Source organism: Equus quagga, chromosome 4 (assembly GCF_021613505.1).
Source record: "Equus quagga isolate Etosha38 chromosome 4, UCLA_HA_Equagga_1.0, whole genome shotgun sequence".
Taxonomy (NCBI): Eukaryota; Metazoa; Chordata; class Mammalia; order Perissodactyla; family Equidae; genus Equus; species Equus quagga.
This window is the reverse complement of record NC_060270.1, coordinates 40,490,546-40,634,724: the sequence shown is the minus strand read 5'-3', so window position 1 is coordinate 40,634,724 and position 144,179 is coordinate 40,490,546. Positions and strand designations below refer to the sequence as shown.

At 36.7% G+C, this 144,179-nt stretch overlaps 2 protein-coding genes and 1 non-coding gene across 5 annotated transcripts; 2 read left to right on the top strand and 1 right to left on the bottom strand.

Annotated features, from left to right (window-relative positions):
* The first annotated feature begins 70,943 nt into the window (after nucleotides 1-70,943).
* Nucleotides 70,944-80,544, top strand: TTC14 (tetratricopeptide repeat domain 14). Its single transcript, XM_046659296.1, has 12 exons — nucleotides 70,944-71,281; nucleotides 71,759-71,883; nucleotides 71,989-72,188; nucleotides 73,124-73,208; nucleotides 73,372-73,501; nucleotides 73,806-73,961; nucleotides 74,375-74,446; nucleotides 74,854-74,973; nucleotides 75,078-75,200; nucleotides 77,240-77,357; nucleotides 78,304-78,413; nucleotides 79,248-80,544. Exons 1-12 carry the CDS (start codon nucleotides 71,121-71,123, stop codon nucleotides 80,167-80,169), a joined length of 2,322 nt encoding a protein of 773 aa, XP_046515252.1. The 5' UTR covers nucleotides 70,944-71,120; the 3' UTR covers nucleotides 80,170-80,544.
* A 3,168-nt stretch (nucleotides 80,545-83,712) lies between these two features.
* On the bottom strand, nucleotides 83,713-125,564 carry CCDC39 (coiled-coil domain containing 39). 3 transcript variants are annotated; one of them, XM_046659711.1, is made up of 20 exons: nucleotides 125,370-125,564; nucleotides 120,765-120,884; nucleotides 118,961-119,107; nucleotides 117,447-117,605; nucleotides 116,564-116,656; nucleotides 116,339-116,467; nucleotides 112,754-112,945; nucleotides 109,795-109,898; nucleotides 109,346-109,478; nucleotides 106,189-106,383; nucleotides 105,073-105,237; nucleotides 102,399-102,536; nucleotides 100,550-100,758; nucleotides 93,671-93,794; nucleotides 88,390-88,549; nucleotides 87,870-87,976; nucleotides 86,718-86,858; nucleotides 86,396-86,575; nucleotides 86,155-86,240; nucleotides 83,713-85,052 (listed from the first exon to the last, which is right to left on the bottom strand). In XM_046659711.1, the coding sequence occupies exons 1-20, from the start codon at nucleotides 125,457-125,459 to the stop codon at nucleotides 84,896-84,898; spliced, it is 2,829 nt and encodes a 942-aa protein (XP_046515667.1). In that variant the 5' UTR covers nucleotides 125,460-125,564; the 3' UTR covers nucleotides 83,713-84,895. The 3 variants fall into 3 exon arrangements, with proteins under 3 accessions (XP_046515667.1, XP_046515668.1, XP_046515670.1); XM_046659712.1 differs by lacking the exon at nucleotides 86,718-86,858; XM_046659714.1 differs by lacking the exons at nucleotides 109,346-109,478; nucleotides 109,795-109,898.
* Nucleotides 89,085-89,186, top strand: LOC124238784 (U6 spliceosomal RNA). The gene has a single exon (XR_006888388.1). It is a non-coding gene; the product is annotated as a U6 spliceosomal RNA (small nuclear RNA).
* Nucleotides 125,565-144,179: the final 18,615 nt, after the last annotated feature.

The window sequence follows — 144,179 nt, the reverse complement described above, 5'->3', positions numbered from 1 at the left end:
CTTTGTTTCAGCAAGATTAGCATCTCAGGAATTGGGTTGGATTACAGGGGAGAGAAACAGAAGCAGTGAGACCAATTAGGTGGTTCTTGTTATAGTCCAGAAAAAAGATAATGAGAGTGTGAAGTAGATCTGGCACTTGTTAGAGGAAGGAGGCAATGAATAGGAGAGATGCTGAAGAGGTATTCACTATTATCTCCCCATTAAGAGGGAAAAAATCTGTACCTTTTGTAATAATTGCAGACTAAGACTTGATCAGGGTTCCTAGGGACATGAAGTAACTAAATCACTAAGATAGGAGCCCTAGGGTTGATTAACTTTCTTTCCTCTAATTTCATAAATTACTAGAGAATTTTTATATTATATTTTGCATGTGTGTGTGTGTTTCTGTATATATATATATATATATATATATATATACCTCCAAATGATTTGAGGGTCTCTTGAGCATTGAATTTTATTTAAACAAAGCCCAAAAGGTAAAAACCTAAAGCAAAATTCAAAATTAAATTTCTTTAAAATATTTCATATTATGTAATATAAGCTGCCCTCTGATTCTTCACTGTGATTATATATGAGCATGCAGTGTCATAAAAAGCAGGTGTTATTAAATATTAACAGATTTTCCTCTAATCAATCTTCTGTCCAACAGAATTAATACAAATATATTAAAAATAAACTGAATTTCTTACAGTATGTGCCATCCAAGGATCTTTTTAAAAGCAAATCACTATCTTTTAGAACTAAATCTCTATGTAAAAGCAAACACATAACTAAAAATTGTGCATGGAATGGAATTCAACATGGGAAAGAAGTCTTTCTTTCTTCTGAGTTCTGACACAACACCGTAGAATGGATCCAGGATAAAATCCCCTAGGCCAAATCAAAGGTAGGGGGTGGTCTGTTGTTGCCTAGAGCCCATGAAATCAGGCCCATATGCTACTAAATCATGTTCCAGTACTTCTCAAAAATTCCACTCCACCACAGAGAAGGAACCATTTTTGCAATCCCAAACGTCAACCACCAGAAGTAATGTTATATCCTACCCTAGGTTCTATCTAGCCAAATACAATTATATTCACTCTTCCTGGCACACCCTCCTGAATTCCTCATAAATCCTTCTCACATCTTCACTGATGCAAGTCATCTTTCCAACTCTAAGCCCCCATGACACTCTATCTGAGCTATGTTTTTAGGCTTACCATTTTCTAGCTTTTTAATATTAATTTAAGTATAGGTCATCTCCCCTATAAAATGGTAAGTTCCCTGAGGGCAGGGTCAAAGTCTTGTTTTCACAGTCTCATGGTATCTAGCACTGGGCTTTTTCCACATAAATCACACAAGAGGAGCTAGTGAAGAAACATGTAAGCCTCCATTTTGCAAAGAGCTCTTCACTCGTTCCTAAAAAAAATTTAAGGAAAAAAAATAGCTGGAAGATTCGTTAAAACTTACCAACCTTGTTATGTAAAATTGGATGAAATCTCTGTGAGTCTCAGTGTAAATTACCATCACCCAGATCTATCTCAGGCTGGATCAACATTTCTCAAGGAAGATGGAGACTGGTTTTTTCACATTATTCTTCCTTCCCCCTCATCATCTTTTCCCCTCCCCTTGGCCCCAATTATACTTTTAAGAATGAATAATACAATACAGTCCAAGTATTTTCTTTTTCACAAACTTAAGTTTTCTTTTTAGATGATCTTGTTTTCCCTTTTTTAGTCTTTCCTTGCCTTCATCACAACAACCTTTCCTTTTTACAAAGATCTCTGCCCTCACGGGAAGCAGTCATTATACTTTGAATGATAAATGGAAAATAATGTTATTATATTGCATTGTGGAGCTTTTGCTCAAATAGCTATTTCTCAGGAACTCAACATACATTGGTACTCTTTCTGTCTCTTCACAGCGGCTGTTGTGTTAATTCCAGCAAAGTGCCATAGGCTTCCATCTCACCCATTTTAAATCTGCCCAAGTAACACTTTATGTTTAGTGTCTTGAGCCTAGTGTAATTGCACTGAAATTGCCAGACGACATGGGTGATAGATGGACTGCCACCATTTAGTTTCCTATAGACTCTGATCCAAGGCCTTTAATTGGCTTGCCAGTTCCTCTCTGACTCTTGCCTTTGGCCACACTGGGGATTACTAACAAACAGGAACATCCTAAGCCCTGTTTACATGATGAATTTAGTGTGCACAGATGACATAGTAAAACAATAAATTGAAAATTAGAAATACAAGAAAAAATTTAAGTCTGGCTAAGGCCAAGGGCTTACTCAATCCAGCATCTGTTCTTCCTTACAGCTTATTACATCACTAAACAAACATTCAAGATATAGGAAATATCCTTCAAAGCTTGAATTACTTGTAGTTTCCGTCTTTCAAATCAAAAGAGTTGTTAAGACACTATCCAGTTCCACTGGACCATTAGCTGAAGGTTCAAATTATCTGTAGTATTCATATGTGACCCTGTAATTTCTATAGGACCTTTCTCTACATTCATGAAATCTTTCAACTATGTATTCATTTGTTCTCAAAACTTTTCCATGAAAGGCATAAGAGCGGGCATGGTTCTCATTTTAAAATTCAAGAAACAAAGCATTAAATAACTCACAACAATTCCTACCATAGGTAAGTGACAACAGTGCTGAACAGCTAGGCAGAGCTATTCTCACTTGCTGACCTACCTTTCTTTTTACTTAAAACCTTAAGATGGTTTCGCCTTCTTTTGTGACTCAGACTTTTGACTATGCTAAAAAGTATAGTAGTACAGAAATGTATAGTTATTGAGAAAATGGCCTCTGGAATTAGAATACCTAGGTTCAAATCTTAGCCCTGCTATTTACTGGCTCTGGGAGCTTAGGCAACTGACTTACATTTCCAAGCCTCAGTTTCCCCTGTCAAATTAAGATAACAATCTACCTGTAAGCTTGTTGTGAAGAGTTAATATATATAAAAGGTCCACATATGAAGTACGGAAAGTCCTTAAACATCACCTGACACAAAGTATGCTTATTTTTTCTAAGATATCTTGCTTTATCATGAGGCAACTCACTTAAATCCAGTGATATCATAGGTTATACGATTTGGTAACTTTCTGGCCCTTACTGAATTTCCAGCCAGATGTCAGACAATTGTATTTCCTATCATTGGAGAGGTGAAGAGGACTTAAGTCTTTGATAATCTCAGCCATGCCAATGTTACCAAGGTATCACCTCAGTTCATACAGCCTTTGAGTTGGAAATAAAATTAGAAAGACTATCCCTTCTCCCAAGTGCTATATGAAATCCAATGAACTCTGTTAGCTCTCGTTGACAGCTCCAAGTCTCTGATTTTTATGTCTCGGTTCCTGTAGCTATTCTCTTCTTTCTGCTTTATACCAAATCAAATGTGGGACTCAGCCCAATTTCATCCATCACTCCTTCTCCAAACTACTCACTGAAGATCAGTCTCTGTGGCAGCCTTGAATGAAGGTTTGGGCTTGTACTGGTAGGTTCAATATTACTGTGTTCAGGGAATCATGTCCCCTGGAGTTGTGTACTCAGGGGGTTTACATAGAGCAACATAAACAATTCGACTTGGAATATGAGTTATACACATTCTTGGATATTATTAACAACCCCAAAGCCGGAATTTCCCACTTCCTTCAGAGCCTACAGCCTCCTGTGGTGTGGTTTGGCAGCTTCTCCCAGCAACACAGACACCTTTATCTGCCTCTTCTCCTTCCTCTCTTTTTTTGCTCCTCTATACCCAGAAATCCCTGTTCATTTCTTATTCATGCTTTCCCGGGGGCATCACTGGCCACCTGACAGCACAGTTTATGAAGGTATTTTTCTAAACAAGGCAGTTCCCTTCACAACAGGAATTCTGATGTCAGTTAATAAATATTATTTTCTCTCTGTTACATTTATATAATGTGTTTTTATCACCACAAAATACGGATTTAAGTATATAGTTAATTTAATCTATTTCACAAATACTTATTGAGCTCTGGGTAGGGGTTTTCAGGAAATTCAGAAGACTCAGTCATGGATGCTGCCCTGGAGAGATTTAGCTCTTCCTAGCCACTAGAAATACAAGGTCAAAACAGGTAAAAGATGTGAGAGAAGTCAACATGAAATGCTATGAGCATTTAGATTTAGATGAACCCTATTTGAAAAGGCCCAGGCAAATGTTTTCAAGAGGTGTTAATTCCACGTTCAATTTTGAAAAGGCTGGTTGTAAGTCAGTGAAACCAGACCAACTGTTTAGCAACACAAGGGAGAATACTAAAGGTCATGTCTCCTTCAGGGACTCTACAAATTGTCAAAACATTGAACTTTACACTCAGAGTAGTATCAGATGGTTTATAAAGAAATGAAGTTTTGCTATCTACAAATTCCACGTAATTCATAGGCCACTCTAAGCATGTAACTAAGGCAAAATGATGACCATTTAGGCAAAATGTGTGTATTAATAAAAAGACAAATATATGCAAGGAAGTTGTTAACTTATAAAATGACAAAAATTATTACATATGAAAATTTCATTTTGATCATCCTTCTGCCAAAATAATGAAAAAAGTCAAATTACCTAATCAAATACAAAACCTTCATACTAAGCAGTCCATTTCTGTTTTGAATGACTCTAAATATTACGAATTTTTTTTAGTTGAACTAAAATCTATCTCCTTAACACTTTTATACAAGTTCTGCCTTCTGGAATCATGAAAAATAAATTGAATCTGTCCTAAACCTTATCCCACAGGCAAAGAGGCCTTTGAAAGATTACTTCATCAAAGTCACTAAAAATATATCAATAGGACAGGACCAAATATAGGATCCTGCAGCCTACCATTAGTAAATTCCTTCTTAGTTAATATCATTTTCCACATACTGAGAAAATTTTTTACAGAAACATGCTCATTGGTGATAAAGAAAAAAATATATTGAAATATGTAACAGTAAAAGAAAGGTTAAGAAAGAAGGCATACTCATTTCATGCAATATTATGCAAACATTTGATTTTTATTTAACTAATGTTTACACAAGAGTGTGTAATAGTATAGGGACCTTTGTAGAGTAGAATATTAAGTGGGAGAAAGACTCTAGAGAGACTAAATAGTTGCATATTGAATCCACGAGTTTATCTCCATTCCTTTACAAAATCCCACTACAATGCCAGGAATTTTTAGAGTCATAAAACCAAAAGGACAAAGAATATGGGAAAGAAGAAGACAGCAAAGAGATGATAAAAATAAAATTTTGAGTTTAAAAAGTAACCAATTTAACAGAACAAAAAAATATGCCGAGGGAGCCAATATGTTAGCTGATTTACACTGTATAATCCCAGAAAGACTCAGAAACTGGAAATTAGTACTAAGGTAGGGGTAAAGGAGGGACTAATAACAACAGGATTAGTTGGAATCTGTATATATATGTGTACATACATACATACTTACTTTTATTTGCTTTTATTTAAAAAGAGAGAAAGATCAACCAAAAAGAGGAAAGTAGAGAAATATCTTCAAAATTCTGAAGGAAAAATATTCCCTACCTACACTTCTATGCCTGGAATCTATTAATCAAGAGTGAAGGTAAAATAAGGATATTTTCAAACATAGGATAAAGTCTCAAAAAGTATACTTCCATGAGTTATTTCTCAGGAAGCTATGGAGGATTTGTTCCACCAAAACAAAGGAATAAATCTACAGATAGGAAAACATGAAATCCAGAAAAGGAGATCCAATTCAGGAAAAAGGTGAAGGTAATCCTTAGGACGACCATGAAGGGAAGAAATTCCGAGGAAGCCTGCTGAGCAGCAGACTCAGAGAGTAACTCATCCAGATTGGAGCATGAGGTCTGATGGTTCCAGATATGTCACCAAGACACGTCACCCAAATATATCACCAAGAAAACAATGAAACTGAAGGACTGGCTCATGTGTTTGAATGAACTGACAAGCAATTTACTTAACGACAAGTACATTAAAAACTGAGCATACAAAAAAGATCTCCACTGAAAACAAAAAATTTTACAAAAAAGGAAACATTGAAGAGCTGGACTAGAAATAATATTTTATAATTATCATAATAATAGACACTAAATATTTATTTAACCAAAATTTGTGACATAATAATATGGGAGAAAACAAAGTTGATGTGGGTAAGTGTATAAGTGGGAAGTGGGATAAGGGACAGTGCTGAAGCAAGAGAGCAAATTTTCATCTCCCATAATAGGAAGTCAACAGATCTGAAAAATCATGTCATAACAGAAAAATCTGTTATTTGTAAATACAACAGTAAATTCCAAAAGAAACAGCTAAAAGTCTAAAGTAGTTGCTTCCAGGACTGGAAAGAATAGGCAAAGAGACTGCCAATTTTCATTATAAGCCTAGAGAACCATTTGATAAAATCTTTTTAAAACAAATGATATTTGCATATTTTTTGGATTTAATAAAAATTATATCTAAAAATGACCTCTAAGTACGTTACATAGAAGACCCAAAAATAAGGGCAAGAAATATACACAAATGTCAATGAAGTTTATATTTAGTTTATTTGATTTGTTATACTTTTCTGGGTGATTCAGACTTTCTTGGATGAACATATATTACTAACATAATGAAAAAATTTAAATAAAAAGGTACCAAGTTGAGTATAATTTGTTCTTTGAACCCCTGATGTTTCCTAGTATTTAATACATTATTTCTATGTACACAAAAATCTACCCTTCAATTTCTCTTCCAGAATTCTTCTATTAATTGTTGTTAAATTCACTATTCTATTCCCAGAAGATGCATCCACCCACATCTAACACACACACACACCTTTCACAATTGAAAGAGTTGTTATCCATCTCTGTATCCTGTCCATCTTCTGCAGGGCCCTTCAAAATCACCAATAACCACAACCACAAGGTCTTTCATACCCTGGGATTCAGTTTAATTAAGACTAAACATTTGAATTTAAAACAACTCAGCACTCTCCTATTTGTCTTTTCATAGTATTCTGGAGTTTACATTATATTTTCCACTCCGAAGATTCACCTTTTTATTGGAAGAGGTAAAAAATAGATGCATACTCATGTATTTTCATCATAATTATTTCAATTTCTGTGAGATTTGAATTCTTCCTCTTCAAATTTAGATTATTAGCAAAAGTCTGTTTATGAAGAAGGAAAATTTCATTTAAAAAAGTTCGTCTTATCTAAGGCCTTAAAATATCAAATATATCTCTGTACTGTCTTTCAAATGCATGCCCTTATTTCTCCTTCCATCAGCACTGTCTGAGCTGATTCTCCCATCAACATTCCTCTGGATCACTGAAATGACCTTAAAACTGGTCTCCTGGGTGCCAAAATTTCCCTCTCCAAACCATTATCTGGACTTGGAACCCTGCTCCAAATGGCTTTATGCTCTCCTGACTTCCCTGTCGTCCTTATGATGCACAAATTGTTCTGATACTTGGAAATCTCTTCCCTACTCTCATCTGTTACTCAAAGTACTGGATCGTTTCTCATGGTCCAGCTCAAATTCCAACTCTGCAAACCATACCAAATTTTACCACTTGAAATTAGTCTCACTCTTAGCTATTTTCCCTCTAAAACATTTTTTTTCCCCTGAGGAAGATTTGCTCTAAGCTAACATCCATGCCAATCTTCCTCTATTTTTCAGTAGGTGGGCTGCCAGCACACCATGGCCACTGGCAGAGTGGCGTAGGTCCATGCCCAGGAACCAAACCCAGGCCACTAAAGCAGAGCAAGCTGAACTTTTAACCATTAGGCCACCAGGGCTGGGTCCCCTCTAAAACATTTTTGTACCTCTATTATTGTTCCTATCTCAATCTTTTTCAAGTTACATATCTTCTCTGAGTCACCCAAAAATCTAGTATAGGACTTTATTCATAGTAGAGGCACAATAAATGCTGAATTAAATTTTAGCTCAAATGGCACAAAGTTCAATCAAGTCAAAAGTACATGATAACATCAAAAGTAAGACCTATAAGAAGACTGCTTACCTTGCAATGATTGTAACTCTCATCTTTCCATAAAGATATTTTTATTTTTAAATTTATTTATCTCATAGGCATTTGGCAATTGTTTAAATTTCAAGATCCTAGTTATTGCTTAGTTTAGAGAGATATTAGTTCACATGGGTACATTTATCTTATTTTCTTTGGCTCATTTTTGCTTCATATGGGAAATCTATTTTTCTGATATCTAGATGAAAGAAAATTAGTCTGTCCACTGAGGTGAATAATGCCTTAGATACAGGACAAGTCAATTCCTAAATAGCTGTAAAATTCCACTGTTGCACTCCATTTCCTCATAGTTCATTTCAGAGAAAAGAATGGAAATTAGTTCAAAGGACTCCAACACTTTATCACATTTTTGGCATTTAATAAAAACATGTAAATAGGAAAGCAAGTCATATTTTGAATTTCAGGTTATTTTTACAAAACTGACCTGAACTCTGTCACCAAAAATATTGATGAACAAAAAGCAAGCTTAGAACCAAGAATGCTAATAATAATACCATAACCCAACTTTTTAAAGTTGGCCTTCCTAAACCTCCAGTGGAAAGGCCCTACTTTCACTTTACGAATTGCTACAAAGATGCAATATTTAAATGTCACAGACTTAGGCCACTAAAAATTTTGCACATACAGTTTTTAGCAAATTTTTTTAATAAAAAGTTTCCTGTAACAGCTTAATTCAACTTAGATGTAGCTAAACTGTATTCTTTCACTTCTTTGAATAAGAAACTATAATATTTGTAGTATTTCTCCAAATGACTGGAATAAAATATGTTCAGAATGTCCTCAATTCATTAATTAATACATTCTGTATCAGTCAGGGTTCTCTAAAGAAACAGAACCAAGATGACATAGATATGCACATATACATATATAAATACAGATATAGATATAGATACATCTACATATACAAAGACAGTGAGATTTATTTTAAGGAATTGGCTCACATGGTTGTGGAGGCTGGCAAGTCTGAAATCTGTGGGGCAGGCTAGCCAGCTAAAGACTCAGGCAAGAGTCAAAGTTGTGGTGTTGAGCCTGGAATTTGTAGGGCAGGCCAGCAGGCTGCAAACTTAAGCAGGACTTCTGTTACAGTCTTTAGGTAGAATTCCTTCTTCTCCAGAAAACCTCTGATTTTATTCTTACTACCATCAGCTGATTGGACGAGGCCCACACACACTATGGAGGGTAATCTGCTTTACAGAAAGTCAATTGATTATAAATGTTAATCACATTACCAAATACCTTCACAGAAACATCTAGACTGGTATTTGACCAAATGACCAGGGACCATAGCCTAGCCAAGTTGACACATAAAATTAACCATCACACATTCAGTCAGTAAATATTTAGCGGGCACTTCCTAAGGGCCTAGTACTATGCTAGACAGAGAACTTACTCTCAAGGCCATAATATTATCATATGAAAGACTAACAAGTAAACCAACAGTTACATGACACTGTGAAAAGTGCTATGCTAAGGTGCTAGGAAGGCTAGATTAAGGGCATCGAATTCAGCCACAGTGATTTTGAGAACCATTAGAAGAAAGAAACGTAATGATTGAACCAAATTTTGAAGGACAGTAAGAGTTACTGAGCTAGGCAGGAGAAAGAGGCAGGACAAAGTCATATGCAAAAGTGATCTGTGTGAAAAAAAAGATGCAGGTGCATTTGACTTGTCTAGCGCAAAGGAGGCAGGTGCCACCAAGGCAGAAAATTGTGCTGAATAAGCGATCAGACGCCAGAACACAAAGCCCTTTATGTGCCAAGCCATGGCATCTGAACTGCATCCTGAAGGCTATGAGAATTCATCTAAAAGGAGTTATACAGTCATATCAGAAAGATAGCCTTGACTGCAGGGCTAAGATGGGGTTGGGGCCAGTGTTGGGAGAGCCAGGGTGGGGAGCGATTTAAAGCAGAGAGACCAGTTTGAAAAGTGGCAACAGACAGCAAGAGATAGTGGAGACCTGGATCAGTGGAGTGAAAAGGAGCAGAGAGATTAGAAGATTTTAGGAGATAAAACAAATAGGATTTAGTGACTAATTAATGTAGGCTGAGGGAGATGGAGGCATATGGGATGACTTCAGGTTTGGGGTCCAGATACATATGAGCATGAGAGTGCCAAATCAAAAACCTTGGTTAAAGAGATAAAGCATGATGAGAAAGGTAGAATAAGGTGAGAAGAGAAAACAAAGAGAAAAATACCCCAGCAGCTAATATTACGTCTTTTTACATCAAGAGCAGACGGTGAAAATCATTTCATAGATTTCTCCCTAATCCTCTAAATTTCCTTATACATGGCCAAACCACGCTTTGTGCAGAACAAAATAGGTTGCTTAATAACAAAAGTAAAACTTTAGGGTACATGCAGTACTTAAGAATTTACTTGCAAAAGAAACTACTCTGCCAAAATTATTTTTGCCTCCTCAGAAAAATGTACAAAAAAACTCCAAAATTCTGAATGGATTAGGTGATAAATAGGGCAACAGTTAGCTTCATGTCCAGAACTTGAAAACAAAATTTCCTTCTGATAGTTAGGCAATAAAAGCAACATATATTGAAATGTATCAGAAAGATGAAAAATCTTAAAGAAACAGATTTCTAACTGTATTAACAAATCTGAACCATATACACAAATTGCTAAACTGTATTAACAAGTCTAATTCTAAATGTATGCATATTTAAATGTATACATTTAGAAGTAGAGCAGAAATAAGTTAGTGTTGTAGAAGTAAACACAGGTAGGAGACATCAAAGCATTTCTCAAGGAGGACACCCAGTGAGGATGAACATCTGGTCTTCCCGGCACATATATTCCTACTACTGAGATGCATGAATAAAGCTATTAAAATCTGATGCAATTAAAAATCCAAATTAAAACTCCTTTTCCTCTGATTACAGACAGTTTACTAGGTCATATGTTAGTATTTGGCTTCTGAAGTAGATATCTATTTTTAGTCTGTCCCATACCCATCTCTTGTTCTGAACAGAACTCCACATTCCCCAAACCCTTCCTCTTCTCCAGGGAACTGCTCCTTCTCTTACTCCAGCAATATAACACAGCACCTGCCATGTTCTTAAAAACTCAGCTCCTAGTTACCACAGAAAACAAGAGAAGACAGAGGCAATGAATGGAGAGAAACAGGGTTCTGATGACATCATTTCAGCTCTTGGGTCAAACTACCTGAAAGCCAGCAGTACTTACTAGAGTCTTTAGTTATATGAAGTATTAAATTCCATATTTTGCTTATGCCAGTTTGAGTTTCATGTCCAGAAACTTGCAACTTCAAGTCTTAACTAATACTATGCATCATTATATAATGTTTAGGGGATACACCCCATCTCTAAGCTAGCCATGAACTTGAAGCTCTATATACAAAGAGTTGTTTCTGATCTTATAAAAAATTAACTGAACCATCAAAATCACAATAACAATAGAGGACTCAAGTTAATAAAGCAATCAAATCCGGCCTTCAAGTCCATTAAAATCTACAAACAGCCAACTGAAAAGAAGACATTCTTCTCAAATTATGGTCTTTTTTTTATTGCAAAGTAGAGGAAGTAGAGAAAGTTTTTCTCTATTCCATTTGTCAAGTTAGAGAAAATGAGAGTGCATAGCTTTTTTATCTTAATTCATATAGTGACTGCTGAGCTTTAGTTTCCAGAAGATATTTCTATGAGAAATCGTTGAAGTTGACTATCAGTTTATCAATCTGTAAATCAAGATGGCTGAAAAATCTCAGTTTACAATCATGCAGAGTGGCTAGGAGATCATAAATGTGACCCTCAAAATACCTCTCAGACAATTAGAAATGCAAACATTTCTGAAAGTCAAGAACACTGCAGCTCCCTCCCTCCTGAGAGATTCCTTTTTTTTTAACTTAAGAAAATTACTGCAATGTCTCATTATTGAGTTACTAAAGCATTCATAAATGCAATTCAGAGACAGGTTAGATGATCTCCAAAAGTGGAATAAACTAAATGAAATTTAGCTCAATTATGCATTAAAATGTGCTTATGCAGACACAGCTTAAAAACAAAATAAATTATGTATGGAATTGAGTTAAGTTACTGCTTTGATATCAAAACGAAAATGTCTCATAAAGTCCACACATAGGGAGTTGTTAGTAAAAACAGTAAAAGAAGACAAGCTTGATTTTTTTTGACAATGATTATATTTTCAAATTTATCATAATTTTAATGAAAAATTTTGTCCAATGGCATTTGTTTTCCCCTTTCCTACTACAGTTTGACAACTTAAATAAACAACTACATAAATTTATTATTTGAGGTCACATATTATGATTTCAAATCAATATTCTGTAAATTTTGGAGAACAGGAATTGTTCATATATACATCTACACAACCCTATATAATAAAAAATTATAATAAATAATGAGGTCATCCTCGTATTTTATATCATGTACAATCCAACCTCATTAGGGTAGATGCAGAAAAAATTCAGAGAAGAGTCTCTAGCAGAAAGAGTGTACCTATATAATTTTCCTCAGTCCAGGTGCCAAGGGACATAGCATTTGAACTGTGTCATAAGAGATCAACAAGCAATGATGATGGATAAGTGTATTCTAAACAGAGGGAACACAACAGTTCTCAAAGCAGAGGAGAAGAGGGTATTCTCCCAGAGGACATTTGACAATGTCTGGAGACATTTTTGTTGTCACAACTGAGAGGGTGCTATTGGCACATAGTGGGTAGAGGGTAACGGTGCTGCTAAACATCCTACAATACACAGGACACCCCCACAACAAGGAATTACCAGGCCAAAATGTCAATAGTGTCAAAATTGAAACTGGAGAAAGAAGAGGGATAAATGAATTAATATGTTTAAAAAATAGTTCATCACTTATCTATTAATTACCTACTAGTTATCTACAAATGACCACAAATTTAGCAGCTTAAAACAACACATATTTGGGGCTGGCCCAGTGGTGCAGTGGTTAAGTTCGCATGTTCCGCTTCTCAGTGGCCCGGGGTTCACCAGTTTGGATCCCAGGTGCGGACAAGGCAACGCTTGCCAAAAGCCATGCTGTGGTAGGCATCCCACATATAAAGTAGAGGAAGATGGGCATGGATGTTAGCTCAGGGCCAGTCTTCCTCAGCAAAAAGAGGAGGATTGGCAGTAGTTAGCTCAGGGCCAATCTTCCTCAAAAAAAAAAAAACACATTTATTATCTCTGTAGATTTCTGTGGGTCAAGAATCTGGAAACAGATTATCTGGCTCCTCTGCTTAAGGTCTCTAAGGAAGCTGCAATTACGGTGTTGGCCAGGACTGAGGTCTCATCTGAAGGCTTGATTGGGAAGGATTTGATTCCAAGCTCACATGATGACTGACAGAATTCAGTTCCTTACAGATTCTCATACTGACTGCCATTTTCTGCTGGCTTTAAGCCAGAGGTTGCACTAAGTTCTTTGCCATGTGGGCCTCTCCATAGGTCAGCTCCCAATATAGCAGCTTGTTTCATCAAAGCCAGTAAGGGAAAGAACCTGTTAGCAAAACTATCTCTAGCACAACAATCAGCAAGAATAGGTACTCAATAAATAGTTGTTGAATTAAGATGAAATAAACATCAGATATTTGACTGATTGATTAAGCATATTATTTGTCTGAGAAAATGCTGAGAAACCTGAAATCTCCATAGATGATATATATAGTATAAACTTGAGCTAAGGCTTTTGACAGAATAAATTACAGTAAACAAACAAACAAACATTAAATACATGATCATCAATAAACTTTAGAAGAAGGCACATTAAAGCCAAATCAAAAGGGCAATAAGAAAAGGGATCCAACATCATTCAAGGACTTCTTCATACTAGGTAACTTTTAGACATTCAAGTAAATGCTCATAACAGATAAAGAACTCTTGTAACTCAACAATGAGGAGACACATAACCCACCTTTTTTAAGGAATAAAGGATTTAAATAGACTTATCTCCAAAGTAAATATGCAAATAGCCAATAAACACATGAAAAGATGCTCAATCAACACCATTAGTCATTAGAGTAATGCAAATTAAAACCACAATGAGATACTACTTTGTACTCACTAGGGTAGCTATTATAATAACAAATAAAATGGAAAATAAGAAGTATCAGTGAGGATTGGAGAAATTAGAACTCTCATACCTTGCTGGTGGGAAGGTAAAATTAGAGCTCTCATACACGGTTGGTGCGGCCAATATGGAAAATAATTTGGCAGTTCCTCAAAAAGTTAAATATAAAGTTTAACCCATTTGTCCCCACAACTCCACTCCTAGACCTAAGTGTACTGAAGACTCATGTTCACACCAAAACTTGGACACGAATGTTCATAGCAACATTATCCATAATAGACAAAAAAGTAAAACAATCCAAATGTCCATCAAGTGGTGAACGGACAAACAAAATGTGATATACCCACACAACAAAATATTGTTCAGCAACAAAATTAATGAAGCTATGATAACATGTTACAACATGTATGAATCTTGAAATATTATGCTAAGCACAAGAAGCCAGTCACAAAAAAAGAAACATTGTTTGATCCTATTTATATGAAATGACCAGAACAGGCAAATCTATGGAAAAAACAGTAGATTAGTGGTTGCCTAGAGTTGAAGGGGTGGAAAAAAATGGAGAGTGACTTCTAATGGGCACAGAGTTTCTTTTAGGCGGGGAACAAAATGTCCCAAAATTAGATTGTTGTTACAACTGAGCAACTGTGTAAAGTTGCTAAAAAAACACTGAGTTATACACTTTAAATTGGTGAATTGTATGTTATGTGAATTAGAACTCAATAAAAGTGATTTTTTTCCAAAAAGATTCAAAGCCCCCAAAGTCAGGCACCAAATTCCTTACTACTACACCACTTTGTCTGCCATCTGGATAGGCTATTAAAGCATAGTTATAAGATATTAAGGAAAAAAATACTGCATTGAGTAAATTTCATTCCTAAAAAGGGCAAAATAATTAAACAGAAAGGATAAATTCTCAAAATAATTTTCTATGAGCATTTTTCCAGTTAATTTTTAAAACTGTATCCTTAGAGAAAAAGAATCAAGTCTGGAGTTTATATTTCACTTATTAGTTTTCATTTAATTATAAAATACTATAGTTTAATAAGTTCTAAGATGCTCTTCATTTCTTTATATTCCTTATTCTAGTGCATATTTTGCAGTATTCAGAGCCAAGATAAGTTTTTCTCTTATTCTATATTCTTTAGACCAAAAAATGAGCATGACTTTTATATTAACATTAACTCAAAGTTAAGTCCCACGAAAATAAGTTTTTTGGGGGAAAATCAATAGCAAATTAGTAATTAAATTATCATTGACCGGACATAATCCTTAAAACCTTCAGATAATAATGATAAGGAAGGACAAAGGGTGATGTGGCCAAACAGCATGAGTCTCAAAGGATTCACACAACTTCCAGTCACCCTCAACGAGCCATGTGGAAGCAGCCTTGAGCTCTGAGCCCTTCCCCTCTGGGCTAGAATGTAGTTGTTTCCCTGCAGAGACTGGAATCCATTTCCATCATCTCCATCCTCAAAATATGCTGAGAAATTTAACTTCAATTTCAGTATCCTACCTCTCAAAAATTAGGTTATTATCACCCAAGTTGGTCTGTTTGTATAGTAGCTGACAACGTCAACCCTCCTTGAGATCCCAAGGACAAATAGAATAAACCCTTGACATCTACAAGGGATGGATCTTGGTATCTTAGACAACTCCCAATTCTGGAATATCATGCCAGCAAATAATTTTCCCCATAAATTGCACTAATGTATAACTTTACAAGAATTATAAGCACAGCAGTAAGAAGACAACAGCAAAGACACATAAAGAAATAATACCAGTTACTATTGATTAAACATTGTCTTTATGCTAGATACACTTTATCTGTATTAACCTATTTAATCAATGCAAATGCTAAACGGCAGTCTAAACTTGCACAACAGATAAGTGTCCTTCTTCTCTGTAATAACCATTTATTGTGCAATTAAAATTTGTGCCTCGGAAAAATGACTATACATTACATGACACTGACCTGTCAGGAGGCTCACAAATAATTGAGACCATGAAGGAATGCCAAAGTGATAATACTGATAACCTCCCTCATCTCATACACCCACTTCCACCTCAAATGACACTAGCATTCCAATAACTCATCCTTTCTTCATGGCTGGCCTCAGTTCTGTTTCAATGCCATAAGGAAAGGAAAGAAGAAAGTGATAATTCTATCTCTAAGTAGAGTGTCCTCTCTCTCTTACAACATGTACATACATGTGAGTATAGCTACATTTCACAGTTAATATTCAACAAGAAGCAGTGCCAAAATTAGCTGATTAATTTGCACTATTATTGAGGAAACTTAAACAATGCCCATCAGGATAGCTCCCTCTTGATTCTTGAGGTAGGAATTCCTCTTTTATTTTACGATTTCATTTTTCTTCACTTGTCTTGTAAATTAAAATGCTTTTGCCTCAAGAACAGTTGGAGGGATCTTAAGTTTTTAATCATCTTTGAAGGAGATAATAGTGAAATAAGCGTCACCAGTTAAACCCTTCTTTCCAAACAATCCTTATATGAAGACCTTGTTGCTCTGGGATTGGAGGGACCAGAACCTCAGCCACCTGGCCTCCCCCTCAATTCCTAGAGCACCTATGAGGGGAGCTTCAGAGAGCTGCTAGAAATCACTGGTGAAAGCACGCTAAACTGGGAGAGCAAAGACCTGGGTCAGAGATGGTCAAAGTGCAGCCCCATGGGTCAAATCTGCCCTTTTAGTGTGTTTTGTTTGATGCTGATTTTGTTTTTCTTTTCCTTTGTTGTCAGCATTTTAAAATTGAAATATTTTACATAAAATTTCTGGATTCCCAGATTTTATTTAAAAATCAGATGATCTGGCTCTACTGAGCCCCCATTTTCACATGTAAATAATCAGCTAGATCTGTGTGGCAGTGACTCTTTTGCCGGTGCTATTTGTCACATTCCCTATCACTCCCTTTTTATGCTTCCCGCCTGGGCTTTGTAGCAGTTGACTTTGTGACCATTGATCAAACTTCTAATAAAAGTTATGCTACCAACAAGCTGATTGACCCTAAGCAAGTCATTAAATCTCTTTAGAACTCAACGTCTTCACTTAACACTGAGAAAAGTAGCTTGGGGACATGACATCCTCATCTCTAAGAGTCTTTCTAACTCTAATATTTATTCTAAAATTTAGAATACTCCCTCGTTAGAAGTGGACTGCCTGCGATAACTTCTACTATTAGTGAAATCTTGTCTTGACTATCATTAAACTAAATTTAAAATAGTTTTACTAGTGCATTTAATTACAAGAAAAAAAGTCACTAACTTAGAAGCATTGAAAAGAAATATACTTCAATCTTAAAGTTCTTGGAAGAGTTTATCCACGTCAGACTTGATTTGGAAAATTTTGACTGAACGAGGAGCCTGTCTGAACACCTGGGGACTGTTGGCTTCAATTAGATTACATCGGGAATTGTCCATTGTCTATTTAAAGCCTAACAAAGAAAAGAGAAAGGCGGAGGTATAGGCATTCTCTCCAATTAAATCTTCCACACAACTGATTTTACCCAGGATTGACCCAAACTTTCTTTGTCATAATTACTCTACATTATCTAATTTGGATTTGTTTTCAATCCATTGTTTCAAAAAATTAAGTCACTTAAAGCACTGAGTAATTTTCTTCCTAGTGTCTGCCACTTTAGATCACATTCTCAAAAGTATATTGTGTATTTGCTGGATCAGACTAGAACAAGTGTATACATAACCACTATCTTCTGGGATCATCAAGAAAAAAAGTAAGATTTTCCAGGAAAAAAAAATACTGAATAAGCAAACTGATAAGTATATTAATTGATCTATCTTCAGTTTTCATTACAGAAGGTCCTTTTTATTTCTCCAAGTGAAAAGGGTTTGAGGCCTTGCCACTCAAAGTGTAGTTTGTGAACCAGAAGCATCAGCATTCCCTGGGATCCTGTTAGAAAAGCGGAATCTCAGGCTCCACCCTAGACCTGCTACATTAGAACCCACAGGTTAGCAAGACCCTCAGGTGATCTATGTGCAGATTACAGTTTGGGGAGTACTCGTCTGGACACACTGGAAGAGTAATGGGTAGGCCTGAGTTCTAATCCTGATTCTGCCACTTATTAGCCATACTCAATTTCACACCAGTTTCTTCCTCTATAAAGTGAGACGAAATATTAATTAACTCAAGGGAAGTTTCCTGATTTTATTTAATTACATCTGAAGACCTTGGCATAGAGTAAGTCCTCAAAAAACATTTGCCAAATCTAGCTAGCAAAAAAAAAGCTGGAATCTCCTGTAAAAATTCTAACTCCACTTTGAAGTTAAAACTCAAATGTATTTTTACAAATCAATTTTTTTTTACTATGAGCTGAATCTGTTCATTTTGATTAAGTTGTGAAATTATTCTCTTTCATGTTTCTTCTTAAAGCCTCAAATAGAGGTTAAAAGAGAACTGGTTTCCTTCCTTTTTCTTCTCTCTTCTTTCTCCAACTCATCCTTCCTCCAAACACAAATGAAGGGGAGATCCCTGAAGAGAAAAAACTGAATGAGCACTGCAGTGATCTTCCAAGACCTCCAAATGAATGTAATTAAATTACACTCCTTCAAAGCCCCACATCCAGCCCCAAAGGGCCCATCCTGTTAAACAGTTAAATAAGTTGGTAACACAAAGCGAACTTATCCACAGCACAGATGCAGTGTTTAGGTAAAAGCCTTGATCTGTTCAGAGAGAGATGGTGGCAAGATAAACAGGGAGCAGAAGTTTGCTAACTAAATAAAGAAAACCAAAGCAGACAACAGGAATAAATGTAACAAAGACACTATAAAATATACCTTTGAGCTATGCGGCTAAAATATGGGATGTGGGCGATCAACAGCCCCAGGTAGCACTTGATGTGAGAACATTTTTTTTTTTTTGATTAACCTGGGACCCCAACTTTTGAACTATGGACCAAACCTACAAACTGTATAATAGTCTATCATAGCTGTAATATGAAAGAAATTGCTCTTCCAATTTTGGTTAACAATAGGTTTTCCTATACAAACCATGACCTTAACAAAATTAGCAGGATTTTTTAAATTTATTTTATAAAATACACTTTAACTCAAATGACTCCCTAGTTACCATTTGCCTGTGGATCTTACATATGGCCACTTTAATGCTTTTGCCCAATGCCACTAGGTTAATAGTCTTCACTTGCCAAATGGCAGGCGTTCCATTCTTTCTGGTTGTCTCTTGGATATTCCAAAGCAGATGGGGAATATCTCACATAGAATTTGTACAGTTTCCTGTCTCTGCTGCCATTATGCTCTGGTTCTTAACATTCCTCTTGGCTAACTCTGCTTGGCATGGAACTCTCACGGTGGTAAAGATCTTTGACATCCTTTGAGATGTCTACTTTCTCACCCAGGTGCCTAGGATGCAATCCTGCCTGGCTCCAGGTTCCTGGGATAAACACCACCTGCAACTCTATTCTGATCATCAATACATTTATTTTAACTCAATCTTGACCTCCAGTCCTCATCTGGAAAGAAATTATTTCCAATTTTTCATCTCTTCACATATGAAGGCAGAAGGAATCCCACAGCAGAAATGCATGGGCTCATAGAGATAAAGTGCTTTCAGCTTTACCACACAACCATCTCTCTCCCAGGGTCATAAGCACCCACAAGAGTCGGAGCAGGAATAAATTTTAGTTTCACATCTGTATCCTACACTAATTCTCCCTTCCAGTTGCGACAGACACCTTCACTTGTTGTAACGATTCTTTTCTCTGAGGAGCCCTTTTATCTCTTCTTTTACTCTGGTTTCCTTCAAGGACTCCTATGGAGCCACTTCCTATCCTTCACAAATGTCAGTAAGAGTCTGACCCTGGATCTCAGATAAATCAGAGAATGGAGTTAGAAATAAGGGGTGGACTGGGAGGAAAGTGTTTTATATCTCCACACCTTCTTATCTTACTAGCCCTGCATTTTAAAACTAATTAGTAGCACATTTTCAAATATTAGAGACATAACTTTACATTAAAATGGTCCTGGTCAGCATCTTGTATGCAAACATTTCCTCAAATACTGAAAGTGCTTTTCTCAAAGTCTGAGACAAATCTCAATGTTATTTGGCAAAAATATACATGTAGAATATGAGCCCAATAAACAGAGACTTCAAAGTTCATACAGACCATTAAATCTACTTGCAAATTAACATACTAAATAAAAATGCAATCAATAGTCTTTAAGTTTCAATAGTACACATTTAAAAAATGAAAGAATCTTGGATTATACAGGTACAAGGCCAATTACTTCATTTTAGAAACAAGAACTCATAGAGGTAAAGCGACTTCAAAAGTCACCAGGCTTGAACTTAAACCGAAACCTCCTGATTCTCAGTTTAGTTCCCTTTCCCTTACATCCATTACCTTATAAGGATATTCTGTGGGTTTAAAGTATTTTGCCACAATGACCCATTCATTCAGTTAGCAGATATTTATTGAGCATCTACTGTGTTCCAGGTGAGGTACAAGAAAGGGTGATCCACCAAGTATAGAAAGCTTAGTGATACCTCAGGTCTTCCAAACCTGCTGTGTGTTCTTATGCAAGTGGTATATATACCTAAATCTCAGCATCCTCATCCTAAAATGAGGGTTACAGTTAAACCATCTATAAGGCCTCTTTTACTTCTCAGCTTCTGTAATTCAATTAAGTAACTATACATATGTTCAACAGCAACAATAAAAAAACCCCTCATTATTGAAGATTTAAAGTTTCACAGACACTTCACTTGAAACAAAATATAAGATGTTCACTTGGCAGATTTAGGTCATTGGATAAAATCTGATGAGTCCTTTTTTTTTTGTAAAAGAGACTGTGATAAATTACCACCTGTCATTATGACCAAACAAATCAAACTACTCATAACTTAAAAAAAAAGTTTAATGCATATCTTCTGTATTCAATAGCAGATCTTTTAGAATTTGGGAAGATAAAATGATTTTAGCCATGCTTCCCTAAAAAAGCTGCTGATAGTTCTAAGCATTTAGAATTAAGTGCCCAAAGCATTTTATGTAGAATCTCTAATGGATATCATAAATTAAATTTGGCACCCAGTTGAATTAGACTGATCTGATAGATAATCTCTAAGACCAACCTATGTTTTAGATCTCATACAAGTAGGGCTGAGGAGAGAGATATATTTTGATGAATTGTTCAATATTTCAAGAAATGTCAGAGGTTTATGTTTTTAAAATAATCCTAAATATGCTTAAAATCAATTCCTATAGATAAATAGAATGACCGGTCATTTTATTTATTATAGAAAAAATAAAAGACTATGTTTAACTTTGATTTTTTCTTATAAATCTACAATTGCAAACCACTGTTAACCAAACCCTTTCTTGTTACAAATGAGACAGGCATGTCCTACAGAAGTGAATGTTTTTAATTGTTCACACAGTAGAGCCAGAGGTAAGACTATGCTGTTCAATTTTACTCCACCACACTGCCATCCCTTTCTAATTGCTGTTTCCTTTTAATTTAATCAAACCATAACTGAAGTACAATAAACTATCTATTTAAAGTATACAATTTGATCGGTCTTAACATACATATATACCTGTAAAACCATCACCATTATCAAAATGACATTGCTCAACGTCCCAAAAAGTTTCCTCAAACACCTTTGTATTCCATCCTTCCCTCCACCCCCAACCCCATGTGATCACTGATTAGTTTTCAGTCACTATAGATTAATTTGTGTCTTCTAGAAATGTATAAATGAAATTGGCTCTCATGGTATGGCCTGGATTCCCTCACTCAGTATAATTTTGAGATTAATCTAAATTATTGCATGTATCACTGTTCATTCCTACTTTATTGCTGAGTAATATTGCATTTTATGAATGTCCCACATGTTTATTCATTTACTCATTGCTCCATAAACTTGCCAACATCTGGTATGGTCAGATTTTTGTATTTTTGTTATTGTTTTTTGTTTAATTTTAACCACTCTAAGAATATGTCACCTCAGTTATTTTAACTCCTTGGATTTTTTTCTTGTCACAATTTGTGCTATTCTGCAAATTGGGGGAAAAGAATGACATATATAATTATGTGACATGTGACTAAAGGACAAGGATAAGGGTATTTTTTTCATAACTTATTTTTACCAAGTGGTAAATACTTTAATATCTGTACATATCAACAATGAAAAATTAAGATGTATGCTACTTAAACAATCTTAGTCTCTTTTAAAGTACACTTTAAGTTTATTTTCTTTTTTCTTTTTATCTTTTGTGAGGCAAATTCACCCTGAGCTAATATCCATTGCCAATCCTTCTCTTTTTTTTTTTTTCGGCTTGAGGAAAATTAGCCCTGAGCTAACATCTGTGCCAGTCTTCCTCTACTTCGTATGTGGGATGCCTCCACAGCATGGCTGATGAGTGGAGTATGTCCACACGTGGGATCCGAACCTGTGAACCTGGGCCGCCAAAGCAGAGTGCACAGAACTTTAACCATTTGGCCATGGGACCAGCCCCCTAAGTTTATTTTCTTTAATCTTTTTAACTTCTCTTTTTCTAAAAAGAGTACAGAAAATAGTCAAGTGGTTTAAATGCAACTGCCCAAAGGACAAGGGTAGATAATATAAAAACATAAAATTATTCAAGAAATAAACTAAGGAGATATTTCTTGCATACCAAATTGGCAAAGGTTTTTGAAATAATAACATTTAGGGTTGGCAAGGGTAGGGATGGTAAAATAAGCATTCTCATTTATTACTCATGGAACAAACCTTTTAGAAAGCAATTTGGCCATTTATAGTGAAAGTCTTAACAATGCTCATAACATTTGACACAGTAATATCACTTCTAGAAATTTTTAAATAATCAGAGATAGGGACAAGTATTTTGTCTTCAAGGATTTCAGCATTATTTATAATGCTAGGAAGTTGGAAATAATTGTCCAAAAGTAGAAAAATGGCTAAATCAATTATGGTTCATATATGTGATATACTGCCAATAAAAATCAGGGATGTGAAGAATATTTAACCACATGAATAAGTGCTACTCATATAACATTTACAGACTGAGACAAAAAGATTATCACAACTTTATAAAGGAAAACAATGTACATTATAATGCAAGAAGGAAAGATATCAAAAGGTTGAGTGGTATCTGTCCTTGAAGAGTTTACACTTGAGTTGGTAGATGTATTGAGTGGGTAGGTACGTTACTTGTATCTATTTAGCAATATGCAAGTAACATATGATATACAAGTAATATGTCAAAGCACAGAGCCTTGACCAACTAATTATCTCTATACAGGGAAATCTTTTGAACTGAATCTGGAAAAATGAGTAGTTTTCCACATGGAGAACCAGTGAAAAGACATTCTTGGAGGAAGAAATAATGTATGCAAAACCACTGAGCTCTTTTTATCCCTGGTATCTAGTGCAAGGGCTAAAGGCTCAGTTAATGTTTGTTGAATACACTAATGAACATGTTATAAAGAAATAACTTCTTTCTTTCTGACAGTTGTTTGTCGCCTACAGTCTACTATTACAACAAAATGATATATTACAAATTTCCAAATTAATTTTGTATCAGTTACACCTTTAGGAATGCTGCTTCCTAAAATCATCTTGGAATTCCTTAATTTCATCAGCGATTGATTGGTAATTTATTAAATAGTTAATGTGAGATGAGTTAATTCTGGAAGACCCTTCAGAGAGCCAATCACCACTCCTTAAGAGTATTAATCTTTTTCTTGCCTTATATTTTAAAGAACACCTGACATTTAAACCAAGTGCTCTGCATCTACTCACCAACTATAAATCAAAAGAATGACTGTAATTGATTTTGGACACCTTTTCTTTAAAAAAAAAAACTTCTACAAGAGAAGCTTTGATACAATTTAGGCTTCTTTTAAAAAGGTTTCTATGCTGTTGTTTATTCTTCTTAAAATAATTAAGTGATATGTTGGCAACATCGACTGCAAAATTGATATTAAAAAAATCTGTACAGTTACTTAATTCCTGAGTCATTACTTAACTTTCTAACATCAATAAAGACTGAATCCCTCATCCTTTGTCAGCAATTAGGAGATGGAAGTTTTGGAAGGAAACTTGGTCATGCTTTTCTAATCCAATGATATTTGACACGAAAAATGACTACTGAAAGGAAAAGCAGAGGGATATAATCTCAACCAAGGCAAGCAACTAAAAACTTCCTTTTCCAGCCATTTTGCTTACTAAATACTCTAAATAGCTCTCTATATTGAGACAAGCAAAATATTGTAGATAAGGCATAGGGCTCCCCACGAGGTGTAGAATCTAACAGAAGATCTTCCAATAAAAGATGAATTCCCAGAGTGCTACCCTCTAAATCTCTGTAAGGGTGAATAGAAATAGAGGCATTTGAGATAGTGTTCAGGTTAGTTCTGGCACCAAAGAGTACCCTTAAATTGCAAAAGTTACTTTCAATTATGAAATGCCCAACTCTGTTCAAAAGAGCAGAAGTGGTCTTAATTCTTTAATGATATACCCATGCCAAGGAAAGACCTAATGGCATCACTCTGTGCTGTAGGAACGAAGGTTTCACATTAGGATGAATGTGGAGTAAACTGAGTGATCACACGCATATGGATAATTATCCATGTAGACTCAAAAGACTCAAGTACTGAAATAAGTGCTGTATCAATAATGCAAGCTGTGATTAGGTTGGAGGAAAAAACTCATCATATTAAATCATTGTGGCTCATTTAAATGGTATTGGTTTTATATTTTTGTTTGTATTTGATTTGCAGTTTTATTGTTACATACTCTTGGACATCTAAAGGGTTTATACCTAGTTTTATGTTTGTATATATTTTTTAAATAATTATTTTTCCATTGAAAGAGATATATACATTCTTTGCTAGAATATAAAATGTAGTTTTGATAAGGACTGGCTTATCCTTTGACTTCTAGTATAGATGCACTTACAGGGTGGATGTGTCACTCCGTCCCCTGGCAGTAGCTGTTTCCCATGGCAGTTATAGCGGCCATGACAAGTTATGAAAGTAGCATCAATTTCTGTGAATCTGGCTGAAATGGTTCTGCCCTGAGGCAGGAATCAACCTCAGATGAATGAGGTTGAACTACATGAAACTGCCAGTCTTGTAGGTCAAAACCAGTCAATACCAGCATTTTCTTATCATGCAATCTAATAGATCCTCAAGCTTCTTTTCCTTCAAGAAGGAAAGTCTGACCTAAACCAGTATGAATGCATCAAAATAGAGACCTCCAACAGGCAAATAACCTTCACTGATGCTATCTTGATTTTGACCAATGTCATTCAGCCAAATTAGAATTAAAAAGTAAAGCCTTTTTTTAAAAATAAAAAGAATATAATGAAAAACACAACTATTGAACATATGCTGGTTCAATATAAAGAAAGAAACCCAGATGGAATATAAAATTAGACAATAAAAGTGGGACACTGTCTGGGGGAACTACTACTTGGCCATTGATAGCAAGACCCTCTTCTTTGTTTTTTAATTGCAGTAACATTAGTTTATAACATTACATAAATTTCAGGCATACATCATTATATTCCAATTCCTCTGTAGATTACATCATGTTCACCACCCAAAGACTAATTACAATCCATCACCACACACATGTGCCTAATCACCCCTTTCGGCCTCCTCCCTCCCCTCTTCCCCTCTGGTAACCACCAATTCAATCTCTATTTCTATGTGATTGTTTGCGGTTGCTTTTATCTTCTACTTATGAGTGAGATCATATGGTATTTGACTTTCTCCCTCTGACTTATTTGGCATAGCATAATACCCTCAAGGTCCATCCATGTTGTCACAAATGGCTGGATTTCATCATTCCATTGTGTATATATACCACATCTTTATCCATTCATCCCTCAGTGGGCAGCTAGGTTGCTTCCTAGTCTTGGCTATTATGAGTAATGCTGCAATGAACATAGGGGTGCATGTGTCTTTAGGCATTCATGTTTTCATGTTCTTTGGATAAACACCCAGCAGTGGAATAGCTAGATCATATAGTAATTCTAGTCTTAATTTTTTGATGAATCTCCATACTGTTTTCCATAGTGGCTGCACCAGTTTGCACTCCCACCAGCAGTGTATGAGAGTTCTCTTCTCTCCACATCCTCTCCAACACTTGTTGTTTACTGTCTTGTTAATTATAGCCATTCTGAGGGGAGTGAGGTGATAGCTCATTGTAGTTTTGATTAGCATTTCTCTGATAGTTAATGATGTTGAACATCTTTTCATGTGCCTATTGGCCATCTGTATATCTTCTTTGGAGAAATGTCTGTTCAGATCTTTTGCCCATTTTTTAATTTGGTTGTTAGTGTTTTTGCTGTTGAGATGTATGAGTTCTTTATATATTTTGAATATTAACCCCTTATCAGATATATGGTTTGCAAATATCTTCTCCCAATTGTTAGGCTGTCTTTTCATTTTGTTGATGGTTTCTTTTGCTGTGCTTTGCTTTTTAGTTTGATGTAGTCCCATTTGTTTATTTTTTCTATTGTTTCCCTTGCGCAGCCAGACATGGTACTTGAAAATATGCTGCTAAAACTGATGTCAAAGAGCACACTCCCTATGTTTTCTTCTAGAATTTTCATGGTTTCGGGTCTTACATTCAAGTCTTTAATCCATTTTGAGTTAATTTTTGTGTATGGTGTAAGGAAATGGTCTACTTTCATTCTTTTGCATGTGGCTGTCCAGTTTTCCCAACACCATTTACTGAAGAGACTCTCCTTTCTCCATTGTATGTTCTTAGCTTCTTTATCAAAAATTAGCTATCCATAGATGTGTGGGTTTATTTCTGGGCTCTTGATGCTGTTCCCTTGGTCTGTGTGTCTGTTTTTGTGCCAGTACCATGCTGTTTTGGTTACTATAGGTTTGTAGTATATTTTGAAATCAGGGAGTGTGATACCTCCAGCTTTGTTCTTTTTTCTCAGGGTTTCTTTAGCTATTCGGGGTCTTTTGCCGTTGCATGTAAATTTTAGGATTCTTTTTTCTATTTCTGTGAAAAGTGTTGTTGGAGGTTTGACAGGAATTGCATTGAATCTGTAGATTGCTTTAGGAAGTATGGACATTTTAACTATGTTAATTCTTCCAATCCAAGAGTACAGAATATCTTTCTATTTCTTTGTGCCTTCTTCAAGTTTGTTCGATGTTTTATAGTTTTCAGTGTACAGATCTTTCATCTCTTTGGTTAAATTTATTCCTAGGTATTTTATTCTCTTGTTGCAATTATAAATGGGATTGTAATAGATAAATTTTTAGAATCATACAACCTTCCAAAACTGAATCAAGGTGCAATAGAGAATTGGAATAGACAAATCACCAGTAAGAAGATCAAAACAGTCATCAAAAACCTCCCAAAAAATAAAAGTCCAGGACCAGATGGCTTCCCTGGCAAATTCTACAAAACATTCAAAGAAGACTTAATACCTATCCTTCTGAAACTCTTCTAAAAAATTGAAGAGGAGGGGAAGCTTCCTAACTCATTCTATGCAGACAACATCACCCTGATACCAAAACCATACAAGGACAACACACAAAAAAGAAAATTAAAGGCCAATATCACTGATAAACATAGATGCAAAAATCCTCAACAAAATACTAGCAAATCAAATACAATACATTAAAAAGATCATACACTATGATCAAGTGAGATTTATTCCAGGGATGCAGGGACACTTCAATATCTGCAAACCAATCCACAAGATACAACACATTAACAAAATTAAGAATAAAAATCACATGATCATCTCAATAGATGCAGAGAAAGCATTTGTCAAATGCGACAAGATACAGCATCTATTTATGATAAAAATTCTGAATAAAGTGGGTATAGAAGGAAGGTACCTCAGCATAATAAAGGCCATATATGACAAACCCACAGCTAATATCATTCTCCATGGAGAAAAACTGAAAGCTATCCCTCTAAGAACAGGAACCAGACAAGGATGCCCACTTTCACCACTCTTAACATGGTATTGGAAGTCCTAGTCAGAGCAGTCAGGCAACAAAAAGAAATAAAAAGGATCCAAATTGGAAAGCAAGAAGTGAAACTGTCACTATTTGCAGATGACATGATTTTATATATAGAAATTCCTAAATAATCCACCAAAAAACTTTTAGAAATAATAAATGAATACGGTAAAGTTGCAGGACACAAAATCAACATAGAAAAATCAGTTGCATTTCTAGGCACGAACAACGAAGTGGCAGAAATAGAAATTTAGGCCCTCTTCTTAATAGGCCAGAAATTAATGAATGAGTTTTTTGTATAAAGCAGTGCAGAAAAAGTTCAGAACTCCCAGATACATACATCAATCAGACCAGTTTTTCAATAAATCCTTTTTATTTTTTATTCAAGACAACATTAAGAAGTAATCAAATATTACCCACACTGTTTGCTCAGCCCCTTCTTGGGAGGGAACTTGGGAGGGAAACACCCCAAATCTTGTGTACAGTAGCTCCATGTCCACTTTGTCCCCAGATTAAGGAAGAATTATCCCTTGACAAATGGTCAATGAAGTCTGGCCTCAGAAACATGACACTGTACTTCCCTGGCAAGATACCAAAGAGCTGAGGTTAAGAAAGAGGATACATATTTACAGAAGAAAAAATGTGATATGTCATAAATATGAAAAAGAGCTGAGTAAAATTATAATAAATGATAAAATATTCCTGAAGTTCTGTGACACTAAAATTATTCATTTGTTCATTCATTCAATAAATGTTTACAAGAATCTGCTATGTAAGGTATTAATACAAATAACATTTATTGAATACTTACTATGTGCCAGGCACTATACTAGATATTTTACACAAATTATCTCAAAATTATTATGAATTAGGTATTATTATTATCTCAGTTTTACAAAAGAAAAATAGGAAGCCAAAGAGGTTAAATAACTTGCTCAAGTTCAGAAGTGGCAGTGTTGGGGTTTGAATTTACATCTGACTCTGCTTTCTTTCTACTATAACACATTTAAAAACATTTGAAGACTAAAGGGCTATAAACATTTAGAGTGCCTAATAATCCACAAATCAATGCTCTGTTAAAGTAAATATGTATCATTTTTAAGTTAGCCACCTAAATTTCATTTGGGGTCAAAAGCATAAATACATAAATACATAAAGAATTGTTTCTGTTGACAGCAATGTTTCCCAACCTCATCTCTAGCACTTGCCAACAGCCAACATCATGATGAATTTTACAGGGATAACTGAAAAACTGTCTTTGCATTGGCCAGTGTGGAAATTTCCTGCTGGCTCCTCTGTGCAGTGGAGTTTGGCAGTGGAGCTTCCTCTAAAATTTGAAAAGTCTGGAGTCTGTGGAATACCCAGCAGCGGGTACTTTCCTATGTGTTTGCCAAACCATAGCCAGGAGTTACAGCTACTCAGTTCTCCTATTTTGACTTCCATGTTAGTGGACTAGACCATGATCATTTCATAAAAATATCTGATTATAATTTACTTTTACAATAAATTCTTATTGAGTATTATTAATGCAATCTATATAACAGGGACTTTTGTTCATTCTTTTAAAATGGCCCCATACAACCAAAGAAAATATAAACAATAATAGTTTGCATATCTACCTTGAGCAAATACGGCATGTTTTTGACCATTTCTCTGACTCAATTTTCATATGTGCTCTAAGGAAGACAAGTGAAGAGAATCTGAAACTACTTCCCAGTCCTCTAAATACCTCAGACCTTATGAGGAGGGATATGTGCCTTTTTCACCATTTTTATCCCTAGTCCCATGTATATGCCCTGCATATCATTGGTGTTTATATAATAATAATACGTCTGTTGAATAAATGAGCTCTATATCCTTTCAAATCCTTTGGCAGTATTCTTAAAAAACTAACAGTAGCCTATGGGTCACAGGCTCTATCTCTAATCCTGACAATATGCCAAACCCACCATCTGATGTTTTAAACAAGCCACTAACTGACTGCTTCCATGAGAGTCAGTGGAACTGAACGGATGGCTAGGGTGTTAAGGGACAATACCAGATGTTCCTTAGTAAAGCACTAGTGGCTTTCAGCTCATTGTTGAAATTAGCTAGCTTTAGAATGAGCCATGTAGACCAGGCCTTCCATCAGAGAGCTCATGAAGAACAAAGTAGCCTCTTGGAAGTGATGCTGGGAAGTTCTTCTGAGTGGTCCAACCCCTGTAGACCTAGGAACTATGGAGAAGATGAAAAACTCTGCTACTCTGCGGTCAGAATGGACTCAGGAATTCCAGCAGGAACAGCATATAGTCCAAGAATTAGATGGCCCTACCTGGGGGACCAACCGTGAGACACAAAACTGACTTTGGGCAGTGAAAGGAAATATAATTATCAAGATGCTCTAGGTATCCTGGGAAGCCAGATAGGTGGGCCAGACGGCAGCTTCCAGAAGTAATCAGTTTGGGCCCCCCTTACATGAACAGGTGAAGCATACTTAGAGGGAGTCTGACAGCAGTGCATTACATGGAAGTCTGCAGGAAAGTAAAGTCTGTAACTGGATTTGGGAGAAGAACGCCAGACTCTAGAGGCAGTAACTATGAATGGCACACAAGGTCAGGGCAGAACACGGCAAGGTTTGACTAATGTTGAGTCTGATAGTGAGAAAATTTCCCAGGAAGAGCTCTTAAAGTCATCCTGCTGTTCACTCCTTATACCAGTCCTCAGATTCTGTGAAACAGATTATTGCTTTTTGCACGGAGAAAATCCATTTATTTTATTCTATTTTTAACTTTTCCCTCAACTAAAATAAAGCCAATATTTTTCAAATGGTTCTATGAATGACCCCTTTGAATAAGACTCTCTACACAATTAAAAATGATTACGAGATCATTTAGATCTTACATTAGTGGTCCAGTGATCAGCACAGATTTCAAGATCATCTGGTCCCCTCTTTTCATTGTACATGCAAAGCACTAAGGTACAGGGAGGGTGAGTGACGTCTTTGACATAGCATAACTAGTTAAAGGTAGCATTCAGACTAGAATCCATGTCATGAACATATCTAGTTCAGTGCTTTTTTTCCCTATACAGTGCTAGTTCTTTAAAATGTGAACACATTTAGCTTTCCTTACTTACTGTTTCCTATCTTGCACAAGACTTCATGAAGTACTATTCTCATGAGAGTGTATTTCCCAAATAGCTTGCTTGTTAATCTCTCTTCCTTACATGAATATCTTACTTATTGGACTTCTGAGTCTTGCCTTTCATTGATAAAAACAAAATTTAAAAAGTGCAATGCCCAATGGATTTATACATCTCTGACCCTATTGGGCTCAAAAATTGTTAAATACCATTTATATACAATAGTTATTGTTAATAACTAATGACAACATTACAAAAATCTTTAAGTGGCTTTATTGATAGGGATATCAAATTTGATTAGGATAGAAGAAACTAAGAAATTCACATTAAAATAAAGGCATGTATATAAAAATGCAGTGAATATCACCCAAGGATGCATCCCAGCTCAGCCACTAATTAATTCTGTGAGCTCAGTCAACTCACTTAACCTCTGTGGCCCAGATTCCTCATCTGAAAAAAAAAAGAAGGAGGAGGAGAAACTAAACAGCCTAAAAGATTCCTGGATTTAAAATTTAAATGAAGCCTCCAGAGCGCCATGCAGACTGTACTCCAATTTGGAAATAACAGGGTCTAGGATATAACCATGGCTTACGCACATAAAAGTCTGTTTGATAATGATAGCTAAGCTAGAGAACAATAACCATATGCCAGGGATTTTTCTAAGAGCTATGACTACGTGTGAACTCGTGGAATAACTGCCACAGAAACTCAATGAAATAAGCATCATTATTACCACCCTCATTTTCCAGGTGAGGAAACTGAGGTACAGAGAGTTAAGTAACTTGCCAGTGTTACACGTATAGTAAGTGGTAGAACCAGGATTTGAACTCAGTACGGCTCCAGAGCCATCCACTTAAAACACTCTGTGACACTCCTCCACTGATAATGGGTGACCTGGCAGGTTTGGGTGGCTGGTAGTGACAAAGATTGAGGCTTTGGACAGTCTTTTAAGGTAAAATAGATAACTTCTAATTACAGCATCCTTCCTGGGATTGGTCTCCCAGACAGTTTATAGCAGGGAGGCACCAATATTCGTCCAGTTGTTCAAATTGAAAATCACAGAATAATTCTTGATTTTTGCCTTTCTCTCACCACAAAACCCATCAGCAAGTCTTGTTAGGTCTACCATCAAAACAAATCCAGAATCCAACCATTTCTCATCAACTACTGCTACCGATTGGTGTACCTTTATCTTCATCCTCACCTGGAATATTGTAATTACCTCCTGTTGGCCTCCCTGCTTTTACACTTACCCTTCTACAGTCTAATTTCCACATGGCATGCTAAGCAATCATTTTTAAAACATAGAACAAACCACATCATCCTCTTACTCACAACCCTCCAATGGCTTCCCATCATATTTAGAATAAAATCCAAACTCCTTACTAAGGCCTGACTCTACATGATCTGGCCCCAACTACTTCTTCCATTTCACCTTCACTCATCCTCCCTAAATTCTCCACTAGCTCTCTGGATGTTCCTCAAATATGCAAATTCATTCCCATCTCAGGCCCTGTCCACTAGCATTTCCCTTTGCCTGCAATGCTCTTCCCAAAGACATTTATATGTTTGGCCCCTTCATATCATTCAGGTCCTGACTGAATGTCTCTTACACAAAGAGCAATTCCTGACCACTTTATCTAAAACAACTTAACTCTTCATTCACTGTCCCCTTATCCTGCTCTTCATTTCTCTTCATAGCTTTTGCAATTACCCAAAATCACATTTGTAGTGTATTTGATGATAACCTTTTCGAAGGCAGAAACCTAGGGTGTCTTGTGAACTGCTTTCTCTTCAGTGCCTAGACAGTGCCAGTTATAATACTAAATGCTCAATAAATATTAAACCAAATAAATTAATTCCTCCAAGCTCCATCATTTTATGATATGATACAGGATCAGTGGAGCAGATTTATATGCTAACTCTTTCAGATTCTGAAGAGACTGGTAACTTCACCACCCATCCATCTTAGGGCAGACTGCCTAGAACAGGCTACCTATAATAACATCTTTCTTTCCAAATGTAGGTAGACACTCCTACATCCTCCTTTGGTGCTGCTCTTCTTCTACTCCTCTTTTCCCCAGTGATGGTCAGAGAAGACCACAGACATGGTCAAATGCTTTCTTTTTCCTTTGAGATGGTAATACTCCCTCATAGACTTATTATCTTTTGTTTTTTATGGAATCTATTTTGCTGTCTGAATAAAACTTTCTGAAGTCTTTGAACTTGTGCTGTGATGTTCTGTATTTTTTCCTACAAAAATATAACTGCTATGTATTTGCTGGATGAGAGTTAACTCATTAGCATTAAACACTAAGATAATTACTGCATTATAATCCCATGCCATGTGGAGATGTAGAAATGAAAGCTGCCCCCTGCTTCCTTTGCTCATCACAATCTCTGTAAACTTTCTAGCCTGCCCTGAGAATTCTTTTTTTTTTAAGCAACAAGGGCTACTTGCTCAGCAGTCTGTTTTCTCTAAATATTGTCTATTCATCATTACAAATGGTAAGTTGCTGGCTAAGACTGAAGTTTGTCAGCTCAGATGGAAACTTTGAAATAATTAATGATATAGTTTATTTTGTGATAAACTAAGTGGCATGCATGCACAATGTATGAAAAGGAAAAGCTGCTGCTTCCGAACCTGACTTTCTCATCATCAGAGATTACACATGTTAAATATAGCTAACACACAAAAGTGGAAAAAGAAGCCCTTGTGTCTAGTGATAGTTCAGGAAAGTGCCCTAGAAGATTCCAGTTATATGTTCTAAAAGCATTAATCACTTATCTAAACATCTATGGTAAGAATCACTATTTAGTGATTTAAAAGACCATAAAGTAGATATAATCCATTTTCTTTTCATTAAATATCCCTCTGCAATATCTATGATTTGACTTCCATGTGTACAGGCAACAATAAAACCAAAAATTTCTAAACTGGCTGATTTCTCATTTCAACCACAGGAGTTGAAACAAATTAGCTCTCAATTTCCAAAATAGTACTAAGAGCAACAGTTTTTTAATGTGCTAACTACGACTGTACATTTAATTCTCTAGAAAGAAATTTGAAGTTGTGCCCTCTGCTAACCTTCTACCGAGATTAGATCTACACATTTTAAACTCTATTTAGAGGATAGATTACAGTTTCTGTGACTCTGTCATTAAAATAAACAACCCCAAAGCAAAATATAATCACAAGGAACCAAGAAACTAAGGTGAGATACTAAGTTAGTAATTCATTCAAAGGACAAGTTAGCATCCCTGCTGTTAGCTTCAAAGGTTGCAAACAATAAACCAAAAACTGTAAGCAAATTAAAACAGAGGGAGAGGATGTAGCTCTTGAGACTCATTTAGGCCATTTTATCATTTCTTCATATCTCTCCCAGAAGACAAAATAGAAACCGAACTGTTGATATCCTAACAAGGCATGACGTCAAAAATATTTTACAACCAATATGGTATCAGCAGCCAGTCCTGGCGGTCCAGTGGTTAAGATTCAGCACTCTGTCTGCCGCAGCCCAGGTTCATTTTCCAGTCAGCGAACCACACCACCCGTCTGTCAGTTGTCATACTGGGGCAGCTGAGTATTGCTGTGATGATGAAAGCCATGCTCCAGTATTTCAAATACTGGCAGGGTCACCCATGGTGGACAGGTTTCAGTAGAGCTTCCAGACTAAGACAGACTAAGAAGAATGACCTGGGCACCCACTTCCAAAAACATTGGCCATGAAAACCCTATGAATAGCAGTGGAGCATTATCTGATTTAGTGCCAGAAGGTGAGAGGATGGCACAAAAGAGATAGGGCAGGGTTCTGCTCTGCTGCACACAGGGTCACTAGGAGTCGGAATCATCTCAATGTCACTAACAACAAGAAATGGTAGCAGCACTGACCTAGTACAATAGACTCCAGCCTGTCTGAGAGAGGAAGTAGGGTCCTTGAGGACTCCTTTTGTGGCAGGCATCAACCACTTAGCCGCTGATTTGGGGAAGGTCTGTTGTATTCTGGGGTAGGGTCTAGAGCAGCCAACGCAGCAGGTGTGAGTGTTGGGCCACTCAAAGAGCTTGGAGTAGATCAACCAGTAAAAAAGTATGTCAGTATTTTTAACACCTGGAAGAGCCATACAATACACGCCGATTGAATATTACCCTTCACACTGTGAACTCTGAGTAACTGAAGAAAAAGAGAAAGGAAGGGAAGGGAAGAGTAATGAACATATGAGTCCCTCTAAAATATTACTTCATCTTGCTATTTCTCTTCCCTTGGTGAGATCCTACTTATTCAACAGAATCCAATTCACATGTCACTTATGACGTCAAATTCCTCACTCCCAACACAAATTCCCTACCAGCCTTGTTTTCGTTCTCCCCTTACTGTGATTATATGTGCATGTGTATGGGTATTTACTCAATGTCTCTTTCTCACATCAGACTCCAAGCCCCAAGGGCCTTACCCCTTGTCTCAGACCTTCTCTTTTGGCTCATCTTTTTCTTCCCAGCAACTAAAAAAATACTCAATGCACATTAAATACTTTTTGAATAAACAAATGAATGGAAAGCTTTCAATTTTAAAATGTTACATACTATATAAGGCAAAATGAAAGAGGAATTAACCATAGATTACTCACAGTAAGGGAGAAAGTTGTGCAAGTAAAAATAATGATAAAAATATCTAACATTTATTGAGTTCTTACTATGAGGTACTCACTGGGCTAAGTGTTTCAAATACTACCTTAATTTCTCCAGAATCCTATGAGGTAAGCACTATTTTCATTGTCCTCATTTTGTAGATAAGGAAACTAAAGCTTAGAGGAATAAATTGCTAAAATTCCAGAGCTAGTAAGTGGTAGACCAGAGATTTGAAGTCACACCTTTCAAATACCAGAGTCTGAACTCTTAATCTCCACACATTCACTTCTCCATGTTTAATCCATTTTACATATGCCCCCTTCCTTTGGGGCGGATGAGCTGGCAGATATTTTGTGCTTCTGTAAGGATTGGATTAAGCATGCATAAGAACCAAAGTAATACATTATAAGAGGAGAAATAACTTGACAAGAAAAACTGCTGTGGACATGTTCTGGTGTCTATTCGATGAGCAGATGGTGTACTTCTGAGAAATATCAGGATATATGAAAGAAAACATTTAGGCAACTGATGTTTATGTGGGTGCAGATTTCTGGTTATAGCAGATGCCTGTTGCTTCCTGACATCTGCCATATTCCACTCTAAGTAGCAAAAAACATACAGCTGACAAAGTTGCATAGATTGTGGCTTTGCATATCAATAAGTTGTACTTACTGGTCCTATAAGGTATCATCTAACCAAGAACTCAGAACCTGAAATTGATCTCTCAGGTACTGTGGCACAATAGAAAGAATACAGACTTTGGATCAAACAAGCCTGAGTTTATGATCCTGAGCCTGCCATCTACATGCTGTGTAATCTTGAACAACATTTTTAACCTTACAGAGTTTAAGTTTCTTTATCAGGAAAATGATACACTAATGCCTAATCTGCTGGTTGCTGTATGATTCAAATAGGAATAAAGTACCCGACAAACAGTAGGTACATAATAAATGCTATCTAAATATCCAAACTAAACCAAAGTTTGGCATAGTTATGTGATGTTTAATTTAATGTGTCAACTTGGAGGGTGTTTTTGGATGAGACTAACATTTAAATTGGTCAAATTTGAGTAAAAAGATTACTTATGTGGGTGAGCCTCATCCAATCAGTTGAAGGCCTGAACAGAACAGAAAGACTGGCCTCCCTGAGCAAGAGGGAATTCTCTAGCAGACTGCCTTCAGACTTGATCTGCACACTGGCTCTCCTGGAGATCTAGGAGAGCTGGTGGTGTAGTTCAGTTCAAGTGCAAAGGCCTAAGAACCAGGGGAACCAACGGTACAAGTCTCAATCTGAGGGTAGGAAAAGACTGATGTCCAAGTTCAAGTGGTCAGCAGAAAGGGCAAATTTTCCCTTCCTCTGCCTTTTCGTTCTATTCAGGCCTCAACAGATTGGATGATGCCCATCCACATTGGAGAGGGCAATATGATTTACTCAGTCTACCCACTCAAATGCTAATCTCATCCAGAAACATACTCACAGGTAACACCCAGAAATAATGTTTAGTTAAATGGCTGGGCACTCCATGGTCCAGTCAGGTGGACACATAAAATTAACGATCACAAAGAATTTTGGTCATTATTCTGGGGATCTTATTTCTGATATCTTTTAAGAAAAGTGGTAAAGTTGAGGACTGGTGATGCTATTAATAAGGGGTCACTTAAAATGTTATAGTCTGGGCCAGACGTCAACAAATTTTTTCTTTAAAGGACAAGACAGTAATATTTTAGGCTTTGCGGCTCGTAAGGTCTCTGTCACAACTGCTTGACTCCACCTTTGTAGCACAAGAGCATCCATAGACAATACATAAACGAAAGAGCATAACTGTGTCCCAATGAACCTTTATTTATGGGTATGAAATTTGAATTTCATATAATTTTCAAAATTCACAAAAGATTATTTTTCTTTTTATTTATTTTTCAACCATTTAAAAAATTTAAAAGCCATCCTTAGCTCACAGGTCATACAAAAACAGGTTGCAATTTGCTAACCCCTCATCTAGGCTGATAATTCTTACACTGCGGTCTTTGGTACTTTGGGAGCTGCAAGGTTCCTCCGGATGGTATCTGATCCAAAATTGTGAATTGCTTCTTTGGTTGTTATGGGCTGAATAAATGGCATGAAACGCCATGGACTTACTGTTATGTACACTTGAGGCTACCTCCTAGTAACCTGCTAAATGATTTACTAAGCATTACTTAAATTTAGCTATAAAAAATTTAAACTGATCCAATACTAGAATTTTTCCCCACCTCTTAGCCTTTTTAATTTTTACAAAGATTACATGTTACATCCCCCAATTACCTCACAGACATTATACACCATCATAACTATAGCACACTGCACTTTTATTCCATACCACTCACCATAATTGTAATTAATTTGTTTAAAGACTGTCACTTTCACTAGACTATAAGCTCTGTAAGATCAATGGTCATGTCTGTTTTTTTCACCACTATGTATCCATCTTGCAGCATATCTGGAACATTGTAGGGGTTCAGTATACATTTGTGGACTGAATGAATGAATAAATTGCTTCTGGTTATTAATTGCTTTGATTCCTATTTTTGAATTATGAAGAAATTTTCATTTGGTGTCAACATTATCAATCCAGTTTGTTGATGGTTGTTTGATTACCCTGTTGTTTGTGACAATGTAACGTTTGTACCTGCAGTATTTTTGAGTCTATCATTTTGCACTGACAGATCTTTAAGACAAGCATACAATGTGGTTCTAATATGAGTCATTCACACTTCTATTGTTAAAACAGTTAGATGAAATTCAGTCCTGGGGTGGGCAGGGGTGGGGGAGAGAAGAGAGAGGTAAACAGGAACACTTCATTATTACCTCTAAGTTCTTACTCCACTGGAAAATGGTCAAAAAGTTTGTGAGCCATTGTATTTGCAAGAGAGGTGCTTTGTGGATGACAGGGGCATATCCATTTTAGTTGCCACCCTTTGGTTCAGGGGTCAAGAACATTTAATCTCTAGAAATTCTTGCTGCTTCTCTACCACAAGGCTAGATTTTCAGAATATTTCTGCTAAGACTCACCTCAGTTGCACTTGGGATGATGCAACTTACACTAGCTGTTTATAAGGCAAGATGTGAGAAGGAGGGAGTCCTCCCAACCCAAGATAATGCTTGCAAGTCATTAGCCCTCCGTGTGCTTTGTTTTTACAAACATGCAGGTACAAAGTGGAGCTCCAGGGATAATGGCATAGACCCACCTCTATGTCTTAAAATCAGTCCTAATGTGAAACACGAGAATGACTTCCTTGGAAAATGTCAGGACCACTGATCTGTACTCAACAGCTTCAGATACAGTTTTGGTCTAATTAACCTCAGTATTTCTAGCACTTAATCAAGACAGATCTAATTCCAACGACTTTTATTTTAAACTATTTCACCAAGGGCAGCATTAAGGTAATTTAGGTAAAAACAAAATTTAAACAAAACAAGGAAAAGAAATGTTAATTACTTTAGGGAAATGTGTAAACTCCTTCTACATTGAATGCTCAATGGTTATTTGTTCTAATTGCTCTTTAGTGAGTATTTATTGTGCACATTCACAAGCTGTACTTAGAATTGCTGATTCGAAATTAAGAAGAAAACTGCAAAACTACCAATAAGTTCACCAGATATAAAGAATCCTGAAATCATTTATGTTCTTAACTCCTTTGGCAACCTCTGCACAAAGTTATCTATGAATCTAAAGACCCAGTTCTGCCACCCCAAAGTGATACTTTGATATGTACCCAGAATTTAACCTGCAAGTTTTACACAGATTGACCCAAATTGCAAAGTTGAAAGAGGGAGCTAAATTGTTCCTGACACTCTAACAAGTCCTTGAAAAGAGATAATCTTGTCAAACTGTGATGTCTAGTTATCTCAAAAAAACTTAAGGAAAGGAAGCTTTTCTTAAGTGTGGGAGTGTTTGTAAAGGAAAGCTCTGCTTAGATTTAAACTGTCATTTTCTTTCTTTCTTTTTTTGGAGAAAGAACATTCTAGTACCAGCAAAAAAAATCTGTTTTGCCTTCCACCTTTGGCCAAATTTATGCAAGTTAACATCTCTCATAGAGCCCCTCTTTCTCCTTTCCACCTATCCAGATCCTATCTGTTCTTCCAATTCCAGGTGAAGCCCTCCCACTTCCAGCTTCTGCCTGAGTCAGCTTCCAAATGCATCAGCCCATATCAATTCCCTTTTTCTCTAAACATTGTCTCTGCTGCTCATTATATCGCTTACTTCTTGGTTGCTTTGCTTTTATTGAACTGTTCCTCTTCTCCATAACCAGAGCATAAAATCCAGGAGGGCAAAGAGAGTGCTTTATTTCCTTTCAAACTAGGAGATGGATGCTACTCTTGAGATACTATGAGAGCACCCACGTGGACTGGGGGAGTCAGGAAAGACTGCCCAGAGGAGATACCCCAAAACAACAGTCTCTTATACCTTGGCCTCTGCTTAACCCAACGATCCAGCAAAGGCTCTGGTTCTCTTTGTCTTCCTTCTGTCTATATTTACGTCTCTTTTCGAAAGCACATCTACCTCATACTCAATCCTTTTGGTTCTGCATCACTGATAAGACTTCCTTCACTTCTTTCTTGTAAGGGCAGACAGAGCTGAGCTAAAAACAAGACTGCTACAGGTTTAATGGGTACTGTAATGTATTTTTATTTTTCTCTCATACCTCTGTATTATGTATGCTGTGGTGTTACTGCATATGGATTGGTTCTAGGTCACTGGTTGGCAAACCGGTACTCTGGTTCCAGAGTGCTATTTCACTTGCAGACTTCACTGTCTGTTGAGCAAGTACATTATTTGTGTCAGAACAGGAGATAAATAAATAATAATGCAGCAGATCTTCCACTCAGGGATTTTTGTGTTCTGCAAGCAAGTGGTAGTATTACACCTACTTTATGAGTAGGTGACTGAGGATGGAGAAACTTTATGCATCTAAAATGCACAGAAATGAATTTTCAGGGTTTTTTTCCTAAATTAGAAAAGGGGCTTTCTTCTTCAAACAGATATCTGTATACCTATGTTCATAACAGTATTATTTACAAGACTCAAAGGGTGGATGCAACCCAAGTGTCCATTGATGGATGAATGGATAAACAAAATGTGGCATATACATACAATGAAATATTCAGCCTTAAAAAGGGAGGAAATTCTGACACATGCTACAATATGGATGAACCTTGAAGATATTACGCTAACTGAAATAAGTCAGTCACAAAAGGACAAATATTGTATGATTCCACTTGTATGAGGTATCTAGAATAGTCAAATTCATAGAGACAGAAAGGAGATGGTGGTTGCCAAGGCCTGGGGGAGGGAGGAATGGAGAGCTAGTATTCAATGGGTACACAGTTTCAGTTGGGAAAGATGAAAAAGTTCTGGAGATGGAAGGCGGTGATGGCTGCACAACAATGTGAATGCACCTAATGCCACAGAACTGTACTCTTTAATATGGTTAAAATGGTAAATTTTATGTTACGCATATTTTACCACAATAAAAGGGGGAGGGGCTTTCTCCATCAACTTCAATAATACTTCTCGCTTCCTCAAAAGTAACAAAAAGAAGAGACTAAAAATAGGACCCCGCCCATCTCTTCACTTGGCGAACCCCAGCCTAGCTGTTCCACTGATGAGTTATACAAATAAGACTGACTCCTGATTGTTTTCTATTTAAAGTGCTAAAAAAAAACCAACATAAGCTGTCTAGACGAAATACATATTTTAATACCATTTTGAAACTTTTCTTTAAATCATTATAATATTCACATACCAAGTAGATTTTTACTTACTCTATACCTGAGTCTTTTCCACACCTTCTGATATCTGAAATTCCATGAACAGGGACAGAAAAATTGTACTCCACAATAGAAAATAGGAATTACTACACACACGTAACTTAGGAAAGGGAGCACATTTTCTTAAATTCACTAAGCCAGTGCTGCTCACAGTGTGATCTTACAATGTCCTGCATCACAACAACTAGAGAACCTATTACAATTCTTATCCTAGACCTACTGAATCAACATCTTTGAGACTGGTGACTTGTAACCTGCATTTTGAATTAGTTCCTCTAAGTTCTTTTTATGCACACTAAAGTTTGAGAACCAGTAAACTAAAACATAAGTAAATGATACCAGTATCAGGAGTATCTCTCCTTAGAAAAGCAGGAAAAGATGATCAGATGGGAACCTGATCAGAGGACAGAAACATGAGACTAGGTACACCGAAATCAAAATTCTAACTCATCTTTGCCAAGTCTTGCCCTGTACTCACTGATCCTTAAACTAGGGTAGACAACATCAGACTGATGTCACAGATTTAACACAACTCAACAAAGAAGCAAAAGCTTTCATGGGGAGGTACACTGACGGGAACAATCTGTCTTTATAAACTTGAAGGAAAAGCATAGTGTGTCATGTGTCAGTGCCAGGAACAGGAACAGGGCACAGCCCCCTGGCATTTTCATCTTTGACCAGCCTGCCCAAGCTGAGATATAACTTAGTATCATATAGTGTTTATATTTTATTTGAACTGCCTAAGTACTTCTACTCAGGACCACCCGAAGATCTTTATGCTGTGCTTCCTAGCAGTTTTCTGTCTCCCATCTTCAAGAATTGTGGAATGTCTTCCTGTGGCCAAAAAATATCATATAGAAAGTATCAATTAAAAGAAAGCATTAAAGTGGGTTTTTTCTCTCTAGAAACTACTATTCCTCACAAGTAGAAGCACCCACAACTAGAATATACAACTATGTACTGGGGGGATTGGGGGAGAAAAAGCAGAAAAAAAAAAAGACAGAAAGAAACACTATCCACAAAGAAAAGGGAGGAAGGAGGGCTTAAATCTAAAGCAACAAAATATTAAATAGTTAAAAATATTGTCAGTGATGCAAAAGCCTTAGTGTTCACACAAACCTTTATTCACAGGCCCAAAATGTGTTCTACAAAGAGGATTTCAGAACACTGTGACTGCAATATATTTCATAGTCAATGTGGTTTGAGTGATAAGGCTCATTTGTCTTCTCTTCAACTCTTCTAATGTCTATGCTGTGCTTTCATTCTCTCTTTTCTGCCTATATGTCTACATTTAACTCTTTACCTCCAAATAAAGAATGCTTCCTCTAATAGTGACTATATAAGAACAGTTCCTTTTTTTATCCCAGTTTCATTCATGAGATAAAATGATATCTGTCAGCCATTTAAAAAAAAAGTACTGTGAATAAAATACTTTGGAGCAATTATCTAGGAAATGGCCACCATCACTCCCCACACTATCCCTTGGTGTTTCATATCTATGCCACACTCCCAGGTACTCTGGGTTCAGAAAGAAGCAGCTGTATGAGCAGCATGTGAGGACATCCATCTTTGGCACTAGAGAGAAGGAATGGATACAAGGGATATTAGGAAGAAAAAGCCTTCAGGTCTTCCAGACTGAATGAACAGGAGAGGCTAGGGAGAGAGGAAAGAGTCCAACTTAAATCAGATGTTTCAAGCTAGGTGATAAAGAGAATAATGACACCACCAGCAGAAATAGAAAAGAGAAGAACTTGTTTTAAGAGTAAAATGATGCATTTCACTTAGATATGGAATTTTCAAACTGATGACAGAAACATTTAGCAGATAACTGCAGATATAATACTGCAGCTGAAGAGAGGGGGCAGGCCTGGAGAAGGTGATTTAATTATTTTCATTTATGCAGTGGGTATGTCATTATAATGGATGAAACATCTGAAGGGAAAGAGTGAAGAAAGACTAGCACACCATATGGCTGGACCTTTAAGATATAATGAAAAAGAGAAGCCAGTGAAAGAGACAGAAGAAGAGTAATCAGAGAAATTGGAGAAGAACTGCCGTGGCTCAGAGTCATAGAGGTCAAGGAACATAATCAAGAAAGTGAAGATTTCAGTTACCTGAAGCAGAAGAAAAAAGACCAATGAAAATAGGAACTAAGAAAAAAATTACGTTTACAAATTCAAAGGCTATTAATATGTTTCAATAGAGCCAGATTTTTTTTTTATTGAGGCAACATTGGTTTATAACACTACATAAATTTGAAGTATACATCATTATATTTCGATTTTGGGGCAGACTACATCATGTTCACCACCCAAAGATCAATCACCATCCATAACTGTATACCTGTGCCCTATTATGCCTTTTGCTCCCTGCCCTCCCTGCTTTCCCTCTGGTAACCACTAATCTAATCTCTGTTATCTATGTGTTTGTTGTTTTTATGTTCCACCTATGAGTGAAATCATACAGTATTTGACTTTCTCTGTCTGACTTATTTCGCTTAGCATGATTCCCTCAAGGTCCATCCATGTTGTCACAAATGGCAAGATTTCATCTTTTTTATGGCTGAGTAGTATTCCATTGTGTATATATACCACATCTTCTTTATCCATTCATCTGTTGATGGGCACATAGGTTGTTTCCAAGTTTTGGCTATTGTGAATAATGCTGCAATGAACATAAGGGTGCAAATATCTTTTCAACATAGTGTTTTCATGTTCTTTGGATACATAGCCAGAAGTGGAATAGCTGCATCATATAGTAGTTCTATTCTTAATTTTTTGAGGAATCTCCATACTGTTTTCCATAGTGGCTGCACCAGTTTGCATTCCTACCAGCAGCGTATGAGAGTTCCCTTTTCTCCACATCCTCTCCAACACTTGCTATTTCTTGTCTTGTTAATTATAGCCATTCTAATGGGTGCGAGGTGATATCTCATTGTAGTTCTGATTTGCATTTCCCTAACAATTAGTGATACTGAACATCTTTTCATGTGCCTGTTAGCCATCTGTATACCTTCTTTGGAAAACTGTCTGTTCAGATCCTTTGCCCATTTTTTAATTTGTTGTTGAATTGTATGAATTCTTTATATATTTTTGATATTAACTCCTTATCAGATATATGATTTGCAAAAATCTTCTCCTGATTGTTAGCCTTTTTGTTGTATTGATGGTTTCCTTTCTTGTGCAGAAGGTTTTTAGTCCGATGTAGTCCCATTTGCTTATTTTTTTCTTTTGCTTCCTTTGCCTGGTTAGGTATTCAAAAACATACTGCCAAGACTGATGTTGAAGAGCATACTGCCTATGTTTTCTTCTAGAAGCTTCATGGTTTAAGGTCTTCCATTCAAGTCTTTAATCCATTTTGAGTCGGTTTTTGTGTATGGTGTAAGATAATGGTCTACTTTCATCTTTGCATGTAGCTGTCTAGTTTTCCCAACACCATTTTATTGAAGAGACTTTCCCTTCTCCATTGTATGTTCTTGGCTCCCATGTCAAAAATTGGCTGTCCATACGTGGGTTTATTTCTGGGCTCTTGATTCTGTTCCATTCATCTGTGTACCTGTTTTTGTGCCGGTACCATGCTGTTTTGATGACTATAGCTTTGTAGTATATTTTGAAATCAGCTTTGTTCTTTTTTATCAGGATTGCTTTGGCTATTTGGGGTCTTTTGCATTGAATCTGTAGATTGCTTTAGGAAGTACAGACATTTTAATGATGTTAATTCTTCTAATCCATGAGGACAGAATCTCTCTCCATTTCTTTGGCTCTACTTTGATTTCTTTCAACACTGTTTTCTAGTTTTCAGTGTACAGGTCTTTCAGCTCTTTGGTTAAATTTATTCCTAGGTATTTTATTCTTTTTTTTTCATTGTGAATGGGATTGTATTCTTAATTTCTCTTTCTGCTACTTCATTGTTAGTGTATAGAAACATAGCTGATTTTCATATGTTGATTTTGTACCCTGCAACTTTATTGTATTTGTTTACTATTTCTAATAGTTTTTTGGATAGGTTCTTCAGGGTTTTCTATATATAAAATCATATCATCTGCAAATAGTGATAATTTTGCTTCTTCCTTTCCAATTTGGATCCCTTTTATTTCTTTTTCTTGCCTGATTGCTCTAGCTAGGACTTCCAATACTACGTTAAATAAGAGTGGCGAAAGTGGGTATCCTTGTCTGGTTCCTCTTCTTAAAGGGATAGCTTTCAGTTTTTCACCATTGAGTATTATGTTAGCTGTGGGTTAGTAACATATGGCCTTTATTATGCTGAGGTACTTTCCTTCTTTTTTTTTGGGGGGGGGGCAGATTAGCCCTGAGCTAACTACTGCCAATCCTCCTCTTTTTGCTGAGGAAGACTGGCCCTGAGCTAACATCCATGCCCATCTTCCTCTATTTTATACGTGGGACACCTACCACAGCATGGCTTGCCAAGCAGTGCCATGTCCACACCCAGGATCTAAACCAGCAAACCCCGGGCCACTGAGAAGCAGAACATTCAAACTTAACTGCTGCATCACCAGGCCGGTCCAAGGTACTTTCCTTCTATATCCAATTTATTCAGGGTTTTTATCATAAATGGATATTGCATCTTGTCCAATGCTTTCTCTGCATCTATTGAGATGATCATGTGATTTTCAGTCTTAATTTTGTTAATGTGGTCTATCACGTTGATTGATTTGCAGATGTTGAACCATCCCTGCATCCCTGGAATAAATCTCACCTGATCATAGTGCATGATCTTTTTAATGTATTATTGTATTCCATTTGCTAGTATTTTGTTGAGGATTTTTGCATCTATTTTCATCAGTGATATTGGCCTGTAATTTTCTTTTTTGTGTGTTGTGCTTGTCTGGTTTTAGTATCAGGGTAGTGTTGGCCTCACAGAATGAGTTAGGAAGCATCCCTTCCTCTTCAATTTTTTGGAAGAGTTTGAGAAAGACAGTTACTAAGTCTTCTTTGAATGTTTGGCATAAATCACCAGGGAAGCTGTCTGGTCCTGGAATTTTGGTTTGGGGGAGGTAGTTGATTACTGTTTCAATCTCCTTACTAGTAATAGGTCTATTCAGATTCCCTACTTCATCTTGATTTGGTTTTAGGTTGTATGATTCTAAGAATTTATCCATTTATTCTAGATTATCCAATTTGTTGGCATAAAGCTTTTCATACTATTCTCTTATAATCCTTTATATTTCTGTGGTGTCCACTATAATTTCTCCTCTTTCATTTCTGATTTTATTTATTTGAGTCTTCTCTCTTTTTTTCTTGGTGAGTCTAGCTAAAGGTTTGTAAATTTTTTTTTTATTTATGTTTTCAAAGAACTAGCTCTTAGTTTCATTGATTTTTTTCCTTTTTTTGTTTTAGGCTCTAATCTCATTTATCTCCACTGTGATTTTTATTACTTCTTTCCTTCTACTGATTTTGGGATTTGTTTATTCTTCCTTTTCTGGTTCCTTTAGGTGTACTATTAGATTGTTTGAGATTTCTCTTGTTTTTTGAGATAGACTTGTATTGCTATAAACTTTCCTCTAGTGTCACTTTTGCTGTATCCTATACATTTTGGTATATTGTATTTTCATTTTCATTTGTCTCCAGGTATTTTTTTTATTTCTCCTTTGATTTCTTCATTGATCCAATAGATGTTCAGTAGCATTTTGTTTAATCTTCACATATTCATGGCTTTTCCAGTTTTCTTCTTAGAGGTGATTTCTAGTTTCAAAGAGTTGTGGTCAGAAAGAATGCCTGGTATTACTTCAATCTTCTTAAATTTATTGAGACTTGTTTTGTGGCCTAATGTGTGATATACTCTAGAGAATGTTCCATGTGCATTTGAAAAGAATGCATATTCTGCAGTTTTTGGGTGGAATGTTCTGTATACATCTACTAAGTCCGTTTGGTCTAATATGTCATGTAAGGTCAATGTTCCCTTATCGATCTTCTGTTTAGATGATCTATTCATTGATGTAAGTGGAATGTTAAAGTCCCCTACTATTATTGTGTTACTGTCAATTTCTCCCTTTATGTCTGTTAATAACTGTTTTATTTATTTAGGTGCTCTTAAGTTAGATGTATAGATATTCACAAGTGTTTTGTCCTTTTGTTGGGTTGTTCCCTTTACCATATGTAGTGCTCTTCTTTGTTTCTTGTTACAGTTTTTGTTTTAAAGTCTATTTTGTCTGACATAAGTATTGCTACCCAAGCTTTATTTTCATTTCCATTGCTATGGAGTATCTTTTTCCACCCATTCACTTTCAGTTTGTCAGTTTCTTTAGGTCTGAAGTGTGTCTCTTGCATGCAACATATATATGGGTCTTGTTTTTTTACCCACTCAGCCATCCTATGTCTTTTATAACTTTATTTTTTAAGGAAGATTGGCCCTGAGCTAACATCTGTGCCAATCTTCCTCTATTTTATGTGGGATCCCACAACAGTGTGGCTTGATGAGTAGAGCTAGGTTCGTGCCCAGGATTCAAACCCTCCAATCCTGGGCCACCAAAGCAGAGTCCATGAACTTAACCACTATGCCACCAGGCTGGCTCCCCATCCTATGTTTCTTGATTGGAGCATTTAGTCCATTGACATTTAAAGTAGCTATTAAGTATATAATTATTGCCAATTTGTTACCTTTTTTCTGGGTATTTTAGTAGTTCTTCTCTGTTTCTTTCTTCTCTTTCTCTTTTCCCTTGTAAATTTGACAGCTTTCTTTAGTATTATGTTTGGATTCTTTTCTATTTATTTTTTGTGTATTTATTATAGGTTTCTGGTTAGTGATTACCATGAGGTTCATATAAAATAAGTTACATAAATAGCAATCTATATTAAGTTGATGATCTTTTAAGTTTGACCTTTTACTAAAAGACCTCCACTTTTACTCCTTTCCTCCCACATGTTAGTTTTTTATACCATATTTAAACTCTCTTTTGTGTGTATCCCTTAACTTCTTATCATGGAGCTAGATATTTTTAGTACTTTTGTCTTTTGACCTTCATACTAGCTTTATAGGTGAATAATCCACTACCTTTGCTGTATATTTGTCTTTACCAGTGATTTTTCTCTTTGATAATCTTCTTACTCCTATTTGTGGCCCTTTTTTTCCACTTAAATAAGTCTCTTTAACACTTCTTGTAAGTCCAGTTTAGTGATGAGAAACGCCTGTGATTTTTGCCTTTCTGGAAAAGTCTTTATCTCTCCTTCCATTCTGAATGATAACCTTGCTGGGTAGAGTATTCTTGGCTTTAGGATTTTTTCCTTTCAGCATTTTGAATATATCATGCCACTCCCTTCTAGCCTGTAAGGTTTCTGCTAAGAAGTCAGCAGAAAGCCTTATGGGGTTTCCTTTGTTTGTCACTTGTGGCCCTTCTCTTGCAGCTTTTAGGATTCTCTCTTCATCTTTAATTCTTGACATTTAAATTATAATGTGTCTTGGAGTGGGCCTCTTTGGATTCATCTTGTTTGGTGCTCTCTGTTCTTCCTATACCTGGATGCCTGTTTCCTTCCTTAGGCCAGAGAAGTTTTCAGCTATTATTTCTTCACATAGGTTCTCTGCTCCTTTGTCTTTCTCTTCTCCTTCTGAGACACCTATAATACAAATGTTTGTGCGCTTGATGCTGTCCAAGACGTCCCTTAGACTGTCATTGTTCTTTTTAATTCTTTTTTCTTTTTTCTATTCAGCTTGGTGATTTCCTCTACTCTTTCATACAGATCACTGATCTGTTCTGTGTCATCTACTCTGCTGTTGATTCTTTCTACTGAATTTTTCATTTCCATTATTGTATTCTTCAGTTCTGATTACTTCTTTTTTATATGCTCCAATTCTTTGTTGAAGTTCTCACTGTGTTCATCTATTCTTCAGCCAAGATCAGTGAGGACCCTTATGACTATTAATTTGTACTATTTAGCAGGTAGATTGTTTATCTCTGTTTCATTTAGTACTTTTTCTGAGGATTTATCTTGTTCCCTTATTTGGAAAGATTCCTCTGTCTTCTCATTTTGCCTACTTCTCTGTGCTTATATCTATGTATTAGGTTGATCAGCTGTGTCTCTCAATCTTAGAAAGGTGGCCTTATGTAAGAGATGCCTTATGGGACCCAGCAATGTTCTTTCCCTCTTGTCACCTGTTCCAAATGTCCCTGAAGTGTCCCCTGTGTGGGCTACATGTTCCCTTCTGTTGTGGCAGGGTTTCTCTTGCTGCAGGCACACAGGTAGACTAGGCTGGCCCCTAGGTTGGATGGTTGTAAGGCTCAGCTGTGTGAGCTGCTATGGTTGCTATATTGGGCAGGGCAAGCACCCATATGGCTGGCTGTGAGATTTAATAGCACACAACTACTGTTGTTTTGCTATGAGTGTGCCAGGCCCCCAGTGTGGCTGGTTGCTAGGCTCAGGGGTTTGCAGTTGCTACAGCCCTCCAGTGTAGTTCTCTGCAGCATGCAGTTGTTGTTGGCTCTCTGTGGAGCACAAATGGGTGGGGCCAGCCCCAGGCATGGAGGCACACAATCATTTCATGCATTGGAAGGCAGGGCAGATCCCCTGTGTGGTTGTTTGATATGGCCAAAGCACAGGTCTGCTGTGGCTGACACACCCCATCACCCACACACCCTGCCTGCTCAGGACCACAAGTTCACCACAGGCTTGACGATGGGTGGGGCCAGTCTCCAGGTCAGGTGCCTGTCCTGGCTGCACTTGACTAAATGGGTGCTCTACTGGGCAGGGCAAACCCCTGTGCTAACAGATTAGAGGAAGTAATCCAATGGTGTCTGTCATTGTCCACATTAGTATGACTGCACTAGGTCACAACAATGGCTGCCACCAGTGTCTCAGTCCCTGGGGGTTGGGCCCAGCCACCTATTGCCTGAGATACACTCAGAGCTTAGTAAATGAGTCTCTTTTACCAATGGACTATGCACTTTTCTTGTGTTTTTGTGTTGATTTCTGGAACAGGTGAATCCATGCATAGACCCCTTAGGAGCAGGTTTTTCTTTCTCTGAAGTTTGATAGCTTTTCTGTGGGTATTCCCCGTTAGTTTTCAAAGCCAGCAAAGCCAGGTATTATGGGATCTCAGCTTGGTTGTCCTGAATCCTAAGGCTGGGATGCTTAATGTGGCACAGATCCCCTGCTCGGATCCCCCTGCTCCTCCAGGAGAAGCTTCATATCTTTAAGATTGTTCTTGGCTGTGAAGCACCACAGCTAGGATGTGGCTTTTCCCTGGGCATAGGTAACTTTCTGCCTCCTCCACCCCTGTCAGTGTTGTCCCTCGTTGTGAGGGTTTTTTTAATCCAGTTTCCAGATCTCTCTCAAAGGAAATTGTTCCATAGGTAGTTGTAGATTTGTTGCATCAGTGGGAGGAGGTTAGTTCAGAGTCCAACTACACCATCATCTTCCCAGAATGCTCCTCAGGAGAGCCAGATTTTAGGGTAATCAGGAAGTGAGACAGATGGGTGATATAAGTACCGGCCAATAGAAATATAATGTGTACCACATATGTAATTTAGAATTTTCTAGTAGCCACATTAAAAAAATAAAAAGAAATAAATGAAATTAATTTTAGTAATATATTTTGTTTAACACAAAATTTCAATTTCCAATTAATATAAAAATTATTATGAATTTTATATTCTTTTTATTTTTTGTCATCTTCAAAATTTAGTGTGTATTTTATACTTGTAGCACATCTCAATTTGGTTGCTACATCTTTCAAGTGCTTAATAGCCACTTGTGAACAATGCGTTCCTTACTGGACAACTCAAGAGTCAGAGAATGTAAATATGCCCCATGCAACATGCTGAAGACAGGAATGGGTCATGGAAGCTAGTAACAAATGTTGGAAGTGAGGATAAGGTAGCCTAAATGGATTATATGAACCTCCCTCAGATGAGAAGTGGGATGACAATAGCAGACAAAGGACCTAGAAATGACATTATGGAGGAAGGAGCAGACCTGTGTTGGCAGTTCAGTGCACTAGGAGGAGAATGAGAATGAGGATTAGACAACTGTAAGAGAGTTAAAGGGAAGGTAGTCCTATCGGAGAGTCATATTTAAGTTATGTTGAAGGAAATACTTGATCATGAGTAACCAGCAGTGTGGAGATAAATGAAGATCAACCAAATTAAAACAAGCAAAAGCTATTTATTCAGAGCTTGCTATAGCAAAGGAGTCAACGACTGTCATTTGCATTTTGGCAGAGACTCAAAGGTAGGCAGAGGAGTGGGAAAGCTTTGTAGTGGCCAAAAGGGAAGCTCCATGTATGCCTTGACTGAAGGCTCTTGGCATGAGGAAGCTGTAGGCTGGCTAGCTAGAAGTGGGGCATCCTATGTGATTGGTTGGGGTACATATTTGCCTTTCTCTGGTTGGTCCTAAATTGCAAGTAGGGACAAAAATTAGAGAAACTGTTAGTTATTAATCAAGTTCTGGCCCTTTAGGACAGATTGTAACAGGGGTTATCATTTGGTTTCCTTGATTGTTACTAAAGATAGCAGTCTCACTTCCTATCACTCTGATTTATAGCAAGTTGGCTCCTGGGCTATCTACTGTAGATAACAAGCTGGTTTCCTGGACAGGTTGCTGCAGATTGTAGGCCGGAGTTCTATTTGTATATATGGTCTGGTCATTGTCCATTTGTATATTCAGTCTCTCAGTAGCCTTGCTTCTGCTATTCACTGGAAGACTGTCCTTTTGAACTTAGTGTAGCTCAGGAAAGTCACACGTTGGAAGTCAAAAAACCTGGGTCATAATCTCCATTCTTTCATTAACTAGTAGTATGAACCCAAATTCATCTTTAAACTTCTCTGTACCTCAAATTTTCTCATCTAAAAATGAAGAGAAATCAAAAGTGTTCAGCTGCAGAAAATACAAAAGGAAGATGTAAGAAAGAAAGATGTCAACCACAAAGCAGAGAAAACAACACTTCAATATAAATTAAACATAATCAAACAAGAAATTTTAGATACAAAAAACTGTAAAACTCCATCTAGAAATGAAAAGCAACAGAAAGATGTAAAGTTGTAGCTAACGAAACAATGGGAGAAATTGAAAAAAAAAAAAAGACAAAAATATCTCAAAAGTTAAAACTAAATTACAAGATGTCTACATACCAACATAGGCAATAGGCGAGAATCAAAGGATATCATCTGAAACTCATGAACTAAACAGAAGCCTAAGTAAGGAAAAGTGGTACTAAGAGCATTATATTAAAAAAATTAGTAGAATTAGTATAAAGGTAACCACTAGAAGAAAAAATACAAACTTTCCTAAAGATCAAAAGCAATATTAAAAAAGGACAAAGGAAACATGATACAAATGTGGATGACAGAGACCTACATTATCAATGATATTAACAAATTCAAATGGACTTAATTCATATAGTAAAAGAAAAAGTTGCTTTAGCTTACAACTCTATGCTGTATATAAAAACAATCCCTACAACAAAGTAATTCAAAAAGTTTAAATGTAAAAAGAGGGGCAAAGGTATACCAAAAAAATGCAAACAAAAAGAAGGAAGGAGTTGCAATCTCAGCATCTGAGAAGCTAGAATTCAATACCCGAAGCATTAAAGAAGACAATAAATGACAAGTCATTATGCAAAAGACCGTGAATATATAACAGTTTTGAATATTTATGTACCAAATTTCATAACAATCACTTTACAAAGCAGAAACTACAAGAGTTGAAAGGGGAAATAACCAAAAACACATAATAATACACAATTTTAATATACCACTCTCAGTCCAAGACAGGTCAAGTGGACAAAAAATAATTAAAGATATAGAGCCCTAAAACATCATAAGCAATAAAGTAAACTATATGAATATATATCACACTTTGCATCCTAAAAATAGAAAATATATCTTCTTTTCAAGAGCACATAAACCTTCATGAAGATAGACCGTATATTACAGTCCAAAGAAAATCTCAATGAGCTTCATAAAGTAGAAATGACACAAAGATAATTCTCTCATTTTAAAAATACAGAAATTAATACCAAATCAAAGTATAAATAGGCCTTTCTATCTAAAGTTAAATAACTCTCTATTAAACAACTCTTGAGGTAAAGGGGAATTGAAATTCCAGAATTATTTATAAAAATAATGGTAACGAAGACACTACATATCAAAATCAATGAGACAAATTAAAGTAAAGATCAGAGGAAAAAATCATGGCCTTAAATGGTTACACACAAAAATGAAAGAATGAAAATAAATAAATATCCACTTGAACTAATAGAAAGACATTCCTTGTTCTTGATACAATTACAATTTATTTAATATCACAAAGATGTCAATTCTTCATGAGTAATATAAAACTTAACTTGGGAGCAGTTAAAAATAAACAGAACTCAGAAATAAGGGAATATTAAAAATAATGGCAAAAACGAGTTACAAACAGAAAAAAAAGTAGAACTAATAAATAAATAAAAATGCTGATTCTTAGGAAAAATGAACAAAATACAGAATCCACTAGCTAATTAATCAAGCAAAAAATAAAGAAGCACAAATATACAAAATACGAAATGACAAGTAAATTAACATAAAAACAGGAAATTTTTTAAAATCCTAAGAGATTGCATGCCACAACTCTGTGCAAATAAATTGTAAAACCTAGATGAAATATATACCTTCTAAAAATTGACCCTAGTAGATATAAAATGTCAAACATTAATTTCCATAGAAGAAATAAAGATAGTTTATCAAAATACTAGCCCACAAAAAACACAAGGCCAAAACGGTTTCACAAGGGAATTCTAGCAAAGCTCCAAAGAGCAGATTGTCCCAATAGTTCTACATTCCAAAACACAGGTGGAACAATCTGCCAATCCTCCTCCTAAATATCTCTTTAACCTCGCCCTGGGATTCATGCCCATTACCATTGCCTGAGCTCAAATCCTCATAAGCTTCTGCCTGGATTCTCCACTCCCTCTCCCTCTAATTTTCCTGAAAGCTGATGCCGAAATGTTACTTTTTCAAAAATGAAAATATGAACACATTTTATTTACTTTCCCAATTTAAATGTACTGGTAATTGAAGTTAGAGGTGTGAAAATTCCAACTGGGAAAACTCTAACATCTTAAATGTGCTCTGTCTAATAAATCTGATTATCAATGCAGCTTTTGGGCATGGGGCCTTTGGTACATCCATGCAGTTTCTTTGGCAGAAACTATAGAATTGAAAAGATAAGATAGCTAAGGATGGGGGCCAGCCCGGTGGCGCAGCGGTAAGTTCGCACATTCCGTTTCTCATTGGCCTGGGTTCACTGGTTCGGATCCCGGGTGCAGACATGGCACCACTTGGCAAAAGCCATGCTGTGGTAGGCATCCCATATATAAAGTGGAGGAAGATGGGCGTGGATGTTGGCTCGGGGCCGGTCTTCCTCAGCAAGAAGAGGAGGATTGGCAGCAGTTAGCTCTGGGCTAATCCTCCTCCTCAAAAACAAAAAGATAGCTAAGGATGGAGTTCTAGAAAATACATCAGAGGAAACTAAAGAATAAAAGAGAGAATTTAGTGGGGAAAAAGCTGAGGGCATGAGACAGATCTTCCCAGTGATTCTGTGGGGTAGTCAGGTAAGTAACTATGTTAATTTTGAGAACCCTGTCTCAGGATATTTAGCCAAGGTCACATAACTAGCATGTGATGTAACCAGGACTAAAGCCCAGATTACAGCCACAGCCAGCATTCTGCATACGTTACTTCTTTCTTCATCCAACAGTCCTCAGTAATCCTAACCTTTGAAATGTCATGACTTCTTATACTGCCTCGTGCTGATACCTCAGTTCTCTTAAATTAAATTATGCTCTCCCTAAGAGCAGGAACCATATCTTACTATATTTTTTAATCAACAAAGGTGCCTAGCACAGTGGAGCACTAATTCCTGCTACAGAATTCTTGTGTAATATTAACTATTATTCTAACACATATTTTCCTAAATCTTTTAGAGTTCTCTGAAGACTGGCACATATTTTTTAAACTGTTTTGCTGTTGAAAGAGGTTGAGAGAAAGCATGCTACACATAGAAGAGTATAGTACACATAGCAACCCTATGGCTTAGATTTTCTTAGATCAGGGGCAATTTCAAATCTTTTGTTCCACTGTTACCATTAATGGATGCTATGGTTCAAAAAAATATGGCAACCATATCCTTAATATTAGTTTGAATTGTTGTCCAATGTAAAAGTTGTGCTGTAAGTGAAGAGCCAGGAAAACCTAGATGAGGTGAGAAAGTATCTTGATTGACTTAGTAAAGTGTTCTCAACTTAAAGTATAAATAAAATTTTGCTTCATCTTGACCACTGAATATACTCCATACCCTCAGACTAATATTGAATATCTACCTGCTGTTAATATATTACATACGTTCAGTATAGTTTTTTTTAATATTATATCACTAAAAAAGCTCATCAGTGCTCATCATTCAGACTAACTGAAGAAAAGGGTAACATGATAAAAAGTTTGAATGATAAATTATGTGAAAGTAATCTTTCTGCTTAAAACATACAGAGTAAATACATGATACCTAGTTGAGTTCTCCAGAAATCGCTTCAGTGAATAAATTTGAAATTAGCATATTTATAGCGGTGTCCCTTTGAAGTTTATAAAGACTCGTGGCAAGTTTGTTCTCTTGAGTAGTTTCTAACATAAACTGGCAATTTTATTAATACTGTTAATTTGCCTAGGAAACCGTTTTTACACAGCTGGTACAAGAAAATTTGGAGCAAGTAATCATGGGATGCAAATTCACTGAGTGTAAATAAATGCTTTACTTGCACATAGATTGCTGCCATTTAATTTAGTGAGCATTTCTAAATTATTTATTCACAGAAATTTAAGAAGCCCTCTTTCTAAGAAGTGAAAATGTTAATTTGTGAGAGCATTGTGATGCTTACATGGAGCTGTCATGGACAAGAAAGAAGAAGGATCCCACCACAGTTGCATTAAAAAGTAGTTTCTGGGAGTGACAGACTGGAAAAGAATGCAAAATTTTAAAATAAGTCCCAGCTCATATAGATTCCAACAGCCTTTAATTCCCTTCACCAAAGACTTCCTAAAACTGCATGCATTGCAAAAAGTCTGAAGTCTTGTCTTAATACTCAATTGAGCATTCACTATCAAGCAATACATTATTCAAATGGCAAGTCTGATTACATCTTTTCAAATTACTACATTTTCCACTTATTCTGAAGACCAAGATGAACAGAGTACGTATGTTACCACCAAAGGGGGGTCTTCTACTCACTGCAAAGACAAGCTAACAGTTGAGAGGCAAAGCAGTAGGAGACAAAGGGTTTTATTATAGCTTGTTGGAAGATGGGGGGACTAATGTCCAAAAGAACCATCTTAAGGTGAGAACAGAATCTTGAAGCAGTTATACAGGCCAGTGGGTTATAGTGGAGGGGGTTAGGAATGTTGACCCTGTGGTGTTACAGACTGGGAGTCGCCACACCAGATCCTTCAGTTGTCATGGATACCAGCATAGAATCTCTGTACAAGGATCATCACATTCCTAGGGAGCTCAAAAGAACAAAATTATTGTCTTATCACAGCTGGGTGGGGCCATAAAATCTACAAAGCATGTATAGTTCCTAGAGGGTGCATATCCAGCAGGCTTAGTTAATCAGAGGTCATTCAAAGTTACCATATGGTCTCTTTTCTACAATATGGCTTCCCTTACTTATGTTGAGCTGGTATCATGTATCACTCAGGTCCCAGAAAGAAGAGATGGCTCATTCAAACCGGATAATTGAGGAGAATTTAATAGAGAGACTACAAAAGGATAGGGTTAGGGGAAAGCAATTAGGAATAAAGGCTTTACCCCAGGGCTAGCAATTGTGGGGAGGTATTACTTCATATATCTGACGTTAAGAAGGGAAAGAATAGCTACTCAAACCTGGAGAGAGAAGGGCAATTAACAGGATCTACATCCTTTGCAAGAGGGACCAGCCAAGCTATTATGATCTACCAGGGAGAGCCCTTAGGGAATAAACGCCCTGACTTCAGTCTCCAGGGAGATTTCCACGGGTTGAACACAACCAGAAGCCAGAGGGCAAAAGAATTTTTAGATGCAGTCCAAATAGGTCCATCCCCTGGGGCACAGAGAGGGTGGAGAAGAGTAGAGAGTGAATCTGGAGAGCATACGGAAAATATCCAATATAGTGCTCTTTTGCTGCAAGTAACAGAAAATCTAACTCAAACTTGTCAAAGCAAACGGAATTCATTGACTTACATATCTGAAAATTATAGGGGTAGCTCTTATCTTCAGGCCCAGCTTCACCCAGCATCTCAAAGGGTGTCCCTGGGACTCTGTCTTTCCATCTCTCAGCTCTGTTCTCTTCCATGTAGACTTTATTCAAAGTGGCAAGATATCTAATAGCAGTTTCAGGTTGAATTCCAGAAAAAAATAGTTAAAGAATAATAAAATAAAATAATAATAAAGTGAAAAATATAAGGTCTGGGCCAGCCCTGTGGCACAGTGGTTATGTGTGACACATTCCACTTCAGTGTCCCACGTTCACAGGTTCGGATCCCCACGTGGACCTACGCCACTTGTCAGCCACGTTGTGGGGGCAACCCATATACAAAGTAGGGGAGGACTGGCACAGATGTTAGCTCAGGGCTAACCTTCCTCAGCAAAATATAAAATAAAATAAAAGGTCCTTTCAACTTTACTCAGAGTTCCTGAGCTTGACTCTCACTGGCCGAAGTCACCTGCCCACTCCTAATCAATCTAATCAGAGGAATGAAATAGGATGATTAGCCTGTTCGGAATCACATGCCTATCCTTTGACTCAAAAGTTTAAGCCACACAAAGTTCAAGGACAGAGGGTAGGGGCAAGGTGGGTACTGTTACCAAAATTAGGAAAGATGGATGCAAGGCAGCCAAAAGATAACAAATGGCCACTAAGGCCTATTTTGTAATCCAATTCACTTCTCAGCTCTAATTATCACGATGTTCAGGAATATATGAATCCACCAGTTTGAGCCGAGCCAGTAGCATTAGAAAAATATGCTTACAATTTCCACCTTTCCTCTAATTTCCACATTTTATGCCAATGAAGCCATGACACATTTATTTATATGTATATATTAATATATACATATATGTATATACTGATATCCATGTATGTATGTACATAAAATTTCCCATGATGCAATAATTTGATTTGTTGCAGTATTAAACATTTATATTAGCTTTCTAGATCTATAAGCACTGTGCGCAACACAAGCATTCTCTTTAGGTTGCTAATTCCTGAAAAAGAGGAACCATTTCTGTTTTAGTTGTTAGTTTAATTTTCTTCCCAAACTACCAGCATAGGAGGATGAATTAATGAGTCAATTTGATGTTAATAATGATAAAATTACACTTAGGAGTAGTTTTCTCTGAAAAGGAAGTATCTTTTTTCCCAACATAAACAGTTTTGAAACCCAAAATACCACACTGTCACAGAAATTTAAAGCTAGAAAGGCCCAGATTATTTTAGGAACTGAGAACCAACAAAGTTGAAGTGACCTAAAACTAGAGAGAATTTTAAAATCAAATCTTAAAAAAATGACAGTCTACGTCCCAGAGATATTATAATATGATGAGGTAATATGAGCAGAGCTGCTATATTTTAACCAGGGATACTACATAAACTTGCAATCCATAGCAAATTTTATCATGTGAGTGGCAAGGGACTATTAAGGATGAGCCTAGATGTGTATTCCCCTTAAATCATCCTGTTTAGGGAAGAAGAGCTTTAACCAGATAGACATAGGCTTCAGTTCTCTCAGGTCACATCTATAAGGTAAATGTAGTTTTTTATTGCAGCTGTGTACTTGCTGATAAGACAAAGTGAAGAATGCGAGTACTTAATCATCACATCTTTAAAATGACACAGAAGACCATCTATTTTTAGCTGTCTAAGGTTCTTTCTTACCTTTCCTCTCAATAATGTACCTACATATTAGTTTCTAAAGTGCTTACGTACACAAAGTACATTAGCTTCTCATAGGTTTGTAGGCTGGCTTCATGTTTATTCCTCTACATAAATGAGCACATCTCTAAAATTATCCAGTAATGAATCTAAAGCTAAATTGCTTAGAAAAGCAACTGGGGAGCAGGAAGTCATTTTCTTTTAGCCTGTTTAACAAGAAGCTAACTGAGATGTACCAAAATGAAAACTCAATACTATTTAAGATTGCTTTCCCTTTGTCCTCTTCCTCCTCCCTGGTTGTTTTTGAGCTGGAGGACTTAAATAATGCCACTACGACACCCAAGTAGAAAGGTTGTCCACTTTGGATTTTAATTAGTCTCATTTTTAGAAGTTGGTCTCCTTGGAGATCAATTGAAGGACTTATCTAGCTTGATTCCCTTCTCTCAGACGCTGCAGTACAGCATTGCCTGTTGTACAATGTCTTGAAAACAATTTTTTCATATATTTTGTCCAGTTTTTTTTTTTCAGTTGTTTATTGTGGAAGGGTTAGTCTGGCACCAGTTAACCAGTCATAGCTACAAGTAAAAGTCAAGGCTTTTGATTCTCTCCATTTATACTATTATTGGCAATTCCTAAAATAATGGGTATTCTTCTACGTAGGTCCCCCACTGAGAAGAGGATCACCATTTAATCATTTGGACCAGAAAAAAACCTCAATTAATAATTCACAAATCATACTGTCATACCTTATCCCCAATTTCCATAGATATGTAAACTAGATTGTATAGTCAAATTTTATCCCTACCATAATGACTATAATCCAGATATGTGATGGAGAGAGATAGGGCTAGAAGATTGACTCAAAACAGGACGAAAGAAAACTTACTAAAAGAGAAGAGGAGGATGGGAACTAAAAATGACTCCCTGGAGAACAAAAGAAAAGCAACTTCCTGGAGAACAAAGGAGGGATTAAGTTCTCCTCTTTTCTAATAAAATTGAAGAGTTTCAGACTTTAATAATATAGGACCCTGTAATCAATGACAGGATAGGGAGCTGCTGTTGGCCCACTGCGTGTCCTTGGGAAAATAAAACATAAGACTCTAGAAGAGAGCAAACAGGCTTAAGTGAGGAAGATCTAAGAGGATTTTCATGGTTCCTCCGAGACTTGAGATGTGATGTGGTAAGGCTAGCCTTGGAGAAGAAGCGTCACATGATCCAGGTGAACACCAGTCTTGCATAGATCTCAGGAGAAACTGAAATGAACACTTACGATAGAGTTTCAGGAAAATGGGGAGGGGTACAATCTAAATGGATAAGCATGCCAGAAAGTCTCGCTTATGAGTTCTGAGAAGAGGTAAGCCATCAAGGTTTGAAAAAGACAAACAGGTAAACAGGTTTGTGAAGACCGAGATTGCCCAGAAAACTTCAGCAGCAATATGCTACCAATCTACCTAGTGTTTCGTGTACAAAACATATTTTTGTTTAATCATTTTTAGTAGAATCTGTCATAAGAAAACTTGCTCACAATTCAACTTTCTCTCCCCCTGAACTCTCTCTCTTCCCCATGAACACTGGGGAAGGAGATTATGTCAACCCAGAATATTGCATAAAACAAATTTCCTAGTGAACAGCATAAAAATTTCACTGATTAAGTTTTCTGCACTAATTCCAAGTGTCCTCCATAGACTCTTTTGTTACATAATAGTTCAGGAAATGAGTATCCTTAATTCAGCCAGAAAGAAGAGTCAATGGCAAAGGCTTGGAAACATTTTAATTATACAGAGATGATCAACGCAACGGTATTTGTTAGCGAAATTATACCTTACTATTGTGAATTTTATTCTTTTTTAAATCTTTACATTTTAACAAGGGTATTAGTTTTTCCATTCCGTGGAATTGACAAAAGTTATAAAAATAACCCACTTTTCTTTCATATCTAAGTCCATAGGTATAAAATTAAGGAAGATTCATCAGGATGAAAGCAAAACATCAGCAATAACCATTCGTGCTATCTTTTTTCAATTAGGATGTTTCTATGACATATGTTTCTATGTTCATCACTGAATTTCTAGAACCTAGAGCTGCTTGGCACAGTGGGTATTCAATAAACATTAGGTGAATAAATAAATTGCAACTCTCATAGTCATGCTAGTTACCACGATGTCAGTGAAAATGAATACAATAAATTCTGGATCATCAGCTAATCAAAAGCCTAAGTGTCACAGAAAAATAACAACAAAAACAAAAGCAAAAACATTCCTAACATGATGGTGTTTGGTTTTGTTACTGTTGGAGAAGAGGTTGATATGTGACCACAGAAATGGGCATGAAACAGTTAACAGCAAAACCCTAGGCTACTACAATTAGGAGTGACGTTTTATAGCTCAAAAAGGGAAGTCACCTGAAGTCAATGACTCACGCAAAATGGGACATAGTTCTTTACTCAGTGCTCAACATGGAAGTTACATTGCAGAAATCACCATGGTGGATAAGGAATCTAGATCTTGGAAACAGCAAAATTAAAAGCACTAAAAGCTTAGAGATTCAGTCAATTAAGGCCCTTAACTGAAATTAAAACAATTTCAAACCAAACTGTAACTAAATTTCTACAATTCATATTACAACTCTGATATAAGTAAGAAGTGATGATTCAACTCAGATAGTGGGTATGGACAAGCGTGGAACCCAGTAGACTGAATGATGCAAAATTTCTAAGCATTCGCAGTCCCTTCAGCTGTTCTTCATACAACATGGTCTCTAGCTGCTTCATCATCACAGGGTTATACTGCTCCAAACAAGCGTCATTGTCTTCAATGCGGCATTGAAATACAACACAATTGTAATGGTTAATTTTATGTATCACTTGACAGGGCCATGGTACCCAAGTACATGATCAAACATTATTCTGGATGTTCTGTGAGGGCGTTTTGGGATGAGAATAACATTTTTTTTTTTTTTTTTTTTTGAGAAAGATTAGCCCTGAGCTAACTGCTGTCAATCCTCCTCTTTTTGCTGAGGAAGGCTGGCCCTGAGCTAACAACCGTGCCCATCTTCCCCTACTTCATATGTGGGATGCCTACACAGCATGGCTTTCCAACCGGTGCCATGTTCGCACCCAAAATCCAAACCAGCGAACCCCAGGCCGCCAAAGCAGAATGTGTGCACTTAACCGCTACGCCACTGGGCTGGCCAGAGAATAACATTTAAATTGGTGGATTTTTGAGTAAAGCAGAATGCTCTCCATAACGTGGGTGGGCCTCATCCAATCAGTGAAGGCCAGAATAGAACAAGAGACTGACCTCTCTGGAGCAAGAAGGAATTCTGCCTACAGATGGCCTTCAGATTTGAACTGTAACGTCAACTCTTCCTGGGTCTCCAGCCTGATGGCCTTCAGACTTGAACTGCAGCATCCGCTCTTCCTGGATTTCCAGCCTGCCAGCCCACCCTGCAGATTTTGGATTTGCCAGCCTCCATAAAATCACACGAGCCAACTCCTTAGACTCCTTCTCTATATATACATATCCTACTGGTTCTGTTTCTCTGGATAACCCTGACTACCACAAGTATGCAGATATTTGTCCTATATGCACAGAACACAACAGAAATGCTATCCCTAGTCATACCTCAGAGAGACTATCCTTAGTCACAGATACAATTAAATCAACAATTAACACAGATAAAAGATAAAAAAACAAATGTAAACCAGGGAGAAAAAAAAAATAAAGGGAGGAAGAGAGAAAATTACATTTGCTTTTTTAGCTATCACATCATTTATTCATATTTGAGCTTAAAGAAAAAAAATTCCTTTAAAGTTTTTTTTAAAAAGATAACCCATCTGCTTCTAGAGTATCCAGTTACCAGGCTCCCTGTACCTGTCCAGAAAGCACTTTTATTCCAAGTTGAACCAACAATATGGACTACTTTTTTGGAATACTATCTTTCGTCTGTTGCTGTAATTTCCAAACCACAAGTTTTGTTTGCCATAACTACCTCCCAAGCCAAGAGATGGTCTCACTGCCCAGAATCGGAATTTATTTCCAGGTCCCCTTCCAAGAAACCTGGTTAATTAAGCCTTGCTCAGTCACGTATGTTACATATATGACATACTATGTCCCATCGCTTACTCTGTGTGATATCTACATGTAAATATTTGTACATTGTTATTCATTCACTCAAACATATTTATTTAGTTCCTGATATGTGCGAGGTGCTGAGCGAGTTATTGAGTACAGAGTCATGAACAAGACAGATATGGCCCTGCCTTCATGTATCTCATATTTTAGTGGGGAAGACAAATAACCACTAAGGAAATAAATTACGATAACTGTTAGGATGGAAAGAAAAGGAGTTTTATGAGAGGGAAGAGGCCACCTTTAAGTTGAATCTTGAAGATAAAAAGAAAATAAAGAAAAGTGAGGGAAGAGTATTTTAGAAAACAGCAAATACAAAAGCTCCGAAGTGGGGAAAACTTGGGAGTACTTAGAAAATATCAGAAAATCTATGTGGTTGAATCCTGATGATTGATGGAGAGGACTGAAAACAAGGTAGGATACGTAGGCAGAGACCAGATCATAAAGGGCTTTTTTTTTTTTTTAAAGATTGGCACCTGAGATAACAACTATTGCCAATCTTCTTTTTTTTTTTTCCTGCTTTTTCTCCCCAACTATTCTAGTTGTAGGTCCTTCTAGTTGTGGCATGTGGGATGCCGCCTCAGCATGGCCTGATGAGCGGTGCCATGTCTGCGCTCAGGATCCGAACCAGTGAAACCCTGGGCCGGTGAAACGGAGCACGTGAACGTAACCACTCGGCCACAGGGCCAGCCCCCATAAGGGGCTTTATAGTGAATTTTTTAGGGCAAAGAATGGAGCCCTCCTGTACTTGAAAATTAGATTCCCTTCTGAGAAAGTGAAACCCAGAAAGACTAAAGCACAATGCACAAGAATCACCATCTGTGGAATGATTACAAGCAGAAAAGAAAACATGAGTGAGAGGCTGGAGAGTTTGAGAAACACACAATTCCAGAGTGACTACAGTATAGACACAGAGAAAAATGATTAGAATATGATTATAACCTAAGCTGAAACACAATCAATGATACTGGACCCCACCTAAAGAAGTAATCTGTTAACAACTCTGAGATATTCCCTAAAGGCACCTCTCCAGCCATCATTTCATATGTACATGGCGGTAGTGGGGCGGAAGCACAGGGGCTTAAAGAAAGACATGAAGTTTCAGCACTTGGACTATTTTCATCACGGATCATAAGAACACTAAGGATTAGATCTCAAAGTTCATTCTGTCTAATCCCTTAGTTTTAAAGGTGACAAGAGAGGTTTAGGAGATTAGATGATCTGCCCCCAAAACACAGCTGGAACTCCTGGGCTAAACTGTTTCCACTGTGATAACTCCCGACCAGACGGTAATATATATTCATTGTACTACACCATTTTATATACGGGACTTGAACATCTGTGGGTTTCGGTATCCATGGGGGTTCCTGGAACCAATTCCCACTGGATACCTAGGGACAACAGTTGCTCACACTCTTAATCTCACATAGGAGTTGAAATTTCATATTCTCATTCCATGCAATTGATAGGTAAATTTTTAAATGAAATTATGTTTCCTAAGAAATAAGAGCTATTTAGCCTTCTATGAATCCTTTCTCTTTCAACTATGAGCAATAGCTATTTAGTTAACTCCAGCCTATATGGCAACCAAAGTGATCCTTTTTATAATGAAAGTCATAATGTGCCTCTCTGCTTAAAACCCTGAAGTGACTCCCATTCCACCAAGCGTAAAAGCCAAGCTCCTCCAATAGCCTACAAACTCTGCACCTCTGTGCTCACTCTTTGCTTGCTACACTGTCTTCCCTGCTGTTACTCAATACATCAAGTACCTTCCTGCCTTAGGACCTTTGCACTGACTGTTCCCTCGGCCTCTAACTCCTTTCTCCCACACAAGCTGAATGACTAATTCCTTCATCTCTTTCAAGTCTTCGCTCACATGTCATCTTCTCAATGAGACCTGCCCTGACCATTCTATTTAAAATACTACAGCCACCCCTCTGCACTTCCAATGCCTCTCACCCTGCTTTGCTTCTTTTACTATAGGATTTATCACTTTCTAATATACTACATCATTTACTTTCTTATTATGTTTGCTGCTTGTTGTCTGTCTCCCTCCACCAGAATATAAGCGCCATGAAGGCAGGAATCTCGGTCTATTTTTTTCACTATTATATTCCTAACATCTGAAACAGTGCCTAACCCCCAACAAATATTTGCTGAATGAATTAATTCATTCATTTAATTAACTGCATTTGGAAATTTGACCACTCTATGTCTACCAATAATCGAATGTCATGAATAAAGTGGGTAGAATCAAAGTTAAATCTTTACCCAGATATGCTGGATCTTCCAATGGATTCCATTCAGAAGGGTAATACATACTAAACCAATAAGACATTTCCAGTCTCTGAAATTCTTTGGCGCTGCCATCAATAAAACATAAAGGAGTTATTGTTTAGTAATTAAAAGATGATCAATTACTCTTTTTCAAAAAATGTCCAAACTTCACCTAAAATGGGTATCAAACCAATCCAGAAGGTACTGACAAGGAATACTATTTATAGTTGGCCCTCCATATCCACAAGTTTCACATTCACAGATTCAATCGAATTGAAATTTTGATGCACAGTTGGTAGAACCATGGATATCAAAGGCCCACCGTATTTTTTGTACTACACCATTTTATATAAGGGAGTTTAGCATCCGTAGATTTTGGTATCCAAGGGGTTTCTTGGAACCAATCTCCCATGGATACCAGGAGACAACTGTATTTAGCATCAATTAAACTGTCAATTTTTCTTTGTTATAATCTTGACATGTTCCCTTGCATAGTATTCTGAGAAACTACCATAAAATGAAATCTAAGCAGCATGTGCACGAGCGTGCATGCATGTGTGTGTGTGTGTATGTGGTTGTGTCTTTATAAGCAGTCATGACAAAGTACCTGAAGATAAGCACACTGGCCTATTCCATGTCAGTATCATATACATCTTTCAGCTGTTTTTTTTTTTCAGCAATCATGATGGATTTGTTCTGAAATATCCTCATTCTATTTCCAAGTTTTTTGTAAACAAAGACAAACATGGAAAAAATGGCTGGCTGATAATAGCACTGCAGATGGCCACTGCGTATGGTCAAGCATTTGCACATCTCTGGGACTGCTGCCCACACCGTACATTTTTTATGACGCCAGTGTACCAACAACACCACCCCTACCCTATCCTGGAGTTGTGTAGTGTTCACCCCTGGGTCTGTTCAGAACTAACTGGTCTAGGTTGGAACTGAAATCAGTGATCTTTTCTCTTGGAAAAAGTAATTCAAAATTACTGACAATCAATATTAGACAATGAGATACGAACTGATTTACATTAACATAAAGTCCTCAAAACATTTACCAGTAACTAGAAAATAGAGGAGGTATTAGAGACACAACTATCTTAAAATAACCATATGATAGGTCACAATTCCCCATCCCTGAATCCTTGTTTAGTTGGCAGTAGGTTTTCTGGTAAAAGGTGGAAAAATGTGATACCCATAATGATCTTATAGCACCCTCAAGTGGATAAATATTAGACTGACACTGTTTTTCTTCTTGAAGAGGTGTTGGTCTATGATATGAAAAATAAAAAGAGAAGGTGGTGGAATCCTTTCAAACAAAGACTATTGGATGAATGAAGATGTACCAACCCTTGTCAGAAGGGTTTGTAGTCTGAATTATTTTTCTAATAATAAAGATGGATTTTTGGCTGATCTAGCCATACTTTCCGTATAGTATTCCCCATTCTTCCTCGTCATATGTACCAAAGCTGTAATCTAAACCTCCTGCACCATACGCCTATGAATGAAACCAAGTAGCCCCACTATAGGAAAAAAGGTTCAAGGCTATCTTTATATGTCAACATAATAACATATTTTTTAAATAAAATAAGTTCCATGCATACATATTTACAGACTATATCCTCAAGGAGCATAGTTTCAGCTGATCCTCCAAACCATGTGGCAGGGTAGAAAGAGTACTAGATATATGGTAAGATAATGTGGATTCCAAGGTTAGTTTTTGAACAAATTATCAACCTCTCCATATCTGATTCTTCATTTTTAAAATGACAGAGTAGAAAAAGCAGAGGCTACTAGTTGGTGGCTTCTTAGTGTAATTAGTTAAGAATCTTTTGGTTCTAAACCATAAATTTACTCAAGCTGGCTTAGACAACAAAAAGGATTTTTTTTTTTAAGAAAAAAAGAGGGAGGAAAAAAGAAACGCTGGAAAATTAAATAGAAGAGTATTAACATACTTCTAGGGTCTTATTCAGTTCTACCCACCTTTTCCTGATACGCACATCCCACCTGTAACCCCAGACAGCATGAAGCTTTGTTGAAATTGTTTACATCAGAGTCAAGAACCAAAAAGAATCTGTCTACAAATATTTCTCATATAGTCATAGATTATTTGTGTAAGTCCTTCCTGAATGGTAATATACAAGTTTCTGAGATCCAAATAGACTTTCTCTTTTGCATACGGCGTCACTAGCAGCTATACATGTTACTTTGGGAAACTTGGGGGATCCAAGAAAAGCTACTTTCAGATATGCTGTTTTTGCCCCTGCTGTATGTGGCTACCTTGCTATGGCTAAGTTTTTGTGTTCTTTGCTAAATAAATCAGACATTTAATCTGTGTATGTGTGTGTGTGTACTCATGCAGGAGACAGGAAGTCTCTTCCCACAAATCTATAGCCTACCTGAAATGACACACTTGCATAACTAAACTTTTCATAAGTAAAATACCCCTACCTACCTCAATTTCACACTTGCAGTCTCTCGAATGGATCTTGCTTTTTCAAATCTCTACTTATTCAATTATATTGCTCCTTCTGCTGGAAGACACATACTTGCCTTCTCCTCTCCTGTCTTATCCCCATCAACTCCACTACCTCATTACCCAGGCTAAAGGGATCAAAGCAGACACCTACTAGGTGTCCACAGCAATAGTACTCACCACTATGCCATATTTGTTTCTTCTTACCTCTACTCCTCTATTAAACCATGTACCACTCAAGAATCAGGTGTTTTCTTCATGTTTCTTTCTCCAGGGCCTAGGGAGTTAAAAGATGTACGTATGTGTCTATTTAGAAATGGAATTTGACGTGACAATAAAAATAGGCCCAGCATCCAGACACCAAAGATCTGACTGTCTTGAATGCCCTGCCCTCTCTTCCCTCTCATATATTCGCTTAATTATTCATACTGCTTAATCTGGAAACGTTATCTGGAAAAGATTTTTTAAAGATTTTTTTAAAAGGTCAAACTAGTAAACAAAAAATTAAGCAAAACATGAAAAAAAGTGTTTTCTTTCTACGTCCACCTTGAGAAGCCCCATATTGGGAAATAGTTTTGCCAAGATGAGAAGCAAAACTAGTCCCCTCACTTTCTCTCCTCACTCCCTTCAGTCCTACATCAAAGATCCAGTGCTCCGTCTCCTTCAAAGTCAAAGGGTATCTATGCCAGCAGAAAACAAATTCAAATCCACCTGCTATTGTAAAAGGCTTAATCCCCTGCTGTGGGGTGGTACCTGAGAAGTGAAGAACAAGGTTGCCTATGGCACTTAACTACTGTGACTGCCTCCATTTAAGGTCAGCACCAACCAAAGATAGAAAATTCCAGCCTAAGTTCTGATTACATTTGCTTAAAGTTTATTTTTTCTGTCACTACTGTGTATACAGCAAGCGTTTGATAAATGTCACTCTTGATGAATGCCGCTTACTCTCTAAAAGCAGCTACTTCCTCCTGTTTTCATGGCCTTACCAAGGTAATTTTACATGTTCAAGATATGGGGTGGTTGGAGGTTACTCTGGTGTTGGAATTAGGAAAAAGAGTTGACAGACCCCAGAGTGATGAAGGCATGTGCTACTCAAGAATGGCCTCACAAGATGACATTCGCAGACTAAGTGCCACTGTCCGGCATCTGGTTCTCAGATGCTGGGCTTCTCAGTCCCTCCAGAGATAATTAGATCCTTAAAAACAGATCAATCTATGTAAAATCACATATTTTCTTTACCAGAATGTTTATATAGTTCATTGTTACTGGTCAGCTTTCCTTTTCAGTGACAGCACCCTCTTTCCTAATAGCAGCCATACTCTAGAGTTACAGCTTAACACAAATCAGTCTGTACTATTGATTAAACTTTCCTGATGTGCCCACAGTGGCTTGAAATTTATCATCTTTTAAAATTGCATTCTTCTTTCTCGCATTCTCAAGTCCCAATAAACTATTTACCTATTTGCTTGGATTTTTCACAAAATAGTGTGGAGACATACACTATATTGTGGGCTGGGTCTTCTATCCAAGTGATCGGACAGTGAAGGGCAAACTGATCAAAGACATGTGGCTAGAGAGGGGGCAGAATAAATGCCACCATTTATTTTTGTTCAAGAGGACCATAATAAACTACATATATTTAAGTGGTACAGATTTCAATATATTGAAATAAAACAAAGCCACATTATCTCAAAATTAGAGTAAGTTAGACCCTTCTATATAATAAAAATACTCTCCAGCAACTGTGCCTGTGAAGACTCTAGCCTCTTTCCAGCTGGATGACATTGAGCAATCTACTGAGACTCTCTGGGCCTGTTCCCTCCATCTCTAAAATGAGAGTATAATGAGGGACAGTGTTTAGGTTCTCAAATCAGTATGGAGGAAAAAAAGCCTAAATCAAAAGTACCTTTGAAAATCACTTGAATTACCCATAAGCATAGTATATTGATATTAGTGTGAGCAACACTATATAAATTTTACAGGCACTAAATCTTGAGAAATCACTTGGATAAACTAAAGAAATAAAAATGAATGTATATATGCATATGTCTAGGCATTAAAGTCATTCTGGTTTTAAGTTAACTCTAAAATCACGAACACTGAATGGAGTAGGGATGGAGAACACAACTCCACTGCTTAACAAAAGTCAGCGTCCTTCCTTTCTTCTGCTCTGTAGCCTATCAGAAAATCTCCCAGAGCAGTCGTTTAACGCGGCTATGCCACAGAGGTAGGTGTGATTTATCCAGCGAGTACTTTGAGAGAAGAACCTTTGTAACTCGTTTGGGGCACCGGCACTTAGAAGCACCTCACTAAACAGGAAGATGAATTATTATTTACCCTACATTAGAGCTCGGACCATTTCAATGGAATAATAACACTATGGAAATTTTAATAATGAAAACTTCTCACATACATCACCGCCTCGACACCGCACTAAGTCCTTAACTCAGGAAATGCTTAACCCAGGAAACGCTTAGCCCAATCCTTCCGGCTTCCGTAGTCTCGCTCAATTTCGTGAGACCTAGGCTGAGCTCCGCCGCGCCGTGACTCGGGTGGCTCCGGGACACTTCCGGGAGGCCGCTCTAAGTGTTCGTGATGTAGGTTTCCGGCGGATTCCAGGCTGCTTCTTCAGCCTCCGGGACCACGGGGCTGAAGTAGTGGGCACAGAACGGGGAGGCCAGCAGCCCACCGATCGTTGGGCTCAGTAATCTCTAGCCATGGACCGGGACCTCCTGCGGCAGTCCCTGAATTACCACGGGCCGTCATTGCTGTCCCTGCTCCGGAGCGAACAGCAGGACAATCCGCACTTCCGGAGTCTCCTGGGGTCGGGGGCCGAGCCTGCCCGGGGCCCGCCGCCCCAGCAGCAGTTACAGGGCAGGTAATGGGACGGCGGCGCCGCTGCGAGACGGGGGAGGGGACGCAGCTCGGGGCCTCATTACCGCAGCCCGGCGGCTGAGTTCAGAAGCAGCGGGGCCGCGGCCGTGAGCACGTGAGGACTGCGGCGCCGGTGCGGAGGGCTAGAAGGAGGAGGGTCCGCTCTCCTGGTGTGAGGCAGTGCGGGATGCGGGCTGAACAACTTCTCTGGTACTGCCTAGCGGTGGTGCGGATTCTTTAGCTTAAAACCCCTTGTGCTTTCGTATCTGGAGCTGCGGGCGTCACTTTTTAAGTTTCCCCGCCCTCCACCTAGAGACTGGGGAGTGAAAGAATCCCTGGTTAAAACTTTGTCTCGGAGGATGTACAGTCAGGAGCTTAAAATGGACCTGATCGGGCGATGTGTATAGCCGTGAGCAGGAGCTTGCAATACTGATAGGTTTTGCACATGTACCAGTTTTCATAAATTTTGTTTCTTTTTAAGAAAAGAGAAGAGAGTTGACAACACTGAAATACAAAAATTCATTTCCAAAAAAGCGGATCTGCTTTTTGCACTTTCCTGGAAATCAGATGCTCCCGCAACTTCTGAAGTTAATGAAGACAATGAGGGTGAGTTTAATCTTAAAATCTTTTGATTGCGGTTTGGTTTGACAGCACTTCTGATGAAACAGGACACAAAGCTATTGTTAGTAATTTTGTTAATTATTTTTTCAGATCATTATGCAATCATGCCACCTTTGGAGCAGTTCATGGAGATACCTAGTATGGACCGGAGAGAGTTGTTTTTTCGAGATATTGAGCGTGGTGATATAGTGATTGGACGAATTAGTTCCATTCGGGAGTTTGGGTTTTTCATGGTGTTGATATGTTTAGGCAGTGGCATCATGAGAGACATATCCCACTTAGAAATCACAGTAAGTTACTTTGCAGTTATTTGATTGCTTCTGTTTTTGATAAGGAGTCATCTCAATGCAAGAATTATGTCTTTTTGCATACAGGTATGCTTAAGTGTGTGCTGCTGATGTAATCTTGAGAAATAAGCAGTAATAGACAAAAATTAAGTACCTTTTCTTTTTAAAAAAATTATTAGTGGTGATGGAGTTACTTACACAGTTTCCCCCATTTCTGGTTTTTGGGGTTTTTTTGGTCCCTTTGATTGGCAGGGTTGGGGTCCTTTTTCTAAATGATATCAAAGAGATATCAGTGGATATGGTGAGATCGATTGGTATTCCAGGCTTATTTCTTCTAGCTGCATGTGTCCTTATTTATTTAGTATTGGGCATTATATACTTGGATGTGGATAATTTAGAAACAAATTCCTGTCTCATTTATGTATTTACAATAATTAAATGTAAGTGATTTATACATTATAAACCTGAATTGGAAATAGTGTGTCACTTTAAAAGGTTTAATGTTTACTATTTATCAAGGCAGATAAACAGGGAAGAAAAGCTGAAAGGATCACAGACTGGGTCACAGACATAAACTTTGGAGAATTCACATTTCATTTTCATTGGAATTTTCATACTTTCTTTTATTACTTTTTTTAAGAAGTGCAAAGTATCTTTTTGTTTCATAATCTATACTGAACATTTACCTCCTAAAACATATTGCACATTTCATGAGATTTTACTTTTTGAACTGAACCAGAAAATTCTTTTTATTGTGTTTGGGCACAGAAATTTACTTATAACTAAAATCCTTATTTAAATCTAGACTTTAGGGTATTAGTTGTTTTTTTAATGTTCATGTCAACTGTTAGCTGTTCATACTGAACAACTGTGATAAAAGAAGACACTTCTCACCAAAGAATGGAATGTCTGGTGTTTTAAAATACTTCTCATTGCAGGCTCTTTGTCCATTAAGAGATGTGCCTTCTCACAGTAACCACGGAGATCCTTTGTCATATTACCAAACTGGTGACATCATTCGAGGTGATCAGTTTCATCATATTAATAAAAGTGTAACAGTTGTCAGGTTTTTGTTTTTATTAATTTTGAAAATGTAGTCTAATGAGAATAGTGTTTGGAAAGGTTTATTTTTTTATGTTACTTTGCATTTTCTTGTTAATCAGCTTAGTTTTCTTATTTTTTTAAGCTGGAATCAAGGATATTGACAGATATCATGAAAAGCTTGCAGTATCTCTATATAGCTCATCTCTTCCACCACACCTATCTGGTATTAAATTAGGTGTAATTAGTTCTGAAGAGCTTCCTTTGTACTACAGGTAATTTATCCACATTATTTCAAAAAGTTAGTTGCAAAACAGTTTTTTGACTAAAAAATAGCAAATTTTGTCCAACTTCTGACAACAAAGTAGAATTTTAATTTCTATTTCAAAATATGCTCATTTTATCTTTATAACCCTTAAATTTCTTCAAATTTAGTAAAAGGAACCAAATCATAATATTGCCACACCTTCATGTACAAAAATGTATGAGTATTTAAACTCCATGTGATAATGTTATTTCTTTAATAGAAATGGGACATGCTAATTATGTTAGTTATATTTTTGTGATTTTTTTTTTAAGGAGGAGTGTTGAACTAAATAGCAATTCTTTGGAATCCTATGAAAATATCATGGAGAGTTCTTTGGGATTTGTTAATCCAGGAGTAGTTGAATTCCTTCTAGGAAAACTAGGAATAGATGAATCTAATCCACCATCTTTAATGAGAGGCCTACAAAGGTATAGTAATCAGTATTATTCCATTAAGTAGTGGGGTGAATGGTGCTGAGCTCAAAACCTGCATAACTGAGGGATATATTTGACTGTTCTAAGCATAGTCGCAGCAGTGTGCCAAAGGTTGAATGAACTAAATGATCCCAACTCCTTCTGGAATGGAATCTCTTATAGATGTATACCTTGTGATTAAGTAGAGAAAGATCCAGAAAATTTGTAAGAAGTTTGTGTATATGCTAAAGAAAAATACCGTTTAACAATAATCGTCATTCCTGAGAGATCAAGAATTTTGTTTTGTGGATAGGTTACAAATTTCTTGCTTGGGATTCACATTTTCAGTGTTGAGTTTTTATCTGTCAGAGTGAAGTATATTTACAGAAGAAGTATTTATATGGTTTGACTTTTATTTTCTTTAATAGCAAAAATTTCTCTGAAGACGATTTTGCTTCTGCATTAAGAAAGAAACAGTCTGCATCTTGGGCTTTAAAATGGTATGAAGACTTTGTCTTTCAACAATTGCATTATCTAGTCTAAAAGGTTAGGATAAGGCAAGCATTCTTATGTCATCATCAAGACCAAATTTGTTTATAAATAAATTAAACTTCTCCCATTTTGACATTAGCTGTTCTTTAGGTGTAAACGGTGTTGTGTTGTAAACTTAACACACGTAAGTTTTAGTCAGCATTTTCATTTTTTCCCAAAGGAATTAGTATATTGATACCTGGATTTCATAAATATTTGTTGAAATTATCCAAAGGCACAATACTTCTTAGGTATATTGAGAACATTGAAAGCTAAACATTAGCCAGATTTGATTTGCTTTAAAACTTTATCCATGCTAACATTCTGTTTGGTTGTTCTGTGAAATGTTTGTGATACTTTCCAAATGTCGTCTTAGTGTGAAGATTGGAGTTGATTATTTTAAAGTTGGACGCCACGTGGATGCTATGAATGAATACAATAAGGCTCTGGAAATAGACAAACAAAATGTGGAGGCTTTGGTAGCTCGTGGAGCATTGTAAGTAGATCATGGGTTTTAAGAAATATTTACAAGGTAAATGTGTACAAGATTTATGAAGAGCTCACAAGATAAATTCCTCTAATTTTGTTTTATATCTCTAGATATGCAACAAAAGGAAGTCTGAACAAAGCTATAGAAGATTTTGAGCTTGCACTGGAAAACTGTCCAACTCACAGGAATGCAAGAAAGTACCTCTGCCAGACACTTGTAGAAAGAGGAGGGCAGTAAGTGTCAGATTTTGTTTAATAGTAGAGATTTAATATTCAGCAAGTATAAAACCTTGAACTTAACGTAAGGAAGTAGCATCTTTCACTCACTTAATTATGTTATGACTCTTAGTTTTCAATTTTGGTAAAAATCTGTCTTAAATATAGTCCCCTTAAATTTTGCAGTCCTTTTTTCTTTCCTTAACTATTGAGGTGTTTTTATGATTGGAGGTATTTTAATATTTCAAGTTTATTATTCTGAATATCTCAGTACATAGTAATATAGATGTAAAGATCAAAAAATTAGGTAAGTATTCTTTTTCTGGACATAGACTAGAAGTTTTTAATAGAGAGGAATTTAATTTCTAATCTGTTTCATCATTCTAGGAGTATAATGCCAGAAATATGAATTGAGAGCTCTATAGTTAATTTTGAAGAAGATTTCACTGTTATATTCAGCTTATTGCTCTGCTCTGTCCAGTAGAATCCACAAACTCAGATCAAATGGAAGAGGAAATCATTAAGAACAAACCCTGTAACTTATGTTACTATCCTGAGATGCTGGCATAATACCTGCATAGTAGCTGTATCATAAATAGTTAATGACTAACAGATTAGTCTAATCTATAAAATATTTTGAAGAAACAAAATACTTTGAATATAATTTGGTAACAGCCTGAGTTAATTGTTTAAAAAAAATAGCATCTTTTGCTATTAATTTTTTAAAAATAGAATGTCTCTTTTCTGTTTCATGAATTCCCTTGATCATTCCAGTTTGTATGATCATTCCAGAATTCCTAATTAATAAGACTTTGCAATATTTGTTTTTAACTCATATGAACTTCTGCTTGGGCTCAAGTTATTGGAGCAGCTTTTTACTTTCTCACTAGGTAGAGAGCTAGTACCTATTTAGATGTGGTTGTCTTGTTACCCACGAATTGGTGTCTTAGCTGAGTGAATGGCAACACCACCTATCCAGTTATCTAATCTAGAAATGTTGATTGTCTTTGATCCCTTATTCCCCACATCCAGTCTGACACAAAAATGATCCCGTTGAAGCCATTGGTCTTTTGTTAATTTGTCTTAGAGTAATTACTTTTTTCTTCTTTCTAAAAACTGAAAATATTTTGCAAAATCCTTTCACTGCTCCATATCCAGACTTTCTAATTCTGAATTTTCACAGCAGAGACTTGTGAGCGTCATCCAATAATTACCCTAACTACAGACTGGTTGTGATTCACATGTATGTGTTGGTATTTCCAACTTTAAAGGTGAATTTTCTGGGAAAATTTTTCTGTAGAAAGGGAAATTCTTCATAAACTACTAGGAAGAGCCAGCCTAGGTAGTTCTATGCTAAAGCCCAAGATCATACTAAATTTACAGAGGACATCAGTTGATATGGGTTTTCTCGTGTGTTATACTAAAAGGCCACTGCTGGCCCTATAGTATGGCTTTGGTTACCAGTAATGGATTCCTGTTTGTTTGGGTCTTTTGTTTTTAATTGAGATGTAATTGACATATAACATTAGTTTCAGGTGTACAACATAATGATTTGATATATGTATATATTGCAGCATGATCACCACAATAAGTCTGGTTAAAATCCACCATTACACAGTTACAAATTTTCTTGTTTGTGTGTGATGAGAACATTTAAGATCTACTCTGTTAGCCACTTTCCAATATCTAATACAGTGTTATTAAATATAGTCACCATGCCCTAGATTACATCCCCAGGACTCATTTATCTTATTACTTGGAGTTTGTACTTTTTGACCACCTTCACCTATTTCACCCACTCCCCCACCTCTGCCTCTGGCAACCACCATCTGTTCTCTGTATCTTCGAGTTTGGTTTTTTTGTTTGGTTTTACGTGGTCTTTTTACCAAAGAAATAGCAGTAAAAAGCACATGATTTAGGTAATGTTCAATTTGGAAAATAACTTGCTAAACATAGTTTTTCCCTAGTAAGTTCTCTCATATAAGCACCTGACCTGTATGCATATTTGAGGACTTTTTATTTTTTACAAACAAGCTAAATCTTCCTTTCAAATTTAGGTTAGAAGAAGAAGAAAAGTTTTTAAATGCTGAAAGTTACTATAAGAAAGCTTTGGCTTTGGATGAGACTTTTAAAGATGCAGAGGATGCTTTGCAGAAGCTTCATAAATATATGCAGGTGATTCTTTACTTCCTCTTAGAAACATAGTAATATTTGAAATTAATGCCAAAACTTAACTTTCTTCTAGGGAAAACTATTCTAGATTATTTAGTTAAGATATTATAAAAAGTTTCTTTTTAGATATAGCTTTTTCTAATTGGGTTTGACATTGCTTCATAGCTCTGCTTCTTCTTTTTTATTGGTTAGTACTCAAAAGTAAAAATAGCCCTATGAGAAACATTCCTATTGCCTAAATTTGGTATTTGGTTTCGAGAACTGTCCTTGTAGTGAGCTTTCCTAGTGGTTACAAAATTCACTGTTATTACTGTAATTGAGCTCTAATTATAAAACCCTTTTTGAGAAATACTTTAAACTGTCGTTTCCTGTAATACTGATGATGATGTTTTCTCATGCATTTTCTTCTGAATTGGACCATTGCTGCTGTGTCTGACATCTGGTGCTGCTCATCCCCATCCTCAAACTGGAAAATGGTTTCCTATGTAATTATGCATCCAACTGGGCTGTGCTTTTTTAAAATGGTTTGTATTTGAACATGGTGATTCCCCCCTCAATTCACCTTAATGGAATTTCTTTATCTGAATTTTATTTATAAAATTTGTGTCCTATCTAAATTTTTCAATTTTTTTAAATAATTTTTCGTGTGTTTTATTTTTTCCCTTTGTTGCACTCTGGGTCATGGGTACCAATGCAATGGCTTCCCCTTTTTTCATGGACTACCAACTGCAATATGGTCCTCAATACTGTTCTGGCTATTCAATGATTAATGCCAAACACCTGTATGATTAATTTTTATATGTTAAAAATACTTGTTTAATGCTGGATATATGGTGATTTGGGTATACCACATCTGGTTTCTGGTTGGGGGGTGGTCTTTTGAAAACTGGGTTGTACATATTCTGCTATTTTTAACGTGTGGTTTTTTCCGATATCTGGGTTCAAAAAGAAATCTTTGGAATTAAGAGAAAAACAAGCTGAAAAGGAAGAAAAGCAGAAAACAAAGAAAATAGAAACAAGTGCAGAAAAGTTGCGTAAGCTCTTAAAAGAGGAGAAAAGGTAAACTATAATATTCGGTTAAGTTAATTTTTAACTTAAAAACAACTACTGAGTTGAACCAAAGTGCCATACGGAAGTAAAGTAAGTAAAAAAGAATTTCAAGTCATAATCAGTGATTCTTTGCAAGTATGTGTACCAAAAATTTTTCTATAAAAGAGATTAAGGAAAGTGGAATCTAAGGCTAGAATTCTTAAAAAAAAAAAAAAAAAAAAAAGAATTAACCTGAGAATTAAAATGTATGTATGTTATTTTACTTATCCATATTTTATGGAGAAATGTTACAGAACTAGAGCAGTGATTCTCAACTCGGGGCAGTTTTGTCCCCCAGGGAATATTTTAGTTGTCCTAACTGGTGGAGTGCTACTGGCATCTAGTGGATGGAGGTCAGGAATTCTGTTAAACATCCTACAGTGATGGTATAGGACAGCACCACCACCACCTGCCCTCGCAACAAAGAATTACACAGCTAAAAATGTCAGTAGTGCCGAGGGGGAGAAATTATGCACTAGAGGCAGCCAGATATAAAACTTTAGTTCTCCCCTTCATGGGTTCAGATGGTCTGAAATTTTTAAGGTAATGTTGGAAATGTCACTGTGTCTTTCAGAAATGATGGATTTGCTTATAGTGACAACTGTCTACACAAGTATTTTTCCCCAAACGTCATGCCTGATGGTAAAATTGGATCTTGTAATAACTAAGATTATTATAATTGCTTATCTAAGCCACAGCTTTTATGAAATCTTTGAAGAGAACAAAATAGACCTAAAGTTTTTATGGATAATTAAGAAACATTTTGTGCTTAACATTTCTGATGAGTTAACTACATTTTTTTAGGCTAAAGAAGAAAAGAAGAAAATCAACTTCTTCCTCTTCAAGTGTTTCTTCTGCTGATGAATCAGTTTCTTCTTCATCATCCTCTTCCTCTTCTGGCCACAAAAGGCATAAGAAACGTAAGAGGAACCGTTCAGAGTCTTCTCGAAGTTCCAAAAGGCATTCAGCTAAGGCATCCTCTAATCAGATAGATCAGAATAGGAAAGATGAGTACTTCCCAGTTCCACCCAATACTTCAGCATCTTTTCTTAACCAAAAACAAGAAGTGGAAAAATTACTGGAAAAGCAGGATAGGTTACCATATCAAAAGAAACAGGTAAAAGAGAAAGATAGATGCCCTCTCTCTTCATCTTCAGTTGAAATTCCGGATGATTTTGGAGGTAGGTCTGAAGATCCAAGAGATTTTTATGATAGCTGTAAAACTCAGGCAGGTAGTAGCAAAACAGAAAAGCCTTATAAATCAGAAAGACATTTTTCCAGTAGAAGAGATTCCTCAGATTCCTTCTGTAGGAATTCAGAGGACAAGGTGAAAATTTATGGTTATAGGAGATTTGAAAAAGACATAGAGGGAAGAAAAGAGCACTCTAGAAGGTGGGAACCAGGTTCCTTGAGGTATTCCACTTCACCAGCAAGCTCAGACTACTCTTGGAAGTCAGTTGAAAAATACAAAAAGTACGCTTACTCTGGATCACGTGATTTCAGTAGACATGAGCAAAGACATCAGTTAAATAAAAATCAAGGAGAATATGAAAGAGAGGATAATTATGAGGAGGATATTAAAAAAGAGGTTCCAGAAGAAGATGGACTGAATATCAAAGAGCAATCAGAAAGCGGAGTTAAAAAAAATTTACCTCAAAATTTAGTCAATATATTTAATCAGATAGCTGCATTTGAGAAAGAAAAGGGAAATAAGCCAAAAAATTAACATGCCAAGGGAATTAGCACCATTATACTAAAGGCTGTTAATGAAAGTTTTGGGTCTTTTAGTCATAACAGTCCAGCGCAGAGATCTCTGCTCCTAAAGTTATTTTATTTGTAGAGATTGCAGAAAGCAGATGCTTTTCAGCTATTCTTAAAGTATATTTGTTTCAGTGGTAGGTTCCCTTTTCACTGCTTGATTTTTAGGCTTTTCATGTGTATGTTTATGTACAGTATTTCTACTCTGATGATTTAAACTTCTTCACCTAAAGATGAATCTCCAAGTATTGTTTCTTCATTGTATTATGGTGTATGAGAATTCCTTGGGTCCACCTCATCCTGCTCTTTGAGAGAGAATTAAATTTGTGCTTTGAACACCTGAGTCATTTTCATCAAAAATTATTTCCTTCTTTTTTCTGTTAAATTAAAAGCCCTCAGCTTTTGAAAGAGATATATTTAAATGTTCCTTAAGTTCCATTTATAGTCATCATTTGTTTATTAAATTTTTTGCATAACTTTTATTTTAAAATGGTAGATAGATATCTGTCATGTTTAATTGGCCTGATTTAATTAAAAATGGTTTGTATACTAGCTTAGGGAGTACCTTAGAAATAAAGCCATGAAAGTTGAATAGGGGTCCATTTTGCTTTTTTCTCCCTTTTTTCTCCTAACTATTGCTAGCAGTATACCCCTAAGAAATTTCTTAAATATTGGCAAGACCCTTGGAGACTACATTCCAGACAAGAAAAGATCAGAATAGAAAAGAATTCTTTTAGCAAAAACAGCATGGGCAAGAGAAGCACTCTATAAATCAGGTTCTCCTCTAAAGGAAAGAAAATTAGAGAGCTGTCCTAGAGTTGTGAGTATCCAGTTGGGAAGGCACTGGGTATGTTTTTTTGTGTTTTTTTTTTTTTAAAGATTTTATTTTTCCTTTTTCTCTCAAAGCCCCGCAGTACATAGTTGTGTATTTTTAGTTGTAGGTCCTTCTAGCCGTGGCATGTGGGATGGCGCCTCAGCATGGCCTGATGAGCAGTGCCATGTCCGTGCCCAGGAGTCGAACTGGCGAAACCCTGGGTGAACTTAACCACTAGGCCATGGGGCTGGCCCCTGGGCATGTTTTTAAACAGCCTAGAGCTGGCCCGCATTTTGCCTTCTTAACACCTCCTCTCCCCTGATGCCTCCTTTCTCAGGGTGTGAATTTAAAAAAAAAAAAAAAAAAAGACTAGGCCAACAGAGCCTGATTTTACTCAGAATAAATTCCAGCAACTGGAGCTGAAAAGGAAGGGACTTGGATGGTAAAGATCCTCCCAAAATTACTGAAAACAGTATATAGATAAAGACAGGAGTCATAGGTGTGGAATTTATAATGGTCTTTAGAATCTTTCCAATTTAAGATTCTAGACAGTGTAAATGACAATGGGGCTTTAATACTATCACTCATGATGATGCTGGATGTGTGGGTTGTGGGGGGGTAGGTGAGTATCCACTTAGAATGTTCTGAGTGAGAGATAATGATAGAGGAAGAAGACACTTTTTAGTCCTTGTTCTGTTCTTGCCAAGAGTGAAATACCAAAACTTCAAGCATAATTAAGTATGTACTATTTGTGACCTTCAGACTTCAGTGATGAGAGCCTAATGAAAAAGCTAAAATTTGTTTTGCAGTGAAACAGAAACTGGTCAAAAACAGTAAGTAATAGCAATAGAAATAGGTCAGTCACTCAGGCATTAGTCTTTGCACCAAGAGACTTACCTTAAAAGAGAGCCCAGTTCTTTGTATTAACAGCCTTCGTGTCATCCCTACATAGTCTCCATAGTGGTATTTTTTTTTTTTTTAAGATTTTATTTTTTCCTTTTTCTCCCCAAAGCCCCCGGTACATAGTTGTATATTCTTCGTTGTGGGTTCTTCTAGTTGTGGTATGTGGGACGCTGCCTCAGCGTGGTTTGATGAGCAGTGCCATGTCCGCGCCCAGGATTCGAACCAGCGAAACACTGGGCCGCCTGCAGCGGAGCGCGCGAACTTAACCACTTGGCCACGGGGCCAGCCCCTCCATAGTGGTATTTTTAAAGAGTGAAAACTCTGTTGACATAGCCCTTGATCTTTAGGAATTCCTAGTATGGCTTCAGAATTTTACCTACACTGTTTTATTTAATAAATTCTCTTTGAGCATCATTATCAACCAGCACTAATTTTGTAAAGTGTCTTTGTGGTTTAATGTTACATTTAGGCACAAAAAAATTAGGATAGTACCTTATACAACAGCCTGCCAGAATTTAGAAATTCCATCTTCTCTAGAGCTCCTTTCCTGGCACATAGTAAACTTAAGCAGAGTACACAAACCAATTTCTAAGCATGTGTTCAGGAAACCCATCACCACAAAAGAATATTACTAGAGATTTACTTGTCAAGAATGCCTTCAAGGGGCCAGCCTGGTAGCATAGTGGTTAAGTTCACATGTTCTGGATCCCGGGTGCGGACCTGCACACTGCTTATCAAGCCGTGCTTTGGCAGGCGTCCCACATATAAAATAGAGGAAGATGGGCATGGATGTTAACTCAGGGCCAATCTTCTTCAGCAAAAAGGGGGATTGGCGGTGGATGTTAGCTCAGGGCTAATCTTCCTTTAAAAAAAAAAAGAAAGCCTAGTGCTACCTTCAGAATTTCTTTCCTTAACATCATGCTGTCTATAAACGTACATACCCAGGCTATGTCTTTGTTTCCATAAGTAGGTGACTTTCTAACACAGCAGGTGGGTGTTAACTCCAGATTTGTGGATAATGGAAAAATGGAATTGATTCCTTGTCTCACCATTTAGCATTATTACATTGAAGTTAGAACTGTTCTTTCTTTAAGAGTTAAATGTAGACATATGCTAGCCTGAGAACGTAACCATTCCACAAATATTGTGGTAGGCTTTGTGTGGTGACTTAATAATGGGTAGAAGTTATTGTGCAATTCCTGTATGTCAGGTCCTGTGCATTTTGTATATATTATCTGATTATTTCAGTAAGTTTGTGATGCAGGTAACTGCTACTGTCTCTATATTATGAATGAGGAAAAGCATAGAGAAGTAACTTTCCCAAGATTACAGAGCTAACAACACAATCCCTGCCTTCGCAGAACACAGTATTTAATAATATTTCAAGTTCCAAGTAGTTTACAAAGTAATATAGGGCGAAGAATAAGAACTTTGGTGAAAATACAAAGTAACCGTGAGATTAATCAGTTGTTAGATCTTAAATAAATCCCATGCATAGGAACAGTATTTTACCCAAAAATTGTATTATCCATCTTTTTTACCCATCTTACTCATTGGACTTGGCTATGCTTTTTGCTGGTCTTTCTAAAAATAATAATAAAATATTCAAATAATGATCAGGAGAAACATTTACTACCCCTACTGCGTTTCAGAAGGAACTGCAGGAGCCAGCCCAGTGGCGCAGCAGTTAAGTGCGCACGTTCCGCTTTGGCAGCCTGGGGTTCACCAGTTCAGATCCCAGGTATGGACGTGGCACCACTTGTCAAGCCAGGCTGTGGCAGGCGTCCCACACAGAAAGGAGAGGAAGATGGCACGGATGTTAGCTCAGGGCCAGTCTTCCTCAGCAAAAAGAGGAGGAGTGGCGGCAGATGTTAGCTCAGGGCTAATCTTCCTCAAAAAAAAAAGGAACTGCAAATGATAGTTCTAAACAATGACAACTGTCATAATTTTCTTTCCAAGGTTTGAAGAAAACACTACTCATCTAAGTACATAGATTCTAATACCTTTATTTGAAAACCAGTTTTATAACATAATCGTACTCCACACTATTCCAAGAGTTTAAGTGTTGGGCACATGTTACAATAAAGTTTAACTGAGATAACTAATTTAAATCTGGTAGTTTACTTACACTGTATATTTCTAGAATTCCTATTGCAAATCAAATCACACGTAGCTTTCTTTAAATTATTAAATAAGAAAATCTTAAAAAGACATTCTTTATGCTTGGTTGTCCATCTTGAGAGCAAAATCTTTATGTGACTTCTTTCAAGATCAGAGTGAAGTAATTCCTAGAAATTTAAGCTGCATTTTTATGGATATACAGTGTTTCTCTCCTATCAGTTTTCTTGGTGGGGAGGTAGGTAATGCTATTTTTTGGTTAAAAATTTTAATTATACCAAAAGAAGAAACTAATAGATTTCTCCCCCCAAAACTCTGGGAAATAGGTTTCTTTGAATAAAGAAAACCTAATGTCGGGATCTTCTAAGGTAAATGAGAGTTTTAGTAGTGTTAGAAACTCTTTATAGTATGATGAATCTTTAGAAATTTCTTGAAAGATTCTGTTATATTAGAAATGGATGTAGTGTCATGGCTAGCATGAAATAATGAAGCAAACTATTTTTCAATGTAACAGCCATCAAAATAACAGTGAAAGCATTTTCCCTGTACTTGTATAACATGTAGCCTTAAGAATCTGGTATTACTGCTTTCCTTCTATGTAAAGAAAACAGGAAAGACACTAAAAAAATTAAACCTTTCTTTAGCAAAGGACCAAAATTGCTTGACTTTTTTTTAAACTATCAGCTTTTACATTTTCCACTGGATAAAACTTTTGTCTGGTCATTGTATATTTCTAACACAATTTCAGCCTCTGTATCATTATACAGTACCCAAAAGCACAGAGTGGGATTTACTATTTTAAAAGTGTGAGATTTTTGTCTTTGTGTTTACACCTTGTTCAAAAGAAAGATTAAAATGTTTATTTGCTGCTCATTTTGCTTTTACCATTACTGGAGCTACTGCTAGCACTAGTTGGCCTAGCAGAGCTGCCCATCAGTGAAGTGGAGGTTGGGAAGTTCAGCTCTAATACTTTAATTGAAGCCTGAGAAGCAGAAGTACTTGTACTCCTAGATGACCTAGAAGAAAAAAACAGCATTATTACAATTTAATTAAAAATTTATATTTTAGGAGAGACTCCCCTCATTAAAAGTAAAACATACCAAAATCCCACAAGTAACTAAAGAGATCAAAAAGTACATCTATTCATAGTGCTAATAAATTTTAAAAACATGATCATTAATAATATCAAGAAATTAGTTTATAAAAAGGAAAAGAAAGGTAATAAACATGAGAGTTTCAAACCAGTAAAATAGTTCAATATTTTTCTATATGAGAAAAATGTTTTCAACTATAATCAATTTAGAGATGGAATCCTTAAGCATAAAAGGTAACAAAAAGAAGAGGGGCATGGGAATTTGGGTGCTGGCAAGAGTGATTAAAACGATAGGTTATGTAACTTAAGCCAAAGAGAAGAAAGCGAGAGGCCTGTTGACAGGGGTCATTTGAAAAGTGTAACTAGCCATACAATTCTAAAATGCTAAGTTTTAAAAATATATTTTAGGAAAGTACAGGGATGTACCTGGATGCTCAACAAGTTTACATAGAAACTTTTTTTTTTACTTAAACACTATCTTTTCCGACATCCCTTTTTCTTTCTGAAATCTGTACATAGACTAATGAAAAATAAGTGGCTGCTGAATGATCTATCTGATGATAAGATTCTGGATAAAACTAAACTGCAGAATAAATAATTTCCTTTTAGCAAAATGAAGCAGCATAAATAAAATCCTCACTAAAAATTTTACCATGTGGTTTTAATCATAAAAATCATACTTCATATGTCTACAAATGTAACTTGCCCTTTTATGGTTTAAAAAATTCTCCCCCTACTCAGAGTTGGCCATGCTAGATGTAACCTCCAAGATCTCCCTGTGGTTATCCTACTGAAATAGCTGGTAGTCACGAAGCACTCTGTGCCCTTATAGAAATGGTGATACCAGATAGAAGTGGGAGGGGCCTTGCTCTGCTGGCGGTTTTCTGCACATGTGACTGACTTGCGAAGGTGGGTAAGAATGAGGAGAGCACTGGCAGATCAACAGCTGTGGCGATAAGGAAGTGGCTGGCTTCCCTTAAGATAGAAGCTGTGAGAGTTAGGTGGTTTTATAACCTTCCACTTACCTTGCTGATAACAGTGAAGTCTGTGAAGGAGACCTGGAACTCTGACGACTGCCTTTAGTACTCGCTGCAGGCAGCTCTAAACCATTCTGGAGGAATATTCAAGAGCGATCGTTAGTATCACTACATTTTAGAAGAATAATATTTTTAATTAGATTTCACTTTATGATGAATGTCGTAAGTTTCTTACTTTCATGAAATGCTTAAGAAATATTTGTATTTAACTAGAAGGTACTCTCATTACCTGTTGAAAGTATGTTTGAAGGATAATACGGATCTCAGCATTTTGTTCTGTGACATCAACTAACATTTCATCAATGATCTTGTGAAACTGTTTCACTTCACGAAGATTGATGTCTTGTTCTTCCAGTGTTTCATCCTTTGTGTCTTTGAAACGACGTATTTCCTTGGTGAGTTTTGCACACTGTTGGTCAATGGTAGTCAATTATTATTTAAACCTATTATCCAGAACTTAATTTTTTTAATGGACAAAGGAGGATTTGGGTTTACCATTTGGAACTCCAAAAAATGTAAATATGACATCAGTTTTTAAAAGACACCAATACCTGTTTAGTTACTCTCTCTAATTTTGGCTTCTGCTCCTCAGTTTCTCTCCTTAGTTGAAATGAATAAGCCTGCTTCTCTGATAATTTTTCTTTGATGTTATTTGTTAAATGTTCTATAACTTCTAAAGTATTTTCCATGCTCTGCAGAAAATGATGTATTAACATACTTAACGGTTAGAATCAAAAATAACATAACTTGCCATATGTCAAGTATTCATTTAATTTTAATTCATTTATTTTTGTATATAATATTTTATTGGTAGATAAGTATAATGGTTTTATGGATCAAAATTAAAATCCATAATTTTATGGATTATGGTTTAATCCATAAAGCCAAAAGTATAGCAGTTTTATGGATTAAGTTTTATAAATAATTCCACGAGGAAGTATTTTTATGTGGTATTTGGGGGGAAATAAGCAATTCAAAGACTATTGAAAGCATTTCACAATTCATATCATCTGTTGTTCTACTTTATTAGCCAAAAAAAACCACCTCTGTTTTTATATGGAGCCTGCTTACCATATACATTGTTTCCTGTTTCAGCAATGTGCTTTAGTAACTACTTTCTACTGGATTATTTTTATCCTTCAAACTTTTTTAAGGTGATCTTTAAAGGATTAAATGAAATAAAAGTTCGTTAAGTAAAAGTTAGTAGATAGATCATAATTAGCTAGCTAAGATTCATCAACTTATTAACAGGTAATTGTTAGGGGTCCATCCTGTGCTTGCACTGGGACTTTTTTTCTTTTTAAGATTTTATTTTTTTCCTTTTTCTCCCCAAAGCCCCCCGGTACATAGTTGTATATTCTCCGTTGTGGGTCCTTCTAGTTGTGGCATGTGGGACACTGCCTCAGCGTGGTTTGATGAGCAGTGCCATGTCCGCGCCCAGGATTCGAACCAACGAAACACTGGGCCACCTGCGGCGGAGCGCGCGAACCCAACCACTCGGCCACGGGGCCGGCCCCTGCACTGGGATTTTTAATTAATTTATTTAATACTCTGAACACTTATTTTTTTCTCATTTAAATGAAATTTATCTCTTAGTATCTACTTCTCTAAAACATTGTCTCCTTTGTACAAGATAACAAAGTATAGTGATAATAATGATTAACTTTTACTAAGGGCTTATTACTAAAGCCTGTAGAATTTACCTGGATATCTTCCTGTAGTTCTCTGATTTGTCTTTGTTTGTATCTGTATTTTTCATCAGCAGCTCTTTTTTGTTCTTCCAGGTGGATTTTTAGCTCATATTCATCACCTAGAATTTAGAGAACTTTTAGTCTAAATTTCTAACATGCTGTGTAGAAAGCAGTTTTAAAGTTTTACATATGTTAAACTTCTAACATTTTTTGTTTTGAAAGGTTAATAAATTCCTTATGTCTCCTTGTTGAAAAACAGTATGGGCATGTGGTCATTTTTGTTTTGTCAACATAGAGCAGGCAATGGGTTGCTGTTTTCTTCAGATTTGAAATTAATTCCCTAGAGAAGTGATATGCCATATCACTAGAACACTAGAATAATGAAAATAACACTTAGCACTTACTAAAGGGGGAGGGGGTATGGTTAGTTTTCCTGACTCAAACATGGTACATTTTTGTTTTCCATGTCTCAGTGTTCTTTTTAAAATAACTGTACAGCATAATTAAAAAAAATTTCATAACTCCTACATACTAGATGGAGTCACTTTTTTAAAGGATTGTTTGTAATTGTTGTTGCAACTGTTGAGCACTTGCAAGGTGTTTTCTAGAGCATAGATTTCTTTTTCAGCTTTGTTGATCTTAGCATCCAAACTGTCACCTTCCCTTTGAAGTTCTTCCTTTTCTTGAGCAGCCTATGAAATACAGAATAGAACTGATTGAGTAAAAGTATTACCTTGGGGGAGAATGTCTCTTTTCAGGGCAGGAAATATTTAACTCACAACAATACTAATTTGCCTTGAGCCTACGTGCAGCACCAAGCATTTATTTACTGCACTTGATTTAGAGCAGAAGACCACATCCTCAAGGCCTTCAAAATACAGCACATAGGATACAAAACCGTGATGGAAATGTAGTAACTAACCAAGCTTACATTAAAACTCTCCAACAAAAATTACCAAAAAGTTAAGCAGGTATAAACTTTACTGGGAAGAGAAACAGGGTTAACTAGAAGGAGGTTTCAAACTATAGGTTAAATAAGAAGAATGTATGTTTCTGGCTTGAAAGGCTTAGAAACACCCGCATTTTAAATCTTAGAAGTAAAAGAGGTGAGCAAGCTACACCGAGGAAAGTGAATGCTTATCATTCCCAACCCAGTTATGTGTGTCTTATTAGAAATAGGATTTCAACATCTTTGAGCAGTTAAGTGATGTTAAAATTAGAAAGAATACTCACTTCAGTAGTACATGCTGCAGTTGGAACCATATAGAGAAGATTTGCATGGCACTTGGGCAAAATGACATGCAAATTTGTGAAGTGTTACATATTTTTAAAAGCAAAAATACTGCATGATTCCACTTACGTGAGGTATCGAGAGTAGTCAAATTTGCAGAGCTGGAAAGTAGAATGGAGGTTGCCAGGGGTTAGGGAGAGAGGGAAATGGGAGCTATTGTTTAATGGGCACAGATTCAGTTTTGAAAGATGAAAAAAGCTTTGGAGACGGATGTTAGTGTTGGTTGCACAACATTGTGAATGTACTTAATACCACTGAACTGTACATTTTAAAATAGTTAAAATGGCTAATTTTATATATATTTCACCACATTTTTAAAATAATTTTTAAAAATTGAAGATAATCATGATAAATGTGGCTGGAAAAGTGATGTCTATAAATTGCTGAAAACCAAAACTTCCACAGTGAGAGGACATACTAAGTGACTTTTTCCAGCTTAATTCTGTCACTGTACTAGTATCTCTAGAGTTGTACCCAAACAGTTCCAAAGAACTTCTCCAATTAAGGGTTGACAAGGATAGCATGCATCTAATAATTTTATTTGTTAATTTATTCACTTCCTAGGTATGTGTATTTAAGCTAGAATGTGGTCATTGGAAAGGTTTTATTGGTAATATTTCTTAACATTTTCACTGTTTTTTGTTTTATTATGCTTCAAAATATGTTATACATGTTTTTATAGCAAATAGTACATAATAAAAAATAAAGATTTAGCAAAAAAAAGTTCTTAGATAAATTACATCTAATTCCTTTAAATTGAGTCTAGAATTAGCAGCCATTTATTTTGAAACATAGTGTAGTGGAAGAAAGAGCTAAAATAAATCAAAACAGCTAGATTTTAGTTGTGGAGTTGAGTAACATTAAATAATTCACTTCCCTTCCCCGAGTTCAGTTTCTTTATTTGTCAAATGAAGGGGTTGAATTTGTTCATTTATACAAATTCCTGATCTAATTCCACATATGCCTTAAATTTCTAAAACTCTAAAGTCCCACTTGTCTCTAAATCAGAGATTATATAATGTATACTTATTACCCGGGATTAGAAAAGCTAATATTTGGAAGAAATTTTTATTTATACCTTTCTGTCAACATTTTAAAGCATTTTCTCGTAATTTCATTGGAAACATTAAATTGTGGTCAGAATTGGACTATTTCCAAATAAAGAGGAACTTGGAAATGAGATTTGAAAAATGCCAGACCCTCATTGGTTACTGATCATATTTTTCAGTCTGGCTCTTAAGAGTGAGATACTAGAAGATACTAGGGTGAGTGAAAGGACAAACAAAACTATGTATACCCCATAGACACGAGGCTACTGCAGGACCAAAAACGAGGGCTATGAGTGATTGTTTCTCCCAAAAAAGATATGTTAAAGTCCTAACCCCCAGCACGTCAGAATGTGACCTTACTTGGAAATAGGGTCTTTGCAGATGTAGTCGAGTTACAATGAAGGCATTAGGGCAGGGCTTAAACAAACATGGGAAATTTGGACACAGACACATTCCCAGAGGGGAGACTGAAGAGACACAGGGACAATGTCATGTGAAGATGATGGCAGAGATCATGGTGATGTTTCCATAAGCCAGGGAACACCAAAGATTGCCAGCAAACCACCAGAAGCTGGGAGAGAGGCATAGAACAGAGTCTCCCTCAGCCCTCAGAAGGAACCCGCCTGCCGACACCTTCGTCTTGGACTTCCACCCTCTAAACCAGGAGACAATACCTCTCTGTAGTTTAAGCTACCTAGCTTGTGGTAGTTTGTTACAGCAGCCCTAGCAAATTCATACAAGGGGTCAACAAACTTTGTATGTAAAGGACAAGACAGTAAATATTGTAGTCTTGATGGGCCATTCAGACTCTGTCAAAACTACTCATCCTTATTACTACTGATATTGTAGGATGAAGGCAGCCATACACAATATATAAATAAATGATTTATGTATTATATGTTCCAGTACTTATTTACAAAGCAGCAATGGACAGCTTTTGGTCCAGGGTCCATAGTTTGCTTACCCCTGAAATACAACATGCAGAAGGGAGGACAGTGGTTAGCACTGTGACCAAATTCCTCTTCCCCAGTGCTATAAACATACATACATGTGCCCATCAGGAAAGATCACCTTTGGGAGGAATGTAAAGGATATAAGGAAGGGAAAGAATCTTGAATTGACTAAATTTACGCACTAAGTCTACCACATTCAAAACAGAAGTGACGGTTAACTTCTAATTGGCAAGTTTAAGCTTTTCCCAGCAGTGAAGCTGCTGAAGTATTATTTTCAAAACGTTAAAAATTATTCTCATACAAATATAAAATGAACATGTGCCAAAAATTTCATTCAACTCAAGGAATCAGTAAGACGTTTAGACAAGTTCAGAGGAATTGGACAGATTTTATATATGTACACAGTCAGAAATGCTGAAATAAATTTGCATATGGATATGAAACTAGTTAATATCTTTTATGGCAATAAAATATAATGCTTGTGTTATCTTTCCTACAGAATGTAAGTCAGTTGTATTTCTACTGGCCAAAATTCCTTTACATTGTTATGGACAAGAATCATATGCATTACTATCAGTTTTCTACAATTTAACATCTATCCCTACAGAGTTTGTAAAATAGGTTAGTCAACAGAAAATCAGTCAAAAGTGTGCACTCCTATAGAATCAGATAATCCTTAGAAAATGCCAAGTCTGGTGTCACCACGCCCTGGCATTACTTCACACCCACAGACTGCTTTTGACCATTTTCAGGTCATGGGTAATTTTTCTCAACATAAGCCAGACTGAGTTTAGCTGTAAAGTAAGTTTCATTTTTACACATTTGGCACATGTGGAGTATTATGAGTAAAACGTTTAAATATGCTGTGCAATGAACAATGGGAATAACTGGCAAGCTGTGGACCCTGGAAAAGATGGAAAGTGAAGTGTGGCATCAGGAAACTGACAAAGGTAACTGATAGCCTTCATTCATATTCATTATACTGATATTTATCCAGCACCTTCTCTGTAAACAGAAGGAATACTCTTCTTCATAAAATTTGCCTGTTTTCCTAGGATAACAATAACAATAATGATGGCTAATATTTATTGAGGGCTCATTTTGTTCCAGGTACTGTTTTAAGGGCTTTACATATATTTTCTCATTTACGCCTCACAACAAAAGTAAGAATATTATCCTCATTTTGCAAGTTAGAAAACTAAATTTAACTATTTAAAACCAAATTGTTAAATAACTTATTCAAGGTCACCTACCTAGTCAGTGATAGAACCAAGATATGGACAAAGGCACTTTAACACCGCCAGTACTTTTGGGTAACTTATCACAGCCCTTGTTGGTAGAGAAACTTAACTGGAATTGTAACATCTACCTTCTTCCCAACACTTACAGTAGAACCTACTCTTCACCCCTTGGGAAACTTTAAAACTTGAGGAAAGTCCTGTTAAGATTGGGCAGCAGCCTGAGGTACTATAGACTGATGAGTTTCAAGAAGGATCTGAGAGCTGGGACTCATTTCTCATATAGGTTAGGTGGAGTTTCCTAAGCCAAGGTGGCAGGCAAGCACACTTAGTATTAAGTGTTAGGGGTAGCCTCAAAGAAGGGCTCCAGAAGGAAACTTGGAAGATTAAGTCAGAGGGGAGGGAGCACCCACAAGGGCCATCCCTAAAGGTGTGAACTGGGAGATCTTCCCACTCCTATCTATCTATGATACAGGAAAAGTGAGTTGTTACAATTTCCATTCCTTCTTTATGGTATTTTGAGTAACTTCCCAGACCTCTCTGTAAAGGAAATCACACCTGTTCAGGGTATTTTCTACACGGGAAAGATGACTATAGCAGTACTCAGCAAGGGAACTGTATCCAATTCCTGATGACTTCTGAATTTCCCCTGTGGGTCACTACATAAAGATAACCATGAGACGGCAAACAACACTCAAATATTTGAACAGAGCAGATTCACCTGATCTGTTGTCTCCCATCTAATATGAAGACAAAGGAACAGCCCTCTTCCTCTCTGGATATCTGCCATACCAGGACTGCAGTGGTAAATTGGAGTGTAAGATTTCAGAGGTGGTATGGCTCCAGGTGATGATAAGGTCTAGGGTGTGCCCATATGAGTAGGTGGCTATAGCGAAGTCAAGCTTTGAGCCTGAGGTGCTGAACAGGTTGTCACATACATGCTAAGACACTCAGATAGTAGATCTTACTGAGATTATGAATCTTGAATAAAGGAGGGGAATTGACATGACACAAATGATAGCAAAAAAAAAGAAAAAAAAGTCAAACAGTGGTCCAGACCTCTCTTTGACTTCATGGACTGGAGGTGTATAAAACTAATGGCACTTCTGTACCTCCATCTAGCAACTAATGTTTCCTGGCTCTAATTAAGTGCAATAGCTACTAGAGTGATGAAATTTGAAACTTCGTGGCAAAAAAAAAAAAAAAAAAAATGCAATTTTAGTTAAGAAGAGTTAACAAAGGATACTTCATTCTATCACAACTGTAAATCAATTAAGATTACCTTTATTACATAATAGGCCTGTGTTTTCTCCTCTTCTCCTTCAGGAGGCAGCATAACAACAGTAAGAATTTCATATCTATTCTTCAGCTTATCAATTTTACTTAGCCGCTCATGAAACTCAGCACTAATATGGAAAGAAAAAGAAAAACTCAACACTGAAAACCAAACAACATACTTTTTTTAAAAGGATTATAGTGTTTTTATAGAAGACATTTGTATTGGGTTACTACTGAACTCAAACAGGTTAAATATGTTCTCACTTTTCAATTTTATAATTCAGTGTGAAGGGTCTCAGATTTCACCCTATTTGAAAGGTAACAAGTTAGCCTGCCACAGTTTCATGGATACTGACAAAAGGGACAAGATTCCCGGCTCAGAGAAAAAGGACTTTATCACTCATGGCAAACCAAGTAGCATGAGCTTCCTGTTTGCATTGGTTCCCCTTGCTCCCGAAGTTTCATGCAAGTGAGGAGTGGTTCAAATGGATGCTGCAAACACAGGCTTACGTCACAGCTCAGGAACCTCAAGCTTAGGTAATCCAAATATTTTATAAAGGGAAGAAAACAAACACACCTAACTTTTGCTCCAGAGAGAGATACTACTTCTAGCTTCCAAGGCTGTTCACTATCTAAACATCTTTTAAAAGATAGTCCAATGCAAACCAAAACCACACTAAGATCACCTCGCACTCATTAGCATGGCTACTATCAAAAAACAAACAAACAAAAGTATTGGTGATGATGTGGAAAAATTGGAACCCTTATGCACTGTTGGTGGGACTGTAAAATAGTGCAACTGCCGTGGAAAACAGTATAGTGGTTCCTTAAAAAATTGAAAATAGAACTACCATATGATCGAGCAATCCCACCTCTGGGTATATAGCCGAAAGAACTGAAAGCAGGTTCTCGAAGAGATATCAGCACACCAAAGTTGATAGCAGCATTATTCACAATAGCCAAGGGGTGGAAGAAACCTAAATGTCCATGGACAGATGAATGGCTAAACAAAATGTGGTATATACACACTATGGAATATTATTCAGTCTTAAAAGTAAATTCACATGCCTCAGGGATGAAGCTTGAGGACACTGTGCTAAGTGAAATAAGCCAGTCACAAAAAACCAAATACTATATGATTCTACTTATATGGGGTCTCTAAAGTAGTCAAATTCATACAAACAGAAAGAATGATAGTTACCAAGGACCACAGGGAGAGGGAAGTGGGGAGTTAGAGTCTAATGGGTATAGAATTTCAGTTTTGCAACATGAAAAATTTCTGGAGATTTGTTGCACAACAATGTGAATATACTTAAATCTACTGAACTGTACACTTAAAAATGGTGAAGATGGTAAATTTTATGTTATGTGTTTTTTACCAACATTTTTTTAAAAGATAGTCTAGAACAGGACGGTTAGTGCCTCACCTTGCAAAGCATGCAGAAATACGAGAAACCCATGGAGAACTGTCCCCCAAGATTTAGATTCTTAAATCTGCTGGTTACTTTTTTCCTTTTATTTCCATCAAGTTATATTTTATGAACTATTTTTAACTTATTTTATAGTACTAATAATGCTAATCTATGCATGGGAAAATGCAGAGTGACTCATTTGTCTGCTACAACCTCATGAAAGTGAGCCATCCAACCAAGGTGAAAAGAAATTTTCAACCTACCAGTTTTCCTACTCCTAAAGAAAGTTGATGGCAAAATATATCAAGCATCAGAAGTTACAACTTTGCTTATATTTTAATGTTACTATTGTTTCATCAGAAAATATTTACTGATCCTTTATGTGGTTGTAAACGACAAGGCTTGTGGGCCTTCCAGCTGAAGATGGTGGACTGAACACAAGTATATCTCTCCTTCTTCCTAAAATGGAAAGATGAAAGGAGAAAAAAACCACCACAGCTCTGGGAACAAGACAGAATTTCTACATGAATTCATGAAAAAATGGAAAGCAAATGGGATACAATTGGCGGGGGGTAGGGAGAATGGAGATACACACAAAAGATTAATGCAGAAATAAGAGCCATTTTTCACCAAAGAAGTCTGGAGAAAATCCAAACTCAGGAATAAGAAATAAAAAGAGCAAGAGTGATCTCTGAGGGTATTGTCAAGGTAATTAATAAAGGGATTGCCTACAGAACATCTGGGCCACTTTCCTCAACCCCTCAACGTACACAGAGATGTCGAGCAATTATTTATGCTCCAACGATAACCCCCAAAATTACCAGTGTCTGGCATTGTATGTTGGAGCTGGAGAGAAAAGCAAAAAAAAAAAAAAAAAAAAAAAAAAAAAAAAGAAAGATGTAATTCCAGGCCTCCACAGTAGTGGAGGTTAATAAGAAAGAAAGGCAGTTCCACCGAGGAATGAAATAAAAGCTTTATCACCCAAAATAAACTCCTTTAGGGACAAACTTCTTAGGCTCCTGAAGGGACAGACTAGCCCAGAGCCTAGAGTCTTCCCATTTAGAGGAGAGACCTGTTGGAGAAAGAGATCTACCTAATTGAAGAAGAAACCCATACCAGCTAGCTGTACCAATCACCACGATTATTAATCAAGCGTTTGTTAACAAATACAACAGAAAGTCAAGGACTATCAGACATTTGTAGAAAGCTAACAGTATGAATGAAAACAACAAAATGAGCAAAGACAGAACAGACCCTAAGAGAAACAAAGATAATGAATGGGGTAGAAGAGAACTTTCAAAGTATTCTAATTACTATGCTCTAAAAGTATTCCCAAAATACCCATAAAATAAGAATAGGCTACTATGAAAAGAAAGGACAAATAAAGGAACAAGAGTTCTTGCAAATAATTTCCCCTTTTCAATTTAAAAGTCGTGAAGCAGAAAGATTGAATCAGTGAGTTAGAGAGATGGAGAAAGAGAGGCAGAGGCGGGGGTGGGGAGGAGATAGAAAGGAGGAGAATGAGGGGGGAAAGAATGAGAAAATACAAAAAAGTGGAATAAAAAGAAAAGAAAATTAAAAACAAGAGAAAAGTTAAGAAATCTGGAAGACAGATCTAAGAAGGCCAACATCCATTAAAAATCAGCAACAAATGGGAAGAATAGAGAGTGGTGTGAGAGAAAAATTAAAGAATAGAAAAATATTTTCCTGACCTGAAGAAAGACTTAAATGAAATAATTGAAAGACTCCACCAAGGGTCAAACAAGGAAAATGAAAAAAGATAAAACACCCAGACACGAGGAGATTCTGAAACCCCAAGTATAAAAAGATTGTCCCAAAGCTTCTGGAAACAAAACAAAAACCAGATTCCCCACAAAATAAAATGAATTAGTCCAGAATCAGACCTCTCATAAATAACACTGTAGTCTAGCAGAATATGAAATAATGCTTCCCAAGTTCAACTGTAATTCAAATATGGGATAGAATAAATATGTTTAAAACATGCAAGGACTCAAATTTCAGAAAACATCAAACCTGAAAAAAAATTCAACTGAGTCCGCAAAAGTGAAAACAGGAATCCAAGAAAATAAGATGACAAAGGATACATGAAAGATTATTAAACCAAGAAACAAGTAAAACAGGTTGAAATGATGCTGGCAATTGGCTGTACAGTTTAATGCAAGTTATAAGAAAGGAGTTCTTCAAAAAGTAGAGACATACTATTAGAAACAATAAGTATGGGGCCAGCCTAGTGAGGCAGCAGTTAAATTCGCATGTTCTGCTTTGGCAGCCCGGGGTTCGCCAGTTCGGATCCTGGGTGCAGACAGGGCACCGAGTGGCAAGCCATGCTGTGGTAGGCACCCCACATATAAAGTAGAGGAAGATGGGCAGGGATGTTAGCTCAGTGCCAGTCTTCCTCAGCAAAAAGAGGAGGATTGGCGGCAGATGTTAGCTCAGGTCTAATCTTCCTCAAAAAGAAAAAGAAACAATAAATAACAACCTGAAACTATAATCAGGGATTTCAACAACACATGAAAGATGGAGAGAGGAAATGCACCAGTAAAAGATGCAAAAAGTCTTATTTCTCTTAGGAAGAAAAAAACAATAGGAACTAATTAATCTCCAGTATTCCTAGAGAAATAGGAAGATTAAAATTTCTTTTGAATTTAAGAATAACCAACAAAATAATTAAAATTAGAGTGTAGATAGTCCAATAATTAAAGAGAAAAGAAGGAAAAAAACAAAATTCAGTAAAACTAATGAAAGACAGGAAAGACAATAAGAATACCTACCATAGGATCCAGCTATTACACTTGTAGGTATTTACCCAAGAGAAAAGAGAGCATATATCCATGTCAAGAACACACATGTCCATAGCAGCTTTATCTGCAATAGCCAAAAACTGGAAACAATTCAAGTGTTCATCAACAGGTAAATGTATATATAAACTGGGGTAGATATACACAATGGAATATTACTACTCAGGGATAAAAAGCCAGGATCAGCAAGGCATCCTGCCCTGCCACCTGTTTTTGTACAGCCCTCAAGCAAAGAATGGCTTTTACTTTTTTTTTCTTTTTGCTTGAGGAAGATTGTCACTGAGCTAACATCTGTGCCAATCTTCCTCTACTTTATGTGGGATGCCACCACAGTGTAGCTTGACGAGCAGTGTAAGGTCCATGCCCAGGATCTGGGCCTGCAAACCCCAGGCCACAGAAGCAGAGCACATGAACTTAACCACTACACCACCGGACCGGCCCTGGCTTTTACATGTTTTAACGTAAAGTGGTTGAAAAAAACCAAGAGGAAAATTGTATTTCATGAAAAATAAAAATTATATGAAATTCAAATTTCAGGGTCCATAAAGTTTTATTGGAACTCAGCCATGCTGATTTATTTGCATTGTCTATGACTGCTTTCCTTCTACAATAACAAATTGAGTTGTTGCAACAGAGACCATATGGCCCACAAAACCTATAATATTTACTATCTGGCACTTATAAAAAAATGCGTAGAATACAGCTAAAGTAGTACTTAGAGGAACTGTTTAGCCTTCAAAGTTGAAAATTAATAGCTAAGCATCTATCTCAAAAAGTTAGAAAAGGAACATCAAAATAAACCCACAAAAATAGAAGGAAAAAGTAGTAAATGTGAGAGCTACAATTAATAAAATAGAAAATAGAAAAAATCAGCAATAGTTGATTATTTTTCAAAGAGTAATAAAATTAACTACTGACTTATCCCACCCAAAAAAGAGAAGTCACAAATAACCAATAACTGCAGCTGTTAATCAATAATACAATGATATTGTGAACAACTTTATGGAAATAACTTTGAAATTTTAGATTAAATGGAAAAGTTTTCCTAGAGAAAAATATAATTTACTAAAACTGATTCAAGAAGAAATACAAAATCTGCATTGTCCTATAACCAATAAATAAATCGAACCAACAGTTGAAAATCCTCTTCAAAAAACTCCAGGCCTCCAATGGCCTTACCAGTGAGGTCTTTGAAAATTCAAGAAAGATATAATTCTACTCTTTTACAAACTTATCCACAGTATAGAAAAATAAGGAACACACATAAATCATTTTATGGAAGTAGACATAAATTTAATAACCTGATAACAAGGGCAGTAGAGAAAAAATAATTATAAGCATGGTTGCAAAAACCATATGAAAATATTACCAAACAGAATCTAGATATATACAAAATGTAATATGTGACAGACAAGTTGCATTTATTCCAGGAATGTAAGGTTGTTTTAACTTTGAAAAAATGAATCAATACATTAATTACGTTAACAGATTAAAGGAGCTACATCATATCAATGAATGCAGAAAAAGCATCTAAGAAAATTCAATATCCATTCCTGATTAAACAAATTAAAACAACGTCTTAGCAAAGAATGAAAATAGATGGGAGTTCCCTTAATATTATAAAGAGTATCTCAAAAAACACTATGGTAGGGGCTGGCCCGGTGGCGCAGCGGTTAAGTGCACACGTTCCACTTCGGCAGCCCAGGGTCCGCCACTTCAGATCCCGGGTGCCGACATGGCCCCACTTGTCAAGCCATGCTGTGGCAGGTGTCCCACGTATAAAGTAGAGGAAGATGGGCACGGATGTTAGCTCAGGGCCAGTCTTCCTCAGCAAAAAGAGGAGAATTGCCAGCAGATGTTAGCTCAGGGCTAATCTTCCTCAAAAACTAAAAAATTAATAAAAAACCAGTTCACACTTAAGGTGAAACAATGGACACTTTCCCTTTGAGATCAGGTGTAAGACCAGGGTATCTGCAGTCACCACTGCTACTCAGCATTGAAATGATAACAAGGGCAACAAAGCAAGAAAAAGAAAGCTATAAAGATTGAAAAGGAAGACACAAAAGATGAAAAAAAGTTATGTGCAAATGATGTGAATGAAATACCTAGAAATTAGAATCTACAGATCAGTTGGTAGAATTAATGAGTTTAAGCAAGGTTGCTGGATACTTAATATACAGAAATCAACTGTATTTCTGTATACCAGGAACAGATCAAAAATCAAATGTTTTAAAAGGAAATAACATTGACAGTAATGTTAAAAAAAATTAACATGTAGCCAGGAATAAATCTTATAAAATGCAAAACCTCTAGGGAAAAATAGCTTCGATAATGACAGCTATTGGGTATCCATAAGGGAAAACATGTAACTGACCCTTACCACAAACTATACACCAAAATCACTTCCAAGGGTTTGATTAATGATCCTATTGTATAAGGCAGCATCTAAAGAATGAGGCGTTAACCAAAGGAGAAAGGGCGGAAAAGCATAGATTTATGGTTAAAATATGTCCTATATATTACATTAGAAGCCTTTTCAAATGATTAAGAAAAAGAAGGACATCCAGGTGGTGGAGAGAGCAGTCAGTTCTTCTGACATTAACTTAATATTTTCAAAATTCTTTAGCAGTATTTTAAGACTCTTATTATTACCTTATGTTTTGCCGTTCTTGATCAACATATCTTATTTGTGATGCAAGCATTGTTTTGTGAACCTTAATTTCTTCAGTTCGTTCTTCCATAGCTGTGCGTATCTGCTGCTTTCTTTTCTCCAGAGAAAGAACTTCTTCTGCCTTACTGTGAAGCATTTCTCGAGTACGTTTAACTTCAAGTTTTAAAAGATTGTCTTCAATCATCAAATCCTATCAACATAACAAAATTGTCAAATATTGAAATATTTATTTGTACACCCAAACCAAAATATTTTTCTTTTTTATTGCTACAAAAGTCAAACTTGAAAATACAACTTTTTCTAATTTGACTATTGACCAAGATATCAACTCGGGTTAAATTTAAATTGCTCTGAGTCATGACTCTATTTGTTCTTTTTCTTTTAAAAAAAAGAGTTTATGGCTATTCCAAGTCTTTTATTATAATTCAATTTTGCATTCAAGTTTTACTAAAAAAAAAAAAAAGGAAGAAGTTATTCCTAAAATTGAAACTTACAACATCCAGAATATACATAACATCCTATGGATAATTTTTACATTCTAAACTAAACCTCACAAAATAATGTATAAATAAATTCTTATTTTAAAACATTTCAATCATGAGTAGAATAGTGACACAAGAGTACACAAATAGATCAATTTTCAAAGTAGAAACCCCAGAAACAAAGATTCCAGAAAATAAAATTTTACTATTTCAAAACACAGCTTTTCAGCTAGAGAAAAGATCAGATATCTACATTTCACATGTACCCAAAATAAATTCTAGATGAATGAAAAAACAATGTAAGAGATGAAACCAATGCAGCTGCTAGAAATACTAAACTTTTATTTGAGTTTTAGTGTGAAAAAGAAGTTTCTAGGCATAAAAATTATACAGAGAAAAACACAAATATTTGACGTTAAAAAAAGTTTTTATGTCAAAAATCTTACTAAAAGTTTAAAGACAAATGGGAAAAATATTGACAATATTTATGACAGAGTTAATATCTTTATATATGAAGATCTTTTGCAAAGAAACTTAAAAACATAAACCTTCTAATGGAAATATGGGCCAAGAACATAAGCTAGAAATCCAAAAAGAAATATTATGGAACATAACATCATAGAAAAAATGTTTTAAACATTTTTACTTAAACATAAATATTTAAAATTTTATGTTTGAATATAACATGTTTTAAAAGGTCACCAATTTTAAAAATGCAGAGTAAAAACAATGAGATACCATGTTTGTCCATCAAATTGACAACAATTTTCTAAATAATATTATCCCGCTTTGGTGGTGGTGAGTAAAATGGAATGCTTATACACTGCTGGTGAGTCTTAACTGAACCCTCGAGAGGGCAATTTGGCTTAAAAATAGTTTCAAGACACGAAAATATTCTTTCTTTGTGAACCATAATTATACAGCTCGAAATTTATCCTAAGGAACTAAATGAACAACTGTACAGTGATGTATGTGCACAGTACATGATGTGTATTTAGAACAGCGGAACATTGGAAACAAACACATACCTAAAAAATAAGAGCTGGTTAAATAGATTACGGTAACTTCCTGCCGTGGACTGTAAGAAGCCTTTAAAAATATTTTTTAAAGAAGATTTCATGTTTTGGAAACATGTACAATATATTTAAAAATTTTTTTAAATATAATATTTAAAGCCAATTTTCTTTAAAAGACTGGAAGAAAATAATACACTTCAAGAGTTTATCTTGTGTACAGTGATTACAGTGACTGATTTTCTTCTTTATAATTTGCTATCTTTTTAAAATTTTCTTCAATTAGCATGAAAACGTAGTTTTTAATGCTATATATGCATATGATTTTACTGCACCTGTTTCAAAGCTTTGGCTTCATTAAGTTCTTTCTCTGATCTGTCATTGAAAAGGTTTAGTTCATTTATTTTGGTCATGAGGAGCTGTTTTTCATCATGATTTTTACTATTTGACTTCTTCATAAAGTAAAGATCATTCTGTAAAAAAGAAAAAAGGTACATAAATACATATTTAAATAACAATATTAAATATATCTTACAATAAATTATATGCTCCATTAATATTTATAATAATCAGGTTTTTTAATCTCACTCTTCATGCTCTAATGTCTCTAATATAATATACATGGATATTCACACAGAAAGATTTTCATTTTTATCATCTATTGATATTTGGGCTTAGTTTGAATTTGATAATTCTAGGAAATATTATTTATGGTTACAGTTCAACCTGAATGATTAGGTTAATGCCATTTATGGGGAGAAATGAGAGCAGGGAGCCCAAGCTTTGGTTCAATATATGTTCACCTTCTGGAGTTCATTATTTGATTCAACCCAAGTCACAGAAAGTAAAAACATTAACAGTCGGAGAAAGTATAGGGTCTTGGTTAACAGCACAAGCTCTGGAATCAGATGGCCTTAATTCCATATTAGCCATCTGACCCTGGTGGGCAACCTACTCTTTCTCAGTTTCCTCATTTCTAAAATGGAGATAATAACAGTACCTACCTCCCTGAGTTGTTTGAAGATTAAGAAGTTACTGTCACAGAGTATATACAATGCTGTTTGACACATGGAAGTGTCATGTATTATTATTATTCTTACATATATAATCACATATTGCTAGAGAGAAAAATACTAGATAAGATCCAATTCCATCAGATGCATAAATGGGCCTTGTACACACCCAGATACCCGTTTTCTAGCTTTAGCCAGTTTTTATCCTCCCTCCCACCCAGAACCCAGAACAAGATTTGTGCTGTTAGTGCCCTCGGGTACCTAAAGCAAAAACTTTGTAGTTCCGAGATCTCTCTCTTTTTCTCTCTCTCCCTCTCTCCCTGTCTCCCTCCTTCCTCTGCCTTTCTCATTGCCTGTATTTCTCTGAAGTATCAGACCTCTGACTGAAGCAAGACAGTAAGAAGAGGAACTTTTTTTTACATAAAGATACGATTTCATAAAATTAATTTTTAGAACAAAAAAAATTTTAATTTAGGATGATTTTCAAACAGAAGAAATTAGTTTCCATTATGCAAAATGAGAGATGGAGGGGCATGGGAGAGGGAATGCAGAATGACTTTACAATCTGAGGCAACGATTGAGAGAGCAAACCTTCATTAGAAGGGTAACTGGCTTCAATATCTTTAAAAATTCACTTGCATTTCTATTCATTTATTTATCTCTCTGTTAAAATCAGAGTTGGGATAGGCATAAACACTATAAGTACAACTGCATGATGGACAGAGCCAGGCGGTGGCTAAAAGAGGGAACACTGGATCCAGCCCCACACAGCAAAACAGACACAACTCAGTCAAGAGACGTTCAGATACAAATGTCACCCTCCTATCGTTCTGGAGCATTAATATTCTCATATTTTAAATAATTAAACGATACCATTTATTGAGTACCTACTAAAAGCACTGTGTTGACATATATATTGCTGCTAATTCTCCCAAATGCCCCAGAATAATATTAAATTATTTTTTCCATTTAATAGATGAGTGAACTAGAGCTCAGAAAGTTAAAATAGTAGTAGCGGTGTAACCTTGACATTCAAAACTAGTTCTTTCTGATTCCAAAATATATGCTCTTTTCCACTAAACCAAGAAAGAAGTTAAAAAGATATTTCATCAGGCTACAAACTACTACAAACGAAAATTTTATTATCTTGAAATTTTTAAAAAAATTTTTAATTTTAAAAAGTTAATAGCTCCCTTTCACCTTGGTAGCTTCCTAAAGGAATTCAGGACAATTCTTCTAATAACCACTAGAGGACGCTCATCACCAGCCTTTCCAGCTGTTAAGTAACATTTAAACCCTCTGGAGTTCTCGTCCCATTCAGATCCACATTCTCACTCCTTCACTCTCACTCTCCAATTAAACTTTAACATAGCTTCTATATTTGATAGGTCCCCCTAACATAGGTTTTATATTAAAATACCTAAAGATGAAGAACATCTTCACCTTATTAACAAAATCGTGTCATTTGAAATATTGTAACTAAGTAAATATTTGAATAACAACATTAGATGACCCATAAAAGAGCAGCTTCTTCGAGAGGTCATTTCAGAGATAATGGGCAATCAAGTTATTATGACAGATACACAGCTGAAAACTGGAATTTATCAATGTTATAAATTGTGTACTGTTTAAGAGCATTTTGAAGTCATATGGGCTGGGGATTAAATCTCTGCTCTCCGTGTACCAGCTGTGTAACCGTGGACAAGTTGCTTAATCTGTAAAACAAGTAATAATAGCTTCCTCACAAGACATTTATAAGGATTAAATGAAATACAATACTAAAAGCATGTAATATATTTAGCATAAGGTAAGTACATAATGGTAATGTTATATTCTCATATTATAGAGATATGAACATTAATTCATACATATGTTATACATGTAGGTAGCTTGGGAATCATCCTATCTGAAGTAGAGTCCGAGGAACATGTTCACTTAAACAGAATGACTCATGACTAGCACATTTGAAGAGTAAAGAGTATTTTGGCTAAGTTACATGAAGCTTCTTGATCTGTGTTTCCAAAAGGCCAACTGTAGATTTTTTGTCTTCGAATGTCTTTTTAAGTTCAACCACTTTTGCTTCAAGGGCTTGTTTTTCTTCTGAATTAATTTCTCCCTTCAACCGCGACATTCGGCGTTCTACTTGTTGAATGTAAAAATCCTGTTACAGATTTTAAAAATAAGTTAGTAAGGAGAAAAAAACAGTTAAAACCATTTCTATAAATACAAAAACACAGTAAATTCTTCCTTATGAGTTTGGCCTGGGGTGTCGTCATTTACTTAAAGTCATTTTAATCCTTCAGTAATTTATAGGATAAAATCCAAAATCCAAGAGTAAGGAACTCTAAGGGGAGAAACAGCAAACTATTCTTCAAGAAACAGGGTACGTGATAGTGACATGGAAGTAATCTTCCGAAAATATAACAAAGTCAGCCAGGGGTCTATTTATCTTACATACTACCATGATGAACCTCAGTAAATACACTGGACTTACGTGGACATGGATTTTTGAGGGTACATGCAAAAAAAAATGATAGAATCACAAATTATTAGCCACAAAAGGCTCAAATATGATGAGCTTCTAATAAATTATTTTTTAAATTATACTTTAGCATCTGTAATCTTGAGAAACTAAGAATATATTGGGGGGAGTTAAGATGTAAAGAGGGAAGACATTAAGAAATTAACATGAGACAGAATACATACATAGAACAAGTAAGGAAAAACTAAAAAATACTTTTAACTGTTGGTCTAGGGGTAGGGCTGGGGAAGCCATTGCACAACTAAGAATCAACACATGGTTTTCTAGGTTTCAGATATCCCAATCCTTGTTTTGTTTTACTACAGGTGCAATTGCCCCAGGCTCCTTTAAAGCATGGTTCTCCCTCACTAGAGTTGTCTATCCTCTTAACTGTTCATTTCAGATCAAGAAAAAAAATAGCTTTGAAGGCCCCTCACTCCACTACTGACCTAACATGACAACCCATCTTCGGCAGCTGTCTCTCCTTCCAAGAGGGCTTAGCAATCTTCGTTTCCTTGGGACACTGCAGGATCTTGACCATTACAACTATAACAAATCAATATGGAAGATAATCATAAGAATAACATCTACCTGACTGTACATAATTTCTTGCTGCTTCAAGGTTTCAAAGTCCAGTTTATGTAACTGATGGTTGAGGTGCTTCAGAGAGGAACGGGTTCCTTCAATTTCTGATACAACTGCTTTTTCTTTCGTTGTCTCAGCCTGTAATTCCTGAACTTTCTTAAACAGCACATCTTTCACTATGTTTAATTGAACTTCCACTTCCTGAGGATCAGAATAATAGTGATTAATGAAATTATAATACCTTAAACTGTTTTAATATATGAACATTATAATTTAGGGGCTTATAAACGAACCCCCAACATTTCAGCCCTTGAGAATACAAAGCCCTTCCCACAATTTCAACAAATTCCCAACACTTCTTGTAGTCTGCTCTCCTCCAGTAGACTAGTAGTTCTCTATTCCTGTATCATGCATCTCCATCTGTCATCTTAATTCTATCCTATGCTACGCTAGCCTTAGAACTTGGCCACTCCACTGGTTTCCTTAGAAATAAAATATGCTGGAGACACACAGCTTATAAGTTCACAAAATTTACTGAAGTCTTGAGGATGTTACGGGGAAGAAATCACATCCCCCAGTCTCCTACCATATTTTGGGCACTATCCAGTGGTGAGCAGGTAAATGTTTAACCACCAGCTTCCCAGTGAATGGGAGGTGAGGAGGAAGAGGCTGATTTCCATGGTGTAAACACTCCCACTATGGCCAATTTCAAGCTACGAATATGATACCACTAAATGCACAGTTGGGAAGACAGATGCAGTAGGAGACCATTATGGTTTATTTCCACTATAGGGACACATAGATGTAAGTAATCTTAAGTAACCTTAAGAGCATAGATAATGGTAAAATAACTTGGAAGTGATGAGTGCTGAGTAATTACTACTTTTGTTTTTAATATAATTTGTTTTAATTCTAAGTCTATATAATTTACTTTTTTTTTTTTTTTGAGGAAGATTAGCCCTGAGCTAACATCTACTGCCAATCCTCCTCTTTCTGCTGAGGAAGACTGGCCCTTAGCTAACATCTGTGCCCATTTTCCTCTACTTTACATGTGGACACCTATCACAGCATGGCTTGCCAAGCAGTGCCATGTCCACACCCGGGATCCAAACCAGCAAACCCGGGGCACCTAAGCAGAACATGCACACTTAACCACTGCGCCACTGGGCTGGCCCTATAATTTACTTTTTAATAGTAGCTATGTTTAGCAGCCAACTTGCAAAATTCCAGAAAATTTAACTATCAGCTCTTGTGAGCTGGTAGGGGCTGGCCCCAAAACACAATTGGCACTACCCCTCATTCATACCTTGCCTCCAGTTGCCCTCCCTACATGTACAGCCCTCTAGGAAATAGAAACCAGTGCCCTATTCCCACTGCTCCTTTCCCAGGAGGCAGATCTGTCTTGACCTCAAGGCTTCATAACCAATGTATTCTAGGCTTCAAACAGATCTACCATGCCAAGATCTATTGAAAATTATCATTTTAAAAATGTTGAAATAGGGCCAGCCCCAGTGGCCTAGTGGTTAAGTTCAGCACACCCTGCTTCAGCAGCCCAGGTTCAGTTCCCCAGCATGGACCCACACAACTCTGTTAGTGGCCATGCTTGTTGGCAGCCCACACACTAAAAAAAAAAAAAGAAATGGAGGAAGACTGGCACAGATGTTAGCTCAGGGCAAATCTTCCTCAGGAAAAAAAAAAAGGTTGAAATAATTTCCTTTTGTGCTCTTATACTCAGATAAGCATATTTCCCTTTAGCAACCAATGAATCTTACTATGAAACAAAAGAAGTCTGTGATTGGCACACTTAAATTTCCACAAATCAAGAAGTATAATCTGATGTAATCTTATAAAATGCATTGTTTTTCAAATAATAGATAATTTTCATTGGGTTTAAGACCTTTTCAAAGATTACCTAGCAGAGTTTTAAAGTCAGTGCTTAGTGGTGGATAACAGTACATCTCCAAAACATATAGGGTTGGGATTTTTTCAAACAGACAAAAACCAACAGCTACAAAAGCCAAGATTATGACCACCACCCTGCTACAGCACAATCAGTACACACGCTGCCAATCTTATTTTTTCCTAACTCAGCTAATTTCTTCAAAAATGTCACTCATTTTTCATTCTGTCATCAAAAGGTCTAGTTCACACAAATTTCACAGTCTTTACGGATTTCTGATAAATTCTAATAATGTCCCACCTCATGTGCTACAGAAAATTGTGCTGTTAGGAAAAAAAATAAAATAACTTTTTTCTTTAAAAATAATGTTGTATGATTTGTAATCAAATAGGACTCAAGTCAAGATTGCTGCATGACTTCACTACTCAGGAATTTTAAACATGCAACAGCTGAATTCTATCCGAATACAAGTGAAACCACACTTGATATGAGCCTCAGCAAATGAGAGATTTTACCACCAGCTTCAGATGTCCCTCCCCTGCCCCCCTGAAAAAAAGAGTAAAAGCAAGAAGTAGTACCTACAGCGTCAGGCCACACAAGTCACTTTGAGTTTTCAAAGAGGAAATGGTGAACCAGCCTTGCCAGTTCCTCAAAAATTAGCTTTAATGCTACCTACCGACATGCCAAAGAGATTAAGGTAGAAAGGGACGCCAGTAGAGTTAGGAAAGCGATAGCATTTAAGAGCCTATTTACCAATATATGGTGCCAGACCAATAAATGGTAAGGGGTTAAAGAGATAGTAGATGATGAAGAAATACAGGTAATGAATGTAGACCATTGGGAGGAATTTGATCACAAAAAAACACAAAAGATGATAATCAGGTGGAAATCAGTTGTAAAACAAGGGCACTTTTCAAGGTACATCTGCAATATAAGAACACGCATATATATGGGTGACAAACAGGGACATGGACACAGTAGGCTTTGGGAAGGCATGGAATCTCAGGCAGAGGGGCAACCTTTAAAAGAAGACATCAAAGTTCAATGCTGAAAGCAGAAGAAATGGAGAATTTGGAGCTTAAGAAGAGAGCAGGTCATGAACATCTTCAAAAGCAATGCATAAAAAGAGGTCCAACAGCCCTCTTTACAAATGTGATCACGCCAGAAAGCAGAGCCTCTTAAAAGACCTCCTACTCCTCTGGTCTCAATTAATTCACTATTGCTAAATTTGCTGAGTTTTTAAAAGTGGAAACTAGACTTTACCTTTACACCTCTTTCCTCCTCCTTTAGCATATCTTCCAAATTGGTAGCTTTCTCTTCTATAGACATAGTTTTCTCAGTTATATGCTTTAATTTATCTTTTGCAATCTGATTATGATTTTTAATTTTGTGTAACCTAGAGACGGTTTATGAGGAAAAAACAGAAAATGTGCCTAAAAAGTATTGCATGCAAACAAATGAGGTATAGTTTACCCTAAGATTTCTTCATATAACTGAAAGGTGTCTTTTGCCATAAACCTTTTTATCACCAATATATATTTAATAAACCATAAAAATATTGCTCCTGAGTATTTTTGATAAAAAAGTCCAAGAAATGTTTTTAATGTAATAATTTAGTAGCCATAATTTTATAGTTATTTAACAAAAAAAATTTAATAACTTTTCCAGATGTAGTCAAAAATTATAAACATATTTAAAAGTCTTTTTCTTACCTTGTTGTTTCTTCAAGAATATCCTTCTTTATTTTGGAAATATTTTTCCTCAGAGCCTCTAAATCACTGGAACTTCTATTAACAGTGGCTTTTAAAGAATCCAGCTATTTAATTAGTTAACAGATAGAAATTACATATTTACTCTATATCTTATAAATTAACTTCAGTACTAAGAAGTTCTATTCTAAACACTTTAATTTCTAACCTACATCACATGTATAAACACAGTAACCATGTTTCTGTAATATGTATTAACGGTTTCTCTTCTTGATTTAATATTAACTTTTAAATGACTTATTGAATAATACTGGCAAATTACAGAGACCTACATACATATTTTAAAAGCACATTAGAGCAAAAGTTTCAGAGCAATGGATTTAGCAAAGATTTCTCAGATATGACACTAAAGGTACAGGCAACAAAAGAAAAAACAGACAAACTGAACTTCATCAAAATTAAAAACTTTTGTGCATCAAAAGACATTATCAACAGAGTAAAAAGGCTACCCACAGAATGGGAGGAAATATTTGCAAAACATATATGTGATAAGGGATTACTATCCACAATATATGGAGAACTCCTAAAACTCAAAAACAATAACAAAAATCTGATTCAAAAATGGGCAGAGGACTTGACGTTTCTCCCAAGAAGATACACAAATAGTCAATAAGCAAACGAAAATATGCTCAATATCATTAATCATTTAAAAAACGCAAGTCAAAACTACAATGAAACTCCACCTCACAACCATTAGGATGGCTACTATCGAAAATAAATAAATAGGAGCCTGCCCCGTAGCCAAGTGGTTATGTTTGCGTGCTCCACTTTGGCGGCCCAGGGTTTCGCTGGTTCGAATCCTGGGCATGGACATGGCACCACTCATCAAGCCATGCTGAGGCAGCATCCCACATGCCACAACTAGAAGGACCCACAACTAAAAATACACAACTATGTACCAGGGGGCTTTGGGAGAAAAAGGAAAAATAAAATCTTTTTTTTTAAAAAAAAGAAAGAAAATAAATAAATAACTGTTGGCGAAGATGTGGAAAAATCTAACGCTGTTGGTGAGAACGTAACATGGTACAGCCACTGTGGAAAACAGTATGGCAGTTCCTCAAAAAATTAAAAATAGAATTACCATATGATCCAGAAAATCTGAGATAATTGTACACTCATGCTCATAGCAGCATTATTCACAATAGCTAAAACATGGAAGCAACCAAAGTGTCCATCAAGGGAGGAATGAATAAGCAAAATGTGGTATATATGTACACACAATGGAATACTATTCAGCCTTTAAAAGGAATGAACTTTTGACATACACTACAACATGGATGAACTTTGAGGACATTATGCTAAGTGAAATAAGCCAGTCCCAAAAAGACAAATAGTGCATGATTCCTTTGGTATGAGGTACTCAGAGTAGTCAAAATTATAGAGACAAAGTAGAATGGTGGTTGCCAGGGGTTGGCAGGGAGGAAGGAAGGGGAAGTTACTGTTTAATGGGCATAGCATTTCAGTTTTAGAAGAAGAAAAGAGTTATGGGAAATGGATGGTGGTAATGTTTGCACAACATTAAGAATGCATTTAACTACCGAACTGTACGCTTAAAAATGGTCAAGTTGGTAAATTGTATGTTAATGTGTATTTTACCACAACAAAAAAATCTGGAGAAAAATGAAGTACTGATACATACTGAAATATAGATGAACCTTGAAAACAGCATGTAAGGAAAAGAATACAGACACAAAAGACCCCACATTATATGATTTCTACCACCTTTCTACTTCGGACATTATACGAAATGTCCAAAACAGACAAAGCCATAGAGACAGAAGGTAGATTAGTAGTTGCCAGGGGCCAGCTGGAGGGGGAAAGGAGAGTGACTGCTAATAGGTATGGGGTTGCTTTGTGAAGTAACAAAAATATTCTAAAATTAGATAGTTGTTGCACAATTCTGTGAATATACTAAAAAATACTGAATTGTATACTTTAAAATGGTGAATTATATCTCAATAAACAAATTATGAATGAATGAATAAATAAATCCCTGTATTCTTTTCTGCAATTGGTTTAAACTTTAAAATTTTTAAGAATGAGCTATTAGCAGTGACATTTAATCTAGGCAAGAAATTCATTTATTTTACGTTTTCAGGATCTTACATAATTATTCTCTTTGGACAGATAAAAAAATAATCCTTTCTTCTTTATCAGAAATAAAAAGCATAACAACTTATAGAATAAAATTCTCTACAATATTCTAACTTCCCACCTAAACAGTGGTAACCTCAGATAAAATAGCCTCAAGGTACAAATTTCATAAAGATCCCTTTATTGCTAACTAAGGGGATCTCTACTCTCCCTATGGAATAATCTAGTTGGCATGTATGCCTGCAAAAGAAGAAAAGAACAAAGGAGGAGAAGTTTTGTTCTCTTAGCCTGTTTCAAGGTATTTTATCACTACATTGTCCCACTACCACTCTGAAATATTATCCCCTAACAAGGTGAGAAACTGAACTGGAGCAGGTAGGTCCACCTAGAATTTGAGAGTTAAAACGACCATCAGCACGCAGCACTAGACAGACATTTCAAGTCATCACTGATGTCAATATGCATCTTCACTTTTGCCCGTTTGCTGATTATCTTATAATTCAGGACGTCCAGTCTAGACCCTTCAGGAGCCTTTTGCCTTGGAGCACTTACAAAACACCATGTGTGACAGGAAGTTGGACCCTGCACAACTCCAGAGGGAGCCCTTCACACCCACCTGTGACGTGAACAGCATCCCCATTGCCTTCGCCAATCAGGGGCTCAATCAGAGTATCCTAAAAGTTCCACCACATGAAGGGATGTCACAAAGAGCACTAGAGGGCAGTTCCTTGATCAAAGGAGAGCCTTTATGTTTATTTTTACAGTAATTTCTCATAAACAGACAAACCAGTCTTTTTAGTTGACATACCTCATCCTTCAGCTCAGTTCTATTAGTTTCATGATGCTGATATTCCATTCTACATTTTAAAACTTTACGATCAGCAATAGAAATTTTTTTCTCATACTCTGCGTTATTTCCAATCTCACTTTCCAAAAACTTGATCTTTTCCTTAACCAAGCTTTCTTTTTCTCTTGCTTCCTGCTTTATCCTTGCCAATGCCTAAAATTTAAAAAAATACATTAAATATGTGTTTAATATGGCAAACAAAACTAAAAGGAACTTAATTTTTATTTTTATTACTATACGCAGTATTTATTTTACCAAAAGTTAACAGAATTTTTTTTGAAGAGAGACTATTTTTTTATTTTTATTACTTTTTTTGAAGAAGAAGATTAGCCCCGAGCTAACATCTGCAAATCCTCCACTTTTTGCTGAGGAAGACGGGCCCTGAGCTAACATCATGCCCATCTTCCTCTACTTTACATGTGGGACGCCTACCACAGCATGGCTTGCCAAGCGGTGCCATGTCTGTACCTGGGATCCGAACCCAAGAACCCTGGGCCGCCGAGAAGCAAAACATGCAAACTTAATGGCTACATCACCAGGCTGGCCCCAAGAGAGACTATTTTTATATGAATAAGAGCAAAATATTAATATGCTACAAACCAATATCTATAAGCTCATATTTTTAAAGATCTCTATATTTTCTTTGATCTGTCTAGTACTTTGCTAAAGAGATGAGAAAAATGTCAATCTCTTACAAATGAAAGGTGACATCTAAAAAATATAGCAGTGTTGAATATTTTTCACATAGAAAGTTGGATTTCAATAAAATTTTCCAAATATTTCATAGGACCAGTTTTTTCATATTTTGAGAATTACATTTCAGTTATTAGTTTCAATAGGAATGCCTTCACTCAGGCTTTTTGCTGATCTTGAGGATACAAAATAAACAATATTCAAAATAGTAACTGAGATGTGGACAAAGTAACCATGGGAACAAAGAGATGATGAAGTTTACCCAAGAGGAATCATTAAAAGGCTTTATCTAAAAGGCTTCATTTGAGTTGGGCCTAAAAAGATAAATGGAGATGGATAAATAATCTGGTTAAAGTGTAGGGTGGGAGGGCAGGCAGGTAATGGGAATATATTAAGAAAGGGTAGGGTCTGGCCCGGTGCAGCGGTTAAGTTCAAATGTTCCACTTTGCGGCCTCAGGTTCGCTGGTTTGGATCCTGGGTGCGGACATGGCACCACTTGGCATGCCATGTTGTGTATATGTAGGTGTCCCACATATAAAGTAGAGGAAGATGGGCATGGATGTTAGCTTGGGGCCAATCTTCCTCAAAAAAAAAAAAAGAAGAAGAAGAAGGGGTAGATACAGATGAAAGGGATGAGACCAAAAAAGGTAGAGGTTAGGGCCAAATTGTGAAGAAAATCAACTTTTCCATCGCCCTGTTAAAGAAGCTCAATTTTCAAGCAATGTGGAACAAACAAGATTTTAGGGCTGGGGAATAAAAAGATCATATGTGGTTTTCACAAGTGATTCTCGTGGCAATATTGTTGGATGAATTGGAGGGAGAAGGAAAATTTACCCTAAAATGTATTTCTTCCCAATTTTCTAATATGAAGTCCCACCAAACAACTAATCCCAGGAGGCCGTGTTGGAGGACGGAAGGTAGGTAATGATTCTGAAATCATTACGTTTTAGAAATGCTGCATGTAATATTGTACATATTAGCATATTAAATAGGTATATATTTGAGATGCACTGCATTTAAAAAAACATTTTAAATTTGTTTAATCTAGCATTCCCATATGTTCTCTGTAACAATTAGCATTCTATAATTGTAGCATTTTATATATGGCTGTGTTCATTCAACCAAAGGACAAATAAAACCTCCTAAGTTTATATATGTCAAATGATCATTCTAGAATTTCCTGCTGTATGTGATTTATCTACCACTTAATCTGGTGCTTTAAAACCAACTTCAATATTCACACTTTTTAACAGTGTTATCTATTCACAGTTGATGTTTTCATATAGGTGATGCTTATAAGTAATATCTCAAAATCTCTACACTGGAATAAAAGCATAATAGAAAAATATTTTTTCTTTTCTAAATAATGTAAATTCTTTTTAGAAGCCAATTTCAGGATTATGGTCAGACTCCTGCCAAAAAGACACTGAAAAGGCAGGAACTGTCTTTGGAAGAAGAGGAACAAAAGGGTCCAATCTCAAAGGAAATCCTCTAGTGGCGTGGGCAGGCTCTCACTGGCTCACCAGAACTGATCACACATCTCCTCTCAACTCTGTGCCCAGGGGAGTCGCGTTGGTCTGGAAGTAGTTTCACCACAGAAATCAGAAATGCTACAGATCGGGAGCCAGTTGTGAAACACTGAGAAGCATACCACTACCCATGGAGCCACTTCTTGGCACCCTCCCTAGTCTCTTACAATATAGACAGCCAGGAAATGTCAACCTGCAAACAGGAGTCACTGTGAATATGACCAGGGAGCTACAAGTTGTGTATTCTGCCAAATCAGCAGGCTGAGTGAATTTAGCTGCGGTGGTGTATGAGAATACAGTTATGGATCTGCAATCTTGGCTCTGGCACATTTGATTTACACAGAGGAAGCAGTCAGGACTTGTTGTTTGAAAGCAACAAGAAGCTAAGAAAGAGAAACCAAGTCAGCATTAAAAATTAAGAGGAACTCACAGTCCAGATCGGCTCTTCCTTGTCTCTCCTAGGAAGGCATAGGCCATTTTGTTGACAAAATGTTGGTTACTTACAAACATTTAAAATAAAAGAATATAACACATTTACATATAACAAGTTACATATAACAAGTAAACTGCATCCAGGTATTGGAATTCCAAACTCCCAGTGACCTGAGCTGCTTGCCAAATGCCTTTCTGTGGAGTAGATTCAGAAAGGAAGATAACACGTCTTCTCATCTATCTTCTTTCCTCCTCAACTCCTTCTCCTTCTCAACTTCCCTAAGCATCCCATTTTTACTCACCACTATTTTACCCCTTAATGTTTTCCCAAAAAAGTTCTCCTAAAATACCTCTGAAAGTAGCAAAAGATAACACTGGGTCTATGTTTAATCAGTGAGGTATTCCTCTCCTCCCCTTCTGAGCTTCTACCTCATTATTGGTGCCTCAGCTTCACCAGTGAAACTTTATTGTAGTCTAGGCTTCTTTCCTGACTCTCCCTCCTTGTTTCTTGGCTATATCCACGTGGCTCATTTCCCCACATCTGTGATCACTGCAAATAGCACACACGTTAAATCCAAGGCAGTTTGGACAACTGTGTGTAAGTCAGGCATTAGTTTTACTGCAATAACATTATCTACTGACTTCCTCTTGTTCCACATTTCAGAGATGGCAGGATCCAGTCTTCAGCATTATAATGCCATAAATCCATACTCTTCATAAAATCACATTTCTAAATGGATACAGAGTCAGCTTTGGAAAACATTTACCAAAACTATTCAATCCTGCTACAAAAGTGACTTTCAAATAACAGTGTGACTTACATTGAAATGATTAAAATACAAAAGAGATAAATAAACAGCTGAACATTGCAAGGACTAAACAACTACTTTACCAAGGCACACTCATCGATGTCTTGATCCCTCTTCTGCATCTGTTCTATTGTGTTCTCCCACTGTTTAATGAGTTCTTGTCTTTCATTATGAATCTTACGAAAATCTTGTGCTGCTTTATCCAATTCTAACTGTCAAATAGAGAGCAAATAACATTTCTGTGAATTTAAGTGCTTTTGCCACCATCACTTTGACAATTAAGAAATAAAAATCTTCACTAAACCAACCTGCACACTTAGAGTTTCTGTAAGTTCGTTGTCAAGTACCTTTCTTCTCTGATTACATTCCAAAGTCAGTCTTTCTAATTGCAGAGTCAGCGCCTATGATGTATTTACACACAAACATATTCATAATTATTTTATTAACTTAAAATCCATTAGCATATCTCACATTAAGCATTATTATATCATAGATACACACGTACTTGATATATAAAGCAACTACAAAATAATATATATATATATATGTTCTTTATCTTTTACCCCAAAGGGCTGCAATGAAAACTCAATTGTTTCTAAAAAGGCTTTCAATACTTTTTAAAGTAGGTTAGAAAAAAGGATTAAACAATAACTTGCCATTTAAAATTATTTAAAATAAAGCATTTGGTATTAAATCTATTAGAAAATAGCATGTTCCATAATACTAAAGTATTATCAGATTTAATTACAAGTAGATTTTAAGTAATGGTTATAGTAATTAAATAACCAGTACTACTATAGTCTCAAATCAGTAAAAATGATATGCAACGTTCAAACTATTATTTGGACAAAAGAAGTTCAAATACTTATACATAGTTCTAGTACAAAACTTTCTTTTCTGAATTGTTTTTGAGAACCCTTCTCAATCAGGATTCTTAACCCGGAGTCCATGGATCCCTAAAAGGCCAAAGGGCTTCAGAGGATCTATAAGACTGAGCAAAATTTTGTGGGTATTTGAATATAGCCATTCTTCTAGAGAGAGGATACTTGGTTTTATTAGATTCTTAAAGGAGTCCCTGACTCAAAAAAGTTTAAGAACTACTGCTTTAAAATTCTAAGTCTGATTTAGGTAAAAAGGTTGACACACTACAGACTGAAAGAAAACCTAACATTACAACTTATAATTCCTCACCCTAATTTTATTATCATCCTGTTGTGCATACTTCTGAAGAGTGAGGGCATCACTATCTTTATGAGCCGATTCTTCTAACCAGGCCTCCAATGCTTGCTGGTCCCAGTTCATTTGACGTTTCAAACCATCCAATTTTTGAGTAGTTTTAAATATGTTATTCTAATTTCCAAAGAGAGGGGGAAGGGAGAGTTTACAAAACATTATATACTATACAAACTAAATAAAACATAACATTACATACTACATATTAAACAGTAAAGAAGAAATCTCGTCCCTGTCTCTGCCCTCCAGATGTATATAACATACCATAGTTAATTATATAACTATCATACTTGTATTTTAATTTTTTTTTTTTTGAGGAAGATTAGCCCTGAGCTAACTGCTGTCAATCCTCCTCTTTTTCCTGAGGAAGACTGGCCCTGAGTTAACATCCATGCCCATCTTCCTCTACTTTATATGTGGGACGCCTACCACAGCATGGCGTGCCAAGTGGTGCCATGTCCGCACGCAGGATCGAACTCGCGAACCCTGGGTCGCCAAAGCGGAACATGCGCACTTAACTGCTGCACCACCGGGCCAGCCCCTATATTTTAATTCTTTAGTTGTGAAATAGGGAGACGATTATACAACGTTAAGAACAGTAGTTGAACCAAAGTTTGCTTATAAAGGCTTTAGGGTAGCTCTTCCAGAGCAATCTCACTAGTCACTGTGCCAAAAGCACTCCAAGTGGATATGCGATCTTAGTAAAAATAACGTGCCTGATACGCTAACTCCAGCCCAAGACAAGTCCCCTTTAGCCCCTTTCCAGTCAGACTGCTGCCTCCAAGAGGCCTCTTACATAGAAATTTTGGAAGCACTTCTAATTGAAATAAATATAGTAAAGGAAATAAAAATATTTCTGTAAATATATTCATTTAACAAAACTAGATTCATAAAGCAAAACAGATCAATATGCAAACATACATAAGTAATAAAATATGCATACATATATATGTGTGTGTACATTTCCATACGTATATGCATATGTAAAGAGAAGAAATGAATTTGGAAAGAGCACCCAAATCAGGTAACTAAAAACTAAGGGAAAGAGAAAAACAGGTTACAGTAATTTAATATTAGAGTCACAAGCTGATAAATCAATATGAAAGGTAAAAATTTCGAACAAAAAACGAAATTCAAAATTAAAAGTGATTTTCTTAAATGTGCCTTTTAAAAGTGCAGCACTTATTAATAAATTTTTCCTAGTATCATATAACAGGCAGCCAGCATGGTACTTTGCACATAGTAAGGCTCCATGAGTATTTGGTAAATGAATACTTGGAAAATAAATGTAACATTCTACCATTTTTCACTCAAATTACAGCTCCATGTGCCTTTCATTGATCAAAAAAAATGTTACATAAACGTCAGGAAACTAATAAATGCCTTTCCCATACAGAATCAAAATCAATGTTGATTTGGCGAGGGGAGAAGGAACAATAGCACAAAATTTTAAGTAACATTTCAACACATACTTCCTTATCACTTTTCTTTTCCCGTATTGAAACCATCTCATCTTCCAGCCGTTGGATCTCATCCTTCACTCGCCCCAGTTCTCTTTCAGCAATGATCTTAAAATGTTCTTCGCTTTCAATCTCATGCTCCCTGGCTTTGCAGAGAGACTACAGAAAAATATACAAGTCAGAAAGCCTTCTCAAATTTTAATATTATAAAATACTTGAAATAATCCATTAGACAAAAAAACAACAAAATTCCCACAAAATTAGATTAGGTATTATTAATTTCACTTCTCTGAAACCTACACCACATTAGACTTTGTGATTCGTGTAGTCGGTGATGCTTACAAGTTGTAAGAAAGTCAGTTCATGGAATGTGCTGGGAGAAAACATTGTTGTCAGCAGTTTTCAGATATTACATTGGTCTAGGGAAACTGCAGAAAACCAAAATTTATATGGTGAGACTTAAAAAGATAGAATTCATTACTTATCTAAAAATAAGAAATGAAATGGATTTAAAAATACTTGGGAAATGGGATATTTATATGAATTGATCACATACTCTAATTAACAGAGATAATTTTTAAATAATTATGTAAACACTGTTGGTTGTAAATACTTCCTGGGATATATTAATATACAATCATGCCTTTGTGTTATGTTTTACTTAAAAAAATAGTATTTGTTGACTACTGATCTTGTAGCGCTTCAAAGTTATCACCATCAGTATTATTTTTACATTATTAAAGCTATCAGTGTTGTAGGAAGTTTATTATCTTTTGTCTCTATTATCCTATTTAACTATTTAAGGTTTGACTATAACGAAATATACCTACAGAGAGTCTCCGTCTCTCTGGTGCCCAACTCAGTGGTTTAATAACTTAAGGAAAATATGTTGTTCCAAAGTTTATCAATTATTCAATCATATCAGGATTCAAAAATCCTGAGTACTATTTTTAAAAGTTCATTAAATTTGTAACTTTCTAATGAGTCTTATAAACCATGAAATAGTTACTTACCTATATTAATTATAAACTGGTATTAAAAACATGGCTTTGTACATTTTTAAGAATTATAGACTTTTTAAAAGAAAGGTAGATGCATTTTTTAAAAAATAATTTGAGATGGAAGTTAGTAAACCTTCCAATGCTGATTTCCTGAGCTGTCTGATTTGCTGGGCATCATCAAGCAATGAGGTGTGACACATGAACAGATTGTCCATAAAACAGATGCTTAATCACTTTGTTTTTATTTTTATTATTTGTACTAATATTTCTAAAATGCATCATACTTCGTCCAGTTATCTTAAATAGGCTCCTAAATATAATTTAACTTTTCTACTATCTCAGGATTGTCATTATAAATTTCAATTCTTAAACTATGCTAAAACACCATGGTGCCCTAAGGGCTCGTGAAGTGTGTGGACCACTTGCTTCCACTCAAAATGGCCCCAGTGGGTTGTACGGGAAAATTAAAAAGTAGACAGAAACTCTATTATGTGTTATATTATGTCTGTTTGTGCCTAGAAACAGCGTCACTGTACCCTTCCTAGATAATCTGTTCCCTAATATTATGTTGAACTGTTGGAATGGTGAAGTCTCCTTTCAAATGAATGAATTATTCCTCGAACTTGGTGGCAGTAACGAGTTCCTCAAAGCCTTTTTTCCTATCTACTTTCAGGTTCCAGGTTATACTCACAATAGTTTAGTTATGCTAAAGTTTCCTATTATATCTCTAAAATAAAATCACAGATATAAATGCAGTGTGAAATGTTCCATGACGACACATGACATAATCCCCATGAAGTTCAACATTATTGTACCTGGGTAAATGAGAACTCTTGCTTAACATTTTTGAAGTGAGAAGTCATAGCATTAATTCGATCTTCATAGTCACGTAGCTGATCTTTCAAGCTTGATCTTTCATCCTGCAGCTTTGACAGCTGTAAATAATAAATGCTATGATTAAGTAAAGTCCTACTAAGTTTTTAGAGTATTAAAGGATCTAAAATCAAAGGAAAATTAAATCTTCATTTACTTTGCTTCTTTAAACATCCATTTGAACTTGTAAAATCTACTGATCTTTTAAATATTATAGTGTTACGATTTAGAGATTACCGTGGGAAAATTAGCACCATATTAAAACAGAATAGACATCTCTCTCAGATTTGCAGCATTAGCAGGGTTCAATGATTAAATGCATTTTTGATACAGCATTACTTAAAGGGAAAAAATGAGATTCTATTCCCTAATTAAACCACAAGATCTCTAAAGGCAACCAGAGCACAGTAACAAGACATAACAAGAACACAGAGCATGAACCATAAATTTGAAAAGTACCTGGACACCAGGCATAATACCTCCTCCCTGAACTGCTATTCAAAACCAGATTTAGGCTAAGCTTAACAGAACAGAACAACTAACTCTCGTGTGCTTAGAACGTGTTTTTTAAAGTTTTTTGTGTGTCTCTGAATTAGAACCTTGAGCAGAAACAAAACAATGTAAACACAAAACAAACAAACAAACACCTTAGGAAATTACAAGATAGATTTTCAGGACCATTAGAACATGTCACCCCTCAAAGCAATATAAAAGCTCAACAAAACAAAAATGTGCTTCCTTATATGCTTCCTTGGGCTGTGGTTCCCAAGGTTGGGGCTACAACCCAGCAAGTGCAAACACAATCTGCTGAAGGGCAGAAGAAAATATTTGAATTTTTAACTAAGGAAGAAAGAAAATAAATACTAATTTACTCATTTGTTATGTCCTATATTTCATTAAACTTACTAATATTAAGTATGTATTTTTTTCTTTTTATTTCATTAATTTCAGTTTTTATTTTAATTCCCTCTTTTGTTTATTTTGTTCTTTTTAAAAATTTATTAAGAGGAGTTCTTTGTTTTTACGTTTTGTCTTACTGATTGTTACGGACTAAATGTGCCACTCCCAAATTCATATGTCAAAGCCCTAACCGCTAGTGTGATGGTATCTGGAGGTGGGGCCTTTGGGAGATGAGCAGGCTTAAATTAGGACGTGAGGGGAGGACCCTTGTGACCCTCATGATGAGATTAGTGTCCTTACAGGAAGAGGAGGAGAAACCAGAGCTCACTCCCTCTCTGCCCTGTGAGGAGCAGCCAGAGGGCAGCCTTCAACAGGCCCGGGAAGAGGGCTCTCACCAGAACCCAACCGTTCTGGCACCCAGACCTCGACTTCCAGCCTTTCGAACCGTGAGAAACAAATGTGTGCTCTCTAAGTCACTCAGTCTATGGTACTTTGTTATGGCAACACGAGCTGATCAAGACACTGATCTGAAAATGAAGGCATGAGGTTTTCTCTAAGATTGTCACGGTTTCCCACAGATGTGGGTATGAAGCAGTCCCCCTTATTTTTTCTAAAAGGTGACTTTTCCCTTTCAGTTTCTCTTTGATATAAGAGCTATCCAGGAAAATATTTGTTAGAAACTTGCCTAACTATCTAAGATGGATGTCTTCATCAGCTCAGGGCGCCATAGCAAAATATCATAGACTGAGTGTCTTAAACAACAGAAATTGATTTCTCACAGTTCTGAAGGCTAGGAAGTCCAAGATCAAGGTGTCAGTGAATTCGGTTCCAGTGAAATCTCTCTTCCTGACTTGCAGATGGCCACCTTGTTTCTGTGTTCTCACATGGCAGAAAGAGAGAGCTCTGGTCTCTCTCCTCTTCTTAAAAGGACACTAATCCCACCATGAGACTCCATCCTCACGACGTCATTTAAACCTAATCATTTCCCAAAGTCCCCACCTCCAAATACCATCACACTGGGGGTTAGAGCTTCAACATATGAATTCAGGGTCCAGGGACAGACACACAAACAGTCTACAACAATGAAAGATCATTTTTTTTTTAAGATTTTTTTTTTTCCTTTTTCTCCCCAAAGCCCCCCAGTACATAGTTGTATATTCTTCGTTGTGGGTCCTTCTAGTTGTGGCATATGGGACGCTGCCTCAGCGTGGTTTAATGAGCAGTGCCATGTCTGCACCCAGGATTCGAACCAACGAAATACTGAGCTGTCTGCAGCGGAGTGCACGAACTTAACCACTCAGCCACGGGGCCAGCCCAAAAAGATCATTTTTTAAATTATTTCTTATAAATTCTATTGGCTTATGATTAGAGAATGTGACCTCTAAAATTTCTATCACTCATTTTTTTTAATTGTGGCAATATATACATAACAAAATTTACCATTGTAACCATTTATCAGTCTACATTTAGTGGCATTAAGTTCATTCACATTGTTATGCAACCATCACGACCATCCATCTCCAGAAACTTTTCATCTTCCCAGACTGAAACTCTACATCCATTAAACGCTAACTCCCCATGCCCCTTCCCCCCAGCCCCTGGAAATCACCATTCTACTTTGTGTCTCTACGAATTTGACTACTCCAGGTATCTCATATAAGTGGAACCATACAGTAGTTGTCCTTTTGTGTCCAGCTTATTTCACTCAGCATAATGTCTTCAGGGTCTGTCATCCACTTTTTTTGGCGGGGGGGGGGTGGGGAGGGTGAAGATCAGCCCTGAGCTACCATCTGTGCCAATCTTCCTCCATTTATATATAGGTTGTCACCATAGCATGGCTGACAAGTGATATAGGTCTGTGCCTGGGATCCGAACCTACAAACCCAGGCCGCCGAAGCAGAGCGCGCAAACTTAACCACTCGGCCACAGGGCCAGCCCCAAATCATTTTTAATATAAAACTAACATTAAACACTTGTAGTAAATTAAGGGCATTGAATAGAATGAAAATAAAATAAACCTTGATAATACAAAAATAATAAAACTACTATTTTTTAATGGGGGAATTTTTAGCAATCACTCTCTCTTATAATCAAGTAATACCTGAAATTCAACAACTCTTTTCTTTTTCTTCTCTTAAATACAAGTGAAATTAAATTAAAAATGTTATGTTAAAAACACCACATATAGTACAATTCCATTTTTATAATACTCCAGTTTGTCTTTTCTATGTTTCTGTAGACGATGTCTAGAATATTTAATGCCACGACAGTCACATCATGGGCAACAGTGGGTAGTTTTGGGAGGGCATATCTTATATTTTTTATTTTATACCCTTCTGTTCTGCTTGGATATCTTAAATTTACAAGAGTTGCTTTTTTAATGTCAGAGTTTATTCAGGTGAAGTAATTATAGCCCTCATTCTTCTTCTTTTATTGCTCTGTAATATTTTTTATAATAGTTAATATAAGTAACATGTATATAAAATATTGTGAGACAAATATTATGATAATAATAACCAAAAACTAACATTTGAATGGAACTTTAACCTACATTAATGTCCTTAGAGCTGTATAACAACCCTATGAGATAATTATTTTACTTATCTCCGGTTTACAGAAGAAGAAACAGGCTCAGTGCTGGTAAGTAGGATCTGAACACTGGGCTGGATATTTATTATTCCACAGCACTCAGTGCTAGATCTCTTATATTTCCTAACTTTGCCCTTCATGGAAAAAACAAACAAAAACGAAGCCATCTAAATTAGACACGAGTAAATAGGTTGGAGTATTTTGAAAAAAATATTTTCAAAAAATAGAGTGAAGGATTTTCATGTTCATTTTTCAGAGGCGAGAAAATTTTCTTTTCCATTCTATAAAGTAGTGTAAACATCTGTTCTTCTTGGAACCTCTTCCACACAACACATTGCCATGTGATGGAACTTTAGATTGACTGCTTAAGGTTTTTAAGTTTCCTGAGCTGGTTGCAATTTTGTTTTTGACCACTACTCTGCACTGGTTGCAAGCTGGTGTAAAATATTCCTTAAACGTAAGATATTTATCATTCTGTGACAACTTAATCCTCATTTTGAGAAGCTGTAAACTGCACATTTTACATTCTTACTAGAACGTCGCTCTTGAAAACATTTCTTCGAGTCACTTCTACTTTAAACATCATAGGCAGAAACTCAGAAAGAAATGTCAACCAGGACGTGTTTTGTTTATAAACACCCGCAAATAACTGTTGCTACGCAAACCTCAGAAGTCCCTTTGCAAGCCGCGCTTAAATTCTAAGGAAGGAAAAAGTGGGTGTGGGAAACAGCCTTTCCTCTCCCGTCCAGGAGGCTGGAAAGGAGTTTATGGAGTGGGAAAGGAGGAAGAAGTAAAGATTCAGGCTTTATAGTCCTGAACATCAATTATCGTTTCAATACTTTTTTTTTTTTTTTTTAAATGCTTAGCGTGTGCCGAAAAGGGCGGGCAGGTGAGGGAAGGAGACGGCGCGAGGAAGCGTTAAGATGGGATTACGGAAAACAGAGAACAGATGGGATTAGGGAAGGAAAAGAGAAAAATGAAAAGGTTGGGGTATTCCTGCCAACCAGAACCCACCCCCACCCCCACCCCTACCCCCGCCTTCTTCACCTGATCCTCACCTGATCTTCAAGCATCTTGTTCTCCTGGTTCGCCACAGGGATGGCAAACCCATTCTCCCAATGCAGCTCCGCCAGGAATTCGCTACTCATGATGGCAAACGGATAGGGGACCTCAAACAGAGTACAGAGGAAAGCTCTGACTTCTCTTAGCGCCCCTGAGCAGCACCCTAGGCACCCGCAAAGCTCCGGGGCAGTTCTCACCGGAGCCCTAGCAACCGTCCCGCGTCCTTAGTTACCAAACAGGAAGCGCTCAGGCCCGAAGGCTAAACTTCCGGTTGAGAACTTCCCTCCCTGGATCCGCAGCCACGTTTTTGTTTTTGAGCGCCAACGGAAGCGAAGCAATTTACTCCTCCAGAAGTTCGCTGGCTTTGCCAGGCGCCGGCATAACTTTCTATTAAAGTGTGGCCCTGGATCGTCCCCCGACGTCCCCGGAGTCTGTAAAATCGGTGGCGCCTGCAGTCGCCGGGGGACCACAGGGTACGGCAACGGCAACTGTCGGATCGCCGGCGGAAGATGAAAGCTAACGAAAAGAATCAACCACGCTTTCTTTTCAAGTGGGTTTGTTGTTTCATCCACAGATGAAACCTAGTAGGCTGAAGCAGACTGTATTTGGAAGCAGAATTCACTCCCTAGAATCATTGCTGGATATTTTTTTTTTAAAGATTTTATTTTTCCTTTTTCTCCCCAAAGCTCCCCAGTACATAGTTGTATATTCTTCGTTGTGGGTCCTTCTAGTTGTGGCATGTGGGACGCTGCCTCAGCGTGGTTTGATGAGCAGTGCCATGTCCGCGCCCAGGATTCGAACCAACGAAACACTGGGCCGCCTGCAGCGGAGCGCGCGAACTTAACCACTCGGCCACGGGGCCAGCCCCCATTGCTGGATATTTTGATGTTCACCTGTTTTAATCTTCTGGTCTTCCTCTCACTGCTCATCGGCCCCACGGCAGCGCCCTAGCTGACCGCAGACGTGGACTGCGCAGAGATGGCAAACTTGCAGTGCAGCGTGTGGCCCCTCCCGAGCCACTCCTACACCTTTATTTTTCTTTACATTTTCATTTGTTAACATTTACAATCTTGAATTTCACATAAACATGTGTATTTCTTCCTAATCTCGAAAAAAGCTAGGAAACAGAGCCCACATTGTCAAAAGGCATTATTCGGCTGAAGCGGCGCCCCCTCTAGACTGGCAAAAACGTCACCAGTTCACTAGTTTAAATAACCTTGCTTGGCGCTAGCATGCATCTGAGTCTATGGCCTCTGTTGTATAGCATCTCAGAACTGGAAAAGACAAAACAGTCAACTAATCTAATCCTTTAGTTTTCCAGATAAATAAACCGAGGTTCCCTGAGGTGAAGCGATTAAAGTAGGCAGGAGCTAAACTAGAATACAGGTTTCTTAATCCAAATTAGGCCCTCTGCAATGACGGTGGTGGTGTCCGGATTACCCTCTACCACTGCATCCTGAGCATCAATTAATTTCGCTTATCCAGGAAACAACTATCTGTAGCTTTCTCTGCCCTTTTGAATTTTATTTTACCTATACTTTGTTAAGCTTTTTACTATAAAAACTTTATATACATATATATATATATATGTGGATAGACAGTAGGGTATAATGAACCCCCATATCTCATCACCTTGATATAACATTCATATTTTGCCATATTAGCTTCATCTGTATCTTTTGCTGAAGCGTTTTAAAGTAAATCACAGACATCGACATTTCACCTCTAACAACTTGAGCATGCATCACTAATGTTAAACACAGCATCATTAACACATCTAACAAAATTGACAATATCAAAATTCTTCAGTATCATCTAATAACCATTTTATATTCATATTTCCTCAGTTGTCCTGAAAATGTCTTTTTACAGTTAGTTACTATACTTTTGAAACCCTCTCATAGTAGCTTTGTCTGTTTTTGCTTACATGATTTTCCATATATTTAATCTTAGGGACTTAGAAATAGTATCTTCAAAGACTAGAATTAGCAAGACATTTTACTCCCTACTTCCACAATACCTAAATTCCCAAGGTGGTAGGGGAGAAAGATTCAGCTTATAAAGGAATTTTGACCTGTATAGGATAAAGGAATTCTGGAGCTTAAGTAACCTTTTGGAAGATCATCTTTTGTTGTATAATAGTTTAATCATTCCTACTAGTGAAAATGTTAGTATCCAGCCTATATTAAGATGGCAGGTAGCTATTTATACTTGAGATTTGTTATGGCAGTGCTGCTTTTTAAAACTGTTAGTGTCGTGCTGTCCATGTGTCTTAAGCATTCCCTTTCTAACGTCTCATCCCAGTTCGTACTGTGAATACTGAGGCAGCTGCCTTGCGCTGTGCCAGTCTGTTGACCCACCCCTCTCAGTGTCAGCTGTAGCTGCCAAATGCATGACTGCAGCTGTCTTTGCTGGGTACTCTCCTCGGCCCCAAGGACATAAGAAGTCTGGCAGCTGAATCCTTGCAAAGTGTCCCACTTCCCATATTTCAAGGATTCTTTCCTGAATTTCAGGATGACAATTATACAATGTTGAATTTTGGACAAAATGTCCATGCATTCTTCAAATTCCACATTTCTACCTTAAAACAATACCCCTCTTTCTCCACTTCATCACCACAGCATTCCCCATCATCCAGTTCTCACTTTTATAATTCCTCTAGATCATAACTCTATTTGAATTCATTCAGGTCTGGATTTGGAAACAAAACCCAGTTTTACAAGCCTTGTCACTGACCATGAACTATTCAATTTAATCCCCAAATGCTAAGGTAGATATTACCTTTTACTATTTCATTCCCAAGTAGATAAGTTCATCCAAATCAGATTATCCAGGCTAAAGTATAAGGAGATTGTTTGTTTTGCAAAAATAATGTGATCTTGGTAAAAAAAAATAGAAAAATACATATATGTGTAAAGGAAAAAGACAAGATACCCTTCACCTCCATACCAATCTCATTCCCAAGAGGTTGGCACTGTTTGGTGTTTATCCTATCAGCACTTTTTTAAATGAAGCTATAAATATATGCATATATTAATTGTTTTCTATAGACATAGAATCATATTATAAGTATTATTTACAAATTTATTTTTTCACTTAATAGTGGCCATGTTTCTATGTCAGTACATTAGATCTTTGGTCATTTAATGGCAGCTTGAAATTCAGTATTATCAATTTTAATTTTTTAAACAATGCTGCAATAAACATCTTTATAATACCATATTTCATCAATTCTAGGGTATGCTTATTTTCACATTTTAATATCTTTGAATCAGAGATACATCTTTCAATCAGTAGTGTCTTAGATTTGGTGAATAAGATATAAATTTGCACATTTACATATGTTTCTGTATGACATATTCTTAGAAGTAAAATTAATGGAAAACAATTTTGTTTTGATAGATACCACTAAATTATCTTTCAAAATGTCTTTACATACCAACAGAGTATGACAGTATTCTTGCATACTCTGGATATTATGAAGTATTAAATATTTTACAACCTAAAGAGAAAAATATGGTATCTCGTTGTTTATTGACAATTCTATAATTATGAGTGAGACTGAGCATCACATTTTTTCTGCTAAGAATTTCTTTCTCATAGCATTTGCCTATTTTTTTAATAAGGTTGTCTCTTCTTATTGAATTATAGCAGTGCTTTATATGTTATACATTGTATTCTTTGTATGTGTGTGTGTGGGCGTGTGTGTGTGTGTATGAATAATATTTTTCTCCCAATCTGTTTTTGGGGTTTTTTAAATTTTCTTTTTAGTATATTTTGCCATGCACACCTCAGAAACTGCTCTCATTGCCATTAATATGCTTCATATTCCAATGGACATGTTCGTCATCAATTTACCTGATCTACGGGCTGCATTTAGCTCAGCTATTCCTTCCCTGTTAAAACATTTTCTTCTCTTGGCTTTTATGACTCTTTGTCAGTTTCCCATTAACCTTCTGAATCTCCTTTGCCATTTTATCTTGTCCTGTTTGACCTCTTAATATTAATATTCCTCAAGACTCAAAGCTGATCCCTCTTCTCTTCTTACACTTGCTTCCTAGGTGATCATAGCCATTTTCATGGCTTTAAATACCATGGCTGGTATTTTTTTTAATGATTCTCATCAATATTTCTCTAACCCAGTTCTCTCTTCTGCATTCCAAACATATATCCAACTGCCTACCTGACTTCCATTGAGACGTCTCCTGGATATCTCAAATCAAATCTGATACACAGGTCCAAGACAGAATTCTTGATTTCATTCCACATATATTTTAAACCTCTTTTTCAGTCTTCCCTACCATAGTAGAACCACTGCCATGTATCCAGCTGTACAAAACCAAATCCTGGTGGCCATTACTGATTCCTTACTCTTCCTCACCTCCCACCTCCAATACGTCAGTGTTACATCTCACTTCTACCGCCCCCAATCTGTATTGATTCTAATTCACTCCTTCTCTGCTGCCACCACTCCAATTCAGACTGTCATCATCTCTCACTACACTATTGCAATTGCTCCTCAATGATCTCCCCATTCCCTAAAATCCATTCCCCCTCAACAGTTAAGGTAATCTTTTATTCCCAGTGTCTAATTTTGAAATGTTTCCCACATACAGAAAAGTTGAAATAATTTTACAGTGAACACCAATATCCCCTTGATCTAGATGTTTCCTATGTCCTACCATTAACTTTTGACTATTCTTTTGTTATCACAGGTCTATCTATCTAGTCATTCATTAATCCATGTTATTTGTTGATGCATTTCAAAGTAAATTGCAGGAATCAATACACTTCCTCCCTAAATACTTCACCATGCATAGGTTTACTTTTGTTTACATTATTTCCTCTATAGTTAAAATTTACATACAAATAAATACACAAATCTTGAGTTTTGACAAATGCACACACCTGAAGATGTAGAACATTACCCCTACTCCCGCTTGCCTCTTTCCAGTCAATCCCTCCTCTCACCTCCCTCAACCCCCAGAGGTAACTACTGTGCCGATGTTTTCTCTATCATAAATCAGTTGTCTCTTTTTTAAAACTTCAAATAAATGGAAAGGTACTATATTGGGCTACTTTACAATTTATTGCCTCTCAACTCCAAATTCACCCATTTTGCCCACTCCGTGAAAACAGATATGGGTCCTTTAAAGATTTCTCCTTTGACCGTTGGCACAACATCAAGCTTTATCCATAGAGGGCACAGGAGAGACATTGCAGGAGGAAGAAAGTTTTTTTCTTCCTGGTTCCAGTGTGCTCACCTGGCAGGCTCCTGCAGCATCACAGCTTCTCTAACATCCAGTTCCTGCATCACAGGTGGATGCTTTCTCCAGCATCAGGCTCCTGCAGTGCTTGCAGCTTCTCTGGTTCCCAGCTCCTGCAGTGCACAGCAGCTTTCCCTAGCACTCAACCTACCCCAGCTTGGGCAGTTTTACAACAGAGTACCTCCTGTGAGGCATCTCCCCATTAATAGATTTCTCTGGCAAGTACTCATTTAAAGAACAGATTTCCAGCAAATTCAACCAGCACCACAAAGACTTCTCGGCCACTGAGTAAGCCCTGTGAGGGGCCTCTTCCTTGGGCACTCCATTTCAACTTTAAGGACAGTGACTGCTCCTTATACGGGCTGTTTCTACATTCTTTAGGGTTTTCTTTACTTCTTAACAGCCAACCCCTGGTTACTCCAATCCTCTGTTATAGTTAACAATTCTTTATATTAAACTTTCCCTGTTAAATCACTGTGTGGTTTCTCTCTCCTGATTCGACCCAGACTGATACAAGTATATACTTTTTGAAGTCAGGCTTTTTTTCACCCAGCACAATGTTTTTGATAGTCATCCATATTGTGGTACGTATTTAGGGTGGTTTGTAGTTTATTTCTTTTCACCGCTGAGTAGTATTTCCTTTACATAAATATATTTTATTTATCCATTTTCCTAATGATGAATACCTGGATTGTTTTCAGTTTGGGGCAATTATGAATAAAACTATTATAAACATTCTCGTACCAGTCTTTTTTAAATACACTTTTTATTTTAGAATAATTTTTGATTTACAGAAAAGTTGCAAAGATAATACAGAGAGTTTCTACATATCCTTCATCATGTTTCAGTTTCCTCTAACGTAATCGTTACACATTAGTAAGGTACATTTGACAAAACAAAGCACCATCATTGGTACATTGTTATAAACTAACCTCCAGATTTTCCAGTCCTTCCATTAATGTTCTTTTTCTGTTCACAGATCCAATCCAGGAGACCACATTGCATTTTGTTGTCATGTCTCCTTAGTCTCCCCTGGTCTGTGACAAGTTCTCAGTTTTTTCTTGTTTTTCATGACCTGGACAGTATGAGAAGTACTGGTCAGGCATTTTGTGGAATAGCTCTTGATTTGATTTATCTGATGGTTTTCTCATGATTAGGCTGGAGTTATGGGTTTGGGGAAGAAAACCATAGAGGTGAAGTGCACAGCTCATCACATCATATCAGGGGGTGCATGATGGTCTCATGACACTACTGGTGACTTTGACCTTGATCGTTTTAGGGTAGCATTCACCAGCCTCCTCCATTGTAAAGTTACTATTTCCCCTTCTATATGCTAAATGATTCAACAAGTGCAGCCTGCCCTCAAGGAGGGGGATTACACTCTGTCTCCTAAAGGAAGAGTATCTACATATATTATCTGACATTTTTCTGTAAGATTATCTCTTCTCCATTTATTCAATCATTTATTTATATCACTATGGACTCATGTATATTTTAGACCTTGGATTATAATCTGAACTATGCTATTTTCTCGCTCAACTTGCTCCAGCTTTAGCCATTAGCCCCTGTGTCTCTTTGACATGCTTTCGTCGTTTTGTTTTTTGAGCACCTCCTTGCTTTCTGAAAGGCACTGCAAAATTTACTATATGTATTTTCCTTTCCCCAGCCCGAGAATTAGCCATTTCTCCAAGAGGCCTTGGTTTCTTTCATTGGAGAGTGGTATTTAGAAGCCAAGATCTGGGCTCTGGGTGTGTTCACTGTTCCTGAGTTGTCATTGCTTCTGGGCCCTCTCAGAAACCAGACTAGATAATACATATATGTATATTGACACATATCTATAGTTGTCTTTGTATCTAGCTATCTGTATAAGCTAAACATTAGTACGTACTGATGTCTCTGACTTCAATCCAGGACCACAGAGTTCATTCTAGCCTTCCCTTCTTACTTATTTGAAACTTCCCCTCTGACAGTGAAAAACCTTGCTTCACTATCCATCATCCATTTACTTATTTGTTCAACCCCAATATACATTTAAAGTAGTTTCAGAATTATTAAAGGATCAGTACAAGCCTTTCAATGACATAAGTTTTTATTTCTCTTGGATAAATACCAAGGAGTACAATGCTGACCATAGGGTAAGTGTATGTTTAATTTTATGAAACATACCAGACCTTTTCCAAAGCAGTTGTACCATTTTAAAGGCTCTCTTTTCTAAAACTTAAATCAGATTTCTTCAAGGTTAAAATTCTTCAGTGGATTCCCAGTTTAGTTAGAATTAAATCCAAACTCCTTAACCTGGTCTACAAAGTCCCATGATCTGATCCCTGCCTGATTTTTGCAACCTCATCTCCTGTCATCCTTCCCTTCATTCACTATGTTTCAGCCACCCTGGCTTTTAAAAATTCCTTGTCAGAGCCTGGAAAAACCAAGCAGTCTTCCAGCCTTGGGGTCTTCATATATGCTTATCCCTCTGCCTGGAACATTCTCCTTCTGTATTGGCTAGTTCTATAGTATTCTTCAGGGCTCCATATTCTTCTGTTTATATATGACTTCCTTAGAGAGGCCTTCCTTTCTCATTCAATCCAATGGAGATTTTCCTGTCATTCTCTCTTATAGCAAATTTTTCAGACCTAGTAATTACATTCCAACAACTCACAATTAGTACTTATATTTTTATTTGCTTGCTTACTTATTTATTTTCTATCTTTGCCACTAGATTATAATAAGCATGACAGTCGGTACCATATGCATTTTGTTCACCGTATATTCAGAAACTAGAACAATACTTGTACACGGCAGTGCTCAATAAAAATCTGCTGAGAGCACAACCAGAAGGACCACAACTACAATATATAGCTATTTACTGGGTGGCTTTGGGGAGAAGAAGAAAAAGGAAAAAGAAACAGAGAAGATTGGCAACAGATGTTAGCTAAGGTACCAATCTTTAAAAAAAAAATCTGAGAGAATAAATATATGAATCAAAAGAAAAGTTTTAAATTTTTATAGTTAAATGTCAGTCTTTTCCTTGACAACTTTTGTTTTGTGACACACCAAGGAAAGCCTTTCTCAGAAGACTATAAAAATGATCTTTTATAGTCATATACTAAAAAAAAATATTTTTTAGTACTTTTATAATTATATATCCTTCATTAAAATTTTAATGCATATAAAACTTACATTTGTGTATGAAAGGAAGTAGATTCATAGTTGTTTTACAAAACAAATAGTAATTTTCCCAGCACCGTTTAGTAAATAGTCACCTGACTCCTTTGGAATCTGTCCTCTTTGTATACTAAATTCTCATATATCCAAAGATGTGTTTCTGGATCTCTAGTATTTCACTGATTTATTTATCTATCTCTACAAAAGTGCCACACTGTTTTGAGTAGCATAGCTCCTTAGCATGTTAGGGCCGCACACACCCTCTATCATCCCCATCACAACTATTTTTATCTGTTCTCAAACACTTCCTTGAAATCAAGTTGTCAAGTTCCAAAAAGAAAAAAGGACACGGGAACCTAGGGATTTTAATTGAAATTTCCTTGAATATACATAATAATTTAAGAGGAACTGAAACTATTATTGTATTGTCTTCCTACCCAGAAATATGGTAAATGTCTCCATTTCCTCAGATTTTCTTTTAAGTAATTCGTTCTTAATACAGTTGCATATGACTAGATTCAGAGCATTGACATAACTTGGGAATTTGAAGAAACTTCCAAGATTGCCCCTGGCTACAACATGGACTTCAGCAACATGCAGTGCGTTTACACTCCTGCTGCTTAGTCACTCCCTCCCTCCTGAGGAAACGCATTTTATTATGAAATAGATAGTGACTTGCATAATGATATAACAGTCTTATTGGAAGAATGTCAGAAGGGTCTTATAATTGTCCTGTTGTACAATTTCCCTACCTACACAAAACATGTTTTTAGTGGTGAATATCTTGACCAGTATCTATGAAATTTTGCAAACTGGTGCACTATACAAGGCTGCTCTGTTGGGCCCTGTTAATGAAAGAGATGGATGTAAGTCTTTATAAAGGAATGTTTACCTCGCAGCCAAATATTATGCCTTGTTTCTGAAATCACTATTCCTTTTTTCCAATGTTTTTATCATTGTTGTTGAAACATAGTAATCCCTTGATTAATACTTGCTGAATTAATGATTGGATTATTTTTAAGGATTTATTTTGCTTGATAATAGGGGGCCATAAATATACTTAAAGAAAATATTTTCTACTGCAGAGAAACAGTAGAAGAAAGACCTCCCTAATTACAGACTTTCTAATATCCTTTTCTGGGAAATATGCATTCAGGAAATTTATTTTGCCCATGGCAACCACTGCTTTGTAAAAAAATATTACATAATTGAGTTGGGTACAGTGGGATGTGTGCATGTGTATATGTGTGTGTGTGTGTGTGAAGTCAATTGTTATAGATGAGTAACTTTAAACAACAGCTAACAATTTTCTGTGATTATTTCCTAGATGCAAGGCCAAAGGGACAAAGAAGCCCCTTTATATCAAAGTATTCTCATCTATCCATAAAACAATCCTTAAAATCAAAAGACTTGGCTAAACCAACACTATAAGAAGCTTTGATATTGTTTCGTGCTTTTGCGGGTGGAAACACATATTTTACAGATTTTATTCATTTACTGTAATCCAGTAGATGGTGCTACATGTCTGTATATGTAAAGTACAACAAATGCCTTTTTTCTTTTTTCTTTTTGCCTTTTCTTTCTGTCTTTTTTAGCCAGAACTCTCATCAAGGTCTACTATTATAATGAAGCTCATTATTCCCGACATCTGAGCCAGATCTCTGGGTGCAGCATTAAAGATGTACTTAAGGAGAAAACCCCCCAGAAATAATTGTGGACCAAATACCAACCTAACAATCTATTAGAAGGTTTTTTTCCTCAGCTCATGCTTACTCTAAAATAAAAAATCTGTGGTGTCACACAGAACTCTGTGTCAGTCCATCAAAAACATCCAGATGCAACATCGTAGTCCTTCTTATTCTTTTAAACACTGCTAGTTGCTATTATTGTGAAGCAACCATAACAATGATAATTAACAATGAAAGTTTAAATTTAGGACTGTAATGGATATATCAACGTGTAAATCAACCATTTAAGAAGATAGCATATGCTAAAAAACTTAGATATATGAAATTTTATAAATATAAAGGTTGTTGTTGAATCAGTGATTAAGCTATCCATACAAATTAATGTTTCTTTGTGAACCATCAAAGATTGGAAGCTTCCAAAAAGCAAGGACCCTGTTTAGGTATCAGCACAAATAATCCATATCACTCAGCAACCTACAAACAGTTAATTTATGTTACTTCTTTATAATAAACACAACTAAATTTGATATATAATCTGAATTGGAAGTTATCGATTTTTTGCCTCCTTTTATCTTTCAGATTTGTAATATGTTATTAGCTCACGAATTCAATATGCTTTGAAAGTGTTACTATATTATAAACCAAGGATGAGGGGATATTAACTACTAATATAAAAATTAGGACATTTTCATTACTGTATTAGTTTATTGTATTAAATTTTGACAGTTAACTGTCATGTGATTTCATAAAGTCCTTTTACATTCTTTGAAAATTCTTTTACTCTTTCCACTGTATCAAAAGAAAAATGAGACCTGTAGTCACTAATTTTAGATGAGTTCTATACATAATATAGGTATTAATAATCTGCCGACCAAAGACTTAATAAAATAGTTTTATTCAGTGAATTATATCACTCTAAGGACTAGATTCTAATACAAATACAGGGAAGTCAGAAGTAACCTTTCAAATGACTATTTTGTCATTTATGCTACCTTTCATGCATATCTTCATTAACTCTCTCACCAGTCCTTGAACAAACTCAAGGAGGCAGAATTGAATTGGTTATTCCTAGGTAGGTTATGCAACATGGAAAAGCCGCAGTCTTAATCCAGGAATGACATCTTCATGAAAAAGACAAAAAAAAAAAAAAACCCAATGCAAATGGTCAGTTGTAATGTAGGCATATTATGGTAATATAAATCAACTTACGCTCCTTTGGGGAGCACGGTCAGGGCGGGGTGCCGCTACCTCTCTTTTGTGTAACTAGCTTACCTGGAGGCAGTAACACTGACCCAATGCCTAGACGGGCCACAAGGAATACAACTTCTCAAAGGAAAAGTCTTTTTTATTTTTGTTTTTCTGAGGTATGATCATTGAAGTGTAGAGTTCTTCATTCATAAAAGAAACATTGCATTTAGTAAAACATTGGCCTAAGCCTTTAAGTTACAAAACTGAAAAAGCAATTATCCCTTCCCTCAAAGGGTTTCCCATCAACTGGAGAAACCAGCCACAGAGGCTGCTTCTAACTGGTGACTGCCTCCATAATTGGTCTCTCTAATACTATCTCCACGCCTAAGCCAAAATAACATTTCTAAACCTCGAATCTCAGCACATCATCCCTCTCTATAAAACTCCTCCACAGGGCCAGGCCCGGTGGTCTAGTGGTTAAGTCTGGTGTGTCCCACTTCGGCAGCCTGTGTCTGGTTTCCAGACATAGACCTACACCACTCACCTGTCAGTGGCCATGCTGTGGTGGCAGCTCACATACAAAAAAGAGGAAGATTGGCAACAGATGTGAGCTCAGGGCAAATCTTCCAGAGCAAAAAAAAAAAAGCTTCCATGGCTCTCCATGGCCTCTCTAACATGGCTTATAAAACCCTCATGAACCTGCCCCGCTTTCTCCCCAGTCTCATCTCTGATTCTTCTTCAACTTACACTGGGAATTCTAGCCTGAATGAGTTTGTTTCCTTTTCCTCAAGGTCTCTCTCCTTTCAAACCTTAGCACGTCTGCCTGGGCACTCTGCTCATATTTGCCCAATTAACATCAACCTTCCCTGCCCTACATGCTCTATCATCATATTTTCACTATCACAACACTTACACTATTACTTCTTCAAGTTACCCATTACACTGTAAGCAGCATAAGTCACAGAGCATCTAGCTTATGTAATACTGGCTCCCTAGCACTAGGCACATACTAGACAACCATTCAGTCACTCATTGCACAGTCATTGAGCACCTAATGTGTGACACTCTCTCTGTTTCAAGTGATAGGGACACGTATCAGGGAACAAAACAGACTAGGATGCTGCCTTCCAGAACTTTAGTTAAATTAACCGAAACAGACCAAGTGCACATGGTATGGCAAAGCTATCAGGACTCATCATGGAAAACATGTCTGTCTCCAGGTGGGAAGGGATCATGGGCAGAAGAGTCACCCCGTTAGAACAGGGTCTTACCTGAAACTTCAAAGAGGAAGATGCTAAGGTTCCGGGTGAAAAGTTGAGGTGAAAGTGAACTCCAGATAGAGGGAATAACAAAAAGGCAATAACACGGAAAATCTTGAGGCTGGGAGGTGGAGGGAAGTAGGAATTATACGTAGCTCAACACTGCTGAATAGAGAATGGGGTAACTTTTGTGGGGTAGAATTTGCCTGGGAGAGTAACGTGGGGTGAGGCAGGGAAAGTTGAAAGGTGCTAGGTCAGAAAAATATGTTCTTGTAGATAATAGGGATACATTGACTAATTTTAAATGGAGATGAATGAAAAAGAAATTAGTAATGGGAATCTGAAATAGGGGAAGAGAAAAGAGGAAGAAGGTAAGACTTGATGACTATTTAGAAATGGGACCAACCAAGAGGATGGTCTTCTCATTCTGTGGGAACCATCAGGTACCAGTGGGCTTGGGATGAGAAAAGCTAGCTCCAAAATCTGCCAGAAATATTGCACCCACAAATAGCAAAGTTTTCAAAACCTCTTCAAGGTTATCTTGTCAAAGCGTAAATGTGTTTTTGCCCAACTTTCAAACCTTATATATTCTCCATGTGCTTGACGATCCCGCTCTTTAAGTCATCAAAGTATACGGTAACACCTACGGGGACCTGCATGTTTGTGTACGTCATCAGAGTGTTCTTATTCTCCAGGGTCCATGGTGGACACGGAAAGATAGAAAAGAAAATGGGCGGGAAGTATATGTCCCGTGTCTTATGCTGCCCTAGCAGTTAGTAAGAGAAATATTTCTAATGGCTTTCTTTGTTTTCAGTGTTGGTCTTCAAAATCATACAAAGATTCTTTCATTTCTTTCTTTATTCTTTTCAGAAATTTTTTCATGTTCTTTATAATGAGCATGAATTATTTTTATACTCAGAAGAAAAATACCTTTTAACAACAATAATACCCCTCCCCCTGAAAAATTCTTGGGAGGTAATGGAGAGTGTTGAAAACAGCGAATGAAAAACATACCCACCATGTAACTACCATATGGAAAAATGTAGGGTAAAGATACAAGGAAATGCGTGTTAGTCATGGTACCATACACACCATCCATGTGAGCAGAGCATAAAAACAAGGCTAGAATGGGGCTGCAGCGTGAACCTTCCATGCTGCTATATGGAAAAACCACCACTCCACTAGGCTAAGAAACTTGGCTTTTCTATGGTTAGGGCCCTAAGAGACACCGCAGAGAGGTGGCCTGCTTTTATTCACTGAGCTGCAGCTCTCCACATAATATGTGGGTAAATTCACTCAAAGCATTTTTTTTATCAGCTGTCAGTCTCCTTCTTAGCCTGCATTTGGCTGCATTTCAGGCAGCAAAGGAGAAAGCAGGGGTTATTCCATGGGTTTTGCCCTGGGGGAACTAATTGTTGCCTATTACTTTAGAGAATTGTGTGTGGAAGTAATTGCTGTTCCTCTGCTATGTTCTGTAGTATTATTCACACAAATTTGATGTAAAGCTATATCTGTATACAATGCACTCAGTTTAGTCAAAAGTGGAGGATGCCCGTATACATGTACCTAGATAGTTGGAAGTAGTTGTTTGACAAACTGTTTGACAGATGTCATCCCGTGTTGAGACATTCATGAAGGTATATGGAGTTTTTCCTCTTGGAATCTGTTCAGTGTGGCTGCCCGTGTTCTACTGTGAACTAAGAATTTTATGCTATTCACTGTTTTTCATCTCTACACATTGAATACTGGTTTCCTGTTATTCCCATATCATTATCTTACTCCAAACTTCTTTGTGAGTGAGCTTCTTAAGTTTCAGTCAGGATTTCTGAAAATACAAACTATTCTACCCTCCTTCTCATCTTCTTTAGACTCTACCTGTCGCTGAGGTTCATTTAAAGGTGGCTGGTAACGGTAGGAGAGACAGAGAGACAGAGAGGAAGAGAGAGATGCACACATTAACCAACAGTTTTCTTTTATGAACAAGAAAATTGGCCGTTTTCCTATTACCATATGAGGAACCTAAGAATGTCCCTTGTTGTCAAGGCAACAGCTATTCCTTGGGTAGCTGTAATAGAAAAGAAGCCAGAGCAATCTTTATAGGATCAAGTCTTTTTTATCATCAAATCATGGAAACAAACCTTGAGAGTCTACCCAGCCTATTCTCCTGCCTTTAGTTAAGACCCACTAAAATAATTTGAAACCCATACGGAAAAAGTCTTCTTGTAAATAATTCTGAAGTGATCGTACAGCTTTCCTTGATAATGACTTGCAATGTTTTATAGTTCACACCACTAATAAATTTTTTCGATCATTCTAACTTAAATCTTTCATGCTACAGTTTGAAATCCACTTCCTATAGTTCTATTCTTCGTGAAAATAACTGCACATTTTCCTCTCTAAGAGAATCTGGCCTGTACTTGAAAAAAACAGCAAAATTGTCGGACTTAAATTCCTCAAAGTAAATAGTGCTAGGTCCTTTTATCTTTCCAGCCATTTGTATTGTAGGTCTCCTCTGATGATGTCCTACACAGCACAAAACCAAGTCTTATTAAGGAACCCAGCCCTGCCTTGTCCCGAATATAGAAAGACCAGCGGTGCCGGAAAAGAGCAGGACACCGCCCAGTTCTCAGTCTATCTACTCAGGTCTCCTGGGCTAATTGAATCTGAAAATTACATTCATCATTAGTTTTTTGCAAGACTGTCTCATACAACTTTTGCTGCCTGGTTTGAACGTAATCACTCGTTCCCCACCTGGGACTTGAGCAACTGGTTTTTCTCTTCAAGTAGACAACTATCACCTTTTCTTGTAGAATCGTACTTTCTTGGTTCTTTCTTTCAAGATGAAGCTCGCTTACTGCCCCCTCACTCTGGCAGGTTTAATGAGCATACTTTCTGTCTCACGGCATGTCAGTAATTAAGAAATGCTGAGCACTCACCACAGGGAGGCATCTTGGAAATATTTTTTAAGAGATCTTCATGTGGTCAGTCAGGCGCAAAAAATTTTTTACCTAGAACCAGATATTTCCTTTTTCTCACTCAATTTCCTCTGTCATTTTGACCTATTACCTTGATACTTCAGCCATGGATGCCATAGTGCCTGGTGCTAATTTTTCTTATCTTTAAAATGAAGGAACCGCAAACGTAGACTAATATTTAGCATTTATTGATCCCTTTCTCTATGCTAAGCACTGTGCTGAGCACTTTATTTATATCATCTCATTTCAGCCTCATGACAGTCCTATGAAGTAGATGTTTATTGTCATTCATGTTTCACAGAGAAGGAAAGTGAAGGTTGTCATTCATGTTTTACGGAAAAGAAAAGTGAAAGCCTGGTCAAGTGACTTTCCCAAAATAACATGGGTGATGGAGCCTGATTTTTGAGATAAAGTGGTCTGACTTTCCACGCTCTTAACCACTCTGCCATGGGGGCGGGACAAGGGGTACACCACTTCTTTGCTGCTGTAAGGAGTATAAATTGGAAGAATCTTTCTGGAAGGTAATTTGGTAACGTGTCAGAATCCTTAAAAGGTGCATATCCTTTGCTCCAGTATTTATTTCTTCACTTAACAAACACCTATGTAGTACTTACTATGTGCCAGGCACTGCCCTAAGCATTTTTCAAATATTAAAAATGAACCTTTACAACCACACTATAAGGTACTAATATGTCTATTTTACAGAAAAGCAAATTGAGGATCTTAGAAATTAAGCAACTTTTCTAAACTTTTACAATTGATAAGATGTGAAGCGGGGCTGTGACTGTAACATCCTATATTGGTACATTGATAAGAAAAGAGAGTAAATGAAATAATGATATAGTATATCTAATTGTAACTTAAAAAATAGAAACCTGTGCACGGGCACAAAAAGCAGACTAACAGAATATAAGAACAACCAAAGATAACAGTGGTCTCTGAGTGACGAGGTTATGGATTGGTGATTTTTTCTCTTGAATATGTCTGTATTTTCCTTTCTTTCTTTTTTTTTTTTTAATGAAAGTATGTTTCTTTTATCAATAGCAGTTTTTAATCTGAAAGTAGCCTAAAGAGATTGTAATAGAGTATCTCTGGGGGTTTTTTGACAGAGGGATGGTGCTTACATTATATACATTTATATGGACAATCATGCTTGGAACAAACTTTGACTGGAAATCTAGTCTCCCTGGTCCATCTTTTATTGATATCGGGGTAGCAAGCAAAGAGGATTATTTGATTTGCTTTCATGAAGATTTTATATGGTCTAGTGAACAACCCCTAAGTTGTGAATTTGGAAAATATTGCCCTAGCTCCGTCAACATGACAAGCCATGTCACTCTTCTTGCTACATCTCCAGGTTATGTTGAAGGTGTTAGTGATTCTAGAATAGAGAAAGATTAGGAGCCAGGTTCCAGGGCTCAGGCCTCTATACATCCATTTCTAAATCTCCGACTTGTTTCAGCTGGGTGACTTTGAACTCTGTAGGCTTCATTTTCATTATCAGTAAAATGGGGAAACTAATAGCAATAAGTATTTAGGGGTTTTGAGAGAATTAATTGAGATAATGTGAGTAAAATACCACTAAGTCAGGGACATAGTAGTTACTCAGTAAATGGTGGCTGTTTTTATTATTACTGCTTATTATTGTTCAATGTTCATTTAAAAAGTACATCTGAGGTTCTATAGTAAAAGTTACTGTGCCACTTTCTAAGTGGTATTCTCACTGAAGAATTTAGATTTTCCTTTAGTAGGGAGATGAAAAATGCAGGGCATCATGTGTGATCAGATCTATTGAAACTTGTTAAACTGTCAATATTTTAAATGTTCCTGTGGTTTTCCAAGGCCAGTTTTCACAATCAGTATGATTACTACATCTGTATTATTAATAATGATTTTTATGAACTATTCGGAAACCATAGTCAGTCTACACTGGTTGTTTTGACTACACCATAGGTTGTTTCTTTTGCATATAGATACAGTCTCAGATCAAGATGTAGACCCTCACACACGCTAAGCCTCATCAGACACCCGTGCCATATTGTTTGACTACTGTCTGTTCCCATGGGAAAGGATATCAGGTTAAATTCTGTGTCTTATGGACAAGACAAATGTCAAGGAGGGCCGGCCTGGTGGCATGGTGGTTAAGTTTGCTCACTCTGCTTTGGTAGCCTGGGGCTTGACAGGTTCAGATCCCAGGTGCAGATCTAGCACCACTCATCAAGCCAAGCTGTGGCAGCATCCCACATAACATAGAGGAATATTGGCACAGATGTTAGCTCAGGGCCAATCTTCCTCAAGCAAAAGGGAAAGATTGGCAACAGATGTTAGTTCAGGGCCAATCTTCCTCACATACAAAAAAAAAAATGTCAAGGAAATAGCCTTATCCTATAGCACTCTACGGCCATTACTAAGGGAGACTTCTTTCATGTTTCTATGCCAGTGTAGGGAGTAATGAATGAGTGCACACACATATGCATACACACATGCACACACGCACACACACTTAAACCTCGTTTCAATAAAAGAAATTAAGGAAGTGGCATTTACATCCTTCTAACACTCTTTCCTTTGAATTCAAAAGAAACAGCTTTGGGAAAACTCTTGCTGTCTTTTGTCAATAGAGTTGTTACACCAAAATCTGAACCGGCTTTTCAGCTGGATTTGGTCGTGTGCGTCAAAGCAGCTTGTGTTGTTACATGTCTCCCTGCCTCTCCCCACTCCCCACATTAGTTGAGCCTCACTGCTCTTCCCCCTAATCCGCCCAGCCCCACTCTCCACATTGGTTGAGCCTCGCTGCTCCAACAAGTAATGCACTTCTGACACAATGAGGGATGGCAGGGGCAGTGTGGGGAAAATCAGATAATGCACACACAAGCTTGACAGACTTGCTTCCTTTCGAGTGCCACATTATGAACTGGCCAACTGAAACATGAAGGTATTATCCTGTCTTATCTGGTGGTTGAAAGGGGTGCAGCCTCCTTAATGGTAAGGTTTTTGGCTTGTTGCCAAAGGATTCTCAGTTTGACTGCTTCACATGTTCATCCAGAGTGCTCTCTCCTCACCTCTGCTAGCTGTTTTGACTCGAACCTGCTCCAGCATAAGAGACGAGAACCTGTCAGGATCGGGTGATGTCTCTGCCAAACGAGTTATATAAAGAGCAGGTCAATTCTGAAGCCAATTTAGAAATGCCTGCAACTGGAGAGTGGGTGTAGGGACTCCAGATTGCCTGAATGAGAACCTAGATTTTACAGGGTGTCCCACACTCAT

Bases quoted from the DNA above. Each gene is read 5' to 3' on its own strand.
- TTC14 (XM_046659296.1), top strand. From the start codon at position 71,121: ATGGACCGGGACCTCCTGCGGCAGTCCCTGAATTACCACGGGCCGTCA. The intron at 71,884-71,988 runs GTGAGTTTAATC...TTATTTTTTCAG, and splicing joins AGTTAATGAAGACAATGAGG to ATCATTATGCAATCATGCCA. The intron at 77,358-78,303 runs GTGATTCTTTAC...GGGTTCAAAAAG, and splicing joins AGCTTCATAAATATATGCAG to AAATCTTTGGAATTAAGAGA.
- CCDC39 (XM_046659711.1), bottom strand. From the start codon at position 125,459: ATGAGTAGCGAATTCCTGGCGGAGCTGCATTGGGAGAATGGGTTTGCC. The intron at 112,946-116,338 runs GTAAAGTAGTTG...TTTAAATTTTAG, and splicing joins ACATCGATGAGTGTGCCTTG to GCATTGGCAAGGATAAAGCA. The intron at 86,241-86,395 runs GTAATGAGAGTA...ATATTCCTCCAG, and splicing joins TTCAAACATACTTTCAACAG to AATGGTTTAGAGCTGCCTGC.